Source organism: Pogoniulus pusillus, chromosome 9 (assembly GCF_015220805.1).
Source record: "Pogoniulus pusillus isolate bPogPus1 chromosome 9, bPogPus1.pri, whole genome shotgun sequence".
Taxonomy (NCBI): Eukaryota; Metazoa; Chordata; class Aves; order Piciformes; family Lybiidae; genus Pogoniulus; species Pogoniulus pusillus.
Genome location: NC_087272.1, coordinates 13,606,877 through 13,749,537, shown reverse-complemented (window position 1 = coordinate 13,749,537; position 142,661 = coordinate 13,606,877). Strand labels below are relative to the sequence as shown.

The following is a 142,661-nucleotide window of genomic DNA, read 5'->3' as shown; positions in this document are numbered from 1 at the left end:
CTCAGAGTCACCACTGCCCAGCCATGACTCTGTCCCAGATCTCGTATTTTAGCTGGAAGATGACAAAAGATGTGCAAATTTCTTCCTGTCAAATGAAAGTCACTTGAGATGAGGAATCTTGGTTTCTTCTTCAGGACTGAAAATGAGGCAGGTTTTTTTTTCCTTTGAAGAAGCAACTTTCCCAGGTTTCTTTGCTAGTCCGTGGAAAGTCCATGAAGGCAGAAAATCATAGAATAGCCTAGGCTGGAAGGGATCTTGGAATCATGCAATCATCCTTCAACCTGTCCCCATAGCAGAGGCTCTCTGATCGTGGACTGCTCCAGCAGGTCCATGTTCTTCTTGTGTTGGTGGCCCCATAGCTGGACACAGCACTGCAGGTGAGGTCTCACCACAGCAGAGGGACAGAACCCCCTCTCTTCATCTGCTGGCCATGCTGCTTTTGGTGCAGCCCAGGATTGGTCTTGTGGACTGCAAGTGCCCAGTGCTGGCTCATGTCCAGCTTCTTACCCAGCAGCACCCAAAGCCCTTTGCTGCAGGGCTGCTCTCTGTCAGATCATCCACCAGCCTGGATTGATACTGAGGATGGTCCTGATGCAGATGACTGCATCTTTTCTGCCCAGCAGTGCAGAGGTCCAGAACAGCTTTTGTTTCAATGCAGGAACAAGGTTATCTGGTGCTGGTCCAATGCCCCTCTTTGAGTGTAAGACAGATGAGTGATACGCATTCTCTGAAGTTCTCCAGCTCTCTGTGGGCTCTAACATGCTTCAGCCTCCTATGGAGAACCACTGAAGCACTCTTTGCATGCAAATTTGGGATGGATTGTGCATGAGGGCCTTAATTAACACTCTGCTGCAGATAACAGTTTTCCATTAGAACTATTAACCTTGGCAGATTGTGAACCAGTGCTGGTGCTGTGGTGTGTGCTGCTCTGTGGAGTAGGCAATGAGGGCTTTGCATGCTTTGTATCCTGACTATCTCTAGCAGTTGTGAGGCTGATGTTGGGTGTTAGATACTCCAATGGCCATGGCATTAGCCAAGCAGTTTGGAACCTCAGGTTCAGTTTCTTGCTCTGCATTGGCTTCCTGCAGGTCTTTTAATCTTCACTGTGCAATGGAGACAGGAGTGGATTATCCCTCCTAGGGGCTTATTTGTTCAAGTCTCGCTGAATGGCAGCACAGCCTTCTGGTGTGGCAGCCACTCTACCCAGTTTGGTGTCATCAGCAAACTTGCTGACAGTGCACTCTGTCCCCTCATCCAGGCTATGGATGAATATACCAAACAGAACTGGTTCCAGTACTGACCCCTGTGGGACTCCACTAGTTACAGGCCTCCAACTAGACTCCATCCCATTGACACCTCTACATTGCAATCAGGAAGAGCAACCATAGAATCATTTAAATTGGAAAAAGACTTTTGAGATCTCTGAGTTCAACCAGTATCTGAGTCCACCAAGGCTGATGCTGAACCATGGCCCTCAGCCCCACATCTCTGCATCTTTGTCACCCAAGTTGCAAGGATAAAAATTCAGGTTTTAAGTATTTTTTTTTAAATGGATTTAAAAAAGAAGTTGGAACTTAATTGCTTTTTCTCTGATCATAGAACAGAATTGATTACAAAGTGTGACAATGCTGAAAGCCTGATGTAGTGGGGTTTGGCCAAGGGACAGGGGGCCCCTACAAGAAAGCTGGGGGGCTACTTGTGATGGAATAAGAGGGAATGGATTTAAGTTGGAAGAGGGGAGTTTGAGACTGGAGATTAGGAAGCAATTCTTGACAGTGAGAGTGGTGAGACACTGGAACACGTTGCCCAGGGAAGTTGTGTATGTCCCCTCCTTGGAGGTGTTGAAGGCCAGGCTGGATGGAGGGCTTGAGCAACCTGGCCTAATGGAAGGTATCTCTGCCCATGGCAGGGGGTTTTGCAACTAAATGATCTTTATGGTCTCTTCCTGCCCAACCCATTCTGTGAATCTATGACACAGTTCTGAGGAGGACATCTGGTTCCGATTGAGGTCAAAGAGATCTGGAGGTTAAATGCCACTAGTCAGGGCATGGTGCTTGTGGTGTTTCATCTGTTTGCACCTGCAGTTCTCTGCTCTGTCATCTTCCTGTGGAGCTTGGGAGAGAGCATGTCCCCTCCCACTGCTTGTCCTGCCAAGGAGAAAAATCAGCCTTGTGTTCAAAGTGCCCTCTGGGCATGGCACATGGGAGCATGGTTTAATGGCCACGGTGGTCTTAGTTTGAGGGTTGCACTTGATGATCTTGGAGGTCTTTTCCAAGTGAAAGAATCTGATGATTCTATAAACCTGTTTCCTTTACCAAAGCAAATGCAATGCCTGGGACAGGCTACATCCTGCATTTGCCCTCAGGAGGAGGACGCCTGAGGGTTCTGCAGTCCTTCCCAGCTCACCCATCGTCCTGCACTTGGTCCTTGAGCCATATTTAAATGCAGAATATCCCAAAGTGCCCAACTCAGAGGAAGCCTGGCCTTCATTTACTCTGCGGTTGCCACGATGTGTAATGGAAAAGGAATGCTTAGAAGGCCACTTTCTTGTGGAAGAGTTTTGTTTCTGATCCAGCTGGCACTAACTCTAGCTCTGTGTAAACTATTTTATGGGTCTGTATAGTCAACAGATCAATTTTATTACCCTGAACCACTGCAGAAAAGCTGTAAACTCCTTCTGTTGTTAGCTGATGGCTGGGAAATCTGTTCACAACTTTATTCCTGTCCTTTGTATTCTTATTTTTTTTAGTTTTGGTTATCTAATAAGAATGGTGCAGCACTCTCTCCCATTCCATTTTGTCATGCAGTTTTTCCATGTGGCCAACCCCAGCACAATATGAGAAAACATTCACAATTAATCATAGAAACATGGAATCATCTGGGTTGGAGCAGCCCTTTCAGATCATCCAGTCTAACCATTTTCTAACACTACCAAGGCTGCTGCTAAATCAAGGCCCTCAGCACCACATCTCTGCCTCTTTGAAACGCATCTGGGGATGGGAATTCAGCTGCCTCCCTGGGCAGCCTGTTCTAGTTTGTGAGAGCTCTTTCAATTATCCTCTCATATCTGACCTAAATCTCCCCTGGTGCAACTTGAGGCCATTTGCTCTTATTCTATCACTAGATACCTGGGAGAAGAGATGAACCCCCACCTCACTCCAGCCTCCTTTCAGGGAGTTGTAGAGAGCAGTGAGGTCTCTCCTCAGCCTTCTCTTCTCCAGACTAAACAACCCCAGTTCCCTCATCTGCTCCTCACCAAACCTGTTCTCCAGACCCCTCCTCAGCTTTGTTGCCCTTCTCTAGATGCTGTTGATTAATTCCAGGTCTCTCGATTTTCCTGGGCTGGTGAAAGTTCAGCTCTCCTTTGGCTTTTGACTACTAGGTTTCACCAATTTCAGCAGTGTTTTCTGTAGCATAATTGCAAATGTCAGTTTCCAGTGAAGCCCACAAAGAGACTGGGAAAACAAAATTCACTTCCAGTGAGTTAATCCCCTTTTAAATGATGTGGAAAGCACTGAAGGGTGCAGAAGGAGCTGCTGGTATTTACAGCTGTGGTAGCTGGCGTGCCAGAGTGGCTTCCGTAGTGGCCAAGCTCCAGCCCATGACAGAGTTAGTGCTGGTGGCTGATCCAAGCACATCCCCCCTGCTATGTAATTGGTTTAGTGACAATTTTGGATAATGCAGGGAATTGGGCTGTGGCACTGAGCCACTCAGGGACCTGAATGTTTCTTGGCTGAGTGCAAGGGCTTCTCTATGGGACATCAAACTGTCAGGGCAAGCTGGCACTGCCTTTCTGCAGGGATGTATTTGAAGGGACCATTGGATCAGTAACTTTAAAAAGCCCCTTTAAAAGTGAGTCAAGTTTGGGAAGATATTTTCAAGTGTTCTAAGCTGTGTCTAACCCAGTCCCATCTGTGAGAGGCATCACTGTCAGGTTTTTCTAAATAAGGTATGGAACTCCCACAGCTGTCACTGTGGGACCATTTGCCCTAAATAAAGGTCTCACCTCCACCTTACCTAGTTACAGATCAAGCCTAGTCCCTGGTGGACAGGGAAGGCTCAGGATGCACTTATTACATACTACATTATTCTGAATAAAAACATGCAGCTTCCAGACCTGGTCTAGTGGGAGGTGTCCTTGCCTGTAGCAGAGGGTTGGAACTAGGTGATGTTTAAGGTCCCTTCCAACCTAAACCATTCTGTGAATGGATATGAATCTATAAATTATTTGGGGCACATTAAAAAGTTCTGTTTCCAACAGACTGACTAGAGTCAGGGAAGGACCTCTTGAATGACCTTCAGAATTGGTCCTGCATCTGGGCTGGACCAACCCCAGGCACAAATCTAGGCTGGGTGCAGAGCTGATTGAGAGAAGCAGCCCTGAAGAAAGAGACCTGGGGGTGTTGGTTGCTGAGAAGCTGACCATGACCCAGCAGTGTCCTCATGCAGCCCAGAAGGCAGCTGTAGGCCTGGCTGCAGCAAGAGGAGTGTGGCCAGCAGGGCAAGAGAGGGGATTCTGCCCCTTTCCTCTGCTCTGCTGGGACCAAACCTCCAATACTGCATCCAGTTCTGGTGTCCCCAGCATAAGAAGGACACAGAGCTGCTGGAGTGAGTCCAGAGGCGGCCACAAAGATGATGCAAAGGCTGGAGCATCTCTTCTATGAGGACAGGCTGAGGGAGCTGAGGTTCTTCAGCATGGAGAAGACTCCAGGGGGACCTTAGAGCTGCCTTCCAGTACCTGAAGGGGTCCTACTGGAAGGATGCAGAGGGACTTTTCATCAGGGTGTCTAGAGACAGGAGAAGGGGGAATGGTTTGAAGCTGAGGGAGAGCAGGGTTAGACTGGATCTTAGTCTATTTGAGGTGCATCAGAAATTGGAGTAGAGACTTCTTCCAACCTAAGCCTTTCTGTGGCCTGCAAAACAAATTACAGATGTCTTTTACTGGAGCAGGAATCACCGAAGGGCACCCTGGTGAGCCTTGCACTTCCAAAGACCCTTTTTGGAGTGGATTCCCACCTGAGGTATTGCCAGGATATCTTGGTAACTCTAATCTGATATTTTAGTAATCTGCTATCTTGTTAACTCTGCTCTGATACCTCAGGAGCTCTGTTCTCGATACCTCGGTAGCTCTGCTCTTTCTTCTCGTCTCTTGGTTCCTGTGCAGTTTGCACATTCAGGTCTAATGCCAGCTCCTTGTGTTTCAAGGTGGCCGAATCAGCAGGATGTGTGGCATGCATCCACAGAGCTTTAAAAATATCTCTCTACGTGACATCTGCTGTTTGTCCCTGAACACCGGATAGGTTAATTGGCAAAGAAGCATTAATAACATTAACTGAGGCTGCGGCTTCCCACTGCCTCTGCCCTGGCAGTCTCACACTGGCAAATGGATTAATAATCCTATCGGAAATGACTGGCGTTGCTATGCCAGTAACTCAAACCTAGATAATTTAGGAATGGTTTGGATGATTACTAATTAGATCCCCAGCACAGGGGAATTTGAATTATGCACGACTGGCTGGAAGCAGCGGGTAATTCATTTGTGCACTTCTCTGCAGCTAATGCCAGAGTTGTTTATTGTCCCACATGCACCCACCCAGATGATCTGCTAACAATGATCCCTTGCTTCAGTGCTGATAGTTTCACTGCAGAGCCGCATCAGGGCTCCAAGGCCAGGGTAGAAAGCCTTGGAAAGTTAGTTGGGCAAGCCACGCTTTGAGATGTGAGTTTTATTCTTTGTTCATGGAGCTGGCCAAGCCAGCACCTGAACTGCTGAATGAAAAGTCAAATTAAGACACTCATGTGTAGGTGAGATGATGCCACATGGTGACACCTGCATCCCTGCATCTACGCTTTTTTTAGGTGCTGGAGCACGTATGGCTAGCTGGGAAGACACAAGGACACCCTTTGCAATCCAGTAAGGGTGGTGAGACATTGGAATAGGTTGCCCAAGGTGGTTGTGCATGTGTCCTCCCCAGAAGTGTTCAAGGCCAAGTTGGAGCAGCCTGGTCTAGTGGAAAGTGTCCCTGCAGTTTGAATTAGATGACCTTCAAGGTCCCTTTCAACCCAAACCATTTTATCAATCTATGAATCCCCCTCTCCCTGCGCTCATCCAGGGAGAAGATGTCTCCCTGCAGCAGAGGCATCAAGAACTTTCCAGACTTCGCCTCTCACCTTGAAGCTCCCTGCTCTCAGGACCCTGTATGTGTGCAGATGCAAAGGCTACTGGGATCTGACAGCCTCACACCAGAAGTGAGCTGTTTTTCAAGCAGCTCTGTGAACACTTCCTGCTGGATGCAGAATTTGCCAAGGTGAGCTGGATCATTCATGTTCAGGACACATAGGAAGTAGTGAAAGGTGTTTTCCAGCTGGGCTCTGCTCGTTCTTAATGTTGTGCAAATGACTTCCAAATTGTGCAAAAGCATTCTAAACTGTCTGATAGCTTATGGTAGCTCCTTCTGGGCTGAGGACCCCAGCCGGCAAAACTGTCTGAGCAAACTGATTTTAGGGCTCCTTTTAGCCTTGTTCCTCATGTAGAATGACTCTGATTAGTTTAAACAGCAGAGAGAACCACCCAAAAAGTGGTTCTTGAACTGGAGGACAAATAACCTCACACATGAAATTTCCCAGCTCCTGCAGTACCAAGCTCTGCAGATCCCATTGTCTTGATTAATTTCTGAGCTTTATTATCTTGATTTTTTTCTTACCGCAGACTAAGTTGGCCTAAGTCGTAGATCAAGCAAAGCACCACAGTTCCTTACCACTGATTCATATTTGTAACTCACAGAAGTCAACAGCTGCAGCTGCCACACCCAGTTCAGAAGTGCTACACAGTCAGGAAGGGTTACATCTGAGAACAGCATCTTGTCTTTCTTTCCTGGCTTATCACTACACTTCTTGGTGTTACCTAGAGCAAGGAATAGCGTAGGGAACTGGGCTTGCTTGGTGAAGAGGAAGCTGAAGGAAGACCTCGCTGTTCCCTACAACTCCCTGGGCTTTGGTCTGCTTTATCAAGTAACCAGTGATAGGAGGAGAGGAGATGGTCTGAAATTGTGCCAGGGATGGTTTAGGTTGGAGACAAAGAAAAATTTCTTTGCTGCAAGAGAGGTCAGAGACTGAAATGGGCTGCCCAGGGAGGTGGTGGAGTCACCATCCCTGAGGTGTTTGAGAAATGTGTGGACAGGGCAGTCTGGGACATGGTTTAGTGGCCATGACAGTCTTGAGTTGATATTTGGGCTGGATGATCTTCAAGGGCTTTTCCAGCCTTCGTGATCCTTTGATTGTGTGCCAGTTTCCAGCACAGCAGCATTAGCTCATGTCAGTGTCTTAGGTGTGTTCAGTCCTCTGATCACCTTTGTGGCCTCCTCTGGACTGTCTCCAGCAATTCCATGTCCTTCCTGTGCTGTGATGCAGTGCTCCCAGTGGTGTCTCAGCAGAGTAGAGGGGCAGAATCCCCTCCCTGTTCTGCTGCTCTTCCTGCTTTAGATGCAGTCCATTACATGGCTGCCTTCTGGGCTGCCAGCAACCACTGCTGGGTCATATATGGTGCTGAGGGCTGTGGTTTAGTATCAGCATTGGCAAAGCTAGAGAACAGTTGGACTGAATGATCTTAAAGGGCTTTTCCAACCAAAATGATTTGATGATTTTGTCAACCACAGCTTAACCTGGGCTGCTGTCTCCTCATTCAGGGCTTGCTCAGTATGAGCAGTGCCATCATGAAAACACAGGAGAACAAAACAGTCCCCCCCTGGCTTTTGCTCCACGTCTATTTCTAGTTCCTGCTGCTGGCAGGCGGGGGAGGCTTAATTGGCTATTTCATCCTGCTGTCCCTTTCTCCTTGACCCTAGACCTCATCTGCTGGCATCTCCGACATCACTCTATAAATGACAGTGAAAACTCCTGATGTGGCAAGTGGGTGCTTTATGAAGAGTGATGTGACATCAATCATCATTAACCTGCGTGTCCCTGTCACAGACTGGGGCAGGCCCCATCACATCTGGGTTCCTGTTTCAAAATACTTTGGTTTGTGTAGGTTTAGCTGAAAACAACCAAGAAGCTGATCTCTGGGCAGTGGGAGCTGCAGAAGATGAATGATCTGTCACTCACAAAGATGCCCTGGCTGGGGAAACCATCAAGCACATTTGCAGGATTTCATTAGTCCTGGTTCCCTCAGCTCCCTGTGCCTGGCCTTGTTTGCTTTTCAGATGGGTTAGCAGTCCAGCATCTGCTCTCTGGGCCTGTTGACAGCACTGTGCAGGAGGCACAACACCTGAGTCCTGTGGTTTTACAGCAGAGTCACAGGATCACAGGATGTTAAGGGTTGGAAGGGACCCAAAGAGATCATCAAGTCCAACCCTCCTGCCAGAGCAAGACCATACAATCTAGCTCAGGTCATAGAGGAACACCTCCAGATGGACTTTGAGAGTCTCCAGAGAAGGAGACTCCACAGCCTCTCTGGGGAGCTTGTTCCAGTACTCTGTGACCCGTACAGTAAAAAAGTTCCCCCTTGTGTTGAGGTGGAACCTGCTGTGCTGCAGCTTACATCCACTGCTCCTTGTCCTATCACAGGGAGAAACTGAGAAGTGCCTGTCTTGACACCCAGCTTTCAGATATTTAGAGACATTTATTTAATTTCCTTTCAGTCTTCTCCTTTCCAGACTAAAAAGCCCCAGGTCCCTCAGCCTCTCCTCATAAGGCAGTGCTCCAGTCCCCTAATCATGCTTATAGCCCTCTGTTGGAATCTCTTGAGCAGATTTCTGTCCTTCTTAAACTGGGGAGCCCAAAAATGAACACAGTCATTCTGTTTGCTTCTTGAAGTAAATTGTAGAATCCTAAAAGGGATTGGATTGGAGGAGACCTTAAAGTTCCACCCACCCAGCTATGGGCAGGGACATCTCTGACTAGAGCAGGGTGATCAAGGCCTCATCCAACCTGGCCTTAAACACCCCTAGGAAGGGGGCATCCACAACCTCCCTGGGCAACCTATTCCATTGTCTGCCCATCCTCACTGGAAAGCATTTCTTCATAGTCTCTAGTCTCAATTTCCCCTCTTCCAGCTCAAAGCCATTGCCTCTCATCCTGTCACTACAAGCCCATGTCAAAAGTCCCTCTCTAGCTGCTCTGTGGCCAAGCCCTGAGCACCACAGAACTGGTGTCTGTGTGCACACAAATGAACACGGTCCAGAGCAGAATACCTTGGCACCTTGTGTTGGCTTAAAAGGTGCTATGGGGTTTGTATTGCTGGGCTGGAGAGCACTGGAGACTTCTGGAACTGATTTTTGGTCCATAAGGTCTGTGACACAGAGCCATTGGATAGAGTGGAACCTCTTTATCCTGGAGAAGAGCATCCTGAGAGGAGAACTTCTCAGTCCTGATCAATAGCTGAAGGCTGGGAGTCATGAGGATGGGGCTGGGCTTTTTTCAGTTGTGCCCAGTGATAGGACAAAGGGCAATGGGCACAAACTGGAACCCAGGACATTTCACTTAAACATCATGAAAAACTTTCCTGTGAGGGTGCTGGAGCTCTGGAGCAGGCTGCCCAGACAGTTTATGTGTTCTCCTTCTCTGGAGACTTTCAGAACCTGCCTGGACGTGTTCCTGTGCAACCTGCTGTAGGTGGCCTTGCTCTGGCAGGAAGTGTGGACTAGAAGATCTGTGGAGGTTCCTTCCAACCCCTAGTACTCTGTGGTTCTGTGAACTGAGACCATCCCTCATGCTGCCTAGCCAGTGCTGAGTGCTCCCACTTGTCCAGCAGTACTCCAGCTCCTCTTGGTGACAGAAAGCAGAGCCCATGCCTTGTGCACATCACACCACCCAGCACAATCTTTTGGTGACTTGTGGCCAGTGGGAGCCAGGGAAATCTGGGTCTGCCAATTGTGTACTTTTACTCCTTTGAGCATTGTCAGCACCTCCATCTCCAAATCTTTAGCTGCAGTCTGCTGTTTAATTATTTTTTCCATAGAAACATAGAATTGTCTGGGTTGGAAAAGCTGCCAAGATCTTCCAGTCCATTCATCAGTACAATAACACCATGGCCATTAAACCATGTCCTGAAGTGCCATGCCCACATGTTTCCTGAACACATCCAGGGATGGTGACTTCACCACCTCCCTGGGCAGCCTTTTCCAATGCCTGACTGCTCTTGCAGCAAAGAAATTATTCCTCATACCCAACCAAAACCTCCCCTGACACAAATTCAGGCTATTTCCTCTCCTTCTATCACCTGATCCTAGGGAGAAGAGACCAAACTCCACCTCACTTCAGCCTCCTTTCTGGGAGATGTAGAGAGCAATGAGGCCTCTCCTCAGCCTCCTCCAGCCTAAACACCTCTTGTTCCTTCAGCTGCTCCTCACCAGACCTGTTCTCCAGGTGCTTCCCCAGCTTTGTTACTGTCCTCTAGACCTCCTCCAGCATCATGTCCTTCTTTCAGTGAGGCCCCCCCACTCCTTGTCCCACACAGTATCTTGGTGATACAAGGCCATCTCATAGCACTCCTTGGTGCTGTGAGGGCTTCTCCAAGTGTGCTAGGGGACACTGCTTAGCAGTGTGCAGGGCAGAAAGCTAATGTAGGAAACCCTTTGTTTCTTTTTCCTTTGCTCTTGTGATGGATGAGGAGACAAGCTGTGGTGGTGAGCAGGGTGTGCTTTGAGGTGTCAGTGATCACAGGGCCACTCAGAGAGATGGTGCAGTAAAGTGCTGCTGCTCAGCAGAAGTGACCTGAATTGGGCTCTGCACTCCGAGCATTTAAAGCACAACCAATCCTTTGGAAATGCAGTGCACTGGGGGACCTAAATCCTGTCCTATCCAGAGTCCAAGGAACCTCTGAAGGCACCACCTGTGACTCCAGCCCACACAGAGCCCCACACAGTTTTACTGGCCCTTAGGTGAGAAGCGGGAGCTGTAGTATTGAGTTGCTGTCTGTTAGCCTTCCTGCACGAAGCAGGTGCATGTTTCTAAGCTGCAGTGGTATTTTCTAACCTTGTGGTTCCCTCCAGACTAGTGAGGCTTTTTCTGTTGATATTTTTAAATGGAGAGATGTCAACAGATGGGACAGGCTGCCTAGGGAGGTGGCTGAATCCCCATCGCTGTTGGTGTTTCCAAGAGGCAGAGATGTGGTGCTGAGGGCCATGGTTTAGCTTGGTAGAGTTAGAGACTGGTTGGAGTGGATGAGCTTAAAGAGTTTTTCCAATCCAAACAGTTCTCAGGTTCTGAAATGAGTGCACTCTTCTGATTCCTGGTGTCATGCTGTTAACACATTTTTAAGAGTTCCTCCCCGCTTCAAATGTTTGCCCTTCTCCCACCGCCTCCAAACTGCTCTTTGCGCTCAGGGTTAAACTGGCAGCCCCATTGGACTTGCCACAGTAATCAGTCTGATAATGTGCTGCTAACAGAGCTAAAGACCTCATTGGAGGAATAATGAAGCAACATTTTTTCCCTGAACTGTAAAATATGTTGAGAGATTTCATTTTCTTCTTATGGAACATTAGGGTTTGGCATAATCCCCGCTCACTCCAGAAGAGCATCAGATCTGTCTCCTGTGTGAGGGCTCCAGTCTCCTGGCTGCCAGGGAGCTGCTGCAGACTGTGCTGCCTGGCCTGCTCCTAGCAAGAGCACATGTGGCTTTCCCTCAGGAGGAGAGAAAGCAGCTCTGAGCTGGCGTTCAGCTGCAGGCTGTGAATGGCAATCAGCAGTCAAGGCACAGCCGCCTTTACCTACAAAGACCACATGCATCACTGACGCTTCACTCACAGGTACGGCCTCCTGCCTGCCAAATGCCAGACACCTTCTCAGGCCAGGTCCTCACATGCAGGGTGAACAAAATCTGAGCAGGGGCAGTGAGGTGCCACAAGATCAGTTTTTAAAACTCTACATGGTTTTCCTCATGGCTCTGCCTGGGAGTCTTTACTGAGGATGCAAGCAGCTTTCAGTGGGAATGCATGGGGAAGAGGAACCTTGAATCCTAGAGTGGTTTGGCTTGGAAGAGACGTTAAAGATCATTCACTTGCAACCCCACTGCATAGTCAGGGACACCTCCCACCAGACTAGGTTGCTCCAGACAGCCTGGCTTTCAACACTGACAGGCTTGTAGCCTCCACAACTTCTCTGGGCAATCTGTTCCAGTGCCTCACCACCCTCATGTACAAGAGTTTCTTCCTAATGTCTCCTCTCAATCCAATTTCTTCCAGCTTCTTCTTGCCCCTCATCTTGTCACTACAAGCCTTTGTTAGAAGTCCCTCCTCAGCTCTCCTGTAGCCCACTTCAGGTGCTGGAAGGCTGCTCTAAGGTTTCCCTGAAGCCTTCTCTTCTCCAGGATGAACAGCTCCAACTCTCGTAGCCTGATGCCACAGGAGAGGTACTCCAGCCTTCTGATAATTTTTGTGGCCCTCCTTTGGACCTGCTCAGTTCCATGTCCTTGTGCTGAGGGCTCCAGAGCAGGTACAGTGCTACAGGTGGGGTTTCAGCAGAGCAGAAAGGCAGAATCTCTTCCCTTGATGTGCTGCCTATGCTGCTTTTGGTGCAATTCAGAATTCAGTTGGCTTTTTGAGCTGCATGTGCTCATTGTTGGCTCATATTGAGCTTTTCACCAAGCAGCACCCTACAGTCCTTCTCAGGAATGCTCTCTATTCATTCCCCACCCAGCCTGTGTTTGTGCTTGGGACTGCCCCATCCAGGTGAAGTCCTGTGAAATTAAAGTTTTGTTTTCAGCAGCCAAAGGGCAATGGTACAAGAGGAATTTTGAATGCCTCGAGTATTTCTGTCACCTCTCAAACCATAACAGTTAGGAATCTTCTAGAATCCAGCTTTCTGGGGAGATTGACTGCATGAAATGCCCTCAATGAAGTTTGCTTCTCATTTCTGGTCCATGCAGCCCTGTTAGCTACATTGAGCAAAAAGCTGGCCATGAGTTTTCAACTTTGTTTATGTAATTATCCAGATCTAAAATAGAGAATATGATACTAGAGACATCAGAACACAAATTAAATACATAGCTAGGTTGTTTGACCCTTCTATTAGTGTCTTGCTGTCTTTTGAGTCTTAAACTGAATCTTCTTTATCTGTTGAATGGTTTGCAGTCTCAAATGGAACCAATTTGGATCCTTTAGTCCTTATATTGGTAGTTTTCATCTGATTCCTGCAAAATCAGCCCCACTGTCATGAACTTTCCTGTGCTCTTTTGTTTCCATTACAGGCAACTCTTGAAAATAAACCCAAACACAAACATGTTCTACCTTACATATCTCTTTACTAGTCCTGATTCTACTCACCTGTCTTTTTTGGTTCATCCTTCATACTCCAAACACAACAAAATCTTTGAGTCAACTTTTTATGCTTTCTGGAGGTAATTTACTTGGTTGCTTCCTATGTGCCATGAGCTTCCTTTTTGTAGTACCAAGATGAAGCCAAATGTTGATCTCTGAGTATCTCAAAGTCTTTTTTATAAGGATGTTATTATATATTGATCACTTCAGTTTGTGGATGTGGAGAGACCTGAAGTAACAATGTTTTCACCACTGCCTGGTTTCAGTCCAGAGCACCTGAGCAGGTCAGCACTGAGACCTTGTGCCAGAGGCAGTAACAGATTGCATTTGTTGCATTTCTGCAGGAGTTGCTGTGTACTGCATGTTTCCTTAGCAAAGCTGTGGCTGAATGGCAGGAAGGAAAGCTTCCATTTTGGTGTTGATTACAGTAATTGATGATAATAATAATAAATTGATTGTAATTATCATGGATGCAATCATTTCCCACGTATCATGACAGGAGAGGCTTAGTTACTTGGGAAAAAAATGACTAGGAGCCATGTGGGAGAGCTGTTTCATTTGGCTGTTCACATCTTGCTGCCTGAAGCAAGAATCACTGGAAGGTGCCAGCTGGTGGCCAGGTATGTTTGGAATATTTTGTGCCCACTCTTGACTCAAATGTCTATAGAAAAATATGTCACTTTAAAGTACATAGGATTTGAAATACTCTCTTAGAAAGAAAAACATAATAACATTTTGCTGCATTTTATTTGACTAATTTCCATAGCTGGGAAAAAAAAATCTACATTTTTCTTCCTCTCTTAGGTGTATTTACAGCTTTGTGATATCATTTCAATCACCTTACAACCATCAAACCATTATTTTAATTCCCATTCCCACAGAACTCACTGCAGCAAACATAAAAAGCATAGAGACTTCCCTTTCAATACCTTTGTAGGGAAGAGGGTGTGCAGCTCCAACAACTTCTTGTTTATAGCTTTTTTGGGAGATGGATTCCGGTAATAACCTCCCCCTCTCTGATTTTTTGAAGCTCTCCAATAGCAGTCACTACTTACAAGAAATGTTTCTGTTGACACAAACATTCCAAGTGCTCTGAATGCATCATTTTCAATAGAGATTAAAGTAAGAGAAATGTATGTTGAGATTTTAGAGTTTGTTCAACGTTCATCTCTACACCAGCCCTCAAACTTTCTACGTCTCCATGACTCTCTGTTAAAAACAGATCCCATCCTGTTTTTGTCAGGGACATCAATCTCATCAGTCACAACCATCAGGGACACTGCATCTTTGCTTTCCCTGCTACCTGCATGCCCACAGCACAGAGCTGGAGTAAAAAACCAAACCAACAGACTAATTGCTGGGGTGATCAGTGCTGGAATTGTCCCCTGTGCAGTTTGTGCAGGTGGAGTAAGCATCACCAAGCTCTAGGTGCCTGCTCCTCTTCCCTGTGATGGGAATTAAACTTTTGGGCTGGGCTACTAGAGCTGTGTGACAACAAATGCAGAAGTGTTGACTATAAGATATTGATGAGGTTCCCTCTTCCATTTGTATCTGAGCCTCTCACCCAGGCAAACTGACAGGAATCAGTTTTACAGAGGTGAGAAAACACACAAATATTTAGAGACTTCCTAATGCCTGCTTGAAGTCCCGTGGGAGTTAGTTGAGATCAAAGAAAAAGTGATCTTCCCCCCAGATGTGTGGCAATCCAGGGAACCAAAACATCTCTTAATTCCATTAAGTGAGGCTCAGACCATGCCTGAACATCACTGCATGCTCCTCAGCTTTGGCTCTGCAGATCTAAAGAGCTGGGATGCTGCACAGTTCTGCAGAGAATGAAGTCTGCTGAGGGAAATATGCTCTAATTTACACTGGTCACACTGAGAGGAAAAAGTCCTGAGGTTCTTCCTTCCAAATGTGGAGTTGAAAAAGCATGGAAAAACCCATCAGCCACCAATCCCAAATCTTTGAGGTTTTAAAATGTCTCTCCCTTTTCCCAAGCTTCCAGATGTCATTCATTTGACATTTCCAATGTTACTTTGCCATAATGTGAACTGGCATTTGAAGAGCAAGCTGAGAGTGGTACATAGCTGTGAGCAAAATGGTTAAGGCTTGGCTCATGGCCTTGCACATTCTTTTTCCCTTTGTATCATAGAATGGCCCAGGTTGGAAGGGACCTTAGAGATCATCTACTCCAATCTCCTTTACCATGGGCAGGGACAACTCTCAACTAGACTTGGCTGCTCAAGGCCTCATCCAACCTGGCCTTGAACACTCCCAGGGAGGAGGCATCCACAACCTCCCTGGGCAGCCTATCCCAAAGTCTCACCACCCTCCTTCTGAAGAACCTCTTCCTAAGATCCAGTCTAATCCTACTCTCCCTCAGCTGCAGACCAATCCCCTTGTCCTGTCACTAGGGTTGCATCTCCAAAGACTGCCAAGCTCTACTGGACTCTGCATGATGAAGGCCTGCATTCATTCAATCACAGAATGGGAGGGGTTGGAAGGGACCTCTGGAGATCACTCCCCTGCCAGAGCAGAATTACTTAGGGCAAGTCACACAGGAATATGCCCAGGTGGCTTTTGAAAGTCTGCAGAGAAGGAGACTCCATAATCTCTCTGGGAAGCCTGCTCCACAGCTCCAGCAGCCTCACAGCAAAGAGGTTTCTCCTTAAAAGCAAGTGCAATCTACTGTTCCCTAGAAACCTGTGCCGAGAAGCATTGCCACTGGTGTTGCCTTTGATCTCTGAACTTCAGGCCCACGGGTGCAGGGCACCACCTACCTTCCCACATTAAACCACCGTGGCTGCATTCTGCTTCTGTAGGCTGCAACAGTCTTTTCCTGCCTGAGGGCTTTTGCTTCCTCTGACAGGCTGTAATTTAGGTTGGCATGCAGTAATCCTGTCACTGCATCCTTCTGGGGAATAAAGTTATTTTTTGAAAGAGTAAGGATCTTTACAAAACAACACACACTAAAAAGGGGATTTATTGCTGCTTTAATTGCTGCTTTCAGCATCTTGTGTCTTCTCATCCGTTCTGGTAATTTTGCTGGGACTTCTTGAGCAAGTGATGGACTTGGACAGCACTAGGTCTGCTTTATAACACTGTTCTTACTGTGCAGGTCTCAGATAAAGATTGAAAAATCATAGCTTTGGTATAACAAACTTGGTTGGTTTCTCAGGATAATAGTTCTTTGTCTTTGGACCTTCTTCTTTTCTCCTTTTCTTTCTCCTTTCCCTTCTTTCTTCTCTCCTTTTCCCTCCATCTTTTTCTTTCTTGTACTTTTGTGATGTTTGGAAGTGGGCCATTGAAGAACCCTCTGCCACTAACTTGTAGGAATGTCCAAGGTGAGAGTTCATCCCTCCTACTGCAGTTGCCATGCCTGGTGTTCCTGTTCCCCCTGCAGTGCTCTTCCTTGGAGCCTATGCATTGCTTTACATCAGCGATACCGCAGACCTCACTCCCCGGCACTTCTTAGTGCACTTTGAGGCCTGCCAGTGCTGAAAAATCATGACCTCTGTGATCCACCTTGTAGCAATTAAAGAAGGGCAATGAAGTGATCAAGTGGCCAGCTTAGTACGTCTTGACAAAGTGCCCTTTTGTCTCACGAAGGTGAGATTGTTCATGCACACCGTGATTAAAAGTCACAGCAAGGTGGCTCTTACTGGAAGGTCTCCTTTCCAGCTGAGCCTGGCCTGGAAGCTGCAGGCATCTTGTGCAACGTGTGGTCTTACTCAGGCTGGATTTGGGCCATTTGGCTCATGTGCACTCTCACTTGCTGAGCTGCTGCAGATTTGTGTGATTTAAATTAAAATTATTGTTGATGTCTCCACTGTTGCATATAACCATTTACTGCTGGCTGACTGTGGAGCCTTCTGTGGGCCTGTGCCCCTTCTCCACAGTCTCCATTTGCTCCATGTGACACTGAGGGCACATGCTTCTTGCCCACCAGCCCGTGGGACACATTGCTGGCAAAGTGGCACAGAACAATTTCTTCACTGAAGGAAAAAAAAAGGTTCAGGCTGGCTATGAGGAGAAACTTCTTGACTGAAAGGGTTCTCAAAGACTGGAATAGGCTGCCCAGAGAGGTTATTGAATCCCCATCCCTGGAGGTGTGGTGCTGAGGGACATGGTTTAGCAGTGGACTTGTTAGTATTGGGTTAGTGGTTGGGCTTCAAGATCTTTTCCAGCCTAAGCAGTCCAGTGATGTCATACAGGCAGGCAGGTAGGTCTGGGGAGGGATGTGGGACAGCAATGTTACAGGAAAGTGTGTTTGCAGGCTATGGTGCAGAATCTGACCCTCCCTGAGGGGCTTGTGGCCAGCTTTGGCTGCTGTCTCTAATTGGGATCACACTGATCAGTTGCTGAAGTGGTGCTTCTGACAGGCCAGAGCGAGTTTTCCTGAGGACAGCCTGGCTCATGTCCCCCAGCATGGCAGTCTGGAATTAAAGGTATGTTTGTCAGCTCTGTGTCACGCTTCTTCCCTCACCTCCTGCTGAGAACCAGGGCTGGTATGATTAGAAGCAGCTCAGACATGCCTTTTGGATTGCTTGCAGCTATACTAGCAGGGACTTCAGTTTTCTGGTTTCCATTTTTAAAGCTGGGCTTGGTTCCTTCCAGCTCTTCTGTTTCTGTTGCTCTTCTGAAGGTTGCTCAGCTGCCAGATTAATGCTTCAAGTAGTCCTGGGTTTCTGTCTTAGGTCACAAACCGAGGAGTGACAGTATTTAGTCAGAAGTACCTAAGGTGTTTTAGCAGCAGATAGCAGTGCTTGCAAAGGGACCTAAAAACCAAACAGAGACCTCTCTGGAAAGTCAGAGATGAGGGTTCCTGCTTGCACTGCGAGCCTGCAGATGTCAGTGAGTGGTTGTGTGTGACTGCACCACCAGGCAGGAGGGTATGGGCCCCTCACTGATGTTTGGAAGCGTGATGCAGCACTGTGCCCATACACACCATCTGTACTGTGCACACCTTCACTTCCAAAAGGAGAATTATAGAATCAGAAGGTCATTAAGACTGGAAAAGACCTCTAAGTCTCCCTTCAGACTCCTCTTCTCCAGACTAAACAATCCATTCGCTCAGCTTCTCACCAGACCTGTTCTCCAGACCTTTTCCCAGACCAGCTCCATCACCTCAATGTCCTTCTTGGAGTGATAGCCCCAAACCTGAATGCAGAGCTCAAGGTGTGGCCTCCCCAGTGCTGAGTAGAGAAAGGCAGTCCCTGCCTTAGTCCTGCTGGCCACACCATTGCTGAGAGTGGTCAGTGCAGGGGAAAAAAAAGATTCAACACTTTCCAGATGATGTTGTGGTTTATGTGGAACATAGAAATATCAAATACTAAGGCAGGCAAACACTCTTGAAACACCACATCTAGGCCCAGGGGAATTGGAACTGGAGGGCTCTGGTTTCCTGCTGGGAATGCTTTTTCCATGAAGGATTATGCACTTCTTCATTTGCCAGGTTTCTAAGAGAAGAAATGGGAGTTTCCCACTGAAAGCAGACCTCTGTGTGTGAGCCTGTCATTAGCTGCAAGTCCCACTTTTCTTGGGTAATAGCTTGTGAGGAAATTTTCAAACACCTCTCTGCACCTTGGGAAACTCAAGATCTCAGCTCTGTGATTGTTCTGGCAGTGGGCTCTGGTATTCATTTATGAAAGCCTGGGCTGAGAAATTGTCACAGATCTGACTTACTCCAAGCATGTTTGACTGGCAGCCCTGCTATGTAGACTGAGTTGTGCACGTGCACGTTGCTAGGTAGGAACCAGAACCTTTGAGGTACCATCTCCTGTTACCACCAGAGCTGTGTCCCAGCTTACTCTGCATTTCTTAATAGGCATCTGGATTTTTGAGGGCTTTGTACAGTCCATACTGGAAATCAGTGAGGCATCTGGAACGCAGTTGGGTTTCTTATAGAATACTGGAATGGTTTTGGTGGGAAAAGACCTTTAAGGTCATCCAATTTGGGATTAGGGGACTAGAACATCTCTGTGATGAGGAAAGACTGAGAGAATTGGGATTGTTTAGTCTGGAGAAGAGCAGACTCAGGGGGAATCTCATCAGTGCTGTCTCAGGAAGATGGGGCCAGGCTTTTTTCAGTGGCGTCCAGTGACAGGACAAGGGGTAACGAGCACAAACTGGAACATAAAGAGTTCCATCTAAAGATGAGGAGGAACTTCTTTAGTTTAAGGAAGATAAAGCACTGGTACAGGCTTCCCAGAGAGGTTGTGGCGTCTCCTTCTCTGGAGACATTCAAAACTGGCCTGGATCATCTGCTCTGGCAGCAGGGTTGGACTGGATGGGCTGCCCAGGGAGGTGGTGGAGTCACCGTCCCTGGAGGTGTTCAAGAAAAGCCTGGATGAGGCACTTAGTGCCATGGTGTAGTTGACTGAATAGGCTGGGTTGGACTGGGTGATCTTGGAGGTCTCTTCCAACCTGGTTGAGTCTATGATTCTATGGACATCTGTGGATATCACTTCCAACTCCTGCATTCTGTGATTCTTAAGTCCAACCATTATCTACCTACCAAGGCTGGTGCTAAACCATGGCACTCAGCACCACACCTCTGCCTCTTTTCAGCACCTCCTGGAATGGGGGTTCAACCAGCTCCTTGGCTTTAGCAAGGCCCATGGCACAGATTTAAAGTTCCCAGTTTCACTTCACAAGTGCTTTGTGCTTTCTGGTGAAGCCCCTGCCTGGCCAGTGTGCCAGTTCTTTTTGGCCTGCAGTAAACTGCGGCTTGCTCATGGTGCAGTGGGCATCTAGTTTCACTTAACTAGTAGTATGATAAATGTTGTGTTCTACTAGATTAGGTCTGCAATGGCTTGATAGGACTTTTATCTTCTTTCTTAAATACATCTAGAAGTGCTTCTGCTGTGGAGCTGCCTTTTTTGGCAGATTTATGGGTGTGTTTGGGAATGGTGGTGCCACATGATGATTATGAAGCTATATCAAGCACTCTTTATTGTTTATTACCATTGCTTTATATTAACTGATGATTAGCTCCTGATGCATTGCAGTTGCAGAGCTCAGGCCCTGCCATGTGAGACTCTGAACAATCTGATTTCATTTGGGCAGTAGATGGTTGGGGGGAGGAATATGCTCTGATTTGTTTTCATGCAGAGACAATGGCTTTTTTTCTTCCAGCAGCTTGCAGAGATTCATAGATTAATGAAACTGGTTGGGTTGGAAGTGACCTCAAAGATCATCCAGTTCCAAACCCCTGCCATGGGCAGAGACACTTCCCCAGGATGGTCAAGGCCTCGTCCAACCTGGCCTTGTTACAGTGTCTCACCACCCTCACTGCAGAAGACGTCTTCCTAATCTCCAGTGTAAGTCTGCCCTCCTCAAGCTTCAATCCATTCTCCCTCGTTGTTATCTCTGCAAGCTTTTGTCCAAAGTCCCTTCCCTGCTTCCTTGTTACGCCCCTTTCAGGTCCCACAAACACTAGTGATGAGTGGTTGGATGTTTTCCTGCGGGCTGTGGGCAAGCCACAGGCATTCCGTGGTGCAGACGTGCTGATGTGACCCCAGGGCAGTCAGCAGGGCAGTGGGTTTCCTCAGCGTGAGCAACCTGGTCAGCTCAGAAGCCCTTCAGGGGCTTGAACAGCTGCCGTAGCTGGAGCAAACGGCTCTCCTGCAGGGCAGCAGCAATGATGATACTGCTAAAGCTACCAGGCTTCAGCAGCAAACACAACTGCCAAATCTTCAGTGGCTCTCAGTGTGTTGCAAAGCAAGAAAAAGGCAGGATAAAGAATCTGTCAGAACTGCATTAGGTGGAGTTGAACTCTTTTGGATACCTGGCCCGACTGGTGAGAATTAAAGCAGCCAAAAAACCCACCCCTGAGCACCTCAAAACGTTCAGGTTTTGACATGAGGCAAATCCCAGGGATGCACCTGAAAATCAGCTCGGTTGCCTTTGGGAGGCTGGGGATAATGCCGTTAGCACCCCAGCTGCTCTTCCTCCTGCTGGTGCGCACGGCTGTGGGGGACTTCCCGCTGCTCCCGGAGCAGCAGCCTGGCAGCCCTTAAATACCAGCCTGTGCTGGCAGGGCTCTGCCGCGGCTCCTGAATCCTGCTGGCTCGGGCTGTGAGCTTCCCTTGGACTGTTGGTTTGGTTTCCAGTTGCTTCTTTCTCTCTGAGTGAAGCAAAGCCCCCCCCGAATGCCTTCCCCCCACACCGAGAGAGCACGTCCACATTTCACAGCCATGCAGGCAGTAGCAACCTGATTGCATTTCGCGTGGCCGGCCAATGATAACGTTTTATTGACTTGGTGCACAGATTAAATCCCCTCAGCCATGACAATTAAATAGGAAAAAAAAACATGTGTGCCATTTCCAGGAATAATATTTAATCAGAAATAGACAAGAACATGAGTCACCAGCTCAGAAACAAACCTACTCTTTACATAAATTCAATTGAACTTGTTCCAGCTGTTTGTAGGGGGGGAAAAAAAGACACTTTGTGACAACTGCAAATGAGCCCAGCTGAAGTGGCACCTTCTGGGCATTTTAAGGACCTCATATCGTCATTTATTGATGGTGGCTGGGGAAATAACTAGGCAGCAGCAAAGGGGCCAGGTCATAGGCAAGGAATGGGCTTGGGGACACAGCACATGAGAGCTTCATCTTGCTATGACTTTGCTTTGCAGCAGTGCATGAAGTGGTCCTGGCTGCAACCCCACTGCCCATCCCGTGGAGCTGACACAACTGTGAGGGACTGGTGCTTTCAGTGGAGGCTGGAGCTCACTGAAATGAATTCTTTTACATACAGCACATTTCCATTAGGGACAGCAGAGAGAGCTCTGGGCACTCAGCTGTGTTTTTGACAGTCAATTAGTGTTAATCAAACCCAAGACAGAGAGATAAATTATTAAGAATAGTCAGAATTGAATAGCAGAGGGAGGTCTGCTGGGACAGCAGCAGTCTGGAGACATTCCAGTTGTTTTCAAGTTTACCATAACTTCTTTGGCAGAGAAAACAAGCTGGATGTTTCATGCTGACAGGTTTAGCCACACAAGCTGACACTCCAGCCTGGCTGGAGAGAAAGGCAGGAGGAAGCTTCTCATTGCATCTTTGCTTCTGTCTTCAGGGTGTCTCAGAATTGCAAATGAATATGTGTTAGAACTCCACTAGCAGCATCCCCCAGTCTGCAAGGTTTCCCCCTCAGATCAAACCTCATCAATGAATGCCCTTTAAATCCATCCAGTCTGATCTTCTGCTTCCAAATGTTAGTGGTTAAAGTGTTCTGTGATCCCCACGTGTCCCTGAACAGGATGCAGTCTTCATGGCAGCAACCTTAGGAGTTCCGCAAAATTAGCATTAGGTTTTCTTGACACAGGAACATAGGGAAAGCTTTTTCTCTGTGAGGGTGCTTGAGCCCTGGAGCAGGCTGCCCAGAGAGGTTGTGGAGTCATCTTCTCTGGAGATTTTCAAGACCCATCTGGATGTGTTCCTGTGTGACCTGCCCTGGGTGGTCCTGCTCTCCTGGGAGGGTGACTGAATGATCTCCAGAGGTCACTTCCAACACCTAATGCTCTGTGATTCTGTGTGACAGGGTCATTTCCCTCGTAAGCCCATGCCAAGTGAGGTTAATTATCTCATCCTTTCATTCTTTACTAACCCATACCTTCTCACCTGCCCAAACTGAATTTGACTGACAGGCCTGTACCTGCTATTCCCTTTAACCATTTTAAGGCTCAGAGTCCTCAGTTTATTTTATTCTGGGTCTGTGAAACCTGGCTGTGTTCCAGGTAATGCTGGAAAATCAATGCTGATTTTCCTGAGTGCCCCTTGGCCACCTTTGTAAAAAATTCTTCGTTATGGAGTAAGCAGACTACTGCTCTTAATGTGTCTGACCTGAGTAAATGAAGTGGTTCATCCCATCTGGGAAAGGGAAACATTAGTTTCACCTGCCTGGACATTTACCTCAATGAATGGCTCAGGGAAGTTCCAGTGTGGATCAGCTAATGACACCAAAAGCAGCCACTCTGCTAAAAAAAGACAGGAAAATGAATTTACATCCTCAAGGAGACCTTGTGCTTCCATGTGTGCCTCAGTGAGGAGGACACACACACTTTGACTTTCAGGAATGCTCCAGCACAGTGCTGACCAGGAGCAGGAGTGACAGCATAGAAGCAAGGGCTGAGTGTGAGCTCCCTGAATACAGCAGCACCCTTCCTGGCATGGTGGCACTGTGCTGTTCTTTACCAACCCCTTCCTGTCTTCTGCTCAGCAGAGATGCATTTGCCGAAAGTGCAAGAGGTAAAATCCAGGGCAAGTTGGTGACAAACTCCCAATGAGCCAGCAATGGCTGCTGGCAGCCTAGAAGGCAGTTGTGTGCTGGGCTGCATCCAAAGCTGTGACAGCAGCAGGACAGGGAGGGGGTTCTGTCCCTCTGCTTTGCTCTGCTCTGCTGAGACCTGGCGTGGAGCATTGCATCCGGTTCTGGTGCCCCCCAGCATAAGAGCAACATGGAGCTGCTGGAGAGGGTGCAAAGGAGGCCATGAAGATGATTGGTGGCTGGAGAACCTCTGCTATGGGGACAGGCTGGGAGAGTTGGTGCTGTTCAGCTTAGAGAAGAGAAGGCTCCAGAGAGACCTTAGAGCAGCCTTGCAGTACCCAAAGGGGCTACAGGAGAGCTGGGGAGGGACTTTCGACAAGCGATTGTAGTGACAAGATGAGGGGCAGTGGCTTTGAGCTAGAAGAGGGCAGGTTAAGACTGGAGATTAGGAAGAAATTCTTTTGAGTGAGGGTGGGGAGACACTGGGAGAGGTTGTCCAGGGAGGCAGCAGATGCCTCATTCCTGGGGGTGTTTAGGACCAGGCTGGATGAGGCCTTGATCAACCTGATCTAGTGTGAGGTGTCCCTGCCATAACTGCATGATCTTTAAAGTCTCTTCCAACCTAAACTATCCTGTAAATTTATGAATTTAATTTGTTTTTGAATAAAAAATGTGGAAGCTGTGGGGTGGGGGGAGAAGCCCTCTAAGCATTCTAATAGGAGAATAAACTGAAAGTTCAGTGTTCAGCAAGTGGAGAACATCAGCTGATTCTCTTTGTGAGAGTGTATCTGCACCTCAGTGTGGGAATGCAGTTTGGGTAGCTCTGCCCAAGGTCCTGCTGCATGCACTGTTCAGCAATTCCTGGTCACAGCTTCAGCTGCAGAGGGCAGTGCTAAGTAACCTGAGAGATAAGAACATGGAAGTCTATGGAATTTCTTACCCTTGCTGTGAATATTGTGGTTTGAAAGCGTAAAACCTGAACTTAGTGTGTGCATCAAAATAGAACTGGTCCTTTGGCTTTGGTTACTTGTGTGCCAGCTAGGCTTGTCTCCTGACCTTGGAACCCAAAGACAGTGTGTTTCTTTTGTCATCAGTTATGGTTCTGCAAATGAGCAGGTGCTCCTGAGGGCTGGGACAGCAGCAGGACAGGCAGTATTCTCCAGGCTACAAGAGTGGCTTGCCTTGCTTGGCAAGCTGATGTGGTCGGTCTGTGAGGGAGAAGTCAAAGGTAGGTGAGCAGCTGAGCAATGCACACAGAAAGCAGCGTAACATAGGGAAGTACTTGGGTGGTGTTGGTTCTGGTAAGGATGGAGCTACACAGTCCTCTTGTAACATACTAGACAGCACTGCAGTGGAACATCTCCCCTGCTGAGGAAAGGCTGAGAGCTCAGTCTCTTGAGCCTGGAGAAGGGGAGTCTGAGAGGTGATCCCACTCATGCTTATAAAGATGTGCAGGGCAGTGTCAGGAGGACAGAGCCAGGCTCTGCTCTGTCATGTCCAATGACAGGACAAGGGGCAATGGGTGCAAGCTGGAGCAGGGAAAGTTCCACAGGAACATAAGGAGAAATCTTCACTGTGAGGTTGTTGGAGCCATGGAGCAGTCTGCCTAGAGAGGCTGTGGAGTCTCCGTCTCTGGAGACATTCAAAACCCACCTGGATGTGTTCCTGTGTGACCTGCCCTGAGTGATCCTGATGTGATGAGGGGGTTGGACTGACCCTAGAGGTCTGTTCCATTTCCTACCATTCTGTGATTCTTGCAAGGATGTGAGGCTTATTAAGTAGGGAGCTACGTCTCTCCTTTACCTCAGCTTCACTGGTATTGGTTTTGAGTCGTGAGATCTGCTCGGTGTAACTTTGCCTCTTCTGAATCTTCTTCCCCCTCACTGAAGTCTCTTTGGAGCACTGGGCACTTATAGGGATGATAGGCTAGAAGGAGGTAATGGAAGCTGTTCATTTTCTTTTCACACAAAATCATAGAACTGCCTGGCTTAGAAAAGACCTTTAAAATCAACTCCAGTCATTAGCCTAACACTGACAAGTCTTTGACTGAAACATTCCTACAACTCTTACACACTGCCAGGGATCAGGAGTCCACCACCTCCTTGGGCAGCCTGTTCCAGTGCCCGAGAACCCTTTCAAGGAAGCAGTATCCAACCTACACTTCCCTTGGTGTAACTTGAGGCCATTTCTTCTTGTTCTATCACTTGTTTCTTGGTTGAGCAAACTGACCAGCACTTGGCTCTAAGTTCCTTTCAGGGAGCTGTAGAGAGCAGCCTCAGCCTCCTCCAGACTAAGCTGCAGTTCCCTCAGCTGCTCCTCACCAGACCTGTGCTCCAGACCCTTTGCCAGCCGTGTAGCCCTTCTCTGGACATGTGGTAGCACCTCTATGTCCTTGGAGTGAGTTCTGGCCAGGAAGGCTGCTAAGATGGGCCTTCAGGAATTTTCTCGATGACTGGCACACTTTGTTGTTATTGCAAAAGTCTGTGGAGTCTCATCTTGAAGCTGGGGGAAAACCATGGCAAATCAGGTCCCCTCCAGAGGAGAAGTGACATTGTCAGCTCATTCATAGCCTACCTAGAGCTTTTCTGCTGCTACTCCAAATATTATAGGTGCAGCTGTTGTGAAGGAATGTCTCTGACATCAGGCCTTGATGGAGGTGAACAATAGATTTTTTTCTTCTATAATACCAGCAGCAAATTTCAAAGAGTGGAGCTACTTTCTCTAGAAAAAAGGGAAAGAGAGGCAGGAAGCAGAGCAGCAGACAGAGCAGTGCAGGTTCTGACCGAGGGCACAGAGGTCATGTTTCAGACGTCAGGAGAGACTTGAGAGATTTATGTTCAAGCCTCTCCACAAGCAGCTTTGTGCCTGTCTGTGAACGGGCCCTTTAACCTTCCTGTGGTGCAGTGACCTGTTTGTAAACCACAGGTATTTTCAGTTTAATTTGGGCTTGCTGATGCTGGTGGATGTCTTTGATGAGACCCCAGCAGACCTTGCTCATCTCCTCAGGTTGTGGGGTCTTCAGGAAGGGTTGAGTACATGTTAGTGACTTACGTGTACTTTGTGTGTGCTTGCACAGCCTGATCATGATGAGGGCTCTTCAGGTGCTGCCAAACCACACATTATAGTCAGTAAAACAGAATGCAATCATCTCTCATCTTATCTCAGCTGTGACTTTACTGGCAAACTGAAGTATGGGTTGGTTAGGAGTATGTCTGTGCCTGTGTGTACATGCGCCTGTAGCATTGTAGGAGGAAGCAGGAAGCTGTTGGTGGGACAGCTACTAAAAAGCAGGGAAATGTTCATGTTGGGAAGCACTCAGACATTTCCCAACAGGCTGTGCTGAATTTCCAGGGAGGAGAATGAAAAACAGGTCTGGTGAGGAGCAGCTGAGGGAACTGGGGGTGTTTAGCCTGGAGAAAAGGAGGCTGAGAAGAGACCTCATTGTCTTCTACTACTCCCTGAAAGGAGGCTGGAGTGAGGTAGAGGTTGGTCTCTTCTTTCTAGGAACAAGAGACAGGAGGAGAGGAGATGGCCTCGAGCTGCACCAGGGGAGGTTTAGTTTGGATAGAAGAAAAATCTTGACTGAAAGGGCTCTCAAAGCCTGTGGCACAGACTGCTCAGGGAGGTGGCTGAATCCCCATCCCTGGAGGTGCTTCAAAGAAACAGACTTGTGATGCTAATGGCAGTGGTTTAGCACCAGCCTTGGCAGAGTTAGTGGATGGTTGGACTGGACAATCTGGGCTTTTCCAACAAACAATTTTCTGATTCCATGAGCAGTATTTTATCTCTACCCAGAAGAGCGAAGCAACCCGGGACAGTGTCGGAGAAGGCCAGGTTGAAAATGAGGCAGAATATTTGTTTTTTTCCTCTTTTTCTGCCTTTGTGTGTTCATGTGTGTGACAGAGAGTTGCTATGGTGAGCAAAGGGTAGGAAGAACTGTGATTTTTTCCCCCACACAACTGTTACTCCTCTTGATGCTCCCTGTTCTCTGAGCTCTCTGTACATGTGTGCATACCTTTGTATGAACAGAATGTGCCTGCAGTCACTCCTGTGCCTCCACATGCAGGGGCCTGGGATGTGTTCCCCTGGGAAGTGACAGCCTTCTAAAGCCAGGGAGCTCATTTTGTGAATGTCTCAGCTGGTGACATTACTTGGCTATGTTTCCAATTTAAGCAAAGCAATCTTGGGAGGACTGGAGGAAATCAGAAACAAGTCCTCCAGATTATTAGCATTTTAATAGCAAAATGAAGGTGATTGTCCCCCTCCCCAGCAGGGCTCATGTGGAGGTGCAGCAGAAATGTCCGTGAGGAATGAAACTTTTCTGTTAAACACAGCATCTTCAGGCACTGCAACATAAAAATGAACAGGAGAGGATTTTCTATTCAATAACCCACTCTTCATTTTTTTTTTCACTGTTAAAACAGATCCATTGATCACAGTGTGATCTCACTGCAGGAGGTCCTTGATCCAGCAAGAACATTGTGATCTCATTTTGGGAGGTCTTAGTAAGGACAGAGCAGGTTTCAGCCTGGTGTTTCTTTGACCTACTTTACTAGAAAGGGGGAAATCTTCAACGTGATGTTCAGTTTTGGATGCTGCTGTACAAAAAAATGTTAGGAAAAGGCTTGAAAGTCTCCAGAGAAGGGCCAGAAGAATGATCAATGGCCTGGCAGCCCTGCTGTATGAGGAAAGGGCAAGGAAGCTGTGTGCAGCCTGAATAAGAGAAGGCTAAGGGGGGGAGACCTTACCACCATAGATGAGGACATAAAGGGTGGCTACCAGGAGGAAGGAGACTCAGTTTTTGCAAGGAGTCCCATGGAGAAGATAAGGAGTGATGAGGACTAGTTCCTGCTGGGGAGATTCCCACTGCACTCCAGAAGAAAATATTTCTTCATGGGAACAGTGAGACATTGGAATCATCTCCCAAGGGAAGCAGTGGAGTCCCCTGCACTGGGCAATTTGAAGACTCAGCTTAACAGGATGCTGGTCCACCATCACCTAGAGAGGTTTGGCCATATCATCCTTGGGGTCCCTTCCAGCCTGGCATTCGCTCTCTGTATGTGTTAACATTGCCACAGCCAAATTGCCTTAGGTCTTAAACGTGCAGACTGCAGCACATTGCTGCTTTTGCAGAGAGCTGGGGAAAATATTTCACCCCTGCACCACATCAGGCTGGGGAAATGCTCCTCAGCCTAAACTCATCTGTAGAGCAGCTGGGAAGGTTTTGCAACTGCACATTGCTTTCCACTGTAGACTGGCAAGAACCTGAAAGGAGAAGGGGAGACTTTCATTAGCATTTCAGAATTTCATTTTGAAATATAGGTGACCCAAGCAGATAATTGCTCTAGTTTTAGAGGCTCAATTGTTCCAGGCCATTTCAGAAGTAATTTTTTTGTTCACTCTTTGTCTCTCTGTATCCTTTGACGGCATAAAAACAAAACCAACATAACCTCAGCTGCATGAGGTTCAACAAATCACAGTGCAAGTTTCCTGTGTCTTGGTTGGGCCAGTCCCAGACATAAATCCAGGCTGGGTGCAGAGAGGGTTAAGAGCAGCACTAATGAAAGAGATTTGGGGGTGTTGGTTGCTGAGAAGCTCACCATGAGCCAGCAGTGCCCTCATGCAGCCCAGAAGGCAGCAAGAGGAGTATGGCCAGCAGGGCAGGAGAGGGGATTCTGCCCCTTTGCTCTGCTCTGCTGAGGCCACACCTCCAATACTGCATCCAATTCTGGTGTCCCCAGCATAAGAAGGATACAGAGCTGCTGGAGAGAGTCCAGAGGAGGCCACAAAGATAATCTAAGGGCTGGAGCACCTCTGCTGTGAAGACAGGCTAAGAGGTTGTTCAGCCTGGAGAAGATTCTGGGGGACCTTAGAGCTGCCTTCCAATACCTGAAGGGACCCTACAGCAAGGCTGGAGAGGGATTTTTTACAAGGGTGTCTGCAGACAGGAGAAGTGGAACAGTTTGAAGCAGGTTTAGACTGGATCTGAGGAAGAAGTTCTTCAGTATGAGGATGGTGAGACTCTGGAGCAGGTTGCCCAGGAAGCTTGTGGATGCCTCTCCCTGCGAGTGTTGAGAGCCAGGTTGGATGAGGCCCTGAGCAGCAAAGTCTCATTGAGAGATATCACTGCCCATGGCAGGGAGGTTAGAGTAGATAATCTCTGAGGTCCCTTACAACCTGATCCATTCTGTGATTCTATGATTATTTTGCTCATGAAATACAACAGGGAGAAGTGCTCTCAGTGGTAGTTAAATGTTACTGCTATGATCTTTGTTCTGTGGGTTTGTGGCTTTATTATTGTAGAAAGGTCAGCATTAATTCAGCAATTTTCTCACCTTTTTTCCTGTAAAAACCTTCCCTGATCCTTTGGTTCCTTGCCGTTTATTATTCCTAGGCTGCTGTCTGCTGTTCAAAGCTTAATGGAAATCCTGAGAAATGTGATTTCCCACCTGTCTGTGTGAGTTTGCTACTTATGGCAGTTCTGAGTAATTTCTTCACAAGCTCCATCCATAATTATAGCTGTAGGTAAATGAAATGTGTAGTCAAACCAAAGCCGCAGCAGCCCTGCTGCTACCTTGCTTTCTGTTACTGTTGAAATGAAGGACAAGAGGAGTTTGATTCCCTTTTACTTTTGCAAGTATTCCAAAATGTATTTTCTGTAACCACATTTTCTCAAGTTGTATCTTGTGAGCTGGGGCTGACTCTGGTTGCAGTCACAGCCTGAGGATTTCCTGAGCTAAAAAGTGATGTTGAGGTCTCACAGGGAGAACACAAACCTGCTTCAGGGGCTGCAGTGGGAGAAGTATGACTGGGCATAGCAGCACACTGAGAACTGTGGTGACAGAGTCCAACAGAAGCTCTCCAGAGCTGGGACATCTCTCTCTCTCTTTCTCTTTGCCATTCCAAGCTTGCCTTGCTTTGCTGCCCTAAGTCTTAGCAGGGCTTTCGAAATAGCTTCGACCTTTTAGGTGGCCTGCTTCCATCTAATGAGCATGGAACTTCCTTAATGAATTCCAGAACTGGGTGCCAGCTCAGCTAATTTGATTGCTTTTTATGCATTAATCAAAACTCTCAGAGCAGCCTGACCTTGACTAGGACATAACAATGTTGAAGGCTGGTCTGTGCTTCCCATTCAGTGCCATGGTGGGACACTGCAGTGAAGAAGGTCTTCTGGGTCACAGTCCAGATCCTCTGCCCCTGCCTGTACCCTGTCTTCCTGGGAGTGCTTGCCCTCTGCATTATTCTCTGGGCCACAGTCCAGATCCTCTGCCCCTGCCTGTGCCCTGTCTTCCTGGGAGTGTTTGCCCTCTGCATTATTCTGTGGGCCACAGTCCAGATCCTCTGCCCCTGCCCTGCCTGCACCCTGTCTTCCTGGGAGTGCTTGCCCTCTGCATTATTCTTTAGTCTTCACCTACAGGGATCAAGCCACGTTAGTGTATTTCCCACCCCTTCACAGAATCACAGTATAGTTTTGGTTGGAAAAGTCCTTTAAGCTCACCCAGTCCAACCATTCTCTAACTTTACCAAAGCTGGTAGTAACCTGTGACTCTCAGCACCACATCTCTGCCTCTTTGAAACACCTCCAGGGATGGGGATTCAACAACCTCAACTGGAAGTCTGTTCCAGTCTTTGAGAATCCTTTCAGTCAAGAAGTTTCTTCTAATCTCCAACCTAAACCTCCCCTGGTACAACTTGAAGACCATTTTAGACCTTATTTTAGGTCACAATATTGTGAAACTTCAAAAAAACAACCTCGTGGGAAACAGACTTCTATCAGAAGCTATGAGAGTACCTTCATTCAAGGGGAGGAGTGCTTCCTCATTCGTGTAATTACAAATGGAGATCACTGCCTACGGGCTTCTGGAAGGCAACTGGATAACATTCATAACGCATCAACTCCAGAAGGTACTTTGGAAGATGATGACAGACAGTAATCAATTAGTAATTAGTAATCAGTAAGGTATCAGTTTATGATGTTTTCCAAATCTTTTGTTGCCACTGAACCATCCAGGAACTTGTCTTGACAGAAGTAATACTTGGTTCCAAGTTTCCATTAAGCATGAAACCCTTCCTCAATCTGTCAGTTGGCTGGACTTGGCCCTCAGCTGCCTTCCACCTGACAAAAAGCACACAAGTGGCATCCTTTGGCCTACCCACATACATCCCTCTGCTCTACAGGGCTTTGATGGCTTTTTCAATCAACATAGAGGTGGAACCCACAAGAGCTCATAAAGGGCAGAGACCACAGAAATGTAAGGATATCATTTGGGCATCTATGGGTTGTCCACACAAAGAAATTAAGCCTACAGAAGTGTTCTTGGGGGTGAAGTGACAGGTCCATAGCTGTATCCACACATCAGTCTAGAAAATACTTTCTTAAGCATCTCCAGATGATTTTGCCTTCATTAAGCTGCCTTACTAGTTCAACTGAATTGCATCCCAAAAGCAGCTGGGCTTGTTTCCTTGGCTGTGACAGGCACTTACTTTAGCTCATCTGTGGCTGTTGACGTTGTGGATATCTCAAGTTAGCTGCAGTTCTGTTTGTGTCTGTGTGTCTCATGTGTTTCCACTTGTGACAGTTAACAAGTGGAGTTTGGGCTCCCAGCATTTCTGTAATCATCTCTGTTGTGACTCCTACTCTTGAGGGCAAGGAGAAGAGTCAGTTTTGTGACCTGTCTGAAACTGTAGTGGTGACTGAAACCCCCTTCCTGTTCCAGATAAATCATTGAGGGCTGGGCTTGGAAATGGCTCGAAGGTTCATAGAATGGCTCAGACTGGAAAGGACCTTAGACATCATCTACTCCAACCTCCCTGCCAGGGGCCAAGGAGGATGCACCCACAACCTCCCTGGACAGTCTGTTCTGGAGTCTCATCATTCTTATACTGACGGACTTCTTCCTAAGATCCAGACTAATGCTGCTCTCCCTCAGCTTCAAAACATTTCCCCTTCTCCTGTTTCTAGACATCCTTAGGAAAAATCCCTTTCCAGCCTTCCTGTAGGGTTTCTGGTATTGGAAGGCAGCTCTAAGGTCCCCTTGGAGTCTTCTCCAGGCCGAACAACCCCAGCTCCCTCAGCCTATGCTCACATCGGAGGTGCTCTAGCCCTTGGATCATCCTTGTGGCCCTTCTCTGGACCTGAGGAAAGCTTTGTCCTTGGAGAAAGATTTGATCTTGGGTAGCTGGGTTTGGGGTCCCAAGTGCTCCCTGTTAGAGCTGGGGACACCTGCTCCACAGCCAAGTTTGTCCCTAAGCTAGTGAATTGCTTTGTGCAAATTGTTTCTGTAAGCTGTTTGGCTTTCCTTCTCCTCAATCATTGTCCTTCTTGTCTGACCAGAGAGAAGAGATTCCTTGCACTCTACAGGGCCCTGGGTTTGAGCTGCTACTGAAGTGTAAATATTGATTATGTATTGATTATTAAAGCTGCAGGTAGGGCAGTCTGAAGGACAAATAGTTCAGCTTTGGAAGGTCTGTGGGATGAAGAATTCTCGAGTGCCAAAATGTCCACTTCCCCGTTAGACACAAGAGATGCTTTCTAGTTTAATTCCCTTTGTTTCTTACTTCTGTTCCTGGAGGAGGCAGGGTGCCCTGCCCCTAGAAATAGAATCAGCCAAGGGAATCACTTTGTTGAACTGAGAACTGCTGGTGCACTTGCAGCTTTTGCACTCTTTCTAGTCGAGTCTGTTGGGCAGGTGACTTTGTGGAGAGCAAAGTGAACCTGCTTCTTCACAAAACCACTCCAGCTTCCCCAGATGCCTCTTGTTGGAGTTTAATCCGGTGGAGCGCTATGGGAAGATGACTCTTGGTTCACCAATATGGTTAGATGGTCAAATCCACTTTATTTCCCTGATACAGTGACTTAAATGCATTCTAGCAAGAGGCGTGCTCCACCAAGATTGGTTACAGTCAGAGGGTCCAGGGTTACTTGTAAGGCATCAATAGGTCAGCATACCGTAACAATCTGAGGGTCAGCCTCTGGGGCTGGCTAAACTCTGCCCGCCTGCAGCTGCATGTGGGGGGAAACTCCCTGTGCCTGGTATCTAATTCCCAGGATGGATTCAAGGTCTTCCCAGCACGGGTTGCTCATGTTTATCATTCTTGTGTGTTCTGCTAACAAGAATTCTCCAACAGCCTCTCTCCCTGCTTCCCCCATCTGTCCTTCCCTATGTGCCATATTTCCCAGAGTTTTGGGGTTTACATTTGCTTATCCCACACAGAGCATTGTGAAGTCATGGTGTCTGGATCCCTGTATGCAGGCAAGGTCCCTATAACTTGCTTCTAGCCTTTGCTCTCATCCCTGCTTTCTTCTCACCTTGCAGTCAGAGACCTTCACTTTTGTCTCCACCCCAGAGGAGTCTTGGCATCTCCAAAACTAACACTGCAAAGAGCTGGGGCAGCTGCAGACCCGGAGATTGCAATGGCATAGCTGGTGCATCGTCTGAGCCTGACTCTTGATCTTTGAAGTCCCCACTGCACAGTGCCACCAAGACCATCAACACTTCTCCACTTGGCTGCTGATCAGGGTGCACAGAGACTGGCAGAATGAAATCAGGACTTCTATGCAGAGACGTCACAGCTGTTATTTTTTTTCCTTTCCAGCAGTATAATTCCCTGTCTCCTTTGAAGGTCTGCATGCTTTTCAGTCAGCTTTGACTTTCCCATTCCTTGCTGGCACTTTGTAGTCGAGCAATATTCCCAGGGGGACAAATTTGAGGAGGGTTTGTGAGAGGAGAAATAGAGATGTCTGAAAACTGACAGGATCCTGGCACAGATGAAATGAAAAGATTCCTCTTTTATGGTGGTGTTCTCATCAATGCCAGACTGACATCCAAGCACAGCCGGCAAGGAGACCTCATTAGTACTGCTGGGTGTTGGGGTGTCTCACTTCCTTGGGCATGTGTGACTCAGGTTGGCTCTAGGAGTTTCTCTGTGCCACTGACTGCTTCAGCTATGGGGCCCTCTACTCTGTACCCACACACAGGACCTTATCATTGGGTGCACTGAGTGTGGCCAGAAGGTCAAGGGAGGTTCTCCTTCCCCTGTACTCTGCGCTGGTGAGGCTGCACCTGCAGTCCTGGGTCCAGTTCTGGGCTCCCCAGTTCAAGACAGACACAGATCTACAAGAGACAGTCTAGTGGAAGATCCCAAGATAGTGAGAGGCCTGGAGCATCTCTGTGAGGAGGAAAAGCTGAGACACCTGGGGCTGTTTAGACTGGAGAAGAGCAGCCCGAGAGGAGATCTTCTCAATGCTGATCTAAGAGGGTGGAGGTAAAGAGGATGGGGCTGGGCTCTTTTCGGTGGTGCCCAGTGTTAGGACAACAGGCACAAAGTAGAACCCAGGAGGTTTCACTTGAACTTAAGGAAAAATTCTGAGGGTGCTGGAGCCCTGGAACAGGCTGCCCAGAGAGGTTGTGGAGTCTCCTTATTTGGAGACTTTCCAAACCCACCTGGATGTGTTCGTGTGTGACCCTTACCTAGCAGGTGGGTTGGACTGGATGATCTCTAGAGGTCCCTTCCAACTCCCATGAGTTTTATGCTGTACTGCTTTAATTCCATCTCAGAATGAATTTGCACTTTGACCCTAAACCTCCTCAGCAAAGAAGTGAGATTTCTGTGCTTTATGGAGAGCAGAAGGTTCCAGCCTGCTTGTCACGGGGCCATTTCTTTAAGTACCCCTTTCACAACTTAGATTTGTTTACTTTTCTGGCAATTCTATATTCTTCTCTGGCTTAAATGAAAAACTGATTCACAAGCTTGAGATAACCTTACAATATCTGGACCTAGGCTGGGACAGGGGTAAGGCAAGCTGCAGGACTGGAAAAAGAGAGCAGTCAGTAACACTTCTCAGGATAGTAAAGAGAAACAAGCTGAGTACAGTACAAACAGTCCAGGAGCAGGGAATGAGTGAAAAAAAAAAGCCTTGTCATACCTGCCATGGGAAACACAGGAGAACACTTGAAAATACTGCAACAGGTTGTCCAGAGATATGTCTGGAGCCCTTGGAGACATTCAAGGTCAGACTTGATGTGTCCCTGGGCAGCCTGCTCTAGTTGGAGATATCCCTGCTGCCTGGAGCAGGGGTGGGAGGGTGGGATTGGACACAATGACCTTGGACGGTCCCTTCCAACCCAATGCAATCTGTGACTGTGAAGATGCTTATTGTAGCTCCTGCTTTGCGGATGGTTTGTGCCTTTCTCCTCTAGGCTTGTTGGCTGACCTCTGTCTTGAGCTTCTTGCACCACTGGCCCTCTTTTCACACTGCTGGGCACAAAAGCAGTTCCTACATTTGCCCTTCAGCAGAAGATGGTTTCTGCTGTGAGGGGTTTACCATCTGAAACCAGGAGAAGCTTAGAGAAGAGAGGCAGAGAGATCACTGCTGTGTCACCAGCAGGTCAGCAATGCTCCAGGCTTAGGGCTCATCTCCCCACTGGGCAACAGGGTCATCAATAAAACTGATTTGGCAAATGAAGCTGTTAAATACAGGTGTGATTTGGCTTTAAGTGCAGCAGGAAGCAGGGCAGATCTTACAAGGCTATGTACAGCTATGTTTGAAAGGAAACTGTTTCTCTGGGCTGGAAATGGTGCAAGATAGCAAATACTGGCAAAAAAAAAAAACCCAACATGGAATCCACCAGAAATACAACAGCAAAATCCCATCTGAGCACACCCAAAGCCTGCTGGCTTCCCTTTCACACAGCCTATGCTTCATGCAAATAGAGCAGGAGAAAAAGGGCAGCAAATCACCTCAGAGGCAGGGAACAACTAATGCACATAGAACAGGAAACTCCATGCAAGGCCTTCTTTTTCCCTTTGGAAGTGAGCAAAGGTCATTAAATCCTTTGAAGATGAATTCCCATTTTAAAGTCTCAATTCTCCCAGCTGACATCAAATTGTTTCTTTACATGACCAGAGACACAATCTCAGAGCCCAGTGCTGCATTGTGCAGACCTCAGAGCTGCATATCACTGGCCTCACACTGGGTTTCTGAGCCATGGATGCAGCCTTGCTGTGTGTTCTTGTTCCCTGTACCTGCTGCTGGTGTTCCATAGTGTTGGTTCCTTCCTTGTTCTCTTGGCTGAAAATGGCTTTGAGCAGATACCACAGTTAATGGTGGTGAGCCTGGACCCAGCCTCTGACCCAAATGTATGTTGTTCAAGTCTGGGGGGAATCTAGAGGATGCTTTTTGTTTTCCTCTCCAAACCAGAGAATCACAGAATCGTTTGGGCTGATGCTAAAGCATGGCCCTCAGCACCACTTCTCTGCCTCTTTGAAACACCTCCAGAGACAAGGATTCAACCACCTCAACTTCCAGTCTTTGAGAACCCTTTCAGTGAAGATATTTCTTCTAATATCCAATGTAAACCTCCCCTGGTACAATTTAAGGCCATTTCCTCTCCTCCTGTTACTTATTACTAGGGAGAAGAGACCAACCCTCACCTCACTGGAATCTTCTTTTGGGGAGTTGTAGAGAATAGTGAGGTCTCCCCTCAGCCTCCTCTTCTCCACACTAAACAACCCCAAGTGCCTCAGCTGCTCCTCACCAGACGTGTTCTCCAGACCTTTCACCAGGCCCTTCTCTGGACCTGCTTCAACACCTCAGTGTCCTTCTTGGAGTGAGGGCTCTGGAAAACAGAAGCAGTAACTTTCTGTAGAAAGTGAAATGCTGGGCTGAGGATGCTGGGCAGCAAACTGCTCTCTGTTCTCCTGGCTAGGCCAAGTGCCTCACACCCTTCTGCCTGTCCTGGATGAGTGGTGACTGCAAGGAGAGAGTGGATCTGAGGGTCTGAAAGCACAAAGCCGCTAAATCAGACGCAGTTCTTTTTCTGCTGACTTTTGTTCTTTTTGAGGGTGCTAATTTTTGATTTTTTATTTTTCATAGCCCAGAGGGTTGATTGTATTTGAGATTCTTGTGTGACCATCTGAGTCCAGGAGGTGTTTTAAGAAAGACAACCAATATTTGTGAGTCTTGGGAGCTGGGGCATAGTAGTGCCTCAACTCTCTTTGCAGTGACATCGATGCAAGTTTCCATATGACCAGAGATAAGTCACTGCTGAGAGCTTTGTGGGGTATACAAGATGCTGCATTCTGGGAGGTCTAGGCTGGATGTTAGGAGGAAGTTCTTGCCAGAGAGGGTGATTGGCATTGGAATGGGCTGCCCAGGGAGATGGTGGAGTCACCATCCCTGGAGGTGTTCAAGAAAAGCCTGGATGAGGCACTTAGTGCCATGGTCTGGTTGACTGGATAGGGCTGGGTGCTAGGTTGGACTGGATGATCTTGGAGGTCTTTTCCAACCTGGTTAATTCTATGACTTTATGATTTCAGCCAGCATTGAGGTTGATGGGGTAAGTAAATTCTGGCCTTGGTCTGGTCTTGATAAGGCTAAATTGCTATGAATAGTGCTTCCCTCAGTTGATGACAAGGAAAGATGGAGCAAAATCAAAGGCACTAGGAGCAGAAAAATATACTTGCCCAAATCCCCACCAGCCGCTCCAAAGAGGCTGAAGCTGTCTCCATTCATGGGAAAGCCACCTGCAGATGTTAACTGCTACATCTCTTATTTTACCCTGAACATGCCCAGCTTCAGCTACCTCAGCCTCAATGAATAGCTGGGCCTCTTCACGGGTCTCTCAAGTTCAGCCCACAAAGCTGAAAAGACCTCCAAATGCTAGTCACTTTGAAATATTAGGCCAATTTCTGTAGTCAGGAGCTGAGGACTATAACGAGGGAATGTTTGCTCACTTTGCTCCTCTTCTTGCCCAATTTTATTTCCACTTGGCTGTGACTTTTAAAAATAATGCCGTGGCCCCAGTAAATTTTCTTCATTCTATGTCCTTACCCGTGTTCTCTGGCTTTTTCTCAATCTTACATAGCAGGCTGATGATGTGCCCTGCATATTTGACATAACATCAATGAAGAAATAATGGATTGAGACCTTCTGTGGTGCTGAAGCCCATTTTTTCAGGCTGGACAATGGGGATGTGTCGGCCCTGATTGCTACATCAGGCGCTAGCAGGTGCTTCGTCATCTCTAACTTTGATTTTCGGTAACGTTCTCTTCTGCTTTAAGGGATCATTTGTCTTCTGTTGGTAAATTCCCATCTGCACCCAGAATGAGTTTTCAGTGCTGCATGGATAGATGGATACAGTCACTCTCTGTCCGTTTAGTCTTCATCTGTGCTGGCTGCCATGTTTCTTGTGTGTCACAAATTACAGCAGGGCTCTGTTCACCAAAAACACCTCAGCCTCAGCTTTTTCCATCTCTCTTTCACAGTATCTTTGCTTCCAGAGCGGTGTTACGTTTGTAGGAGAAAGCATTTTCATCAGAAGAGAAAATGCTCATAAGTGATCTCTGGATCTCCAGAGAGTCATGGGAACAAACTGAATATGTTAGGCTGTTCAGCCTATTTTCACAGAGTCATAAAATCGAGTGTAGGAAAAGCCATTTAAGTTCATCCAGTCCAACTATTCTCTAACTCTACCAAGGCTGGTGCTAAACCGTGGCCCTCTGCATCACATCTCTGCCTCTTTGAAACACCTTTGGGCATCAGGTTTCAACCGTCTCCCTGGGCAGCCTGTTTCAGTCTTTGAGAGCCCTTTTGTGATGGTTTGGGTGTTCCCTGCCCCCCCCACACTTTGGAAGTCACCCAGACTAGACTCAGCAGCTCTGGAAATTGAAGCTTTATATTTACAGCTTAGCTCAATATACAAGCAGAGATTTACAATATATATACAGTTTTATATATATATATGTATATAAATATACAAGTTTATATATATATATATATGTATATAAATATACAAGTTAAAAGGTAATACAGAAACACAACAGCCCTCCCAGAAACATGAGTCCTCAGGAGGGGCTCCCAACCTCCATTCCACCTTTCTCCCACTCCTCTACCTTACCCCAGATGTTGTCTTGTGCCCCAAGGAAGAGTGGAGGGTTGGCCAGGGAGGTTAGGAAGCAAATGGATTAATCAGAGAGACGGTAAGCAAGGTTAGAGAGAAATGCAGCTCAAAGCCCAGGCAGTGCCTGAATGCCTTATCTATGTTTTTACTCTTGTTCTTATACATCTCAGCAAGCCTATGAGTGAAGTAGACATCACCATTGTTTCCCTTTCACAGCCTGTAATCTAGTTCTTCTCACCAAAACACTCTAGCTAGCTGCAAACTAACACACCTTGCAGGCAAGAATTTTCTTCTGATAACCAACCTAAATCTCTCCTGGTACATCTGATGCTATTTCTTCTCATCCTATCACTTGTTCCTATGAAAAGGAAGCCAACCCCTACCTCACTGCAAGCTCCTTTCAGGCAGTTGTAGAGAGCAATGAGGTCTTCCCTCAGCCAGCTCTTCTCCAGACTAAACCTTTTGGGGTGTGCTTTGCAGTAAAATGGAACATTCAGATTTGGTAGTAGAAGAAACTTCTTCACTTGAAAGGGTTCTCAAACATGTTCCCAGGAGGTGATTGAATCCCCATCCCTGGAGGTGTTTCAAGAAGGCAGAGGTGTGGTGCTGAGTGCCATGGTTTGGCACCAGCTTTAGCTGAGTTAGAAAAAGGTTGGATGAATGATCATAGAATCACAGAATGGCTCAGGTTGGCAGGGACCCCAGAGATCATCTATTCCAACCCCCCTGCCATGGGCAGGGATACCTCTCACACAGACTTAGCTACTCAAGTCCTCATCCAGCCTGGCCTTGAACCCTCTCAGGGAGAGGCATCCACAACCTCCCTGGGCAACCTATTTCAGAGTCTCACCACCCTTGCACTGAAGAAATTCCTCAGATACAGTCTAATCCTGCTCTCCCTCAGCTTCAAACAATTTCCCCTTGTCTCTAGACACCCTAATGAAAAGTCCCTCTGCAGTCTTCCTGTAGGATCCCTTCAGCTATTGGAAGGCAACTTTAAGGTCTTTTCTGCAGGCTGAACTCCATCTACCTCAGCCTGTCCTCATAGTAGTGCTCCAGCCCTTGGCTCATCTTTGTGGCCTCCTCTGGACTCTCTCCAACAGCTCTGTGTCCTTTTTATGCTGGGTACTCTGGAACTGGATGCAGTGTTGCAGGTGGGGTCTCAGCAGAGCAGAGGAAATCTTAAAAGTTTTTCCATCCAAAACCATTCAATGATTCCATGAGTCTCTCAAACTGAAGATGCCTTCCATTCTCTTGTCTCTTGGAAAATTTGGTTATTCCAAGGCTTCTCCTGCAGGGCTATTTTTGGTTTCTTGGTCGTTAACCTGAGTCTTTACTCACATGTCCACCCTGCCTCCCTCTGCAGGGAGGGACCAAATCCCAGCTGATAAAATATTCTCTCCTTGCTGTTGACCAGTCTCTTGGACAAGCATATCCAAGTCTCTTTGGCCTCATAGAGAAGAAACAGAGTGAAAAGTGCAATTCAAAGACCATCAGAATGGTGTCAGGAAGGCTGGTGACAAGGCACAAACACCTTTTTTGAACGACCTTGGCAAAGGCAGGCAGTAGTCTGCTTAAGACACATCTCTCCTGGTGCCTGTTTACACAGTGTGTCTGGTGACAAATGGGGCTGGTGACTTCTCAGGGAGTGAGCAGGACTGCAGACCAACTGCTTTGCTCAGGTTCTGCCTGCCAGATGTACTGTAGAGCTGCACTGCTGCTTTTTACCAGCCGTGGAATACAGTTTGTAAGAGCAATCATCTTCCCCGGTTGGTCATTACCAAAGTTAATGACCTGTTTATTAGAACATCAACCTTGGCTTTGCCTGGTGCTGTTAATTAACAAATCTGTCATTAGCTGCTGGTAGCCAGGAACGTGAGCACGTGTGTCTGGGGGAAGGAGACTAGGATGTTTCATTAGCTAGGGCGTATTTAAGGTGGTAGCTCTGCATGTTGGCAAGAACTCGTTCTTACATGGTCCTCACAGACTGTCCCATTGACATCTCCTCTGTGAATCTGATCGCTTCCGGGACTTGCTTCGTTGCCTCCCCCCCCCTTTTTTTTTCCTTTCCTGTTCTAATCAAGTTGTGTGCCAGTGTCCACAGATCCTCCCCAGTTCTTGTGTCCTGAGACGTTTTCAGTGAATGGCAGCTTTGTGCTGGCTGGATCTTTGCCATGGAATGGAATCACAGAATTGTTTGAGTTGGAAAAGCCTTCTAAGATCACCCAGTCCAGCCATCAATCCAACCCTACCATGGCCACTAAACCATGTCCCCAAGTGCCATGGCCACACTTTTCTTGAACACCTCCAGGGATGGTGACTCCACTACCTCCCTTGCAGGAAAAAAATTTTCCTAACCCTCCTCTGGCACAATTTCAGGCCATTTCCTCTCCTTCTATCTCCTAATGCTAGAGAGAAGAGACTGACCAACCTCACTCAAACATTTTTTCAGGGAGTTGTAGAGCGCAATGAGGTCTCCCCTCAGCCTCCTCTTCTCCACACTAAACACCCCCAGTTCTTTCAGCTGCTCCTCACCAGACATGTTCTCCAGACCCTTCACCAGCTTTGTTTCCCCTTTCTGGACTTTCAGTGTCCTTCTTGGACTGAGGGCATCAAAACTGAATAGAGAACTCAAGGTGTGGCCCTCCCCAGTGCTAAGTACAGGGAAACAATCACTGCCCTACTCCTGGCCACAACAATGCTGATCCAGGCCAGGATGCTGGTGGCCTTCTTGGCCATCTAGGCACACACTGGCTCACATTCAGCAGCTGCTAACCAGCACCCCCAGATCTTTTTCTGTGGCTCTGCTTTGAGCCACTCTGCCCCAAGGCTGAAGGGTTCATGGAGTTGTTGTGATCCCGGTGCAGGACCCAGCACTTGGCTCTATTAAAGCCCATTAAACTGACCTCAGCTCATTGATCTAGCCTCTCAAGGTCCCTCTGCAGAGCTTTCCTACCCTCCAGCAGATCAGAACTCACTCCCAGCTCAGTGTCATCTGCAAACTCACTGAGGGTGCCTCAATCCTCTCACCCAGATCATTGATAAAGATATTAAAGAGATCTGGACCCAGCACTGAGCCCTGGGGAACACTGCTGGTGACCAGTCACCGACTGAAGTCAACTCCATTCTCCACCACTCTTTGGCCCCATCCATGAGCCAATTCTTGACTGTTCCCCCAAGCCACGAGCAGTCAGGTTCTGAAGGAAGTGATGATTAGGTGTGATTTGTGATCTTGCTGAGTTGGGAAGTGCACTCAGAGGAACAAAGGGCTGACCTCAGAGCAAAGAACTTGTCTGTGATGGAAGCTTCTCTCTCCACTACATTTGTCTGGTTTGCTAAGGTACTCAAAGCTAATTAGCTATTTGCTATTTTCCAGACAAACGCAATCCATAATAGTGAGCTGTGGCACAACATCTGTCTCCTTAGAGAGGGCTTTGAAAATGATCATTCTGGTGAGAATTACAGGTTTTCTCCACCTTTGTTGAGATAAATGTATTTTGCCACTCCTCTCAGCCTCTAGTGCTAATTACACTGTCATAAAGTGCCCTGGATTAATGAGGTTTTGAAACACTCCCATTTGGGGACTTTCCTTGGTTCTGCCATGAGCTGTTCTTCCTCTCTTGCGAGTGACTCCTGTTTGTGTCACTAGAGAGGTCAGCTGAGAATGGCTTAAATATCAAGAGACCCTATGGGTGACCCTCAGCATAAAGAAACCACTCGAAGCACTCAGAGCCCAGGGGCAGCCTTCTGTGAAGTGACTGAATTGGTCTCCCAATCATTTGCCCAACAGGGAGACCCTATCCATGTGTTTCTCTACCTGCCTTGGCATCCATGGCAGAAGGCACCAATCCAGACCAGCTCAGTGACCCACTACAAAACAGCTGTGTTTTCTACTGCTGGCTTTATTAAGCAGCACTGACTTGAGGAGAGCCTAGCAAACAGCCAGCCTGGGTGGGCAGGATGGAGTTAAGTGTGAGTGGGCATATGGCATGGGAGAGACACAAGGAGGTGAAGGGGGAGCTGGTGGTGAAGCACTTGGGTAGTTTGAGCTAGCCGGTAGCAGAGCTCCTTATAATAATGAACTCTCAGACAAAATAAAGAACTCAGTAAAAATAACTCCTTGGGCAGAGACCTGATCTCAAATCTGAGGGGGATTTATTGAACCCTAACAGAGTTGCTTATAGAATCATAGAATCAACCAGGTTGGAAGAGACCTCCAAGATCATCCAGTCCAACCTAGCACCCAGCCCTAGCCAGTCAACTAGACCATGGCACTAAGTGCCTCATCCAGGCTTTGCTTCAACACCTCCAGGGATGGTGACTCCACCACCTCCCTGGGCAGCCCATTCCAATGCCAATCACTCTCTCTGCCAACAACTTCCTCCTAACATCCAGCCTAGACTTCCCCCGGTGCAACTTGAGACTGTGTCCCCTTGTTCTATTGCTGGTTGCCTGGGAGAAGAGACCAACCCCACCTGGCTACAACCTCCCTTCAGGTAGTTGTAGACAGCAATGAGGTCCCCCCTGAGCCTCCTCTTCTCCAGACTAAACAACCCCAGCTCCCTCAGTCTCTCCTCATAGGGTTTGTGTTCCAGGCCTCTCACCAGCTTTGTTGCCCTTCTCTGGACACATTCCAGCACCTCAACATCTTTATTAAATTGAGGAGCCCAGAACTGGACACAGGACTCAAGGTGTGGCCTGACCAGTGCTGAATACAGGGGAAGAATAACCTCCCTTGTCCTACTGGCCACACTGTTCCTGATGCAGGCCAGGATGCCATTGGCTCTCTTGGCCACCTGGGCACACTGCTGCCTCATGTTCAGCTACTCTCTACCAGTACCCCCAGGTCCCTTTCTTCCTGGCTGCTCTCCAGCCACTCTGTCCCCAGCCTGTAGCTCTTATGTATCCCAGAGTTAGTTTTCTGTACGTGCTAAGGCAGTTTGTTATCCAAATTCACATGGAAATTCAGTGCCCCTGAGTTCAATCAAAAATCTCCACCTTAGAGCTGTGTTGGCTAAGGGGACAAGCAATCTTTTCAAGGGCACAGAGAAAGGCAGGAGCTAAACCTTTCCTGGTGCTGCTCTGAGCAGGGCATCCCACCTCTCTGCCACACCTGAGGGGGGCTGACACTGAGGTTACCTTACAAGCTGCTGCTGTTTATAGGCTATGGCTGTAAAGGCTGTCAGCACCTGCAGCATAACATTCTCTATAATGCCTTTTCTTCATCAGGTGTTTTCACCTTGTGCATTGGGTTAGCCAGGAGTTAAACTGTTTGCAAACAGCAGCTCCCTCACACCAGTCCTCTCCTCAGGAGCTGCTGACTCCCTTTGTTCTTCTTTTCCCCCAGGGCTTTGTTCTTTTAAAATACTTTGTCTGTATTTCGTCAGGTGACAAAGAAGGGAGAAGTGTTGAGACCAGGATGTTCCATCCTATGTGGACAGGTATAAGGCAAAATAAAATGTAAAGTCACTCAGATGAAACCTTGATCCCAGGGCTCACTCAAGTGGCAAAATACAAGCTCTTTGCTCTCCATCATGTCTCCTTCCAGTCTTAGTTCACATCTTGAAAAGCAAAATAAATGAGGTATTTCAGAGCAGGTGCTTCAAAGCTATTTTTGCTTTGAAATTTACCCCTGAAATAAATATATCTATCTATGTATATATAACTCCCCTCCCAGCTTTAAAAAATATCCTCCTTGCTAAGTCATTAAGGAAGAAATGCAGTGAAAGATGTGAATCTTGGAAGGGCAGCCCAGTTTATGGTGAAAAAAATTCACAGAACTCCAGAATGGCTGAGATTGAAAGGGACCCCAGAGATCATCTACTCCAACCTCCCTCCCATGGGCAGGGACACATCTCAACTAGACTTGGCTGCTCAAGGCCTCATCCAGCCTTGAGCCTGGCCTTGAGCACTCCCAGGAAGGAGGCATCCACGACTTCCCTGGACAACCTGTTTCAGAGTCTCACCACCTTCCTGCTGAAGAACTTCCTTAGATCCAGTCTAACTCTGCTCTCCCTCAGCTTCAAACCATTTCCCCTTGTCCTGTCTCTGGACACCCTGATGAAAAGTCTCTCTGCAGCCTTCCTGTAGGTTCCCTTCAGGTATTAGGAAGCAGCTCTAAAGTCCTCCAGGAGTCTTCTGCATAGGCTGAACAACCCCAGCTTTTGTGGCTTTGGCTGGCAGATGTCTTGGAAGGGTTGACTCAGAGGTGCTATGCTGGGTCCAGGCTGCTAGTGGCTGTTTGAGCTAGATTTCTAGCTCAGGCATGAGAAAAATTGGAATGGAGAAACTTAGAAGTGGAAGCTCTGAGGGAGGAGGTGAACATTCTGGGGGTAGGCCATATAATGGCAACAATGGATAAGTTAATACAATTTCATTAGAGCACTAAGAGCTTTATGTCTGGAAGAACAGCTTGTACCTTCCCCTTGCTGCTCTTGCTGCACCTGCTGCTGTCTTCCCCCGCTGCTGTTTTGGCTGATGCTGCTTTGCCACTGCTTGACCCTTTCCCCATCTTCTTAAAGGTTATTATATTTCTGTAGTAGTTTATTCTCCTTGTTCTGTTCTATTTAGTTTAAACTATAAGAAATACAAGTTCATTTTCCCTGACTTTTCAAAACATCCATGTTGTAGTGAGTTTACTGGGGGAGGGATCCACCCTAACCCGGGACACTGCTCTACCATCTAATCAGAGCCTCAGCACCTTTGGAGCTCTTGTGTGATCTCTCATATAAACAGCTACATTAGAGAAACCATCAGCACAACCTGTAGCTCTGGCTGGCCACTGGAACCCTTGGAGAAATGGGAGGGATAGAGATGGCAGACAAGCAAGTGGTTCTTCCATCTGTGGCAAGCATCCTGCCCTTCACATCCCATGTCTGATGTGTTGGTTGTAATCAGGCTGCTCCCTGAAGTTGGTCAGAGTGCAACGGGGACAGAACAGAGCTGCAAGCTTTGTGGTTTTAGTGAATGACCTCCTTAGAACAGCAGCCTCCTTTCCAGCCAAAGCCCTGCTCATCTTGGGTGCATCTGGCATTCCAACATATCCTGGGTCTTTTCACCTGGCTGATGGTGGGGGCCATAAAGAGGTGGTTATGTTCCCAGTAAATGGGATATTGTATGCACTTGTCTGTTGCAGACCTGCTATAGCCAATTAGTCACTGCTAGCAGCTCATTGCAGCTCCTGGGGCTGTGTGAGTGCTCTCTGAGTTAAGAGAACAAGAGCTCTAGGTGGCAGGTTAATAGCACTTTAAAATCAAATTGACACTGCAGAGGGGGTCAGCTGCTGCCCTTCAGCTCTAGTACCTTCACCACAGGCTCTTGCCTGGGATTCTCTGTCTGGTAATGGTGGGCCAAGGCTGCACCCAGTGGGAAGTGGAGGAGTTGTGTTGAAATCTGGGAAACTGCCCTTGCTGGAGACGCCAAGCTCTGTGGGCACTGCCATCTAGAAAGCTCCTGAAGCATCACCCAGGGCTAAAAGCAGATCACAAACTGTGTCAAACATAGGTGAGCTGCTGCTGGCCCTCAGCAGGAGTGGTGCTCATTTTCTGCATCCTTTCAGCCCTCCTGGCAGGGGGTGAGAGTAGACCTGTTGATAGTGCTGATAAATTGTCCACTTCAGGAGAGGTGATTGCCACTCTCCTAGTTTGTTAGCCCAGGCTTGTCTGTCTGTGCTGTTTGCTTTCGAAGGGTACTCTGTAACAGTGGCAGCCTAAGATCAGCTTTGCCTTGCTGGGGTGTTGGGAAAGACTATAATGGACTTTTTGATTTCTGCCAGCAGTAGCCAGAGCAGATAGGCTGAAATCTCTCACTGGCACATGTGCCTCTCCCTGGAAAGTCAGGGATCTCACACTTCACTAACTGATGCTGTTCACCTTGATTTATTACCTCCTTCTACTCTCTCTCTTCCCAAGCCTTGGGGAAAGGTGCAGCTAACTGGTGGAGGATTTGTTTGCTTTGCTTACACAGCTCACCTGTTGGCTTGCAAAGTACTTGCATAGTACTTGTCTTGAGTCAGGTTAGGCTCTGTTCTTGGAAGAACCAGTAGGGATAACCAAAAATGTTTCCTAAGAGAGATTTTCTTTCTTAAGCAACTTAGAGGCATTACTTGCAGGATCTGTTCAAGGTGTGGTAGTAACAACTGCAACAGAAAGAGAAGCTGTTGCATCACAGAATGCCTCAGGTTGGAAGTGACCTCAGAGATCATGTACTCCAACCTTCCCACCATGGGCAGGGACACATCTCAGCTAGGCTCAGCTGCTCAAGGCCCCATCCAGCCTGGCCTTGAACACCCCCAAGGAGGGCACATCCACAAGCAACCTGGGCAACCTGTTCCAGAAGCATTCAGGAAAGATTCCAGGGGAATGATTTTCTAGGGTTCAGGAGGATAGGGCCAGGCTTATTTCAGTGGTGCCCAGTGACAGGACAAGGGGCACAAAGAGGCACAAACCTGAACATAAGAAATTCCATGTAAACACGAGGAGGAACTTCTTTAAAGATGACAAAGCGTTGGAGCATGCTTCTCAGAGAGGTGGTGGAGTCTCTGTCTCTGGATATATTCCAAACCCACCTGAATGTGTTCCTGTGTGACCTGCCTTGGGAGAGGGGTTGGACTTGATCATCTCGAGAGGTACCTTCCAATCCCTACCATTCTGTGCTTCCGTGATTTTTGGAGGTCTCTTACTTTGCCTGCTTCTCTGGATTTCAGAGCAGGATTAGCACAGTTGGTGTGGCTAGAAAGGCTTTCTGTAGGGGACATTTACTTTTAGCAGTGTGTTCCAAAGTTGTAACAAAGGTGAAAGCCATCTGATTCTGAAACTAGGGTGTTCAACTGTTTGATATTGTCTCAGCAGAAAGAATAAAAAGGTCCCACCTTGGGTGGAAAAAGCAATGGCACCCCATCTTTTTAATGAGGACCGTTGAAATTAATGGGTTTAGGCAGAGGCAAAGGAAGTGGTTGATGAGGGCAGAATGTTCTGGAAACAAGAAGATGTTAACACTGGGACAAACAAGACATCCGTGACAAATTCTCCTTTAAGTTACCAGAGAATGTTTTCTTCTGGTTTTCTCTGTCAGCTGTAGTAATCTTCCCACTAGCAAAATATGGGAGAGCTCTAACAAGGACTTCGGGTTGTAGTTGCTTCTCAGGAGAGACCAGTACAGGCAATTTAGAGCTTGATGAAGTAAAGGATCTCATCTTTAATTTGACATTAATCATAGAATGGTTTAAGTTGGAAATGACTTCAAAGATCATCCAATTCCAACCCCCTGCCATAGGCAGGGACACCTCTCACTAGAACAGGTCACTCAAGGCCTCATCCAACCTGTCCTTGAACACCTCCAGGGAGGGAGCAGCCACAACCTCCCTGGGCAACCTGTTCAAGTGTCTCACCACCCTCACTGTAAAGAACCCTTTCCTAACATCTAGTTTGAATCTCCCCTCTTCCAGTTTAAACCCATTACCCCTCGTCCTGTCATTACAAGATCTCGTAAATAGTCCCTCCCCAGCCTTCCTGTAGGCCCCCTTCAGATACTGGGAGGCCACTATAAGGTCTCCTCGAATGAATACTAACATCTCTAGACAAGAGTAGTTTGCTTATCTCTGCCCTGTAAGATAGTCTTACAGCACCAACTGTCCTTGCTAAAAAATGCTAAGGCATGTTAAGGGTGGCAGAGCCCTGGAGCAGGCTGCCCAGAGAGGTTGTGGAATCTCCTTCGCTGGGGACTTGCAAAATCCACCTGGATGTGTTCCTTTGTGACCTGCTCTGGGTGATCCTGCTCTGGCGGGGTGGGGTTGGACTGAATTATCTCCAGAGGGCCCTTCCAATCCCTACCATCCTGTGATTCTGAGCAGAGAAAATGCAGAAATCCTGACAGAACAAATAAGATTTTGGTTTCACTGCAGCAGAAGCAGAGGAGCAAAGCAGCGAGCTAGAAGGAAGGAGAAACAAGGCAGGCAGCTCTGCCTGCTGCTGCTGTACAAAAAGCCCCAAAGACTCGGATTTGTTTGAAGGTTGCTGAGGGATATGAACACAGAGGCTTAAAAAGAGCTGCCTTTCAAACACAAACCAAGGCAGCCCAGTGAAAGAAAGGGATGAAAGCAGCTTGATGTGTTCTGGTGGTGAAATTAGAAGGCAGAGATGTACAAAAGGCAGCGAGCAAACCATGCAAGTCAAGAAACGGATGTGCCCCGTCTGCTGTTAATAGTTTATTACTTAGCAGATTACACAACAGTTGACAGAGAGCTTGACAAGCCTCCTGCTGTTCAACAGAGCTCTGCCATGAAGTGCTGTAATCTGCTGGCTCCCCACACTGCCTCTGCAACCCAGAATCGGCAGGGCTCTATTGCCCTTCCCTTCAGCCTGCCCGGCATTTTGCTGAAAGAAAGAGAGGCTGTGGCTTCTCTGCACTCTCTTGTCCCTGGTTACACGGCTCCAGCCCTAACCACTGCTGCCTGCCTGAGAGCTCTCCTCCTGCCTGGCTTTTCCTGGCATTTGGCTTTGCCTGGTGCTGCTCAGAGGCTGCAGAGGGCATGGCAGGAACACACCAACAATAGCAGCAGAGGCAGCAAAGCGGCAGGAGATGGAGATGAAATTGCACTGAAAAGATTACTCTGCAGAGACTTTGGGGTCCAGTTGAAGGATGCCAAGGGGAAGCAATACTACCTCAAACAACAGGCTGGAGAGATGGTCCCTGGGCATCACTGGGACTTGAAGAAGTGAGACAGGATAGCTCCAGCAAAGGATGAATTGGGCTGAGGAGAGGAGACCTTAGAAAAGTTACCTAGGAAATGTCCAAGATCTGTATGTGAACTAGGAAGGGGAGAAGGCCAAAAAAAGATACCCTGGGTGAGGCCATGCCTTGGGTCCTGGGTCCAGGTTTGGGCTCCTCGTTTCGAGAAGGACATTGTAGTGCTGGCGAAGGTTCAGAGAAGGACAACAAAGCTGGGGAAGGGTCTGGAGCACAGGGCTGGTGAGGAGCAGCTGAGGGAACTGGGAGTGTTTATTGTGGAGAAGAGGAGGCTGAGGGGAGACCTCATTGCTCTTTACAATTCCATGAAAGGAGGTTGGATGAGCTGGAGGTTGGTCTCTTCTCCCTACTATCAAGTGATGGGAGCAGAAGAAATGGAGTCAAGTTGCACCAGAGAAGGTTTAGATTGGATCTCAGAAGCAACTTATTGACTGAAAGGGTTCTCAAAGACTGGAACAGGCTGCCACAGGGAGGTGGTTGAATCTCCATCCCTGGAGGTGTTTCAAAGAGGCAGAGATGTGGTGCTGAGGGCCATTGTGTAGCACTAGCCCTAGCAGAGTTAGAGAATGGTGGTATTGAATGATCTTGAAGGTCTTTTCCAGCTGAAATGATTCTATGCTGGTGCTGTGGGATTGAAACTCGAATGTCAGTCCCATCTATGTGGAAAGGGGAGAGGTTTTGTATTTATCTCAATGTCTCTGGCTCTGATCCTCCAAAGTGGGAGAGCCTCCTGAAAGCTGCATGGGGGAATTTTATTAGGTAAAACCACTTCTTTGGCAGATGTTTGTGGATTGTGCACTTCTCAGAGTTTGGGTGCTAGTAACATAGGCTCAGGCACATTTTTAGAGGAGGATCATTGAGCCCTGGATGCTGCTGCTTTGGAGGGAGGCCTTCTGCCCAACCAGGCTACTCTGTCACTTTGACTTGGCTGCATGATAGCTTAAAAGAAGTGTTATCTGTTTAAACCTGTTATAAAAACCAGACTTGAGGCAATCTTTAGCACTCTTTCTGGGCCCCATTTGGAAAAAAACTTGTTGGAATGGCTTCAGAGTCAATAGGAAGAATTTGTCCTAGTCTTTGATAACTCAAAAGGGTATGTGGTGATGGGTGAGTGCCAAGAGCTGGTGGTCTCAGGAGTGTGTGTCATTTTGGGACAGTCTTTAGGTAAACTCAGTCATCTGGATGGGTTCCTGTGGCTCTTAAATCCAGGGGGATAATGGGCAGATGGTTAAGGAGAGGTTTAAGGAGCCATTAGTTTGCTCAACATCAAGTCTGAACATAAGGAAAAACTTTGCTGTGAGGGTGCTGGAGACCTGGAGCAAACTGGCCAGAGAGGCTGTGGAGTCTCCTTCTCTGGAGAGATTCCAAATCCATCTGGATATGTTCCTGGGGAACCTGATCTAGATGGTTTAGCAGGGGTTTGGACTAGATGGTCTCCAGAGCTCCCTTCCAACTCCCACCATTCTGCAGCTCTGTGAAGTTACCTGCAACTTCTGGGTGTCCTCTAGTCCTCAGGTTTTGGGGTGACTTCCCATGCCAGCTTCAGAATTTATTCACAGTAAAATGTGGTCCAGCATGCAAGAAAGAAAAATACCATTTCTGTGCTGGTGACAGGAGCTGGGTGTTAGTGGAACCTTCATGCCCAGCAGGGTATGGCTGGGGGCTTTGGTCTCTCCTGCTTCCATGTAACAGCTGGGTAAACACAGCACAGCTCCACTGGCTCTGCAGAACTAGGGGAGGTTTACACACCACACTGTTGGCTTTGTACCAAGCCATGCCATCTGTTGTGTAAAAATATCCACCCCTGCCTTGGTGTGGGATGAAATGACACCACTAGAAGTGAGCAAAAGAGAAGGAGGAGAGGTGCAGCTCAGATCAACACCAAGGTAATGTCACTTCAATATGAAGCCAAAGATGCCAGTCCAGAGAGGTGATTCTGACATTCTGCTCTGCTCTGCTTTGCTCTGCTTTGCTCTGCTCTGCTCTGGTGAAACTTCACCTGGAGTACTGAGCTTGGCTCTGGGCCTGCCAACATAAGGACATAGGTGTGCTGGAGCAGGTCCAGAGAAGGCCACGAAGATGATTAGAAGGCTGGAGTACCTCTCCTGTGTGGACAGAATGAGAGAGTTTGAGCTTCCAGGAGACTGCCTTTCACTATCTGAAGTGGGGTACAGGAGAGCTGGGGAAGGCCTGTTTAGAAGAGCCTGTGGTGATAAGATGAGGGGCAATGGTTTGAAACTGGATCAGGGGAGGTTTAGGTTTGACATCAGGAGGAAGTTCTGCGCAACGAGGGTGGTGAAACACTGGAACAAATTGCCCAGGGATGTGGTGGAGGCTTCAGCCTTGGAGACATTCAGGGCCAAACTCATTGTGGTCCTGTGCAGCCTGATCTAGTTGGAGATGTCCCTGCTACCTGCAAGGGGGTTGGACAAGATGCCCTTGGAGGGTCCCTTCCAACCCAATGCACTTTGTGACTCTATAAATGGTCACGAGGGAGGCAGCAGATGCCGGTCCATTGTCTTGCCTTCTCCAGACTTTCCCCACAGCCAGAGAGGGAGGAAAAGTTTTCACATTGAATTTGCAGTCTTTTGTCAGGTTGTCAGAACCTGAGCATTATTTAAATGTAATTTTTTAGTCTATGAATTTGAATTATCCATGGATTCGATTCATTACCAGCTCATGCCTAGTAGCCAGTTTCTAAATTATGTTGCTGCTGACTTGAATTATTATAAATAAGACTGTGCCAAATGTCAATTGATTATTCAGGAGTAATCAATAGAGAGAGAGAAAAGACAGCTTAGGTTGACTAACAGCAAATGATTTTTATTCCACATTCCTGGATTGTAGAGTAAGCTGGGGCAGGCTTCATGTGGTCCCCCAGCAATTGGAGGCAAAGGCAAAGCCATGCTGGCCACCTAACAAACCAGAGCCAGCAAGTCTCCAGTTAGCTCTCTGCCAGTGAAGCCACAAGCACAGATGTTCCTGGAGTAGGCTGGTGGCTGGTAGACCTCCAGAACTTGTCAGTGAATTGTTCTTAGGCTGGTTTTTGCTCCTCTTGTGGAAGCTCCATCTGAGTCTGCTCTCTGCAGTGTTGTGGTTGTGGTGCTGCTGTGGTGGGTTGGCTTTGGCCAGGTGCCCACCTAGCTGCTCACTCCATCCCCAACAAGACAAGGTGGAAAAGGAGGCAAAAAAACCACTTGTGGGTTGGGGTAAAGACAGGGAAGTTGCTTACTGGTTAGTGTTGCTGGCAAAAGTGCTTTGCCTAGGGAAAAAGTCCATTTCTGTGTTTTCTCAGAGGTGTTGCCACCTTGGTTGAAGGGATCAGGAAAAGGACACAAAGAGAAGTATCTCAGTGTCATCCACAGGTTGCATCCTCAAAGGTCATTTTGTCCAGCAGTCAGCAGGAACACCTCCAACTAAATCAGACTGCCTGGGGCCACATCGAGTCTGATCTTGAATGTCTCCAGACATGGGTCCTCAACCACATCCGTGGGCAGCCTGTTCCAGTATTTCACTACTCTCATTGTGAAGAACTTCAAAAGGAAGCTTTGCTGCCAGGCTGTGCTCTCCTTTGCAGAAGAACTTTCCCCCTGCCTATGGACAAGAAGCCATCCTCCCTCTCCCTTTGTTACTGTTCTGTGTGTGAAAGCCTGAATCCAAAAGGGAAGTGACTATAGCTGTGTTTTGTGTGCCTGAAAGGAAGGCTGTGTGGGTTCTGCTTTTTTTTACCCACACACTGTTGCTGAATTGTCCCAGGTGCCCCAGGTCACAGTCTGGTGTCTAGGTGTAGAGATGGGTTTGCTGATGCTTGAAAAGAAGATGGAATGTTTATGCTGAAGGACCGAGGTCTGGGAGCAGCTTTAATTCTACTTCTGAAGGTACTTGGGGTTGTCTCCAATGCAGTCCTTCATGAGTGAGAGCGTTTTCAACTGCAACACCACAGACAGGGCACTTCAGAACATGATTTAATGGTCTTGGTGGTGTTAGGTTGATGGCTGGACTTGATCTTAGAGGACTTTACTAACTGAAATGGTTCTATGATTCCATCAACATTCACCAGATATATCTGTCAAAGCTCTTAGAAATGCTTGAGGAACAACCAAAGCCAGGGCAGGCTGAGGAGCACAGGGCTTGCTGTCAATTGGAGAGAGCCACGCTGAGCTCGATAGTCCTCCTTGGTCGTGCAGCAGTGGTGAACAGAGCAGCAGTCCTGTCCTAGACTGTCCCTACCTCTGCCTGCAGCTGAATTTCCAGCCTGATTTCTCAACAAATTAAAACACAAGGAGTGAAATTCAGCCTTCCAGTAACTTCATGCATTTTATGACAGCCAGAGAGGACAAACCAGTGACTGCTGTGACAGCTCTGTGGTCCTGGCAGCTCTCATGCTCTCATGGTGTTTGCTGGACGGCTCCGACTGCAGAGGAATCCAGCACTGCAAACCAGCAAATAAACCCAAGACACATTTCTACAGGCCATGGTGCAGAGCAGAGCTTTAAAGGTCTGACCCTAAGAGACAATTCAAGGGAATCTCCTCCTGCCTCTACTCTGCCCTCCTGAGACCACATCCCGAGTATTGTACCCGTTCTGGGCTCCTTAGTTCAAGAAGGATAGGGATATACTGGAGAGAGTCCAATGGAGGCTATGAGGATGAGGAAGGTACTGGAACATCTGTCTGAGGAGGAAAGGCTGAGAGACCTGGGGCTGTTTGGCCTTGTTGTAGTTGGAGGCCATGAGCAATGTAGGGCTGGATGATAGGAGTGGAGAGTAAGAAAGAAAGTACTGCAGGCTGGCTGGGCGTTGAAAGAGAGATTCTATTTACAGGTGCACACATGCAAAAGGCAGCCAGGTTGAATGGAGACAACCACAAGCTCAGCCAAGGCTGAATCCATCTAGAACCCTCCACCCCTTCCACCCTCGGCAGCCCTTAGAGCAGGCCAGACCTGCGCTCCCGTCCCCCATGCTAGGCCTGCGAGGCCCCAGCAGGCTGTGTGGCACAGCTGGAAATTCCCTGCCCACACAGCCTGTGAGACGGAAGGGAGGCTGCTCCCCCGGGACACAGGGGTGAAGGCAGGAGAGAGAAGGGAGAGGGAGCTTCTACTGTGAGACTGGGAAATGGAACAACAGTGTTACAACACCCTGGGGCGCCCAGATCCGTCCCCTGGGGTAGGTCTTGGTTCCTCTAGTTTTCTTAGGGGAGCCTGGGAGCCCTCACACTGCGACAAGCCTGGAGGGGAGAAGGCTGAGAGGAGACTTTAGGAATGTCTGTAGATATGTCAGGGGTGGGTGTCAAGAAGCAGGGGCCAGGCTCTTTTCAGTGGTGTCCTGTGGTAGGACAAGGGGCAGTGGACACAAACTGGAATCCAGAAGGTTCTACCTCAACATGAGGAGAAAATTCTTTGGTGTGAGTGTGCTGCAAAATTAGCATTAGGTTCTCTTGACATGTGAACATAGGAAAAGCTTTTTCACTGTGATGGTGCTGGAGCCCTGGGGCAGGCTGCCCAGAGAGGTTGTGGAGTCTCCTTCTCTGGAGACTTTCCAGACCCTTCTGGATGCATTCCTGTGTGACCTGCCCTGGGTGATCCTGTATTTTGGCATGGGTGTTGGACTGGATGATTTCTGGATGTCCATTCCATCCCCTACTGCCTTGTGATTCTTCTGTGGGTTACCTCTGAATGGGTTGTGCTTTCAGACTGACTGCCAAGACATCTCTCCAGCTAGACATCCAAACCCCACTGAAGTCACAGAATGTTCCAGACACATCATCTGTAACCCTGGATGTACTCTGAAGGCTGCTGATGGCAGAGCAGCTCACTGTGACAGACGCTGGCGTAGGAACGCTGAGCACTTTTCTCCCAGCCTCATGTCTGTGGCACTGTATGTGTCACTCCAGAAGCTTGCTGTGCTTTAGATAGTTTTTAAAACACACAAGAATTAATTGCTTGGCTTGAAATGTAGTGGAAGAACTCAAGAGAAGTAAGAAGCCTTTTAAATGTGACATAAATCAATGGCAGCCCTAACTCAGGATTTTCTGCAAGTAAGGAACAATCAATGCACTGGGAGGAGCTGCTTTCCAAAAGCCACCACACTTCAAGCTCTGACAACAGCACCCATGGAACAGGTAGCATTTAGGGCTTTCAGCTGAGCTTCTGTCTTCTACTTTCAGTCAGTGGTATGAGGTTAAACAAGGACGAGTGCAGGGTCCTACACTTTGGCCACAGTAACTCCATGCATCACTGAAGACTGGGAGATGAGTGGCTGGAGAGCAGCCTGGCAAGAGACAGCCCTCGGAGTGCTGGCTGCCTGCTGGCTGGACATGAGCCAGCAGTGTGCCCAGAGGCACAGAAGGGCAGTGGCATCTTGGCCTGTATTAGCAATAGTGTGGCTAGCAGGACTAGGGATGTAATTCTGCCCCTGTGCTCAGCACTGGTGAGGCCTCACCTCAAGCACTATGTGCAGCTCTGGGCCCCTCACTGCAGGCCCAGAGGTGCTGGAGCAGGTCCAGAGGAGAGCAATGAGAATGGGGAGGGGGCTGGAGGGAAAGTCTTGTGAGGAGAGGCTGAGGGAGCTGGGACCATTTAGTCTGGAGGAGACTCGGGAGTGAGGGCTTGTTATTCTCTACAACTACCTGAAGGGAAGTTGTAGTAAGATGGGGCTCTTGTCCCAGGCAACTTGTGACAAGCTGAGAGGACACGGTCTGAAGCTGTGCCAAGGAAGGTTTAGGTTGGATGTTAGGAAGCTCTTCCTGATGGAAGGGGTGATTAGACACTGGAATGGACTGCCCAGGGAGGTGGTTGAGTCACCATCCCTGGAGGCTCAAGGAATTATTGGATATGTCACTTAGTGACACGGTCTAGTCAGTGTGGTGGTGTTAGGTCATTGGCTTGACTTGATGATCTTAGAGATCTATTCCAGCCTCAAAATTCTGTGATTCTGCCATGCTCTCCCTGTAGGTCTGTGCCGTTCATCCAGACCTGGACAGGTACCCTCTCCTGGGAAGGGAGAAGTTGAATGAAATCCATCAAGGGCACGTCTTGCATCTGGGAAAGAAGAATCCCAGGGACCAGTAAATGTTTGGGACTGACCTGTTGGAAAGCAGCATAGGGGAAAGGGACCTGGGGGGTCCTGGTAGACAGAAGGATGTCCACGAGCCAGCAATGTGTCCCTGTGGCTAAAAAGGCCAAGAGCATCCTGGAGTGGGTTAGAAGGAGTGTGGTGAGTAGGTCGAGAGGTTCTCCTGTCCCTCTACTCTGCCCTGGTGAGGCTACATCTGGGATGTCCAGTTCTGGGCCCCTCAGGTCAGGAAAGACCTCAGGGTACTGCTTGAGAGAGACTAGCACAAAGCCACAAAAGTGATTCAGAGCCTTGGAGCAGGCTTCCCAGAGAGGTTGTGGAGTCTCCTCTGGAGATTTTCTAAACCCATCTGGATGTGTTCCTGTGTGGCCTGTCCTAGGTGATCCTGCTCCAGCAGGGAGGTTGGACTGGGTGACTTCTGGAGGTCCCTTCCAATCCCTAGCATTCTGTGGTTCTGTGGGTGTTTCCAGAATGCCTCCCTCGTGTTGATTCTGTTTAGATGCTGTGGGCTGTGGAGGTAGGTTTAAAGCAGCAAGTGATGAGCAGGTTTGCTCTGGTTTTCAGGGGGAAGCTGCAGCTCTTTGTTCTGTTTTCCAAGGCTGCAGTGTAAAGCACCATTTCATCTCACGGGGGTTAGCTGCCTGGGAATGTATTAATGGAGTCTTCTAGAGCCAGGGTGCATAAGCTTCCTCCCCTCATTACAGAGTGGTTGAGGCCTACAAAAACATCCAGTTTTGTGCCAGATCTTACAGAGAGGCCACAAAGTAATTTTTCTCTGGCTACCCCACTTTATAGTCCCACGGGGACAGCTTTAACCCTGCGCTGTGCTTTTACCCCGTGTTGTGTTTTTGCCCTTTGAGTATCTCAATGTGTGTAAGCAAACTCTAGTTTCTGTGCTTAGGATTGTTCCATTTGGAAGAGACCTTTAAGATCATTGAGTTCTTAACTTGAGACCGCCATGGCCATTATACCATATCCTGAAATGTCATATCCACACATTTCTTGACTCTGTCACCTCCCTAGTGGTCTAAAAGTCTAAAAACACTTTCTTGGAGAAAGCTAAATGCTTTCTGCAAAGGGCTGAAGCTCTGCAGTTCTGGAGCACTTTGTGCCTTTTGCCTTGGCTGGTGCTGAAGGCAGGGAGCACTGCCTATCCAAGCACCCATTCTGTGCTGTGAGGAGCAGAGGCAGCTCCCATACACCTGAGACAAAATTACCTCCGGTCATCATGACTAGGCAGTGACAATGTGAGTTCAGCACCAGGCAGTCTGATGATGTTCACCTGTGGTCAGTGTCTGTAATGAGGAGCTGGGCTGCTCACCACCACTGCAGTTTGTAAATGGCTTCATTTAAATGTCACCAATCAACTAATTTATGGGAGCTGTAATTAGTGCTGACAGAACTGCAGTGAGTGGTGACATTACTTAGTGACTTCATGAGGGATCTGGAGTGTCCAGCAGTTGGCTGCTGCTAAGAAGGTAAGAAGGCAGCAAATGAGGGAAAAGAAAACACAAAAAAATAAACACCCCCTCCCAAACAACAAATAAACATGCAAAATATGGAAATACCTCTGGGAAGATGTGTGGAAAATGCAAATCTCCTGAGTGATAGATAGCCTGGTTTGAGATGGTTGTTTTCCAGGGAGCACCACTTTTGATACATCCTCTGGACTAAAAAGTCCCTGCTGTCAGGAAAATAAAGCAGGACAGTTTGCAGTGAATGAAGCTGATAATTAGCTTTTGAACCTTTAAAACTTGTCTTATTTTTTCCCCTTTATTTTTCTTGTCTTCTTTTTCTTTCTCCTTTCTTTCTCCATCTTTAGTGACTGGGAAACAATCTGACACAAGGGACCTTAAAGGTAGCTGTATCTTAAACATTCTGCCTCGGTGCAATCTGCTGCATTTAAAGCGTCCCTCCATCCTACAGGATGTGCAGCCCTTAGTGTATTGGAGCACTTGGTCACCTCTCCTGCAGACTGAACATCTTCTGTAGACTCACAGTGTCTCTTAGTTCAGTTGCTTGTGTAGCCTTTGAGGCTGTAATGCAGCCAGATGGGAAGAAAGCAGCAGGGTGATACTGGGACTTCCTGCTCATTTTGGTATGTAGTGAGGCCAGGGAAAGGGAAGGGAGAAGAACAACTGTCAGATTCATTAGAATGGTAACTGTCTGGGATTTCTGCTTTCCAGGGCCCAGGGGGTTATGTGTTTCTGCTGGCTAAGGGCAGATTCTGTTGAGAGCACAGGACCCTTCCAGTGCTCCCAAGTTTCCATGCAGATGCTCTCATAAACAGTGAGTCGAATAATTCCCAATGATGCCCATATTTGCCATTGCCTTGAGGATGCCATCTGATCTCTGGGAAGTGGGAAGTCCTGTGCCCTAAGCACACTTGGCCAGACTGATCTGAAGGGTCTCAGTGCTTATTGCCTGATCTGACCACCTCTGATAGAGAAATGACGTGTGTGAAGCAAGGGATGGAGATGACCCTGGCCTTAAAAGCAGGGCTTAAGCTGGTTGCTTGCTCCATAACTTGTGGTTTCCACTCCCTCAGGTGCCTGTCCCCTTGAAGCTGTAACTCTGTGTACTGTGGCCCCTGTCACTGCTGCAGGAACGTGCTCAGCTGCAGTGAAAAACATAAGGGAGGGAAAAGGCTGTGCTAGCTGATCCTCAGGGGAGAATGTAATGAAAGGGATGTGCCCAATGGGACGTGTTTTTTGTGGGTGCTGAGCGAGAGCCTCTCAGAGACAGTTTGTCAGGGCTGTTGTACAGTTCCTGTTATAAGCTGCTGTGTCTCTCAGAAGCACAGAATATTAGGGGCTGGAAGGGGCTTCTGGAGATCATCGAGTCCAACCCCTCTGCCAGAGCACTGTTACCTAGGGGAGGTCACACAAGGAATGCATTCAGGGGTTTGGAATGTCTCCCAGCGAAGGAGACTCCACCATTTCTCTAGGCTCTGCCCCAGGGCCCCATTGCCCTTAAAGAAGTGCTCCTCGTGTTAATATGGAACGTCTTATGTTCAGGTTTGTGCCTGTTAACTCTTGTCCCATCCTTCTGACACTCACCCTTGAAGTATTGATCAGCATTGACGAGATCTCCCCTCAGGCTGCTCATGTCCAGACTAAACAACTGCAGTTCTCTGTCTTTCCTCATCATCAAGACATTCCAGCCCCCTCTGCATCTTTGTAACCCTTTGCTGTGCCCTCTCCAGCATGTCCCTGTCCTTCTTGAACCAGAACTGGACACAGTGCTCTAGATGTGGCCTGAGCAGGGCAGAGTAGAGCAGGAGAACCATCCTCGACCTGGCTTGAGCTGTTGCACAAGGTGAGGAAAACTCCCTGAAAAGGACTAAAATAGAAAACACCAAATTGCAGTCTTCAGCCACCCGTGGGGAGCTTCTTTGTTTTCCCAAGGCTGCCTGGGCTGAGTTTCTGCCTCGTGAGTTGAGGTTCCTGCCACGTCCTTAGGAACATGTCAGGAGCAGTTGTGTGCAGTGAGATAAGGAAGCCCAAGGGCAGGAGCTGGAGGCTGCCCAGAGACTGTGCCCTGGGCTGCTTGAGTGCCTTGGCTCCTGAAGCCCGTGCAAGAGTGATGTGGTTGAGTATCAAGACTGTGTGAAGAGCTGGTCTGTGAAAAGGATTTCTGCACTTGCTGTGGTTTTGGTCTTTGTTTTGTTTTTTTTAATTCCCAGAGACTCAAATATAGTTGATAGAACCAATAACAATTATAGAATGCCCTTCCCTCTTCCCCCTTCTTTCCCAAATGAAAAGGAATTAAATGGAAAGAGAGAGAGAAAGGTATGCAGGCCCAAATAAATAATCTCACTGCGATTTGGAAGGTAAAAGAAGAAAAGTTTAACAATAAATAAAAGGTGTATGAGGTAGGGAAGTTACAAAGGTGTAGGGAAGGGAAAAACAAGATACAAACCATGTAAATATACAACCAGATTTGATGGCAATGAGTTTTGTCTGCCTCGTGGTGATGATGGCCACGTGGTAAGACAAAAGAGCAGCAGGGAACAGGAATGGTGATGCTGGCAGGCAGGGAGGGAAGAGAGGGAGGAAGCAGATGTCTCCCTGCTTTCAAGGATTTTTAGACAGGAAGGGGGAGAGGGCTAACCATCACCTGGTAGTGTTCAGACCCACCCCTGGGGAGGGGTCAAGACCACCCGGAGTCAGGTTCAAGACCACTCTTCCCAGGAGGGTTAACCCTGTACATGTGTGCTGTTTGTTTGTTTTAATTTTCTGTGGTCTCTCATCGCAGTGGTCTCTAATGAACTCCTGCAGTAGCCACAGTGGAGGTGGATGGGATGCTTTGAAAAAATCATAGAAACACAGAATCATTTTGGTTGGAAAATCCCTTTCAGATCATCTAGGCCAACCATTCTCTAACTCTGCCAAGTCTAGTGCTAAACCATGTCCCTCAGCACTACATCTCTGCCTCTTTGAAACACCTCCAGGGATGGGGATTCAGCCACCTCCCTGGGCAGTCTGTTGCAGTCTTTGAGAACTCTTTCAGTCAAGCTAAGCCTCCCCTGTACAAATTGAGGGTAGTTTCTGCTGTTCTGTCTCTAATGGTCAATAACACGCTGTTTACACTAAGTGAAATGAAAGGAGTGCCTGAAAGTGAGTCACAGAAGCCTCTTGAGGCTTTTTTTTTCACATGAAGGCCACCCAGTATAAGCCACCCCTGAAGGAGGGATCGGCCAGTTTCACACGCTGTGTGGTTTCTGTGCCAAGAGAGGGTGCTGCAACACGAGTCTGTGATGGGAAACTTGCATGGGACATCCTGGTGGAGGGAGGGAAGCAAGCAGAAGTATTCTTTCATCCAGCAGCATGGGACTATCTTAACCACAGAGGGCTGCTTACTGGAGGTGATTTCTTGGTTTTGAGTCAAGGTTGTTTGGCATTGCTGGTGACAGCTGGAGTCAAAGGGTCTCCTGTGCTTACCCCTTTCTTGGCCTATATTAGCAGGATGGTGCAGCTGTGGGTTGGGCTGTGTTACAGCCCTCTCCTGGAATAACAGGGGTGAAGAGGCCAAGTCAACATCTTGAGATGCTTTTATTGCGACTCCAGAGTTGGAGAAGCCTACCTTTAGCCTCCCAACCACTGACTCTGACTAGGGGAAGGTGCTTCCTGAGCTGACTCTGCAATCACAATCTGGGTATTTTCCCTTTTTCTTGCATGTGAAATCAGCATTTTTCATGATGCTGCATTCCCCAGACTCATGTGATTGAGATTGAAATTGCTTTTCTGTTCAATTAAAGAAATATCTTTTAAGTAGAAATGGAAGGAAGGGCAGAATAACTGTGTCAGCCACTTCAGGTTAATTAGGGGAAAGTTCTGAGCTACCCCAAGTGTTTAAAATCATCTGAATCTGGGAAAGTCTATTTCAGCAGCTCTTTTGTCCTAATTGCAGAGTGAAATAATTACATATTTTTCAATTAAATATTGAAATGCAACTCTATGATTCTCCAAATCCAATTTCATACTTGGTTTTCCTGCACAAGTGTTGGGATGTCCTGGCTTTGATCAGTTAGAGTTTGTCTAAAATGCTGCTTCACCATCTAAGTCACAGGATCACGGGATGTCAAGGGTTGGAAGGGACCTCCACAGATCATTGAGTCCAACTTGCCTGCTAGAGCAGGACCATAAAATCCAGCTCAGGTTGCACAGGAACTCATCCCAAGGAGAACTGGCTGAAAGACATCACACTTATGAGGAGAGGCTGAGGGACCTGGGGCTTTTTAGTCTGGAGAAAAGAAGACTTAGAGGGGATTTGATAAATGTTTCTAAGTATCTGAAGGCTGCCAGGAGGGGGGGGACAGGCTCTGCTCACTTGCTCCCTGTCACAGGACAAGGAGCAAAGGGTGTAAGTTGCAGCAAAAGAGGTTTTGCCTCAACACAAGGGAGAACTTCTTTACTGTAAGGGTCACAGAGCACTGGAACAGGCTCCCCAGGGAGGTCTCTCTTCTCTGGAGACTTTGAAGGCCTGTCTGGATGTGTTCCTCTGTGATCTGTGTTAGATAGCATTGTCCTGCTCTGGGAGGGGGGTTGGACTCGATGATCTCTTTGGGTCCCTTCCAACCCCTAACATCCTGTGATCCTATGATACATATGTTTATAATTTGTATTTGTTTTTCTTTTTCATTTTTATTTCTTAGTTTTTACTCTTCATTTCCTCATTTTTCCCCTTAGACAGGTGTGATTTGCTCTTCTTCAGTGAGCTGGTGAAGCTGTCTGGTTACTACTCCAAGCAGAAATGACATAGGGTTGGCTATGGAAAGGCTGGTTTCAGTGTAAACACTGCAGTCCGAATTTGGTTTTGCTTTCTTTGTTTTAATCTCCCTTCTCCCCCATTTCCCTCTATCTCCTCCCTTTTCTCCTATCTTTCTCTTTTCATCTCTATATCCATCCTTTTCCTCTGTGTCACTCCTCTCAGCATCACCTCCCCTCCTCCACCATATCTGCCCCTTTCCCACCCCACATGGCATTTCCCCCTTATTTCCCCCAAACCCAGAGCACCTGGGCTCTGTTGCAGTCTCCTCCCACCCCAGGTGTGACCACTTTGCCCTCCCTGCCCACTCCCCTTTATAATGGGCCCCAGGAAAGGCAGCAGCCCCAAGCTTGCCCACCTGGGCAGAGGGATCCTTCTCCTGTCATCACTGGTGAGTCCCCATGGTGCACACTGGGTGACTGGTGGAGGTGACAAAGGCAGGGGGGTCTGGTGGCCCCCAGGTTAAGCAGGATAGAGAATTGATCAGGACAATGACATGGTTTTTGGCTAGGCTTCTACTGACTAAACATATTGCCTCAGAGTCTAGCCCAGGATGGGCCTTCGACATCACTGGTTGTGCAGAACAGACATCACTGACTGCAGCAAGACTTCTTGAAATGGCATTTGCCAGTTGTGATCCACGTCCTATGGCTTCTTTTCCTGATCCCATAAGAAGCTGATCCATCACTAATCAGTCATTCTCTTTTAAAAGGGACATGTCTAGTGGGACATGTCCCTGCCCATGGCGGGGGTGGGGGTTGGAACTGGGTAATCTTCAAGGTCCCTTCCAACCCAAACCATTCTATGATTCTGCAATAACTGCTGTTTCAAGAATTCTTAGTACTGTAAAAGGACCCAAACCTTGATTTTGTGAAAATCATGCTTAGTGGTTTAATGATCAAATGGAAACCATGCTTTAGTGAACCTTGTGCTTAACCAGGAGCTGATATGTTTCAGTTCTGATAATGGGCTAGGGTTTGTGCTGCTTGGGCTGTCTGAGAGCTCTGCATTCATAGAATCACAGTCACAGAATGTTAGAGGTTGGAAGGGACTTCCAGAGGTCATCCAGTCCAACCCCCCTGCCAGAACAGGATCAGGTAGGGCAGGTCACACAGGAACACATCAAGGTAGGTTTTAAAAGTCTCCAGAGAAGGAAACTCCACAACTTCTCTGGGAAACCCTCACAGCAAAGAAATGTTTTGTCATGTTGAGGTGGAACTTCCTGGGTTCTGGTCTGTGTTCATTGCTCCTTGTCCTGTCACAGGACATTACTGAAAAGAGACACCTCTTCTTGACACCCACCCTTCAGATATTTAGAGATGTTGACCAGATCCCTTCTTAGCCTTCTCCTCTCCAGACTAAGCAGTCCCAGGTCTCTCAGTCTTTCCTCATCAGACAGATGTTCTGGTTCCTTCAGCATCCTCACAGCAATCTGTTGGGCTCTCTCCAGCAGTTCTCTGTCCCTTTTGAATTGAGGAACTGTGAACTGGACACAGGTCTCCAGATATGGTCTCACCAGGGCTGAGCTGAAAGAGGGGAGAACCTCCCTTGACTTGCTAGACACATGCTTTTTGAGGCACCCCAGGATCCTTTTGGCCACAAAGGCACATTGCTGTCCCGTGGCTAATTCCTAGATAAAAAAGCAGTGTGTGGAGTAGCCAGAAAATGGAGCAATCCCCTTGTGCCAGCCAAAGGAGGTATCCTCAGGGGAAAGGGAGCAGCAGCGGCGGTCTGCAGGCTGGCATTGCCATGCCTGTGTCCTATCAGAGAGGAAGAGTGAGCCCAGCAGCAGTATAATGGGTTTAGCATTCCCCTTGGGCTGGTGTAAACACAATCAATGTGTGCTAATGACTGCAGCAATCAATTCACCATGCTTCATATGGCAACGTTCTGCACTTCCCTGGTTGTAGGCTTGACAGGCAGCAATAGAGTTTAGCCTTTTAAAGCTGTAAATTAGGCTGAAAATGCTGAGCCTCATGGTAAAATACATTCCTGGGTGATTTTAAGCTTAGGAAATATTGGTAATACTTTCACTAAGCATACTATTAAAATAAATAAATAGTATTTATTGCTGGGTTTCCCAGCTGCAGCTGGCAGAGCAGACATGGCTTGCATGTTTATCATGCTGCTCCTGGTTTCAGAATATTTATCTAGAATTGATTCTCAAAGAAGCTATTTGAGAACCTTATTTTTCACATATCTATTAAAAAAAAAAAAAAGGGAGAGAGAAATCTTCCTCTAGAACAGATTTCTAGCAAGTCAAATCGGGACAAGCGGAATGATTTGAAGCTGAGGGTGTGGAGGGTTGGACTGCATCTTAGGAAGAGGTTCTGCTGTACAAGGGTGATGAGATTCTGGAACAGGCTGCCCAGGGAGGTTGTGGATGCCTCCTCTTTGAGGGTGTTCAAGGTCACATTGGATGAAGCCTTGGGCAACCAAGTCCATGCTGGGCAGGTTGGAGTAGATGATCTCTGAGGTCCCTTTCAATCTCATCCATTTGCTGACGATTGTATGATTTTCTACTCAGAAATTTCCACAATGCCTTTTCTCTTTTGTGGGCTGGCAGTTAAACATTTGAAAGCTGGATTAAATTGGGGGTTCAGCCCCAAGTGCTATGTGAGAGGCTTTTTGTGCACATTCCATTCCAAATTTCACCACACAGTGCTTTCCTCTGAACAGAAATGGAATGCTGGAGTTACAGGAGTCTCCCACAAAGCAGAAATACATTTTTGTGGGTTTCTTCTAACAAATCTTTTTCTCTCTCAAACTTTGGAGGCTGTAAGGAAACAGAAAATCCAGGTGCTTTGAATTATATAGTTATTAGTAAAGAGCATCCACCTGAGATAATCCCCAAGAGTCAGCTTTGGATAGCTCTTAACTTTATTGCAGTCATCATTCCAGACTTCACCCAGCTGTGCACCCCAATGAAATGGACTCTTAAGCCTGAAGTAACTGGGGATAACTAGAGATAAGATGAGAGGAAATGGCCTGAAATTGTGCCAGGGAAGGTTTAGGCTGGATATTACGAAACACTTCTTTGCTGTAAGAATGGTCAGAGGTTGGAACAGGCTGCCCAGGGAGGTGGTGGAGTTGCCATCCCTGGAAGTGTTCAAGAAATGTGTGGACATGGCACTTGGGGACATGGTTTAGTGGCCATGGTGGTGTTGGATTGATGGCTGGACTGGATGATCTTAAAGGTCTTTTACAACCTTAGTGATTCTACTACGTGATTCCCAGTGTATATAATGGCTCTGGAAAATACCTAGGTAAAGTACAGGTGAAAAGGAGAACAATCCAGATTTGAAAAACTTAACTCCATCTTTGAAAGAGCATAACCAGCTGTAGTCCAGTTGCTCCTGTATAGACACATAGGACTGTTTGAGATGCCTGGTGCTCTCTGGATCATCCTCATGGAAGGGCAGATCCCTCTAAGTGACCCCCTGTGAAAGGTCAGCTTCAAGCCTCAGTTGTAGGAGTGTTCTAGCCCCTCCTCACAGTCTCTGTGTGAGTAATCGGAGTTTTCTGTGCCTGAGGGCCCTTGGTATCCAGGTATCCAGTCCCCAGGTCTGCTTCTCCACAATAATAACAATTTCTCATTGATCTGGAGGTAAAGGGAGCTGCCAGGAGCCACAGTCTGAGTGTGTGTTGTAGCTGAGAATAAATCAAACCTGCCAGAGTCCTGGCACAGTTCAAGCCTGCCCTGCTGGCTTCAGCTCCTTGCAGTATGGCAGCACAGCACTTGGTCAAAAAATGCAAAACCAAGTGCAGATTAATTCTTTGGCAGATGCATCTTTGTGGAGGGAAGGGAGGAAAGTCCTGACTTCTTGTGGTTCTTCACAGCCAGCTGCTTACTAGGATTTGGCTCTGCAAAGCTAGGCTTGTGCAATCCAAATACTACAGAACTGTGTTGTGGATGGGTCCTTTCTGCAGTTCCTCCACTGCACCTGAGAAAAGGAGATATCAATCTGCCACCTTGTGCTGCACACCATGAGGACCTCAGTGGTGCTTGGCAGTGAATGTTTTGGATTTGAGTTCATCCAGTCTGGAGAAGAGCAGTGATGAGGCTGCAGTAGAGCAGAGCTGGCAGCACTGCATGTAAAGGGCTACTTATTGCAAACATTGCTTTCAGCTGAAAGCCAACAGCTGAGTTGCAAGACAAGGAGTTTTTTCAAGAGAAGTTCACAGGTGTAGAGAAGATCAAACATGTAGGCACTAAAATTAGAGCCCCTTTTTTGTTCTGGTGTCCTGACACTGAGATAACCCCTAACTTAGGGGTTGTACCATGCTGTAATATCTCAGAAGAGCAGCAGTTCAGCATTCGACCTTCCTCTTCTGCCTTGTTTCTTCTGGGTCCTTTCCACATGGTACTGCTCAAGTGTTGCTGCTGCTCCTGGCCTGCTTCCAAATGCTAGCAGGTGGCATTTCTGAGAGAGCTGTGAGATTTTCCCTCGAAGTGTGCATTGCTGCGTTAGGCAGCAGGGCTCCTATCAGATAACAGATCTGCATTCTCCAGGATGATCTCAGTGTTTTCCAAAGAGAACAACTTCAAGTGCCCATTTACACAACAGGCTTTCTTTCCTTTCTGGGTTGTCTCAACCTGAAATGAACAATGGCAAATCTCCTCAGTGCTGTAGCTCCTGAGCCTGGAACCTAAGGGCAGAAAGGGTGCAAGGTGTGCAACTGCACAAAGATTGGAGCTGCATAGCTTTAGGCTCTGCTCCAAGCCTTTCCCCCTGGCTGGGGCTACCCTGCAGCAAGATGCTTTGTTCTTGGATCTGGCAGGGCAAAAAGACACTGGCTGTGCTTGCCCTTGCCATAGTTTGCCCTGCCACTCCTTCCTGGGTTGTGAGCTCAAACAGGCCTCAAGACTCAAATGGGCAGCAGGAGTGCAGCTGCCTTCTACTTAATGTAAAGCCTGCTTCCTCCAAAGAGAAGTTTCTGCTTCTGTCACCAGACTGCTGAGCCCTTAAGGGCAACTGAGCCTAAATGTGCTATTAAAGACAGTCTGGGTCTTCTTTTTGAGGTAGAGGTTTGTTGTTTGTTTTTTGGAGATGGGGACATTTCATCCCTGGAGGTGTTGAGAAGAGGCAGAGATGTGTTGCTGAGGGGCATGGTTCAGCACTGGCCTTGATATGGTCAGAGTGTGGTTGGATTGGATGATCTTAAAGGGCTTTTCCAAACAAAGCAGTTTGATTCTATGATTCTCGGTGCTGTGATTTACACCACATAATATGTGCCAACATCTCAGCAGTGCCCTTGAGCTGAGCTTTGCTGTTCCACGTGCAACTGAATTGTGTGAAGCAGGATGGTGACTTTTCACAGGTCTGTAGGTAGGCTTTCCATTTTCCACGTGAGCTGAGGCTCAGATATGTGTGGAGAGTCAAATATTGTTCAGTGTGGTGGCAGGGGAGCATCCTTGGCTGGACTGCAGTAGTTGTCTGGGTCAGACTGGTGCAGCCAGGTTCCTCAGGGTGCTTGGGCAGGACAGGAAGCTCTACCACTTCTGCTAGTCTATGGCTGAGGGATTTTCTGAACCACAGGTAGTGTCTCTGTTTTTCCTAAGCCAAGAAGGATTTTTTCTTCCATTAATTTCTCAAATTCTCAGAAAGATTTTGGCACGTGTAGTGTCCTGTGACTCAGCTGCATAGCACAAACAAGGCATATACCTTTTGTAGTGATGGGATGGGGGTCAGTGGTTTGAAACTGGAGCAAGGGAGATTTAGGTTGGACATCAGGAGAAGTTCTGCACGATGAGAGTGGTGAAATACTGCAACAGGTTGCCCAAGAATGTGGTTGAGGCTCTGTCCCTGAAGACAGTCAAGATCAGCCTTGAAGGGCCCAGGGCAGCCTGCTGTAGCTGGAGAGGTGTCCCTGCTGAGTTAAGGGAGTTGGACACGATGACCTTTGAGGGTCCCTTCCAACCCAATGCAATCTGTAACTCTGTGAAGACTCTGAGCAGTGTTTCCCCAGAAGGCAGGGAGCAGCTTAGCCTGCATGCTTGTCCCCTGCCTCTCCAACTCGCCCACCTGCAGCCACACCAGCACCAAGGCAAGTTGCCATCTTCCCGCTGCTTCCTCAGCGAGGAGCCTCCTTGCCTCAGCCCTGCTGCTGTGCTTCCTGCTGAAGAACTGCACTGAGAAGGGACAGGACCAGACAGCACATCACATTTCCAGTTTGTCAGCTGTCTCAAGACTGTCTGCAGAAATTAGTGTAACGTCCTAACGGCGTGCAGCACTCCAGCCCCCAGCAATGAGCTGCGGCTGCGTTAGGACGCGGAGCTGCCAGCAGTGCCCATGGTAATTTCCAGAGTTTATTAAGGAAATCATAACAATGCAGGGGTGTTTGCGCAGATTTATCTCCCCAGTAATGTATTAAATGAGAATGGTGACACTGGAGACATAGATTAATGTATTAGCATTTCTAACTCGAGCTTAGAGTCAGGATTATATCACAAAAGGAATTAGTTTTGTGGTCTCTTCACAGATCCATTTTCGAGGCTGTCCTTCCACGGCTCGCTGTCAGTCACTGTCACTGGATAAATTCATGTTTGTGTCATTTTAATTCTTGTTATGCTCTTTGCTATAAACAATGGGGCCCTGGGAATTTGGATGCTTAGCAGGCTCTGGGAAAAGAACTTGTTCTACTGCTTCAGTTGTTGTTTTTTGGAGCTACTTGGCAAGTTTGTATTTCTTCCACATCTGTTGCAGTCATCCCAATAATAACATCACAGGTTAGGTTTCCCAGGGAGGTTGTGGATGTTGCCTTACTGGTGGAATTCAAAGCCAGGTTAGATGAGACCTTGAGCAAGCTGGTCTAGTGGAAAGTGTCCCTGCCTGTGGCAGGCAGTTGCAACTAGATGATATTTAAGGTCTTTTCCAAGCTAAACCATTCAATGACTCTGTGGTCACAGGACATTGCAAAGGCCACACCTCCATGCTATGGTTGTCGCTCGCTGAACATATGTGAAAGAACAAAGACTGGAGCCATTGGCCTCTCATATTTAAATGCTTAGGTTATTTGTGATCTCAGTAACTGAACTGAACCTTTCAAGAATCACAGAATGCCAGGTTTGGAGGAAGCCCAAGGATCATCTGGTCTAACCTTTAAGAATCTGCTGGTGGTGTAAAATGAGTTTGAGAGCAGCTTACCCTGTGTGCCTTTTGGATTTGTTGCAAGGCAGGCTGCAGTGTAGCCCTTTGCAGTTACCCTTTGTCAGCTTTGCTGCTGGAAAACCAGGAGAGGTTTCCCACAGCATTGATGCTGGCACAGCTTTCAGTTTGGATGTGGGAGGGAGGTCTTGACAATGCGCTGCAGGGGTCTTGTTTCCTCTTTCAGTCTTCACACCACACGTGAGGGCTGTATGTGAAATTTAGACCTTCAGTGAGCAACAGTAAGAGAAATCCATATGTGCTGTCCCTCTCCAGTCTCCCCTCGGAGAAACAGAATGGGTGAAAGGGGCCTAAAAGATCCTATACTTCCAAGTCCTCTGCCATCTAGCTCCAACCTCCTGCTAGACCAAGTTGCTCAAGAGCCCATCCAGGCTGGCTTTGAACAGAGTTGAAGCCCTCACTACTTGTCTGGGCAACCTGTTCCAGTGCTTCACCACCCTCATGGGAAAAATTCTTTTCTTAATGTCTAATCTCAGTTCAACTTCTTCCCACCTGAAGACATTCTTCCTAGTACTATCACTACCCACCTTTGTAACCAGTGCCCCTCGAAATGCTGGCAGGCTGCAGTAGGACTGTAGGACTTGTGGCTCTGCAGTATTTTTTTCTTCTGTGCTTGTCTGTACATTTGCAAAGGAGAGGACTGCTGAGTGACAGCATGGAGAGCTGAACACCCTGCCCAGGCTGCACCCTTCTGTGCAGTCAGATGAGATGACAGCCCCAAGCCAAGCAGCACATGCTGATGATACTTTCTCACCATACTCTCTCTCTTTGCCTTGAAAATAGATGGCTCCATTCCCATCCTCTTCCAAGTGTTCAAACAGGATCGAGACGTTCCGTTGGAAGCCTTGTCAGCCTTACATCTCCAGAAATCTCTGCTGGCTTCATCGCTTATCTCTTTTGGCTAAACTCCTCAGATTTTTCAAAGGTGCATGCTTGGCTAGAGTGAGTTTGCAGTTTAAATGACACTTGCCTCAATTTAAATATCAGCAGGCTCATGTGGGTTTATTTAGTGTGTATGAAAAGATGATCAAGCCAGCATGTCAAGCAGTTCATCTCAGACAGTCAGTATTTCCCACCAAGGCTTTATCTGATCTATATGGGTTCAAGTTAGTGGTTTATTTCTTTTGTGTCAGGAAAATGCTGATTCATCTTTCTCTTTGTTTTTCTTTATAGACTTATAGAATTGTTCTAGTTGGCAGAGACCCTTAAGATCATCAAGATCACTCAGGCATTGGAATAGGTTGCTCTAGAAGGTGGTGGGGTCACTGTCCTTGGAGGTGTTCAAGAACCATGTGGACATGGCACCTGAGATTATGGTTTAATGGCCATGGTGGTGTTGGCTTGATTATTGGATTCAATGATCTTAGAAGGCTTTGCCAACTGAAACATTTCTATGATTCTATGATTATGTGATCAAGTCTGACCTTTAACGCAGCACTGCCAGGTCACCACTAAGCCATATCCCTCAGCACCACAGCTATATGGCTTTTCCACTCCAAGACACTCCTGATTCAGTGGAGAGAGGATTTTTAGTGAAGCTAAAAGCCAGGGGAATGTATTGGTTGATTTCTCTCTGCACTGGCTAATGCTGGTAAAACAAGCCAGAGTTTTGTGAGCTTGGGATGTTTTTATGCCTGGCTCAGCACACCAAAGACAGGTCTGGCCCTTATCACAGGTGATTGGGGCCTGAGTGGGTGTTTATATCTGAGGCTTCTATAACTCCTGATTTACCTACAAGTTAGGACTTTGCTTTTGAAATTGGGCATCTCCCAGAAGTGACAGCTTTTTTTACTTGTTACTTGGAGCAGGTGCTGCTTCCAAACAGAGCATCCCAGTAATGATGGCATAGAGCACAAAGAGGGTCAAGTGTGACAAGATTATCATAGGCTAAAGTGTGATCTAATGTGGGGACAGATTTTGGGGGACTTTGTCTATCCAGAATTATACTGAGCTTCCTATAAAGTTTATATATATATATTTACATCTCTCTGGGCAAAAACACTGGCCTACAGTGCTATGAGGTCTAAGGGGCTGAGCATGAGTCTTGTTCATGAGACAGGGCCAAGAAGCAAAGTGATTTGGTTGACTCTCTTGACTCTACTGGTGATCTTTTGAATGAGGATCTGTTGTCTGTTTGAACCTTTGTATGGTGTCAGAGCATAAAACCCTCAGGCTCAGAGGTTATTTAGAATGGGTGCCTGATATGAGCATAAACAACCTGCAGATCACACAAGCCAAATGTGTTCCTGAAGAGACTTAGGATGAGCTCAGATAAGGTCAGGGCTCTGTGTCATGTGTGCAAGGTGTGTGATTAGAACTGGAGATAAAGCTGGTAAAGCTCAGCTTTAAAGTGATGTATCTGTAGTAGCAAACGGAGGACTCTGTGTGAAATTCTGCTGCTTGGCAGCTGCAAGATGAATGGAGAGTTTACCACGCTTAAGGGACCTATCAGCATAATGTTTATTTTTCTAGGTTTCAGCAGTACCTGGCGCTCATCAGCAGGAAAACCTCATTGCTCAAATGAGGAAACTATTTCAGGCTGCTGGTTTTGACCTTTCAAGTTGGCACGAATGAAAGCCAGGTTAATGAAATGTGCTGCTCCACTAGCAAGTCAGGGGAAAACCTTGTCTGCTGCTTGGAGAACCAGTAAATGCCACAGAGATTTATGCAGAGCTCTGGTGTAACTCCAGAGCTGTGTGAGCCATCTCTGCATTAGACACTGAATTTCTGTGGGGAAAAGAGGTCACCTCTTGGCTCTGGTGCAGCCCACAGCCGCTGATGTCTCAGAGTAGCAGATAATGATAGTCACTGTGACTTGCTTGCTAGGAGACAGTCTGTTTACTGTTCTTGTCCTTATTGCTTGCAGGCTTCAAAGCTTCCTGAAGCACAGTCAGAGCAGCTGCACCTGACATGGCGTGCTGAAGAATGGCAAAAATCCTCCGGCTGGCCACCAGCTGCTGAGAAGCACCCATAGGAGCTGGCTGCTAATGAGAACACCTTGGAGCTGGCTCTAAATTAGTGAGGTACTTGGCTCCCTCTTTGCATGTCCTGGGATCATAGAATTGTTAAGATTGGATAAGACCTTGGAGTTCATCAAGTCCAACCAATAACCCAACACTACCAGGACCACTAAACCACGTCTTGAGTTACCTCATCGACACATTTTTTTAACTCCTTCAGGGATGGTGACTTCACCACCTCCCTTGGTAGCCTATTCCAATCCCTGACTGCTCTTGCAGCAAAGAAATTTTTCCTCACCTCCAGCCTAACCCCTCCCTGGCACAATTTCAGGCCGTTTCCTCTCCTTCTATCTCCTGACACTAGTGAGAAGAGGCCAACCCCCACCTCGCTGCAACCTTCTTTCAGGGAGTTGTAGAGAGCAAAGAGGTCTCCCCTCAGCCTTCCCTTCACCAAACTAAACAACTCCAGTTCCCTCAGCTGCATGCAAGTGTTTGTATTTTAACAACCTAAATTATTGCAGGCAGATATTTTTAAGGTCAAAATATCCCTGTGAATGGGGTACAAAGTTGGCTAGGCTCTTCAGAGCTAGTGCTCAGAAAATGGAACTGTTTGGTGTTAAATGCTTGTTATTTGCTGAGTAAGTTGCTCTGTGGTAGAGCTGAACTGCTGGCTCTGCATCCAAGTAGGCTGCCTCATGTTGTTCTACCAGGTAACAGGAGGTGCCTCCCCCAGACCTTGCAGCCTGTGTCTGTAAGGTGCCAGTGTGTGATTGGCAGCTGATGCCTCTCTATCTCAATGACATTGTGCACAATGAGACATTTGTCACCAATATCCAGGCTGAGGCATTTGTTACTCTTGCAAGTGTCTGTACTTCATGGTACTATGGAGCATGGTTTGGTGGACACGGTGGTGTTGGGTTGATAGTTGGACTCCTGAACTTGAAGGTGTTTTTGAACCAAAATGATTTTGTGATTCTTTTCTACACCAGTGACCACAGCCCTGTACTAGTCTGAGTACTTGGGGGAGTTTCTCTGCCACTCTTTGCTTTTCCTATTGTTTGGAGGAATAAAATCCCCTTGGAGGAATGAACACTTCCATCAAACTGTAGCACTGGGGAGCAACACCAGCTATCTCCAAGGCAATGCAGTAGGCTCCTACTTTTAGAGCATACCACTACTTTAGGATCAGGTGGTTTGTGGATGGGACCTTGAAATTAAGAAATCTTCTTTGTCAGACTTCAGCTCTGGAGAGTCTCTCTCCATCCAAAAAACTAAAACTGGCATTGTAGTTACTGAATGTGCCACTGAATGGGATGGAAGGAATAATTCAAGGAGGAATTTCAAGCTTCTTTTCCATTGTAGCTCCCCATTGCCTTGCTAAAAAACATGGGAAGAAGAAATACTATAGCAAGACCCTTTCTAAAAGCAATCTGGTGTTGTTCCTTCTAAACTGACTTTCCCTGGAGTAAAGGAAAATACATTATTATTTTCTAAACCAGGTATCCAGTACCATTAGACATGCCCTGTGGCATCACTCCTGGCCTCCAGCTGCTGTCCAGGAAAGCAAAGTTCTACTGTAGCTCCTTTGTTGCCTCTGTTGGCCCCACATGAAAGTCTTGGCTGCACTGCAGCATCTTGAATGACACTGGGTGCTGAGGCATCAGCGTGGAATCTAACCCCGTGTCTCAGGTTGGCCCCAGCTGCTCATAAGAATTGTGGCCGTGGATAAAAGCCTGTAGATAAAATTTCATAGTGGATGACTCCTTCTTGGGGCCATTAGCCAGGCTGAGAAATCAACCTTGGTGATACAAGGCAATCTTCCACCTGAACTGCAGGACAGCTACTCCAGCCCCACAGTCTGTTATTTAAAGCCTGGTTTATAATGGAATTGGGTACTGCAGCAGGTATCATTTATAATATATTAAACCCATCTCATAATATATTTTAATCTCTGCTGATGAATAGCTGGGACAGTTTTGCAGGTTCTGTAACATCACTATGGCAACATCCTTTGGAAAAAAAAACCCCTAAAATACAAAAGTAGGACAATTGAGACCTAGCAAGGGCTGGTCAAGGAAAGAATGATGACACTTGTCAATTTGCATTCCCTGCAGTTTATTTTCTTCCTGGAATTGGGCCCTTTCCTGGTATTTTTTGCATGTGCTTTCACGGAATTGCTTGCAATGTTACTGACATCTTGCATCTTCTGTAACCTTTGGAGGCTCAGCTGGGAGATTTGTTTTCCATTGCACCACCAAATGATTTAGCTCACCCAAGAAGATGATTAGAACTCAGCAGCTATTGGTGGACTAGAAGGTATAGCTTACCTCAGGTTTCTAATGGTTCTCAAAAATCAAAATAGTGCTAGAGGAGTGCAACCTAACAAACTTCATTTAGAAAAATGGGCTCCAGCTCTGCTGTGAGGACAGGCTGAGGGAGCTATGGTTGTTCAGCCTGGAGAAGACTCCAGGGGGATCTTAGGGCTGCCTACCAACACCTGAAATGATCCTACAGAAAGGCTGGGGAGTGACTTTTCACAAGGGTGTCTAGAGACAGGAGAAGGGGGAATGGTTTGAAGCTGAGGGAGGGCAGGGTTAGACTGGATCTTAGGAAGAAGTTCTTCAGTACAAGGGTGGTGAGACTCTGGAACAGGTTGTCCAGGGAGGTTGTGGATGCCTCTTCCTTGGAGGTGTTCAAGGCCAGGATGCATGAGGCCTTGAACAGCTGAATCTAGCTGGGAGGTGTCCCTGCTCATGGTGGGGAGGTTGGAGTAGATGGTCTCTGAGGTCTCTTCCAGCGTGAGCTTTCTGTGATTCATGGCATTGTCTGACTTACCAAAGGGTTGACTGTTTCTAGGAGTCAGGTTGCTTGTTTGGAAGCTCACATTTTGACTCAGCCTCTAAGTGGCAGGTGTTTTTTGTCTGAGCTGTGCTCAGCAGTGCATATTCATCCTTCGCTAGCAGAGAACAAAAGAAAGAAGAAATCTCATTTCAGCCTTCTCTCCAAGCCATGCTGGTGGATCTCTAGCATCATCAAGTCAACACCACCATGCTCACTAGGCCATGTCCCCAAGTGCAATGTGCCCTAGTACAGGGGTGCAACCACTGCCCTGGTCCTACCGGTCACATCATTGCTGATCCAGGCCAGGATGCCATTGTCCTTCTTGGCCACCTGGATGCACTGCTGGTTCGCATTCAGCTGGCTGTCAACCAGCACCTCCAGCTCCCTTTTCTGCCAGGTAATATTCCAGCCACTCTGCTCCAAGCCTGGGAGTTCCTGGGGTTGCTGTTCCTCCACCAGTTATGGCAGCTGATACAGACTGAAGGTAAGGATATACCTAAAATGTCTGGGGTCACCCAGGCACTCAGCTTTCTCCTGTTTGTCCCAAAGCAGAACACAGATGTTGACCTTTACCTTACTAATCCATCTGCTTACTCAGACTTTTGCTGGAAGGGTGGCAGCCAATGAATTCCTGCCTGTAGGGCACATTGCAGGGTGTATCCATCACCGTGCCAGTGACATTTGCCAGCCGATTCTTGTCTTTTCAGAGTAATTTTGTTCGTGTGCCCAGGGAAATTAGTACTGAACTGTTAGCAGGGTTGAAAAACCATCTCTGGAATAAAATGTCTTTTAACTGTTCCTATTTAAGACATTGCTTGCACAAACCTGCTGATTAGAGAGAAGCAGGAATCCTCACGAGGAGCTGAAGTAGTGAACTTGACGAGTTCCTATTGTGACTTCTGGTTTTGTATTCAGCGGTTACAGAAAGCCTCGTGCCGTGGGCATCTGTGGTGTGGGATCACAGTCTGCTAACAATGTTAGCATTTAATTTTTTCAGTTACATTGCTCTTGAAACACAGATCTTTAAATGTGCGGCTCAAACTCCATGGTTAGATACATAAACAGTGAGGAGACACATTTAGTTCTTCTCCAGTGAAGGAAAAACTTCCACAGCTTGGGAGTGGTGATGTAAATCATAGAACCATGGGACTGGCTTAGTAGGAAAAGACCTCCAAGATCATCCAGTCCAACCCACCATGGCCATTAAATTGTGTTTCTTGAACATCTCCAGGGGTGATGACCCCACCACCCTCCTGGGCAGACTGTTCCAATGCCAGCAACCACACCCCAAGATCTTTTCCTGCCAGGCAACTTGCCAGCCACTGTGACCCATGCCTGCAGCATTGTGTGGGGCTGTTTGTAATCCAGGTGCAGGACCTAGCCTTGCACTGGGCCTGGTGCTCAGACTGCAGCTATGGGCTGTTCTCTCTAAGAAAAGGTAACTTCATTATGAAAGTGAATGAAAATGGACACACTGGGTCTCTTAGCAAGCAGCCTGGTGCAGGCAGGTGTCTTGGTTTTGGACAGCAGTGTTTAGGCTCATAAAATTTCTTGACTGGGTTTCCTCTCATACACACAGAACCACAAAATGGTGGGGGTTGGAAGGAACCTCTGGAGATCATCTGGTCTAACACCATAGGTAAAACAGGGTCACCCAGAGTAGATTGCTCAAGAAAGCATCCGGGTGGGTTTGAAATCTCTCCAGAGAAGGAGACTCTACAATCTGGGCAGCCTGCTCCAGCATTCCAGCACCCTCAAAATAAGGAGGTATTTCCTTATGTTCAAGTGAAGCCTCTTGAATCATAGAATCAACCAGGTTGGAAGAGACCTCCAAGATCATCTAGTCCAACCTATCACCCAGCCCTAACCAATCAACTAGACCATGGCACTAAGTGCCTCATCCAGTCTTTTCTTGAAGACCCCCAGGGACGGTGCCTCCACCACCTCCCTGGGCAGCCCATTCCAATGGGAAATCACTCTCTCTGTGAAGAACTTCTTCCTGTGAAGAACTTCTTCCTAATATCCAGCCTATACCTACCCTGGCACAACTTGAGACTGTGTCCCCTTGTTCTATTGCTGGTTGCCTGGGAGAAGAGGTCACCCCCCACCTGGCTACAATGTCCCTTCAGGTAGTTGTAGACAGTAATAAGATCACCCCTGAGCCTCCTCTTCTCCAGGCTAAACAACCCCAGCTCCCTCAACCTCTCTTCATAGGATTTGTGTTCCAGGCCCCTTACCAGCTTTGTTGCCCTTCTCTGGACATGTTCCAGCACCTCAACATCTTTCTTGAATTGAGGGGCCCAGAACTGGACACAGTACTCAAGGTGTGGCCTGACCAGTGCTGAGTACAGGGGAAGAATAACCTCCCTTGTCCTACTGGCCACACTGTTCCTGATGCAGGCCAGGATGCCATTGAGTTCCAGTCTGTGTCTGTTGCCCCTTGTCCTGTCACTGGGCATCACTGAGAAGAACCTACCCCTTCTTCTTGTCCCGCACCATTTAGCTCTTGTTGAGCATTGAGAAGATCCCCTCTCAGGCTGCCCTCCTCCAGGCTAAACAGCCCCAGGGCTCAGTCTTTCCTCATGAGAGACTCACCTCAGTCCCTTCAGCATCTTTGCAGTCTCTGATAGACTCTCTCCAGTAGTTCCCTGTCTCTCTTGAAGTACATTTGGCAATTAAACCAGCTGAGAGCAGCATCACGTCAGCCTGTTTTCTTGTTCCTCATGGCAAACAAGTACTTTCTTAGGCCAGGACCACTGGACCTGTTCATAACTGAAATCTTTGAAGTTTATGAACTGTGAAATTAGGTGACTAATAGACAGGTGAATCGTTAGGCAGAATGCCACAAAGGCTACATCCAGACCATCTTGTTCCTGTTTCTTGCATCTCCCTGAAGACAAACACAAAAATTTCAGCACAGAGTAAGAAACATAGCACAAAAAAATCTGCATGACACTGAGATCCCAACTAGCTGCAAGGGAATTGGTTTTACCCTGGGACATGGTGGAAACCTGCATCTTTCCATTTGCCTGCTCTGAGCATCACATCTGGAGGAGGTTTTACTCTCTGCTGTCTTTTTTTCCCCTTTCTTTCTTCTTCTTCTTTTTTTTTTAATGTAATACAGGAGAAAAACTTCACAGCCTTTCTTTTATCTGCTGGAGATCTTGATTGCTAATCTAGATTGTGTCAAAGAGCAGGTGAGGGAACTGGAGTTGTCTGGAGAAGAGGAGGCTGAGGGGGTGACCTTATTGCTCTCTGAAACTCACTGAAAGGAGGTTGGAGTGAGGTGGGGGTTGGTGTCCTCTCTCTAGTATTAGTTAAGAGGAGAGGAAGTGGCCTGAAATTGTGCCAGGGAATGTTTAGGTTGGAAATGGGGAAAAATTTCTTTGCTGCAAGAGTGGTCAAAAATTGGAGGAGGCTGCCATGGAGGTGTTCAAGAAATGTGTGGACATGTCACAGATTCACAGATTGAATTGGGTTAGAAGGGACCTTCAAAGATCATCTTGTCTAATACCCCTGAGGGCAGCAGGGACAGCTCCAACTAGAGCAGGCTGTCCAGGGCCACATTGACTCTGATCTTGAGTGTTTCCACGTCCCTGGGCAACCTGTTCCAGCCTTTCACCACTATCATTGTGAAGAGATGCTACTTTGGGATATGGTTTAATGGCCATGGTGGTCTTAGGTTGACAGTTGGAGTTGATAATCTCAAAGATCTCTTCCAACCAAACAATTCTATGATTCTGTGACTTGTTCCAGGCCCTCCTGCCCTCAGAGATATTCTGACAAAAAGTCCTCCTAGCTGTTTTTAAGTTTTAGCCCTCCCTGTGGGGAAGAAAAGTCTAACAGAGACCCAGCAATAAAGCAGATCAGTGCAGTCAGTAGCTCTTCATTTCTTACTGGAATGATTAACTCCATAGGCTTTTTTATAAGGGTGCTGGAGCCCTGGAGCAGGCTGCCCAGAGAGGCTGTGGAATCTCCTTTTCTGGAGATATTTGAAATCCACCTGGATATGTTCCTGTGTGAGCTGCCCTGGATGATCCTTCTCTGGCAGGGGGGTTTGACTGGATGGTGTCTGGAGGTCCCTTCCAACCTCCAAGATTATGTGAGCGTGCACTCAGGAGAGTTTGTGTTGCGGTTTTGCACATGCCCCTTGCTTTTAGGTTTCTCAAAGGATGTGATTTGGGGTATTGAAGTGCTCCTCATTTTTATCAGAGCTGCTCTCTGACTTACCATTTCACCAGTTAGTTAATGCCACACCTGGAATGGGAGTTGTGTGTTTTAGTTAATGAAATGGAACATCTGCTGGGGCTCATGTGTAGTATAAATGGTATTTCCTTTGTACATCAGGCTGAAGGCAGTCATGGATCTGCTCTTGGCCTGAGCTCCTGCCTAGCCAATTATGATCAAAGAGCAGACTTCTTGACATGATGCACATCCCCTTGAGGCAATGTAAAAAACAAATGTTGGAAGATTACACAGAAGCAGGTGAGCAGAAGGGGATATACCCATTTCCAGAGTACAAATTCTAAGCAGTAACAGATGAATCCAGACAGTGATTGGAAAGCTCATAACTGGTTCATAAACTGCTCATGCTGCAGTCTGTGGGCTCTGTGTGCAAAGCTTTCCATCATAGGCTTGTTGTTCTGTCTTTAAAAGCAAGAGCAGCGCTCTGGGGAGAGTTAAAGAATGTTTGGTCTTGATCTGAAAGGTCTTTTCCAATTGAAATCAGTCATGGAATGCCAGATTGGAAAGGTCTCCAAGGTTTATCTGGTCCAACCTTCCTAGGTTGAGTTGAAATGAACTGACTCAGCACCCTGTCAAGCTGAGTCTTCAAATATCCACTGCTTGCCATGAGAGATGATTCCAATGTCCATCTGTCCTCATGGGAAAACATTTTCTTCTTGAGTGCAATGGCAATCTCCCCAGCAGTAACCTGGCCCCATCACCCTTGTCTTTTCCATGGAAGTCCTTGTGAAAAGGGAGCCTCCATCCTCCTGGTAGCCACCTTTTATGTCCTGGTCCATGGTGATAGGGTCTCCCCTCAGCCTTCTCTTCTCCATGCTGCTCTCTCAGCCTTTCCTCACATTCAGGGCTTCCAGGCCTCTGGATCATTCTCTTGAGTCTTCTCTTGACACTTTCCAACCTGTCTCCACATTTTTTGTACAGCAGGGATCAAAACTACAGGCAGTGCTCCAGGTGTGGCCTGACCAGCACTGAGCAGAATGGGACATGACTTCATTAATAACTTCAGCTCTTCATTTGCTCAAGGAGGATAGATGAACAGATACTGATGTTGTCAAGTTGTCTGAATGCCTAATAGGAGTGAAATCAGAATAATATGCTTGGGTGCTGAAGTCATAAATGGATTAGGTGAACTTTCCTGGCTTCATGCAGCCACAGCACTCTCATCAGACCTGTCATCTTCTCTGTTCATCTTGTTTGCATAACAAGTATTTTAGCACCTGTTTTTCCTTTACAGAACCTAAATTTCATGTGGGACTTTGCAGGAGGAAGAGTTGGGTACATGATTGAAAATTAAGGGAATTCTTTGCTCCTGTCTTGCTGGAGGTTACTGCTGGAGATGTATTCTTGGCTTGGCATCAGTGGCAGGAGACAGAATCCTGGAGCAGCCTGGTTTGGAAGGGACCTCCAAAGCTCATGTAGTCCAACTCCCATGCTCTCAGCAGAGGCATAGAATCATAGAATGTCTGGGGCTGGAGTGGACCTTGAAAGGTCATCTGATCCAGCCCCCCCTGCCAGAGCAGGATCACCTAGAGCAGATCACATTGGAACGCATCCAGATGCTTGTTGTATATCTCCAGAGAGGAAGACTCCACAATCTCCCTGGACAGCTTATTCCAGTGCTCTGTCACCCTCACAGTGAAAAAACTCCTCCTCAGGTTCACATGGAACCTCCTATGCCTCAACTTCCACCCACTGCCCTTTGTCTTGTCACTGGGTGTCACTGAGAAGAGGCTGTCTCCATCCTCCTGGCACTAACTTGTGATGGCTTTGGGTGTTGCCCACCCCTTCACACTTATGAAATCACCTAGACTAGACTCAGCCAAGCTGGAAGTTAAGGAATGAAGCTTTATATTTACATCTTAGCACAATATACAAGCAGGTATTTACAATACATACAGCTATATACAGAAATACACAAGTTAAAGGTAATACAGAAACACAACAACCCTCCCAGAAATGAGTCCCCAGGAGGGGCTCCCAACCACCCTTCTGCCTTCTTTTCACCCTTCTACCTTTACCCCAGGGTATACCATATGTGCAGTGTGAGTCTGGAGGATCAGCAAGGGGGTTTAGAAAGCAGAAGGGCCCCTTTGCCTTGTAGTACTCTGTACTGTGCTGTTTCCTCTGGTAGTTGCTTGAAGAGGCCAAAGTTGGCCTTGCTGAAATCCAGAGTTGTGATCCTGCTACATATCCTGTTCCTACCACTCAAGATCCTGAACTTCACCATCACTGGGGCATCCTTCACCTGGTCAGGTTGCTCAGAGCCTGACCTTGAATATCTCCAGGGCTGAGGCCTGAACCACCTCCCTGGGCAACCTATTGCAGTGTTCCAGCACCCTCGTGCTGCAGAGTTTGTTCCTAACATCTGATCTCAATCTGCTCTTCTGTCATTTCAAATCATTGCCCTTGTCCTGTCACTGCAGGCCTTTGGAAACTGTCCCTCTGCAGCCTTTTGGTAGCCCCCTTCATGTACTGGGACATTGCTGTTAGGTCTCCCTGAAGCCTTCTTTTATCTGGGCTGAACAACTCCAGCTCTCTCAGCCTGTCCCCACAGCAGAGGTGTTTCAACCCCATGATCATTTCCATGGCCCTCCTCTGGACCCACTCCAGCAGGTCCATGTCCTTCTGTGTTGAGGGCTTTGGAGCTGGATGCAATGCTACAGGTGAGGTATTATCAGAGCAGAGATTTGTTGGATGCTTTGCTTTAGTACCTTGGTGTGTGGCTTGCAAGCTAAGAAAAGGTTGCTCTCCAGTACTCTGACAATTTGATACCTGATGACTTCTGGTTAGGAGTGGAAATGAGGGTGGATCTCACTCTGCTAATTTCTAATCCAGTTGCTTGTCCCATCCCAGTCTTTTCGGCTTTGATGGTCAAAATGAAGAAGTGAAGCATGGCCAGGGGTAAAGTCTTGAGCAAGCCATGGCAATAGCTTTAGGAATGAAAAAGAGAGGCTGGGCCTGCAGAGGTGTTAATTTGCAAGCCCCTCTGTCTTGATGGCTCATTGAATTATGTTCTGCACTTATCCTGCTTTACTCAACATACAGCTGAGAAAAGCAGCCAAGCCATTTCAGAGGTAGGAGCACAGTATGATACCTCAGCAGGCCATGTTGTGTTTGCTCTTCTGATGCTAGGAACAATCATCTTTGCTCTCCCCACGCCTGGCTTTGGGGTTCCTCTTTAATCCCCTGTGCTAATGTGCTGCTCTGCCATATTAACGCAGATTAGCTCCAGGGAGCTTGGCACACCAGGGTGTTCTGCTCTTCGTACACATTATAATCTCTCTGCTTTCAATGATGTTTGCTACAGACTGAGATAATAGCTTCAGTGCTTTTATGACCTCTCTAACATGTTCTTTTTCTGCCCCTGCTCAGAATACTCCTGCTTACCGAACCTTTCAGCCAGCCAGCAGCCTGGCATAATTACCTGGGCACAATGACAGCCTTTTCTATAGATCTACAGGATTGTTTTGGTTGGAAAAGCCCTCTAAGATCATCCAGTCCAACTGTCAACCTAACACCACCGTGGCCATTAAGCCATGCCCATGGGTGCCATGTCTGCAGGTTTATTGAACACCTCCAGGGGTGACTCCACCACATCCTTAGGCAGCCTGTTCCAATCAGTGATCACTCTTGCAGCAGAGAAATGTTTCCTAATCTCCAATTTAAACCTCCCTTGGTGCAATTTCAGGCCATTTCCTCTCCTTTTATCAACTGATACTACAGAGAAGAGACCAACCTCCACTTCACTGCAACCTCCTTTCAGGGAACTGTAGAGAGCAGTGAGGTCTCCCCTCAGCCTCCTTATTTCCAGGCTAAACAGCTGCTGTTCTCCAGTCCTTTCATCAGCTTTATTGCCCTTCTCTGGACCTCCTCCAGCAACTCAGTGTCCTTCTTGGAGCGAGGGCCCCAGAACTGCCCCGGTACTCAAGGTGTGGCCTCACCAGTACAGTGATGCAATCACTTCTCCAATCCTACTGGCTGCACTGTTCCTGATGCAGGCCAGGATGGGGGACTCTCTTAGGTTGAGTCTCACTGCAAGTCTACTGCAAACAAAACTGGCATTTGAACTTATTAATTTTGACTAATTAATTCCTTTCATTGCAGCTGGAACCAATTCTAGAGTTCAGCCCTTCAGTCCTTACCCCTGGACTTCTTCCCAGGTGTGCGTTTTAGGATGCAGCACATGGTGTGTGTGGGCCCACTAGGTTAGTTTGATAGAGACCCTTCTTGGCTGCCAAAGCATTTAAGCCCACATTAGAGGGCTGCCAAAGGGATTCTACCAGTGTGGCCATGTGAGGAGGGTGGCCTCTGTTTCTCAGGGTTGCTACTAGAGCAGCTCTGCTGCAGGCGCATGTGTTGCTGCTGGGTTTTGTCTAGCCTGTAATCTCTCTAATCCTCTGGCCAGATGTCCGGTGTTGTTGGGAGGCTAGAGGAGTTAAACTTCAGAGGTCCCCACACAGAGTTATCTTGTTGAAATTGGTGAGCAGTGCAGCTGTGTCCTGCATTGTGCCTGTGTGTGGTTTAGGGCCTGTCCTTAAAGACCTGCTGCTTGTGCTGGCTTTGCTAAGAGCAATTGCCCCCTCTCTTTGCAAGAGTGCTGTCAGAAGGGAAAGTCTGACATCTGTCTTCAGTGGAGAGCAGGAGTGAAGAGGAGAGAGTCAGCCCTAGCAAGGGCAGTTAATCCTGCTGCTGACAGTGAGCCTCTGTACTCCTTGCTCTAACTTTCTCTCCTCAGAAGATGACTTCTGCAGATGGGTGGAGGTTGTCAAAGCATGTAGCTTCAGATACCATGCCACCTTTAACATCAGTGAGAAGAGCCTCTACCATCTGTCATTACTGGGGGAAATGGCAGCATTGCCATCACCTCTGTCTTCACAGGATTCAAACTGGGCATCGGAGGCAGTTGACGTCTTCTCTTTGGGTTTGGTGCAAGGACTCTTTTTGCCTCTTTCCAGTTCCCTTCTGCTTGGGAGATAATGAGGGCTCCCATCTTCCACCTACAATTCATCAGGAAACAGTGCTCTTCAGCAGACTCATTAAAATAATGGATGGCCTCAGATGGGTAATTATGTCTGAAACTTTCTTGCTCTCCAGCAGCAGGAAAGCTTTCTGACATGGGATGTAGATAGAGGCATAGTCATACAGTGGCAGTCCTGCCATGGCCTTTAAGACATCAGATAGAGAAAGAGTGATTTGATAGCACCAAACCCAGATGAATGAACTGCTTCATTTAGGTGTGTGGCATGATCAGTTTGGTCATTTGGAACAGATGAATTTTGGACTGGAAAGACAACAGCAATTCATTGGGTGCGTGGGGATTGCAGTGGGGTTTGCAAGTCACGTTGTAAACCTGGCTGAGGGAAGAAAGAAGAAATCTCCTGTGGAGGCCATCATGATTGAGGGGAAAAGAGCTTGGGCTCACCAAGCCCTTCAAGCTATGCTGTCAAAGAAATGCATGTTCTGGTTAATGCATCACTTCTGATGACAGCCTGCATATGGTGAACTGCTTGAAACGTGCTTCTTTTGTCCAAGTTCTCATTCCTTAAAAGCTGGCTTTCAAAACTGTATTAGGAATGGAAGAGGCTTCTTCTGTGATTAAAAACTGTATAAAGCACCAGTCTATGGCATACATGTGTTTGCCTTAATGGAGTTCAGCTTTCTTCGTATGATCTGGGTCAGAATTCAAAGTAAGTTTGTCAGTCCTGTCAGGGTCTGGCTGTTTGGAAACTCAGCCCTCATTTAGACATGGAGCAGACATTAGGAGCTGCTCCACTTGTGGTCTTATGGAGTGCTCTGGGGGGGAAGGTACTGTTGAAGAGCTGCAAAATCTTAGGTATTTTGTTATTGTACTACAGGAGAACTCACTCAGTCCTGGAGCTCACAGTGGCTGGCACCCAGACAGATTATGTGATATCAAGTGTAATGAACAGCAGGACTTGTTTGCATATAGGCACTACTGAGAGAGAGGTACAGCCAGGGGACACAGAAGAATCATAGACTCATGGAGTTGTTTGGGTTGGAAAACCCTTTCAAGATCATTGAGTCCAACCATCAACCCAACATCACCATGGTCATTTAGCCATGTCCCAAAGTACCTTGTCCACAAGTATCTTGAACATCTCAGGGAACGGCTCCCTGGGCAGCCTGTTCCCATCCCTAACCACTCTTGCAGGAAAGAAATCTTTCAGCATCTCCAACATAAACCTCCCCTGACACAATTTTAGGTCATTTCCTCTCCTGTCACCTCATACTAGGGAGAAGAGACCAATTCCTATCTGGCTCCAACCTCCTCCCAGGGAGTTTAGAGAGCAATAAGGTCTCTCCTCATTGCTCTTCTTCTCTAGACTAAATGCTCCCAGTTCTGTCAGCTGCTCCTCACCAGACCTGTTCTGTAGACCCTTCATCAGCTTTGTGCTATTCTGGACCTGCTCCAGCCCCTCAATGTCCTTTTTGTAATGATGGCCCAAAACTGAACCCAGAACTTGAGGTATGGCATCTACAGTGCTGAGAATGAGGGCACCATCATTTCCCTGGTCCTGCTGGCCACACTGTCCTCAAATATAGCTGGATGTGTGTGAACCAAGTTCTTTGGTAAACGCTGTGCAGGGTCTCAAATGAGTTTTAAAGGCCTTTCAGTTTACTTGAGTATTTCAACTAGTACTGAAAATGAGATTTTCTGACCTTGTTTAGGGTGGATGAGGTTGTGACACGAGAGAAGTCCATTGTGCTATGGGAACTGAAGAGAAGACTCTAGCTGACAGCCCTGGGAACCCAGTCCACTCTCTGTGTGTTTGCAGGTGCCTCACCTCATAACTCCAGCAGAGCTGAACCCTGCTCCCTTCCTGGAATCTGTATGTGCTGCTCTGCCTCAAACACCAGCAGGTGCCTGTTTATGGGTTGTGTTATGAGGAGCTGAAATGACTCAGGTGGCGACCATTAGAGATCAAAGCTGTAAAGAAGTGTGTGTATGATCAGGCAGTGTGTGTTTGATGGCTGCTTATGAGCTGTGAGGAACATCTGCACTTGGTGGGCAGCAATTTCTGTTCCATATTGAATATTGAAGTGACTTATCCTGTTGTGGGCTGGTTTTCCTTCTTCCTTTCATCTCCATGCCGTTTTTCCTCCCTCTTCCAATTGCACGTGGATTGAACAGCCCTGATGAAAGAGCAGTAGGCAAATGTGTCCTGAAACAATTTAGCTTTGTGTAGTGTCAGATGCTGTTCTAAGAAATAAAGTTTTGCAGGTTTCCACTTAAAACCATAACTAAGAACTCTGGTGTGCCAAACCTGGGCAGCTGGAGCAGGTCCTCTGTCAGAAATGGTAATCAGCTGTCCTCCGAGGTGCACATAGCCTGCTTGATGTGCTGGTATGCCCACAGCCTGGAAGGTTCAGGTGTTTCAGAAATTAGTTATTAACACCTGTTTATCTTCAAGAAGACTACATTCTTGGGCTGCAAGGAGTGTGTTTCAGATGCAGACCAAGACTAAAGGATGTCTCTCAACGTAAGCTTCCTTCCCCTGCTCCTTGGAGGGCTCAGAGGTGATCATTGTACCTTAAACTGGATTTTGAAAATCAGCAAGATTTGTGTGCCTGCCTCATTGTAGTATTGCTACTGATCCTGTGTTTGCTGCTTAAAGGGCTTAGGAAGGCTGTATATGGTGGAAGTGCTGTTGGGGCTGGCAGCTGTGGATGTGTAGCAGTTTGTTGTGTCCTTTTCTGCTTTTTTGTGCTCCATTTCTGTATCGTTGCATTATTTGTTGTGCAGCACCATGGGGTGGTGAGGGTATCCAAGCCCATCTTCAGCCAAGAATTTGGTAGCTGAAGACGACAGTCCCCTGTGAGGCTTCTTGGCCTCAGAGTAGGTAAGACCTGTCTCACAGTAGCCCTGTGTTGGGCTTGCACTCTCACTGCCATGCAGTAGCCCCAGGGAAGTCAGGCCCTCTCCTCCCCTCTCACTTCTTGGAAGTCCATGCAGAAAGGAAACCACCTCTGGAGGCTCCAGGCTTAGAGAGTGGGGCAGTGCAGGACTGGGAAGAAGGACTTAAGCAACATTTGAAACTCCACTTTTATAGATGGTCAGGAGATCTGTGCAGTCCTGCTGTGCTAGTTGTTCCCCTCTCTGTGCCCTGCAGCCTTTGTTGGAGTTCATATGTGTCTCCATAGCTCAGACTCATCTCCTGTCCACCTCCATTGCCATCTTGCACATGACAACCAGCACATCGTTTAGCCCATTCTTCTGGCTTTGTGGCACACCACCTGCCATTTGAGCACACCTGCTGCACCATCCTTGCCTATGCTTCCCTGTACCAGGCCCCCTCCAGGTCTTACTGGCACTCCAGGAGGGAGAAACTTGGCAAGCTGCAGGCCAGCCAAGAGCTGCAAGAGGCTGAGGCAGAAAATACTGCTTTGGATCAGTAGAAGACAGGCTCCTGTGTTTTCTGCAGCTACTTTCAAGTGTCAAGTGAATAAAAATGGAACCTAGACAAAATCTGTTGCCCTGATACTCCCCCCAGCAAAGGTGTACGCAAGGGAGGAAGGGATCTATGTATTTGCTTGAAGGATTTGCTGGTGTCCTGGTTCTGCTGGGCCAGAATGCCAGGCCAGCTGCAGGCCATCAGCAGCTCTGAGTCAGCCAGCACAGCTGACCTGAGTTGGCTTCAGGTGTGTCCCCGCCCATCAGCAGCACACAGGATAAAGGGGCAAGTTTGGTGAGAAGAGAGCAGTTGCTTGCTAGAGTCTCCTGCCTGGACTTCTCCTGAGCCTGCTCCTCTTCCATCTCCTGTGGCCTGCCTTCCTGGAGAGGGTGAGTGTTGCACTTGTGCTGGGCTGAACAGAGCTTTATGTACCTTCTGTGGTCACTGGGGTTAATGTGGCTGGCTGGTTAAATCCATTTCAGCCTGTGAGGCTTCTCTGCTTTTCCTGATCCCCTTCTCTGCTGGGGTGGGTGTCATGGGGTGATGGAATAACCACTGGAGTTTAGCCTCAGATCAAGGCTAAATGCAGACAGATGGGAACTACTCATCTGCTCTCCTGGAGACAAAGGTGTGTGTGAGGTCTGGGTAAAGCAGGAGAACGAATCACTTGGCTTGGTAGCTGCATTTGGTTCCCCTCCTGCATGCTCCCAAGTGCAGAGGGAACAAACCCCTGTTTCTCAAGGCGTTGCAGTCAGCTCTTGCCAGGAAGGGCTGGATTGATTTTTTTTTTTTCCTGGCACCTTAATGTTTGTGATCAATAGCTGCACAAATGGGAGGGAGTTAATACTCTGCTGTCTCCTTGCTTTGCTTTGTTTGTTTAGATGATTTTTCTTTTAAAGAGCTTTATTTTAATAATTTTTCTTTGTCTTATTAAGAAAAGGGGTAGGATAAATGCTGAAGGATTAAAATAACTCTCTGGGCCTGACAGTTTGGCTTTATGTCACTTCAAAAGCAGTTCCCGTTGAGGAACATGAGCACTGGATTAAAGCTTTATTCCAGACTGGTAATTAAAAGGCTAAATCCCATCTAGAGCATTACAGCTCTAATGTGACTGGAAGAGGATTGCTTCTTAGAGCCCACAGGGATTTCTATTATGGCTTTGGGGACTGATAGCCACCCATCTCATTGTGACTCCTGTTACAGCAGATACCAAACAGCACAGTGTCGTATTACAGCTCTCCACTGGCATGATTTTGAGCAGGTGCTGCTATCTTGCAGGGAGGAACTGTGGCCTCACGTTCCCCCCTGCCAGACAAATGCTTGTGTGGCTGCACCTGCTTAAGCCCAAAAGCATTCCCATCTGCCACAGAGCAATTATTCCTGCCTGTAGATCAGGTTCATCACATGCATTTAGTGGAAGAAAACCACACCAGTTCATGCAGCCCCTGGAGTGGGGTTGAGTTTCCAGACCTCTCATTTCCCAGCACAGGATACCAAGAAAAGCTTCCCACCCGTAGGCTCTTGCTGGTGGCTAGTGCCTAGGAGGCAAAGGAAAACTACTTCTCTTCTCTTGGCTTGTTTAAACATCTCAGAGTTCATTTGGTGTGATTTGTGAGGCTTGGTCTCCTGAGGTTTGTAGAAACAGAGTATCAGAGGCTCATTCATCTGCAGTTTGTAATATTCACCTTAAAGTGATAGAAGTCTTAAGTACTGTTCCTGCTTAGATATTGATAAGGGTACCAGCAACCACTCTTATGTCACACAAGGTCCAGTTTTGGGACACAAATACAACTTTGCTCCCAGAGCAGGGACCAGCCAGTGTGTTTACTACAGCCTCACTTCAAGTGGGAAGGCAAACTATAAAAACCCAACTAAGTGAACCATATAAAGCAGCAAACCAGACAAACCTGACAATAAAATCACTGCAAGTCCTGGGCCTTCTATCATGACATCACCATCTGTTTGAAAGCAGCAATTTATTTTTACCTATTCCTTTCCAAATGGGCTCAGGCCTCCCCAGTGCCAACTATGTGAAGTTCATTAAGTCACAGTGCAGCGTCTTACATCTGGGTTGGGCCAGTCCCAGACACAAATCCAGGCTGGGTTCAGAGTGAGTTGAGAAGCAGCCCTGAAGAAAGAGATTTTGGGAGTGTTGGTTGCTGAGAAGCTCAGCATGAGCTAGCAGTGCCCTCATGCAGCCCAGAAGGCAGCTGTGTGCTGGACTGCAGCAAGAGGAGTGTGACCAGCAGGGCAAGAGAGAGGATTCTGCCACTTTCCTCTGCACTGCTGACACCACACCTCCAGCACTGCATCCAGTTCTGGTGTCTCCAGCATACGAAGGACACAGAGCTGCTGGAGTGAGTCCAGAGGAGGCCACAAAGATAATCCAAGGGCTGGAGAACCTCTGCTGTGAGGACAGGCTGAGGGAATTGGAGATGTTCAGCCTGGAGAAGACTCTGGGGATACCTTGGAGCTGCCTGGCAATACCTGAAGGGATCCTTCAGGAAGGCTGCAGAGGGACTTTTCATCACAGTGTTTAGAGATGGGACAAGGGGTATGGTTTGAAGCTGAGGGAAAGCAGGGTAAGCCTGGATGTTAGGAATAAGTTGTTTAGTATGAGAGTGGTGAGACTCTGAAACAGGTTGCCCAGGGAAGTTGTGGATGCTTTCTCCCTGGGGATGTTCAACACCAGGTTGGACGAGGCCTTGAATAGTGTAGTCTGAGCAGCAGGAAGGTTGGAATAGATGATCTCTGAGGTCTTTTTCACCCTGAGCCATTCTATAATTCCTACCTTGTTCTGCTATTACTTATCTACCTCACTGGGCTGGTTGTCTCCAAAGGCAATAGTGGCAGGCTCTACCTGAACTTAGTTTTAATTTCCTGGCTCTGGCAAAGTCTATTTGGACAAACCCCAGCAGCACATCCCCCACTGATGCAAAGTGGAATGTGAAAAACTGGGAGGTGTGTTTTGACCTGGGGTGTTGTATCTTTGCAGTGACTACAGACATTCTGAAAAGCAATTTTCTGGTCTTGTCAGCTCTAGTGTTGGGAATTTAATGGTTGTGCTGTGTCTGTAAACACTGGAGCTTCAAGGCAGCTTGACTCCATTGACTGTAGTTTACCAGGGACTGGAACATCTCTCACAAGGAAAGGCTGAGTGAGATGGGGCTGTCTAGCCTGGAGGAGGCTGAGGGCAGATCTGATCAATGCCTACAAATATTCTGAGGCATGGGGTGTGTCAGGAAGATGAGGCCAAACTCTTTTCAGTGGTTCCTAGTGATGGAACAAGAGGCAACAGGCAACAACTTGAACATAGGAAGTTCATGAGAAGGTGCTTCTTTACTTGGAGAGTGGTGGAGCCCTGCAGCAGGCTTTCCAGAGTGGAGACTCCATCTCTGCCACTTTTGAGGCCCTCCTAAACATGTTCCTGTGTGGTCTGCTCTGGGTGATTCTGCTCTGGTAGGGTGGTTGATCTTGGTCTTCAGAGGTCCCTTTCAACCCCTACCATCTTGTGATTCTGTGACTATAATTTCAAATAATAAATAATCTCTTTAGAGCAAGTGCAGTCACCTTGCTGGGAAAGCTGATCCAGATACAACAGAAATGGTGTTTTGAGAACATTCTAGTGGTTTCCTTATTTTTTCACAGTCCTTAGAGCAATTAGGCAGCCAGACACTTCTGCAAGAGCTTCAGTCTCTCTCAAGCCAGGGTTTATCTGCATGAAGGCTTGAATTGATTTAGGATTAGACACTGCCTTGCAAAACGAGACAGACTTTGGTCTGATATGTCTGGGATAGGATGGCTGTGCCAGAATATCTAAAATAGAGATGGGGAAGTTTTGTGGAGTCCTTATAGTGGTCTTACAGTACCTGAAGGGGGGTTAAAAGAAAGCTGGGTGGGTATTTTTGACAAGAGCTTGTAGAGAGAGGATGTGAGGGAATGGATTAATGCTTGAAGAGAGGAGATTTAGACTGGAGATTAAGAGGAATTTCTTTCCAGTAAGGATGGTGAGACACTGGAACAGGTTGCCCAGGGAGGTTGTGAATGTCCTCTCCCTGGAGATGTTCAAGACTAGGTTAGATGAGGCCTGGAACAACTTGGTCTAGTGGAAGATGTCCCTGCCTATGGCAGGGGGTTTGGAAATGGATCATCTTTAAGGTTCCTTCCAACCCAAGCCATTATATGGCTCTGTGAGAAAGAGAGTTTGGAGTATCTGGACCCATCAGAACTACTTCTGTCCTGCAGGACTGCAGCAGAAAGCTCTCTAACCTTTGTGTCTGACATCTGTTGTGCAAAGCGGGCATTGCAGGTTCCAGGTCTGCATTCCAGCACTTGCACTTCAAGGTGGAGGAGCTGCCTTTTGGCTCATTCTGTACTGCTCCCACTCAAGCAGTGTGTGTCAGTAGGAGCCCTGCATTTCACCTGGCTCTTGAACTTGGAAAGTGACTTTTCGGTGCTTGTCATCCTGGGTCAAAAGTCTTTGGGGACCTGCTGTGTGAAATGACTGTAGGTAAAGATAATGAGTCAATCTCTTTTCCTCTCATCTTCCTCCTGTGTTTATCCAGTCAGGCCTTGAGTTTAGCAGGAGGTGTTCTTGCCCATAGAGTTATAGGATGGTTTGGGTTGGAAGGTACCTCCAAAGGTTGTTTAGTCCAATCCTCCTGCAGTAAGCAGGGACACCTTCCACTAGATCAGGTTACCAGAGTCCCATGGGTGAAGCTAAATGATATTTAAGGCTCCTTCCAACCCAAACCACTTCATGATTCTGTGATGTGCTTAGTTGTCCTCGCAATGACACTTTGCTATTAAGGACCTAATTATGTATTTTTATATAATAAAAATTACAAAAGACAGATTAGAATTAATTATAATTCCAAAAGACAAAATCAGTACCTTGCAGAAGTCACACACTTTAGGAGGACTAAGCCCAGGAGACCTCTGTTGATGCTGTCGTTTAAAGTCATGCAGTGGAAGCTGCAGTCTCAAAGCACTCCTGTGACTACTGTGAACAGGATCTGTGAGATTGCTCCCCAAAAGGGCTTTTAAGTCCAAAGTGAAAGTTCTGCATAGCAAGGTTTACTTCTTATTTCCTTAAACCACTTTAAACCCTTCTGGAAATAGAAGCAGTCCCAAAAATGAGGCTTGATTGCAATTTTATCTTCCTCTTTCTGCTCCCTAATAATTGAGAAAGACTAGAGCCTGCTGAGTCTGAGGCCTGCTGGGAGCAAGGTACTGTGTGCTGCTGTTGGATGGATGTCCTGAGCCTGATAGACTGCTTTGATGCTCTCAGAGATTAAGAAACTCTGTGCTGTCCCAAAGGTGAGAGGCAGAAGTCACTAGTGTCCATCTGGCTTTCCAGGAGCCATCTCTGCCCTTCAGGGGGGGAAGTCAAGGACTGCAGGAAGTGTTGACTGCTTGGTCTGTAATTAAAAGAAAGGTACTTACAAGAATCTATTCATACCCTTTATGATCTCCCCCAGGATCATTTAACTGACTAATTTGGACAGCCCAGACAACAAATGAGGACTCGGTCTCCTCTCTTTCTACAACTCTGTAAACATAATCCTTGATTGATTGGCCTCTAATACATCAGACCTAAATGAAAAATTAATTAGATTGGCTGCAACCCTGAAGTGAGCACTTCACTGCTTTGTTGTTTTGGCCATTTGATCCTTTCTCCTTTGATTTATGGGCAAAGGACAAAGGGGAGAGAAAAAAGAGGAGGAAAAAAAAGTTGGTACTGGATGTCACTTGAAGTCCTGTGGGTTTATTGAAAGCTGAGCTGTGCTCAGCCAAAAAGCAAAATGAACAGCAGTGGTATTTCCCTGGTGCCTGTTTAGAGGTGGGAAGGGCCAGAGGGAGCAGCTCCTCTCCTCTAAAAGCAAAGCCTCCACTTAGGTTTTGGCAGTTTGAATTTCCCCTGGTAGTATCCATGGCTCTAGACTCCTGGTTTGGACTTCCCTTTGATTATTTTTTTTTCCTTCCTGAAATTATGGAGCCAGTGGTATGGATTTACCTTTGAGAAGGTCTGTGAAAATGTGTTATTGGAGGTGGTGAGGACTGCTACTGCTGGCTGTCACCGAAAGGACTGGAAGATGTGGCAGCTGCTCAACAAGATTTCAAGTTGCCTTGGAAAAACCTTGTCACTGTGTTGAATGCTGCATTATCTGAACACAAAATAGTCACCAGGCTTCATCATCTCAGAGAGTGAAGTCATGGTGGAAAAGAAACCAAATGCTTTCTAGGTTTGTAAAGCATTGCAGCAGCTAGAGCAGAGTTAACACGACTTGCTAGATGTGAAAAAACAAACCAATAATCCAAAACACAGGGAAAAATGAGAGCAAAAAAAATCTGAGCTTGACACATCCAAGGGTGGAGGGCAAGTGAAGAGCATTTTGTTAATCATAGCCAAATTTTGCCAAGGCCTGGGGTCCAGAAAGGCAGTTTAAAAAAGTAGCTGTATATTAAATCCAAACCATTCTTATGGCCAGGAGGAAACAATGTGACTCTGAAGTGAGGAGCAGCTGAAATAAAAAACTTCTTCTGTTATCTAAAGAGTTATTAAAAGTGAGGGCAGAAGTTAAATTGAATTTGAGAGAGCAGCTCTATGGGTGGATGCATAGAACCAGTTTTCTTGGCCTGGTTTTATCCCCAAACAGAAAACATTTGAGCCAGGTGTGAAAAACATGGTTTTTTGGTTTTTTTTTTTTGGTCATAACTGGCCTAGGGAATCCAGGAGAAAATTCCCTTCTGAAAGGAATGGCTTTGATATAAACAATGGCAGCCTTTGGGGAAAGCTTTAAAATGCAAAATGGAAGTTTTGCATGCAGATGATGTTTCAAGGCTGTGTAGCTTCCAGAAAGCTCTTCATCAGCTGCCTGGACACTGGAGACTAATAAACAACATATCCAGGCTGGAGTCTTGATTTTTCTGCTCAACAAATGCCTTCTTTACAAGCCAGTCCTCCTGCCTCCTTTCTCTCTCTCTTTCCTTGCTTGATTTTATAGGGTTCACCCCCAAAGCAATATCCTGAATACTGTTCTGTGTGGTTTTAAGTAGAAGCCACAGCCTGTGTGTGCACTACTTTAAAACAAGCTTTTTAAAGGCTTGTTTATTCTGAGTTTGCCTGACTGGAGGTGGAACCAGCACAATCCAGATTTTGAATTTTTTTCCAGTTTGAAACCTTCAGGGGGAAGCCAGGTGGACTGGGGACTTCTGCCAGGTTTTCCACAGCCCTTACACTGATTAATTAGGAGGCTGCTGCTAGCTCAAGGGGGCTCTGCCTCCTTTCTTGCAATGAAAGATTCAAAAAATATTTTCTGGGTTTTTTTTCCCCTCTCTCAAAAGCAAATTTTCCAGCTGTGGTGTTTCTTCACCAGAGGAAGGCACAGGTTGTTCTCCAGCTGGAGGACACTGCCAGCCAGCCTGACTCACAGGACAAGCTGGAACACACTCAAGCTTCAGGCAGTGATAACATGCATGGAACAGGTCTGCACCCCCGTGAAGGAGGGTTGCTTTAACTTGCACATGTTGGGCATGCTTGGGTCCAGTACTTCTGCTTCAGATGTTTTTAGCTGATTTCCCAACCTGACTTCTAGATTTGAAAGAGAGGGAAAATTTCTTTGCTGTAAGAGTGGTCAGATACTGGGGCAATGGGGGCAAGGTGGAGTAGGGGAAATTATTTGTGAACAGAAGAAAAGCTTTTTCACTGTGAGGGTGCTGGAGCCCTGGAGCAGGCTGCCCAGAGAGGCTGTGAAGTTTTCTTCTCTGGGGACACTCAAAACACACCTGGATGTGTTCCTGTGTGACCTGCCTTAGGTGATCCTGCTCTGGGAGGGATGTTGGACTGGATGATCCCTGGAGGTCCCTTACATCTTCTACTATTCTTTGATTATGTGGATGAGAAAGGCTTGCCTGTGGTAAAGATAACAAGCTCATACCACAGCTGGATTGAGGCATTGGAGATTTGGTGGCTGTGTGCTTGCACTTGTGACCACTGGATTTTCCAAGTTGCTTCTGATTTCTGGTTCTGAACACCATGGAGTTCTACACAAAAGTCCTTTGTCCTCTCTCTGGTTGCATTAGCACCTTCGAAATTTGGCTGTGCCACAGGCAAGCTCCCTGGGCAGCCTGTTCCAGGCTCTGAGAGACCTTTCAGTCAAGAAGTTTCTTGTAAGATCCAACCTAAACCTCCCCTGGTGCAACTTGAGGCCATTTCCTCTCCTTCTGTCACTTCTTGCCAGGAAGAAGAGACCAATCCGTACCTCACTGCAACCTCCTTTTAGGGGGTTGTAGAGACCAATGATGTCTCCTTTCACCTTCCTCTTCTCCAGCCTAAACAACCCCAGTTCCCTCAGCTCCTCACGTGTTGATGCTATCCATATGTATGTAAGTTGTCACCAGCAGTGTGTTCAAGGAGCAACAGTCTAGGAGATGCTTATTCAGCTGGTGTTCCTCTTAATGATATTAAAGCCATTTCTGAGCTGGTGGTTTATTGCTTGCTGGATGGAGAAACTGAAGTTGCCATTCCAACCTTAGAAAGGGCAAACTATAGATTTGGGTTAGGGGCACTAATAAAGACAGGGTGGTGTTAATGGTGACAGCCTTCAACAGGAATATTATTCTTTCCTACCAGCTCAAATACAGTTAAATACACAGGGCCTGTGCCTGAAGGATGGAGAGGAAAAGATTTGTGGACTCCTATTTCAGGCCCCCTTGGATCTTCAGGACTGCTTAGCATTGAGCAGCCACCATGCCAAGAACTGAGGACCCAATATTCACAGATTGTGTTGGGTTGGAAGGGGCCCTTAAAGGTAATCTTGTCTGGCCTTGCTGCAGTCAGCAGGGACTATTCCAACTAGATCAGGCTGCCCAGGACCACATTGAATCTGATCTTGAATGGCGTCAGCGATGGGGCCTCAACCTCATTCCTGGGCAACCTGCTCCAATGTCTCACTGCTCTCATTGTGCAGAACTTCCTTCTGATGTCCAACCTAAATCTCCTCTGCTCTGGTTTCAAGCCATTGCCCCTTGTTCTATCACCACAGACTCTTCTAAACAGTTCCCCCCTGGCCTTCCTGTAGGTCTCCTTCAGATATTGAAATGCAGCTCTAAGGTCTCCCATGAGCCTTCTCTAGTCTGAACAGACTCAGTTCTTTCAACCTGTCTCTACTGGAGAAGTGCCTTAGCCCTCTGATCATCTTTGTGGCCTCCTCTATATGAGCCTCAGATGGGGACTGAGCTCATTTAGGAACTTCTCTCCAATTCCTGTGTTGAGCTGGTTGCACATCTGTATTTTAACTGCACAACTTGTTGACTTGGGCGTCGGTCTGATGGTTTTGTGCCTGTAAATAGCTTTTACGATGCAGCTCAGTTGCATTACTTATCCCAGGCCTCCATTTCATTTCTGTCTTGGTTTGTTTCATTGCAGGGAATGATAAGCCCAGAAAATCTGTCCTCATATCAAAGTAGAATGTGTGATGGAAATGGTCCCAGCCTACAGGGGAAATACTCTGAAGGCAATATCAGCATTAGGAATCTCTCCTTGGTCTGCAATTGAGTAGTCCTGCAGATGTCCTCGTGAATAGTTTACCCCAAGCTACAGAATTGGAACCATAGAATCATATAGAATGCACTGTGTTGGAAAGGACCTTTAAAGGTCATCTACTCCAAGCACTCTGCACTTCAGCAGGGACATTCCCAACTGGGTCAGGTTATTCAGAGCCCTGTCATGCCTGACCTTGAATGTCTTCAGGGATGGGGACTACACCACCTCCCTGGGCAACCTGTTGCAGTGATCCAGCACCTTCATAGAGCTCCTTTCCGGGATCACAGATCTCATTCCCACTTCAGCCCAAGTAGCTTGGCTTTTCTGCTTGCCTAGAGCCTGCTTATATTTAATGTGGCTGCTGATAAGTGGGGTTTTAAGCTCAAATTGTGAAAATGAGAACTGCAGCTTGTAATTAGTAATGAATATCTGATGGCAGTTAGGATAGCAGAGCAAGCAGAGAGTGCATTAACTCAGTAATAGCACATTGCATCACTTCAGGTTGCTCTGTGTGGTGGTGGTGCTAAAGGCTGCCTTTGGCAAGCTGTGCCTCTGGCCAGTGCCCACCGTGCTGCTGGGAGTGGGTGATGTTTTTCTGCACTAGTTCTTCTCCCTCTGTTAGCAGTGGGGCTGCTGGGGGCCCTGCTGTTAAGGATCATTTCTTGAGAGGTCAGGGGAAGAAAGAACTGAATTAGCAGCCTGACCTGCCAGTCAGGTACCTCGTGCTTCCTACAGACTAGTTGTGCATAGGCAGCCTTCACTCTCTTTGCCTTCACTTGAAAATAAGAAGTTTTGGGTGCCAGTTTTGTAAAATGAAGTAATTTTGCCTTCTAAAGAAACCAGTAATGAGGGGAGGGAAAGTAATCACTGAGGGTCTGCAAAGGCTTCATCTGCAAAACGTTCCACTTCATTTTGATATCTTACCTGGTTTAAAAATGCTTAAATAATATCCCAAGTCATTTCCAGGCAGGATTTTTTAAGTTATAAAGAAGTCAATTGCCTTGACCTGCCATTGCTGTTGTTCATTGCCTGCAATTCTTACAGGAATCTCACCTGGATAATTTTTGAAATTGTTGCTGAGAGGCCAAGAAATGAACTTGCTTCTGAGTTATTTCACAGCCTGCACACCTGCCCTGCTCTGGTGACTTCTATTCCTGGTGCAGAGTAGCTACCTCATGGTACCTGTAGCAATTTGATTTTCATTTGTAGGCAGGAAATGGGTTTGGGGTGTAAAATCTCTTGTCTAGAGAGACAGAGGTGTGGAAATGGGAAGTAGTGTGATGGTTAGCAGATGGTTGCTCTCCAGCATGCTCCTTTGTGGCCTGTGTGCTGGAAAAGGCTGCCGTCAGTAGTACCAGCCTTGGCATGTCACCCGTTGTGACTGTGATGCAGTGCAGGGTGCCATCAGGTAACACTCACCATCCTGATCCTAATTTTTTGAGCTTGGATTACTAGGGAGAAGAGACCAACTCCACCTGGCTACAGCCTCCTTTGATGGAGTTGTAGAGATTAACGAGGTCTCCCCTCAGCCTCCTCTTCTCCAGCCTAAACACCCCCAGTTCCCGCAGCTGCTCCTCACCAGCCCTGTTCTCTAGACTCTGCATCAGCTTCTCTGGATCTGCTGCAGCCCCTCAGTGTCCTTCTTGGAGTGAGGAGCCCAAAACTGTACTCAAGGTGTGGCCTCGCCAGTGCTGAGTACAGAGCTATAAGATAACTTGATGCGTCTGGGAAAGGGGCTGGAAACACAGGGCTTGCCCTGTTCTCAGCTTGCTGAATGTTGCTGGTGCCGATGTAAAACCAGGGCTGCTTTTCCGCGTGTCTCTGGAACCTGCTGTCCACTATGCTCAGCTCCTTTGTGCAAGTGGACAAGGAGAAGGGTGGGAGTACATCACAGCTTGCTTGAGCTGGGTGCCAGCTTGCTGGCCTACCCGGAGGGCCAAATAGATGAAATGGAATGCAAATGCTGGCTGTGATCCCTGCCCCAAGGTGTCGTGCTTACAGAGTGGGTAGGGAAGAAAAGACCGTGCCAGCAGCAGCCGTGGTGCAATCAGTGAGTGCCTCAGCCTGAGAGAGTTCTCCAGAGGTAATTAACACATTTAACTTATTGCTGAAGATTTACAAACACGAGCTGCCACTAAGCATTTCGTGCCACGAATGCCTGAGAAGCGGAAGGAACTTTGGAAGCATGCATTCCACCCCTCTGAAGACTCTTGTCACCTCAGTGGCACTCAGTGCACTCACAATTAGGGTGATGGCAGGAGCGTGGGGTTTCATCAGCAGTGATTGCGCTGTGATTATCGCTCAGGCTCCTTCTGCTCTTCTCCAGCTGCCAGTTTGCAAATACAGTTTGGGAAAGAGTGTTTGGGGCTGGCTAGACGAACCTGGTGTTTTCATCCCATCAGAGGCAGTCTTTTCAGCATGTTAATTTGTGCTTTGGGCAGAGACAGTTAACTCTTTAGAGGGATTTGGAGCAGGAGGGAATTTCAGGTCTCAGTGCAGACCTTCTCTTCCATCTGTAGAGGACCACACTAGATAAACTAACTGTAGGAATTATTTCATCAGGCATTTCAGAGTCTTTTGCTGACTTTCTGTCCCCAGTCTGTGAAGACCTGTTAATAGTTGGAACAGACCTTTAAGATATGTAAGACCTCTTGGTCTAGGATGAGAGAAAATGGCCTTGGGTTACACCAGGGGAGGTTTAGGATATGAGAAGAAGCTTCTCTACTGAAAGGATTCTTAAAGACTGGATTAGGCTGCCCAGGGAGGTGGTTGAATCCCCATCCTTGGAGGTGTTTCAGAGAGGCAGGGCTGTGGTGCTAAGGGTCATGGGTTAGCACCAGCCTTGGTAGAGTTAGATAGTCATTGGACTGGATGATCTGAAAGGGCTTTTCCAACCAAACAATTCCATGCTTCTATGGATTAAGCCAAGATAGAGAGACTGTGTTGTAGCTCAATGCTTATATCTATTGCTGTGCTCTTACAATAACCTTCTTGAAGTATGGGAGTGTGTGCAGAAAGGGAAGGAGAAATGGAGGGACTGGAGTTTTCCCTCTCTCCTGTGGTCTTTTGTGTCCTCACACTTTGGAGTTGGTCACCCCCTCCTCATTCCTCATTGCTGAAATGATGTTCCCAGGAGTCTTTTGCTTTCTGCTTACCTGCTTATCTGTCTTTACAACACTTGGGAACTGGACAGCATGAGAAGTGGGATCCATTTAATTCTGTGCCTTCATGGGTTTTAATGGTGGAAAATTTAGAGCTTTGCAAGTTGTTGGTAATTAATTTTCCTACTCTAACTCCTGTCAAGAACAGCTTGAAACACAGTGTGGGAGAGTTACCCTGTGCTGCTTCTTCTCTTTGTCTTCCTTGGTTCTGTCATGATATAAACGTGCAAAAGGGAAGCAGCCCCACATTTCTATTGCTCAGGTCACATTTTAAAGACAAAAAGTCCCCAGAATTTATTTAGAATTGTTTTGTCTTATTTTGTCATTAATCAGCAGACAATCTGACCATCCTGTCAGAAGGGACATTTTCTTGGGTAGCAACGGATTGATTGATTGATTTTTGAAGCTCTGTTCTTCACGAGGGTGATTTGTTGAGTCAGGACATCATTGCCAGCTCCTCTGAAGTCTTTGGTCATGAGGAAACCATTAAAATATACGGGGAGAAATTTCATAAATAACAGGAACTGAAGCAACTCTGCTGCAATGAAGCAGGAAATGAGTGCTGGCATCTGAAGTTTCTCCTGTGCTTTACGTATCCTAGGAGGATTATTACTGTGTTTTATTCCTCTAAGTTTGAAAGTTCCCCAGAGATGAAATTCAGAAGACTGGATTTAAGTTTTGTTGTTAGCTATCTAACTTGTTGTGGGATTTTACATCCTGTTTATTTGGGCAGCATTAGAGGAGTTACACCTGCTCCTGTGACAGGAAGAAGTAGTTTGGTCTGAGTCTACTGAAATCTGACGATCAGAACTTCAAAATTCCTCAAGTAGCTGTGCATTGCACTGATTTATTCTATTTTTTTGTAAAGATATGAGGAAACTTCCATCATATTCTACACCTTTGTGTGGATTTCCTTAGGACTTTTCAGACTCTAAGAGACCACCATTAGCAGCCTAAATCTGTTGGCCTGCCTGATGGTGAAAGGCAATAGAAACACAATCTTTTGCTAAACCATAGACTAGAATCACTAAGGTTGGAAAAGACTTCTAAGATCATCCAGTCCAACCATCAACCCAGCACCACCATGACCCCAGGTGCTATGCCCACACATTTCTTGAACATCTCCAGGGATGGTGACTCCACCACCTCCCTGGGCAATGTGTTGTTATGCTTGGCCAATCTTTCAGGAGAAACCAGTTACCATAGTTGAATAACAGTAGAGTGTTTCTGGGTGCAAAAGCCCTTTGCAAAGTTAGGTATAAGCTAATGCAGCTGCTGAAAGTTTATTTAGATACATACTGGTTAAAGTGCCTTTGAAAAATAAAGGTGCCTATAGCTGAGGAGCGTTGGCAGAGCAATAGGTAGTGTCTTCTGGAAGAAAGCAAGAGGTCCTTCAGAACCTGTGAAACACACCAAGGTTAGAGAAGGCAGAGACTGTACTGCTCCATGAAACCAATACCTGCACTGAGCTTTCCGTTTAGCACGACTGTCAACCTTGGTCTGTTTCACAGAATGTCAGGGGTTGGAATGGACCTCTAAAAACCACAGAATCAGTCAGAGTTGGAAGGGACCACAAGGATCATCTAGTTCCAACCATTCTACTGTGGGCAGGGACACCCTACCCTAGATCAGGCTGGCCAGAGCCTCATCCAGCCTGGCCTTAAACACTACTAGGGATGGGGCCTCAGCCACCTCCCTGGGCAACCCATTCCAGGCTCTCACCACTCTCACGATGAAGAACTTCCTCCTCATGTCCAGTCATCCAGTTCAATCCCCCTGCCAGAGCAGGATCACCTAGGGCAGGTCACACAGGAGTGCATCTAAGAGGGTTCTGAAAGTTGCTAGAGGAGGAGACTGCATGACCTCTCTGGGCAGCCTGCTTCAGGGCTTCAGCACCCTCTTAGCAGTTTTTTTCATCAGTGACACAAATCACCCCCCAGGATCCTGTGCCTCTCTGTCCCCTTGGGCTTCCCCTCAGCTAATTGCAGCTTTCAGCTGTGCCAGCTTTGCCAGAGGCTGGTGGTTCATTCCAACATTGTATCAGCAGTCACTCGCATCAGGATGCTTCACAAATCAAGCAGAGGAGATTAATTTAAATAATACAGGAAATTATTCCCCAAACCAGTGTTTACCTCCCAGACTGGTTTGCCCCTCCCCATGTGCAATCTGTTGGTTTCATAGCTGCTCTCAACCCCTCTGATAATCCCCATTCTCTCTGTGCCCACCCCCGGTGGCTTTATTGAAGTTTGAATAGCCTCCATTCTTGCATGTCCTTCACCTAGAAAAATGAGTAATCTCTGTAGAGAATGCTGTCACCCAAGCCTTCTACCATCTCTCTTTGGGAAGCCCACACTGTGCTTTTCCTCCTCCTTTTTTTTTCCCTGTTTGTCTGCCTGAAATTGTTCTTTCCTTCAGAAGTTGTACCTCTCCTGGCAGATTAACGTTTTGTAATTGCCTCCAACTCGCACATCTTCTTCACTTCTGTGCTCAGCAGACTGATGTTTTTCAGTCTTGTGACACCAGACTGAGTTGCCAGCTGTAATAAAACTCCTTTCTGTTAGCTTAGTGATCTCATGAGAATCATTTAAAAAATAAAATGGTACTGAAGGCAGAGGGCAAGCTCATGGCAGCAAAGGAGACAGAGCCAAAAGAGGTCAAGAAAGTGGATTTACACTCCTTAGGCTTAGAAAAAAATCCCTCTTCTCTCCACCTACACCTTGAGGGTAGCTTTCTTGCTCTTTAGCATTTGAAATTGCTCAGATAAGTTTCACTGCTGTAAAGACAGTCCCAAGTAAGGACTGTAAAAACACAAGCCCTATGAGGAGAGGCTGAGGGAGCTGGAGGTGTGCAGCCTGGAGAAGAGGAGGCTCAGGGGTGACCTCGTTGCTGTCTACAACTACCTGAAGGGAGGCTGTAGGCAGGTTGGGGTTGGTCTCTTCTCACAGGTAACCAGCAACAGAACAAGGGGACAGTCTCTCAAGTTGTGCCAGGGGAGGTATAGGCTGGATGTCAGGAGGAAGTTCTTGCCAGGGAGAGTGACTGGCATTGGAATGGGCTGCCCAGGGAGGTGGTGGAGTCACCGTCCCTGGAGGTGTTCAAGAAGAGCCTGGATGAGGCACTTAGTGCCATGGTCTAGTTGTGACTGGACAGGGCTGGGTGCTAGGTTGGAGTGGATGATCTTGGAGGTCTCTTCCAACCTGGTTGATTCTATGACATAAATTCACCAAGAACAAATACAAGATGCCTACTTCTTGAGAAGGAAAAAGTGTCTTTGCACCATGGTGGGCCCTGTACCACATTTAGGCAAGGCTGCCAGACTGTCCCCAAGCCATCTCTGAGTTGCAGGTAGCCAAATGTGTGTTTCATACTGAGAAATGTCATCGTCAGGGACTTTGGGGTAACTCTGTGTAGTGGAGAGCCATCAGCTCAGACAGTGGTGACTGGGAGCACTGGTTTAAGGAGCATGTCTTGGTTTCTGCTTAAAACAGTCTGATTTGAAATGCTATTGGAACATTCAGCTGGCACCATTTGCTGGGTAAGGCAGTTGGCAGGAGTGTATGTCAGGCAGTGCCCAGTTCTTTTTGACGTAAAACGTCTGTCAAGTCACCTCCTGTACAAAGAAGAGGACAGGTTTTACTACCTCTGAACCCTCCCTGTGTTGTCTGTGCTCAGAGGGTGATACAGCTCCTGTTTTTTCCCCGTGAAAATCGGGAGGTAGAGCATGCATTTGTCACTCTTGCACTGCTCTGTGTTGCTAGATGATTGCATGCTTTCCAATTATCCAGGCAGCCCTCAGGTCTTTTAAAATAAATAAGATCTCAGGGTTTGCTGACTCCATCAGGAAAGTTTGGCCATTTTTAGCTTTAACTATCAAATATGCACCTTAATCTTAACTAGCATTTGAGAGGCTGTAGTTGTATGGGAGTTGATAGTACCATTAAAATCATCTTTGTGATAGGAGAACAGCTTCATTTGTCTTCTGTCTGTAGAGGAGGTCATGCAAGGATGAGGAAATATCAGAGAAGCTTAGAAGTATTAAGATTGGAAAAAACCTCTAAGGTCATGAAGTCCAACCATTACCTCAACATCACCATGGCCACTAAACCATGTCCCCAAGTGCCACATCCACACATATTTTGGACGCTTCCAGAGTGACTCCACCATCTCCCTGGGCAGCTTGTTCCAATGCCTGACAATCTTACAGTGAAGAAATGTTTCCTAATCTCCAGCCTAAACCCCCACCCCAGTACACCTTGAAGCCATTTCCTCTTCTCCTATCACTTGTTCCTATGGAGAAGAGACCAATCCCCACTTCACTCCAGCCTCCTTTCAGAGAGTTGTAGAGCAATGAGGTTTCCCCTCAGCCTCCTCTTCTCCAGGCTAAATGCCCCTGGTTTCCTCAGGTGCTCCTTATCAGCCCTGTTCTCCAGACCCTTCACCAGTTTTGTTGTCCTCCAGACCTGCTCCACCACCTCAACGTCCTTCTTGGAGTGAGGGCACCAAAACTGAACCCAATACTCAATGTGTGACCTCACCAGTACTGAGTAGAGGGGCACGATCACTGCTGTGGTCCTACTGGCCACACAACTTCTGATCCATTCTGGGATGCTTGTGGCATTCTAAGCACCCTCACTTGAGAAACATTTTCAAAGGGTAGTGGAATTTAAGAGTTGGACTTTTATATGAGCTCTGCCCCCACTAACCACACTGCTTCTCACAGAGCACCTTGCTGTAGTGAGAAGCACTGTCCCATTTGTGATGTGGCAAACATGGAGAAGGCTGCAATCAGGAGAAGTGGCTGGCAGCCACTCTCTAGATTATGGTGTTTGTGACTTGTGTCTGCTTTGCACACAGTCACCCAGGGTCAGCACAGGCTTCCATGGTGCTAATCCTGAAATCTTCCCAGGCAGGGCCACTCTCCTTCCTTCTCCCCCTCCTCCTTCTCCTCTCCTTCCTTCTTCTTTTTTTTTAATCATCTTTCCATTTTCCTTCTCCCTTTCTTCTGAAATGTGCCATACTTTGCTGTCTTTCTTTTCTTATTCTGTAAAAGCTGATGTGTGAGGAGGTTTTGCATCAGGACTAGGCCAATCCTTATTTTACCAGGTAACAGGAGATAAATTAGCTCTGAATGCCCCTTGTGACCCAGCCCTGGGCAGAGCTGGTCTCGGCACAGCTGTATCAGTAGCTCTGCATGCTCTGTGCTACCTCCAAAATCAGTGGCACCTTTTCATGGTTATTTGTTAGAGTTCTTTCCATGCCCTGAGAGCATCCTGCTGACTTTCCTCACTATAAATCTGAGGGACTTCTGGATTTGGAACAAGTGAAGCATTCTCCCAAGGTATTTGATTACCTCTGATGATGTGAGCCCAGTGTCACACCATAAATTACCCTTCTGATCTATCAATGGCAAGCATTGATTCCAGCTGCCAGGGCATGTGCTGCTTGTACAAATGTCTGACACTGGATGCAAGCCACCTTTTTACCATGTTAATTGAAGATGGATAGTGAGAACTTGAGATCCACAAATGGGCCTGTTTGTCATGTTGCTAAAACTCAATCTGTCTGAGACTGGAAATGTTTTTCTGCTCCTTAAAACGAAAGGGAAACTGTCAGCTGCAAAATCACATGTCTAATAGTACTGTCATCTTTTTCTTCTTACAATCCTCCTCAAGTAAGAGCTCCAGCACTGCTGCTGAAAAACAGGCTGGAAAAATGCAGCCTTGCCTTTTATGGAGGTGTAGAAAAAGATTGTCTGGGTTGGAGTTGTGGTGGGATAGATCCAGAAGTGCTAACCTAGCCCTGCTCCAGAGTGTCCCTGTGCAGAGCTAGCTGGCTCTTTACGTTGCTGTGGCACTGCCAGCCAGGGCACTGCTTTCCGGAGGGGCAAAAGCTGGATTTTGGGACTCTTGGGACAAGAGAAACCGGTGTGGGATAGTTGCATTCCTCAGCTAGGAGCATTGTCCCTCCAGAAGTCTCAGAGAAATGCCTCAGCTTTCATGGGTGCTGACGGTGCAGTGTCATTTCATGTGGGTCTTCTGTTAGACATGGCCCGGGGCACTGCTGCTTTTCATCGTGGAAGTTCTATTGTGGTAGATGCTAAATTATTTGATTGCTTTTCCCTCACTACATGAGGGACATTGAGGGGCTGGAGCGGGTGCAGATAAGGGCAACTAAGCCTGAAGAACGAGTCTGGTAAGGAGCAGCTGAGGGAACTGGGATTGTTTAGTGTGGAGGAGGCTGAGGGGAGACCTCATTGCTCTCTGAAAGAAGGTTGGAGCCAGGTTGGATCTTATAAGTAACTTCTTGACTGAAAGGGTTCTCAAAGGCTGGAACAGGCTGCCCAGGGAGGTGGGGGAATTCCCATGCCTGGAGGTGTTTCAAAGAGGTAGAGATGTAGTGCTGAGGGCCATGGTTTAGCACCAGCCTTGGTAGAGCTGGAGAATGGTTGGACTGGATGAGCTTAAAGGGCTTTTCCAATAGAAACGATTCTATGAACAGCTCCTTTTTTCCTCAGGGCAGATAATAAACCATTAGCATGCAGGTTGCTGGGATCCTGTTTGTCTGCTTACAATGATTAACCCTTTTTTTGGTTTTTGGTGTGGCTGTGAATATTACTAAGTAATCTCTGTGTTGCTTCTCCTTGTGGTGCTCCAGAGAAAAGTTGAGTTTTCCATTTATAAAAGCTTCTGAATAAACTGGAAAAGCTCAGTGAGCAGACCAGGAGGGTGCAAGCTAATTATTCACTAGAAGCTTTAAGGGAGATGATTTTGCTGGGCCCACCCTCATCTCCATGAGTGCCCAAGGTCCTCTAAATGCTGAGGAACAGATTTGTGCACAGGGCCTCTTCTCTCTTGACTACTGTTGCTTGGTTGTGGCTTCTTAGAGGACCCTTCACAGGCATGGCTTCATGCGCTCTGTGCTTCCTGAGGTTCATCTTTAGATATGAAAAAAAGAAGGATTATGTCTCTTGAGCTTATTTATCCCCCTCTAGCAGAGTGTTTCTTTATCATCAAGTGAAAGCATTTAGGGATATCTTAAGCTGTGGTTCTCTGATGCATGTGTGCATTAATTTTAATGCTGCTCAGTAATAGTCTAAGGCATTGCCAGTTCACTCCAGTGCTACTCTCCTGCTGCATTGTGCTGAGGGGCACAAACTGAAAAATCACAGAATGGGAGAGGTTGGAAGTGACCTCTGGAAGTCATCAACTCCAAGTCCCCTGCCAAAACAGGATCACCCAGGGTAGGTCACACAGGAACACATCCAGGAGAATTTTAAACTCCTCCAGAGAAGGAGACTCTACAACCTCTCTGGGAAGCCTGTGCCAATACTTTATCACCCTTAACTTGAAGCTCCTCATCACCTTTAGAGAGAATTTCTTATGTTCAAGTTTGTGCCTGTTGTTTGCTTGACCTGTCACTGGGCACCACTGAGCAAAGCCTGGTTCCCATCCTCCTGACACCCAGCTTTTAAGTATTGATCAGCTTTGATAAGATCTCCCCTCAGGCTGTTCTTCTCCAGACTGAAAATTGCAGTCATGGAATACCAGGTTGGAAGGGACCCCGAGGATCATCTGGTTCAAGGATTCTAGGTCACAGCAGAGTTGAAATGAGCTGGCCCAGCACCCTGTCAGGCTGAGTCTTCAAATCAACCCATGGAAGGGACTCCACTGCTTCCCTTGGGAGATGATTCCAATGTCCAAATGTTTCCATGGGGAAACATTTTCTTCTGGAGTCCCATGGGAATCTCCCCAGCAGGAAGTTGTCTCCATCCTCCTGGTAGCCACCCTTTATGTGATGGTTCATGGTGATATAAGGTCTTCCCTCAGCTTTCTTCTCTCCAGGCTGAGCAAACCCAGCTTTCTCAGCTGTTCCTCATATGGTATATAAAGAGCCCAGATTCTCTTAACCTTTCCTCATAAGGAAAGTGTTCCAGTCCCCTCTGCATCTTTATACTCCTTTTGTGTACCCTCTCCAGCAAATTACTGTCCCTCTTGAAGGAAGAGATTCTGAGGGATGTTTAGAAGCCTGTGGCTGCACAGAAGCCTGTATGAATCGCTGCAGGCCTGCTGCCTTTGGGAGGTGCAGTGACTGATTCTGGTCACAGCTCTGCCCTCAGTTCCCATTCAAACTGATGGGATGTGTGCATTTGTCCTCCCCAGTGCATTGCAAGAGAAATTGGTTGTAAGGAGATTAACAGCAGCATGGTGGGAACGTGCAGGGGTCGTGGCAATGGATTTGTTTGTCAATACACTCCGGACATGTTTCATCTTGTGGCCTTTCATAATGAATTACTGTAAGCTGCTGCTCTGGGTGATTCCCTTACTGCATTTCCAGAGCACATGATAGGACTGATAAAACTCTGTGAGCCCTAAACAACTCCTAGCAGCAAGGATCAATCTGACTTCTAATTGGAAAGACAAACCCAGCACATGCAGGGAGCACACCTTGCCCTGGCACACAGCAAGAGTCCTGCTTCTCTTTGTGGAGGCGTTGGAACATTAACAGTCATGGTCAGCAGTAATGGCTTTTAACAGTAATTTATTCCAGGCTATGTTAATGTATCTGATTCACTGGCCTCAGAGCTAATGCCAGCAGTGGCATTTATGTGTGTAACAATCAGAGAGTCACAGAATGTTACAGGTTGGAAGGGACCTCCAGAAAACGTTCAGTCTAAGCCCTCTCCCAGAGCAGGGTCACTTAGGACAAGTCACACAGGAACATATCTGGGTAGGTTTAGAAATGCTCTAGAGATGGAAGCTCCAAAATCTCTCTGGGCAGCCTACTCCAGCACCCTCACAGTGAAAGAGTTTTTCCTTCTGTTCCTGTGCAACTTCCTCTGCTTCCTCTGTCATTGGACATCCCTGAGCAGAGCTTGGCTCCATCCTCCTGACACTGCCCTGCACATCTTTTATAAACGTGAATGGGATTACCTCTCAGGCTCCTCTTCTCCAAGATACAGAGCCCAGCTCCCTCAGCCTTTCCTCAGCAGGGAGATGTTCCACTGCCTTCACCATCTTTGTAGCTCTGTGCTGGATTCTCTCAAGTAGTTCCCTGAGGTCTTTCTTGACCTCAGGGGCCCAGAGCTGCATGCAGTGTGCATCTTTCATTGTGTCTCTAAGTCGCAGCATCCCCCACATCATTTTAAGATGTAAGAAGTCTTCCACAAAAAGGTGAACTTGGCCATGGTCTGATCTTCCTGTGCCAAGTGCAGATAAGTGGTGCTAAGGGTCATGTTTTAGCACCTGACTTAGAGAATTAGATAATGGTTGGCCTCATTGATCTTGAGGACGTGGTTGGTCATGATGATGCTGGGTAACTTGATGATCTCACAGGTCTTTTCCAGCCTTAACAGTTCTAAAACTGTATGATTCTAAAGGTCTTTTCCAACAGAAACAAATAAGTCTTATGAGAAGCAGCTGAGGGAACTGAGGTTTTTCAGCCTTGACATAGGAGGCTGTGGGACCTCACAACTACATAAAAGGAGATTGGAGTGAGTTGGGGATTGGTCTCTGCTCCCTAGCATCAGCCTAGATAGGATAAGAGGAAACTGCATGAAAATTTGCCAGGAGAGGTTTAAATTGGAGATTAGGAAGAATTGCTTTGCTGAGAGTGGTCAGGCATTGGAACAAACTGGCCGGGGAGGTGGTGGAGTCACCATCCCTGGAGGTGTTCAAGAAATCTGTGGGCATGGCACTTCAGGACATGGTTTAGTGACCATGGTGGTGTTGGGTTGATGGTTGGACTCGGTGATCTCAGAGGCCTTTTCCAACCAAAACATCTGCGATACATTGTGTGATGTATTCTGTGATACATCAAAGAAAAACTTACTGATGAGCTGCTCCTCAGTGCTCATTTTCAAGCTCTTAACCTTCCAGCCAAAGTGATTGTGTGGTGACCTGCAAATCTCCTGCAGAAAAACCTAATGAAGCCATGTTCAAAGTTGAGCTTCACTTTTCATGAGGCTTCTTGCGCTGCTCAAACCACTGTCACAATTCTGGGCTGAGAACAGGATTTTTTGTCTTTTTAATCTTAGATTTGTCACTGAGATGCTGTTTGAAGGCTGACAGGCCACCAGTGTTCTGGAATCTCTCTGAAGCAAATGTAGGAGGGTCTGAGTGGCTTCCTTTATGCCAACAAGCCAAGGGAGATGGTTCTGGTGACTCCTCAACAGCACTTAAAAGTAAATCTACCATTTACAATCTATTGCCTATTTAAGTCTATTTAATTTACAATTAACAAGGCACCTCTTACTCTCTCAACTTAATTAAAGAGCTGCTGCCTCTTAGAAGGATGGAAATGCAATAAAGGAGATAACCTAGTTAGGGGATAATTAAGGGAATTTACGTAAGTAATAAACATGGTATTGCTGCTGCTGAGAAAATACCCTGAACTGGTGATAATTTAACAAAAAAAACTTATATTAAAAGAAGCATTCAGACATTTAATTAGCGTGAGGGAAGATAGCTGTGGTGAATTAATTACATGTAATTTCCCTTAAGTAACCATTGGAAGCATGATCTGCCAAATGGCCTTTGTGTGAGCTGTCAGCAAGCCAGGTCTTAACCTCTGCATCTTGGATTAACTCTTTCTGGGCTGCTGCTCAGTTCATCCAAGTTCTACAGATGCCTGCACTGCATCCTCCAGAAAGGCAAGCTGAAAGGGGTTTAGAAATCTGACATTGAAGTGATCTTGTTTAAACACTCACCTGGCTGTGGGTTCAGCACAAGGGGTAAAGCATCGCTGCTATGCACTGCTGTCAGGTAGTGCCATTGGATCATAGAACTGCTTTGGTTGGAAGAGACCTCTAAGATATCCAGTCTGGCCATCAACTCAACACCACCATGGCCATTGAACCATGTCCTGGAATGCTATAGTCACACATTCCTTGAATACCTCCACCAATAATGACTCCACCACTTCTTTCAGTAAAGAAATTCTTCCTAATCTCCAACTTAAACCTGCCCTGGTGCAACTTAAGGCCACTTCCTCTTGTCCTGTTGCTAGATACTGAGAGAAGGGACAAATCTCTGCCTGGTTCCAAACTCCTTTCAGGGAGTTAGAGCAATCCCAGGTCTCTCAGCTGTTCCTTGTTAGACCTGTTCTCTTAGTTTGACATGAGAGCAGAGCAAGTTTAGACTGGATGTTTGGAACAAGTTCTACACCATAAGAGTGCTGGAACACTGCAACAGACTGCCGAGGGTCAGGCTGGACAAGATTCTGAGCAACTTGATCTAGCAGAGGCTGTCCCTGCTGACTGCAGGGGGGGTTGGACTGAATGACACTATGAAATCCCTTCCAACCCAAACCATTCCATGGCTGTATGTTCCTCAAATGTGTCTCATAACATATGTTCCAGGGTGTGTACCCATGCGCATATTTTGTCCTGAATGTTGTAAACCCCATCTGAAGAGCTGCATGGCCTTATGATAATGTAGAACATATTAAATAATATATAATAAGAATGATAAATAATCATAAGTCATAGCATGTTGATGCTGTTCCTATCAGGTGAGCTTGCCATGTGCTTTAAAGTACAATTTGGAGCTTATGCTGGAATTTGTTTGGGGTTTTTTTGAGGAGGGGAAAAAGAGTCCAAACATTGCAAAGGTCATGATTTAGCCCCAGCCTTGGTAGAGTTAGCAAATGAGTAGGTGGATGTGAAAGGGCTTTCCAAAGGAAACAATCCTGTGACTGACAGAGGAAGTCTTGAAAGCACCTTGCAGTGTCACCTCTGCATGCAGGACAGTGTGGTGGCTCCTTACAGGCTTTTGGTCATGGCTTGTGCTGCACAAATCCCTGCAGCACCACAACTGGGTTTGTGCAGCTCATCTTCTGTTGATGCCGTTGGGCTTGCAGCTAGATGCTTGGTCAGTGGTGGATGAAAGCATGCTCCTGAAGCTGCTTCCCCACCACAGATAGTAACTCTCTCCTCAGTTACACGGAGGCCTCGCTGGCTGCAGAGCAAGCACCATTCATTGTGCACAGCAGCAGCTAAGAGCAGGTGTTTCAGAGGGAAGGAAGAAGTGCTGCTGAAGGACAAACTTCTCAGGGAACACTTCTGGTGTGAAGGGCAGGGTGATGTGGTCTGAGAAGGGAAACCTGTCCTCCTTGTGAGTACCCAAAAGAGATCCCTTGGAGAGATGTTTTTGTTCCAGACAGAAACAACGAGATTGCTGTTAATCACTGAATCGTGGAATGGCTCAGGGTGGAAGGGGCCTTAGAGATCATCTGCTCCAATCTCCCTGCCATGAGCAGGGATGTCTCCCAACTAGACTTGGTTGCTCAAGGCTTTATCCAACCTGGCCTTGAACACCCCCAGGAAGGAGGCATCCACAACCTCCCCGGGCAACTTGTTCCAGAGTCTCACCACTCTCATACTGAAGAACTTTTTCCTCAGATCCAGTCTAACCCTGCTTCCTTCAGCTCAAACCAGTATATTCCTACAACAGCAGTACCAGAAGCTGTTTATGTACTACATGAAAACCAAACTGTATTTCAGGTCTGAGCAAACCAAAACGTTTTGGGGCTTGTGGGACGTGATGTTGCCCAACTTGAGAGGCTCTGGCTGTATCCGTCAGAGCTTTCTTTTCAGCTTTCCGCCTCCAACAAACTGAACTTGTCTCTCCAGGTGTTCTTTTTTTTTTTCAAGGGGACAAAATTTTACCTCTCTAACATAAGGTAGAGAGTTTGAAACAGCAGCAAGTACATAAAATAATAGACTTTTGGTTCCCACCCTGTTAGACTGGGGGCGAAGAAAGCACAGCTCCCTGTGTAAATGAGGTGACCTCAGCAGTGAGAGCCATTAGCACTGATGGCAGAATGGCAGATACTTTTTGATTAAAACCAAAGCCCTCCCCCACAAATTACAGCAAGCCCTTCTTTGCATTTTGAAAGGCAATTATCTGCCTTTTCACCTGCCACCGCTGTCAGCTGATGTGTGCTGTCCCTGAGCAAGCTGACATCTGAAAATCCACAGTCTGAGCCCCTGCGTCCACACAAACCCACTCTCTTCCCTCCCCAGCGTGCTCTGGCCGTGCTGTATGCTGTTTCAGCCTGAAGGGGAGAGGGAGGCTTTCCCAGGGATGTCAGAGATGCCTGCCTTGGACTTTGGGGTTATTTCATTTTAAAGGGATCTATTCCAGCCACTCTTGAACCAAGTGTGTCCTGTTTCAATTCTTAGGCTAAACCACAGTCAGATGGCAACTCATCTGCTCCTGTGCATCGTCACCTGAAGAACAAATGCTCTGTTGCTGTATTCTAACTCGTGATCTTGGCTCGCAGTCCCATTTTAATTGGAGGCTAAAGTGGCTTTGAATCAAAGTAGACGCTTAGAGACCATCAGGCCCAAGCTGCCAAAGCTTGTGTCGGCACGGTGACATTGTTCCCTTAGATGTGGGACCTGGAATATATTTACATGCCTCGCAGTAGTGTAATGAAAGATGACAGATTAATTAACTCCTGGAGCTGGGCCAAGCAGAGGACATGGTGGCCTAGCAGGTGTCGCGTTCCCCAGGCAAGTAAATCATGTTTGTTGATGCGCTCCTCAGCTCACCGGGCTCGGCCTGACTTCTTTGGTAGGAAGTGTCCCTGGGTGAATTGCTGGTGTGGTGTTTGGGAGAGCTCGTGTGTGGAAGACATCTGTGGGGCTGGCCCTGAGGACTGGCAGGCCAAGGGTGCTGCAAAAGGTGTTTGGCTGAAGGGAGTCAATCCATCCAGCATCTTAACAGTTCAAAAACCCAAGGAGAAGTGTCCTTGGCTTGTGTTTCTGTGCATGGGCATACCAGTTTGGTACAGACATGTCTCTAAAAATGACACATGGAGACTTTTCCTCCATGTCTCCATTTTCTGTGTTTCTGGGCTACAGCATAGAGGACAAATCAGGGTTTTTTTTTCAGTAGGATAAAAGAGTAGGAGGTGCTGCTTAGTTCTCTTGTTCCTCTCTGCTGTGCTCTTGGAGGATTTCAGTGTTTCTTACTTGGGCTTGGATGCTCAGTCTGCTCTTCTACCTGCTCCAACTTTGTTGTGAAGTCTGCCCAGAGCAATGGAGAGTGTCACTGGTGGGAAATGTTCCTGAAGAGGAGGAGAATGATTTATCTAAACTAAAAAACAACAGAAAAAAGAGGGAACATTGTTCCTCCAGCCAGTTGTTTACTGAGTGTCTGCATATCACTGATCTGTTTGAACAGGTTTCATTACAGAAAGAGCAAAACCCCTGAGCGTGGTTTAAAATATGCTAATCCTTGCTTAGGCAGCAAATGGGAAAGGCTCATTTGCAGTTTAATTTCTAATCCATGTGGGTTGCCATGTTGTATGCCAGGGCATCAATAAAAAGAAGCTGAAGTGGAGAGGGCAGCTTGCTCCCAATAAACAGGTGCTGCTGCTTTGCTTTTTCAGCTTAACCCATTCCAATCCCATGGCAAAGACCAAGCTGCAAGATGCTGAGTGCAAACTGAGTCAAAACTGTTCTGGGCTTCTGCTTTTGTGGAGTAGCACAGGGGTGAGAGCTTGGAAATGAGCACTGAGGAGCAAGGCATGAACAAGTCCTACTAGAATGTATCACAGAATTGTTTTGGTTGGAAAAAATCTTAGATCACTGAGTCCATTGAGTCCATCCATTGATGCAACACCACCATGGCCAGTTAATCATGTCCACACATTCTCTGAGCATCTCCAGGGATGGTGACTTCCCCACCGACCTGGGCAGCCTGTTCCTATCCCTGACGATTCTTGTAGCAAAGAAATTCTTCATTTCCAACCTAGCTCTCCCCTGGAATAATTTCAGGTAATTTCCTCTCCTTCTGTCTCCTGATACTAGGGGGAAGAGACTAACCCCCCACATCACTGCAATCTCCTTTCAGGCAGCTATAGAGAGCAATGAGGTCTGCCTTCAGCCTCTTCTGCAGACTAAGCACTCCCAGCTCCCTCAGCTGCTCTTCACCAGCCCTGTTCTCCAGACCCTTCACCAGGTTTGTTGTCCTCTGGACCTGCTTCAGCAGCTTAAATCCTGGATTCATGGAATGGTTTGGGTTGGAAGGGACCTTAAAGATGATCCAGTTCTCATCTCCCTGCCATGGACAGAGGCACCTAGACCAGGTTGCTCAATGTGATGGGGACCTAGGCAAGGAGCTGTTACAGCCCTTTTCTTTGGCTGGCAACAAAATACCCCCCAAAAAGCAAACCTCTCGCTCTGTTGCTGCAAATGCAGTGGGTCAAAGCAAGTTCTTCCTTTCTCCTTCTTCTTCATTTTCTTTTCCTTTCTCTAGAAATGTTGAGTAGCATAAGCATATTCTCCCCTCCCTCCCCCTCCGTTTTCCCCTTGTAACATTAATGGAATCAACTAATCCCTCTGATTCAATATTTATTCAGGCAAGGCTACCAATCTTGATATCAGGATTCCCTTATCAGTGTTTAATCAGTTGCCTGTTGCTGGATGAGACAAACACTGTCCCCTCCAGCTTCAAACTTAGGCTTTTCCCCCTTGTGGTTGTTGGAAAGGTGGAGCAGACAAACTCAGAAGTGTGGACCCTTCTTAAAATATCTGCTGCCCTGGAACTGGAAGGCTGCTTTAAAGTGTCCCTGGAGCCTTCTCTAGGCTGAACAGCCTCAAGTCCCTCAGCCTCTCCCCATAGCAGAGATGCTCCAGCCCTCTGATCATCTCTGTGACCTCTGGATCCACTCCAGCAGGTCCACATCCTTCTTGTGCTGGGGACACCAGAACAGGATCCATATTTGAAAATCAGAAGGGGAGAAGGTATTGTGAGCCTAAGATAGAAAACCCAGCTCTGTCAGGAGCCAGAGTGACTGCCCTGTGCTTAAGGGGTGACCAAAAATATCTTCTAGCTTTGAGTTGTAGTGGTTTTGGTTTGTTTGGTTTTGTTTCCAATGCAGCCTTGGCAAGGCAGTGGCAGCTATTTGGAGGGCTGTGCAGGGTGTATTTGATGTAGAGCAGCAGAGTTTAATTATGGGCAAGAATCAAATTGATATTCATAGGGTGATAAATAAATAATGTGTGTGCACTCACAGGGAGGGCCAGAGCATTTCTCTGAAGTGAAAGAAATAAACCCAGCAAAACAGAAATTAAAAGTAGAGCTATTTAGCAGAGCTCCTGGTCACATGGAGGGATCATGTCTCTGGGCTCCATCCTTTTGTCTCTCAAGGAGTCACTCATGCCTGGCCTAGACGGCTGTGAAACAGAACAGGGGCACATTTCCCCTCCTCTGATCTCTGCTCTCATTTCTATGCAACATTTTCTCTCTTCGGGGGGTGAATTGAGCCTTGGGAGACTCAGCAGCAGCCGAGAGCTAAAAGGACAAGAAACCAAACTGAGGAGTTGATCTGATGGAGCTAGAAAGGGAAGTGGGAATTTGTTCTGCCTGCTATGTCAGTGGTCAGCTGAGCCAGGGCTACCAACCAGCACACACCTACTTGGCAGGAGACTCCTTAAGATGGGTCAAGTTTTAATTACAGCTTCTCAAAAAACTCTGGGCAATTCCCCCAGAGTTTTTATCAGTACACCAGCTGCTTTTGGGTTGTCCTGATTTCAGTAAACATCTCAATAGTTGGTGCTCCTGACAAGCTCCTCTCTGAGAAGAGTGTGTTTCTCTGAGATAAGTCTCAGCTTTCACATATCATCTGATGTTTCTTGTGCATAGGCTTGAAAATGAGAAAGAAATCATATAGAATGAGAAAAGCAGCACGTTCTGCTTTGAACTAAATGGCCTGAGTTTTACTCTTGATTTTGGCAAGTGGATTTTGGGCCTTGCCTCCTGATGTTTTTAGTATGTGGTGCTTAAAGTTGTGTTAAAAAACAGAGAACTGACAAAGGCTGTCAGAAAATGACAGCTTGGATGAATCAGAGACTTGGGTGGCTATTTGTCCACGGACCATCTTTGAATGTCTCAAAATGTTCTCAGATAGGCCTGAGACAGTGCTTTGCTACAGGCTGAGTAACATGTTTCTAGAGAAAAAACAGGAGGGAGACACCCCCCACCCCCCTCCCGTGTTTGTTTAGGTGTAGAATGGTAGAACTGTTTTCATTGGAAAAGCTTTTTAAGCTTATCCAGTCCAACCATTCTCTAGCTGCCAAGACTGGTGCTAAACCATAGCCCTCAGCACCGCATCTCTGCCGCCTTGAAACATTTCCAGGGATTCAGCCACCTCCCCGGGCAGCCTGTTCCAGTCTTTGGGAACCCTTAGTTTCTCTAATCTCCAACCTAAACCTTCCCTGGTGCAACCTGAGGCCATCTCTTCTTCTCCTATCACTTGTATATAGGGGCCAACTGCCACCTCACTCCAAACCACCTTTGAGGGAGCTGTAGTGAGCAATGAGGTCTCCCTTTGGCCTCCTGTTCTCCAGACTAAACACTCCCAGTTCCCTCAGCTGCTCCTCACCAGCCCTTTTCTCCAGCCCCTTTGCCAGCTTTGGTGCCCTTCTCTGGACCTTCAATGCCCTTCTTGCCCTGAGGGCACCAAAACTGAGCAGAGGTGTGGCCTCCCCTGTGCTAAGTACCTCCTTCTGGCCACACCATTGCCAATTCAGGCCAGGATGCTGGTGGCCTTCTTGGGCACCTGGGCACACACTGGCTCATCTTCATCCAGGTATTGCCCAGCAGCTCCAGGTTTTTCTCTGCTGGGCAGTTTCATGCCACTCTGCCCCAATCCTGGACATTCATGGGGCTGTTGTGACCAACTGCTCCAGCATCTCAATGTCCTTCTTGGAGTGAGGGCTCTGAAACTGAGCCCAGGACTCAAGCTGTGACCCCTCCAGTGCTGTGTCTTGGAGGATAACATTTTGCATTGGCCAGGAGTTGAAGCTGAGTCAACTTTTATGTAACTTTGACAGAAAATCTTATATAGATATCTAAAGAGGCCCTTAGGTCATGCTTGGTTTAGCCACAACCCAAAGGGGCAAGGTAGCTGCTTGGCTTTCCTCTGCTTCTCTTCAACCTTCTACTCCAGAGCCAGCTGCCCCAGAATCCAGGCAGAGGCCTAAAAAGTGCTGCCTTGGCAGAGGAGAGCTTGACAAGCATGAAAAAAAATCATTCAAAATTAATTTTCTTCTTGTTTAAAGGAAACACAGCCAATGTAGTGTGGAAGAACAAGATCTGAAACCAATTGTTAAGTGTAGGAATAATGATTGTTCTCTGAGTTCTAAGTTTTCTTTCCCCGTGGCTGCCATACCCACAGAAATGCCCTTCAGCAGGAATTAAAAGAACAGGTGAAAGAGGGACAGAGAGACATTGTTTGCTTTCCAGGTGAGCTGGGAGGCTTTTCAGAGTTTTCCAGGAGGTGTCAGCAGTACTTTAAAACTATCCTTTTGCATGACAGAGATTTCTGCAGAAGTTGCTCTTCTAAAATAGAAAAGGAAGAGTTCCAGGCTGAGGAAATCACAAATGTCTCCATGCAGTCCCAGCCCTGAGGGGGGGGTCCTTACTGCTGCCTCGACTGGGTTTGCAAGCCTTCTGGCACTGCATCTTTTGGCTGAGTTTCTTACCACCAGGCTCTTGGCTAGTGGACTGTGTTGGCTTGGATTCCTTTCCTGTGTTGTTGGTAAATGGCAGCCCTGGAGCTGGCTCTGGAGATCTTCTCCTAAGTTGTGAGACTTGGCAACCTCCAAGCCCTGAAGAACCCCAGCTTTCATGAACAGAAAGGAATTTTTTTTGCCCAGATCCTCTGAGAAAAGCTTTGAAACTAGGGCCCAGTGCAAACAAATCAAAAGGCAATTAAAATAATTTGAAATGCTTTTATTTGTAATTAAAACCCTCACGGTGATGAGGTTTTCAGGACTGGAAGCTCTGCTTTATGGCTGAGGGCAGAAACAGCTCTATTTATACTTCTCTTTCATCATCCGCTCTTGGCTTTCACAGGAGCTGCCAGGGTAATCTGGTCCAGGTTCTCTACTGGTGTAAGCTGGCCGAGAGCTCAGCAGGCTTCACAGAGGCTGAGCCAAGTTACTCTGCTTTGGAAGCCAGCAAAATAATGATAAACACACAGTGAGAGCACTTTCCACCTGAGCATCAGGAAACAGACTGGGAAGCCCATGGAATCATCATGGCAAGGAGAGGTGGCAGTCAGAGGAGCACCAGGCACCTTTTCCTCTAATAAATGCACGTGGGGTGACGTGCAGCCCTCGCATGGCACTACAGGGAAGGTGAAGCACTGCCCTTTGCAGCAGCCCTGCTGGAAGATACAGGTGCCAGTGTAGGTCATGTGCCCAGGCTCGCTGTTTTCAGAACAGGTTTTGCATGGTTGATCACAAACTCGTTTCAGCTGGAAAAGATCTCTGAGATCACTGAGTCTCTCCATCACATCAACACCACCATGGCCAGTGAACCGTGTCCCCAAGTGCCACATCCACATGTTTCTTGAACACCTCCAGGAATGGTGACTCCACCACCTCCCTGGGCAGCCTGTTCCAATGTCTGATCACTCTTGCAGCAAAGAAATTTTTCCTCACTGCCAGTGTAAACCTCCCCTGCACAATTTCAGGCCATTTCCTCTTCCTATCACCTGATACTAGGGAGAAGAGACCAACTCCTGACTTGAACAACCAGTGGAATAAAGGCTTGAAAACAGTTCATTCAGGGCTTGAAAATGGTTCATTCAGAGCTTGCTGTGAGGAAATCTTAAAGCAAGAACATGCACTGCAAGGAGATGGGTTTTTTTCTCTTTCAAAATCCAGCAGAGCCCAATAAACTCAGACAGATTGACAGGCACAAAGAATTACAGCCAATTGACTTGTGAAAATGAGTACAAGTAGTGGGCAGCAGGCAGATTCACTCACGAGGCTCTGCTTTGGGGCTGTCTCATCCAGCACTGCGATGTGCTCGTAGGTATCATCTCAAAGCACCTTCATGCTGTTCAGGACTTTTCACATTGCAGTAATTAAATGCTGAGATGCTCGATGAGTGCTAGGGAGAGCCTGGGCTGCTGCACAGCGAGTGTTAAGTGTGCCTCAGAAAGCTCCTCCGTGTGTTTTCTTAACCTCTTGTACCTGGTGCTTCCAGGGTGTTTTATTAAATGATTTCTTTAAAATAGGTCAGTTGGGTAAATATAATTGAAGAAGGCTGCTTGGAAGTTAGGTCAGCTTGAAAAAAACAACACTGCACTCTTCAAACCATTAATGGCCAGAAGGGTTAGAGATGAAAAGGAAGATAAATCTATTGTGTAGGACTGTGGTGAGTGTGAGAACTTCTGTATTGCCTCTGCCTGAGTCTTACCCTGTGTTAGCAGTTTATTCACCTAGGGTTTTGAAGGTGGATTCCATTCCTCTTCCCCCTCAGTTTTAATTTTAACCAGACAGACACTAATGGGCTTGTATTTACTGAAGAGGGGAAGCTACTCTGAGGAGGGACTTGATCTTCTGGCCCATGTGAAATCGGGCACCACAGGATCATAGACTGGTTTGGGTTGGAAGGGACCTCCAAAGAGCATCTAGTTGAACCCCTCTGCAGGTCAGCAGGAACACACTCCACTAGGTCAGCTTGCTCGGAGCCTTGTCTAGCTTGCTCGGAGCTTTGTCTAGCTTGCTCGGAGCTTTGTCTAGCTTGCTCGGAGCTTTGTCTAGCTTGCTCGGAGCCTTAAGTGTAGGACCTTGAGTATCTCCAGGCACGGGGCCTCAACTCCCTCCCTGGGCAACCTGATGCAGTGTTCCAGCACCCTCATGGTGCAGAACTTGTTCCTAACATCTAATCTAAATATGCTCTTCTCTCATTCCAGACTGTTGCCCCTCGTCCTGCCACTCCAAGCCCTTGTAGAAAAGCCACTATTAGGTCTCCCTGCAGCCTCCTCTTCTTGCTGAACGACCCCAGCTCCCCCAGCTTGTCCTTGTGGCAGTGGTGCTCCAGCTCATATTCGTGGCCCTCCTCTTCCCCCCTTCTTTTTTCTTTCTTTCCTGATCTCCCCCTCGCTGGTTCTCCTTTCTGGAGCATCCTCTCGGCGGCCGCCCGGCCCCGCTGGCTGCGCGCCTGCGTGCTGCAGTGCCCTGAGCCATGCCTAATGCGTCCCCAGGAAACCTGCCCCCGCCGCCCTCGGGGACCACCCTTCAAGGCATGTCCCTATTAGCTTATTGTGATGTTTTTATCTTTCCGTGATCGGGAACCATTCTCTGCAGCCAAAACAGACACTTCCCCAACGGCGTCGAGTGCATTTTTAGCTCTCCTCGGAGGAGAAGGCTTCAATAAAAGATGAGGCCGTGCGCCTGGCTGAGCGGCTGAAGCGCTGCGAGGTCTCGGGCGGCTGCTGCCGTGCCCTGTACGTTTACACTCGTGTGAACATGGGCTGCGCTGCCGCCGCGCTGCTGCGGGAGCTGCCTGGCACGCAAACATGGCTCCGCGGCAGCCACCTCGGGCGAAAGCGCCGCTCGCAGCCGTCACACGCAGCCTGGCACGGCGCTCCGTGCGCTCACGCTGCCGGCCCCTTGGCACGGCCTCATCTTTTAGTCATGAAGGACGGGGACCCTGCCCCCACCGCTCGCCCTGCCCGGCAAGCGGGGAAGGTCTGCGCACAGGCGCTGGGAGCAGATGGGCTGCGGCCGCTGGCAAAGGGTGCAGCTCTGAAACAAACTTTGGGAGTAAATGCAACTGTGGCAGCGTTTGTTGAACGTTTGATAGGCACAAACCTTGCTCTCTGCTGAAACCCCACAGAAATCCTGCCCACTTCTCTAACCTCCTGAAACCCCCCAGAGACCTTGTCCCCCTCCTCTAACCTCCTGAAACCCCACAGAGACTTTGTCCCCCTCCTCTAACCTCTTGATCGCCCACCTTCACTTATTGCAGCTGTAAGGAATAAAATGCAACTAGAACAGCTGGTTTGCTTCTGGAGCTTGGGAGGTGCAGAAGGTCTGGGAGTCATTCTATCCCCTCTTTGCTTTCTGAAGCTGACATGACTGAAAATCCATAGGAAATACCAAAATAGTGGAGGGGGAGAATGTATCCAGGAGAGCCTCCTTCTCTGGAGACTTCCAAAACTCATTTATTTGTGCCCCTGTGTGACCTGCCCTAGGTGGTCCTGGTTGGCAGGGGGATGGACTCAATGATCTCCAGAGGTCCTTTCCAACCCTAACATTCTGTGACTCTCTGGAGTTAGTTTTTGCATCTGATAAATCCTCTTGGGTTTCTTCTGTTTCACGAGGCTAATGCTTCTGTCTTGTTGCCCGTAATTATGGGCTGGGAAATTCCTCCTTGCTCTGGGGCCACCCTGAGTCTTTGGTAGCACACAATTAAGTGCTGGAAATGTCTTTGAGGTGCTGCAGCTCCCACCAGTGTGTGAAATTTTGCCTAGAGTGCATTAATATCCAGGTGAAGTGATGAGGATCCTGCATACCCTACCCCCAGAGCTGGTGGAGCTGCACGTTAAGGTGTTTCAGTACTGATGCATCTAAACTGAGGGGTAATTGCATTGACGTGCCTCTTGGTGGTTCTTTCTACACCTCCTTTCTGGGGATTTAAAAACCAGGCTGAGATTGTCCCACAAGCACAGGTGGGGGCAGCTGGGCTAGAAAATAATTTCTGGGGGCTGTACCTCTTGTTTCTCTGTGCCGTGCAGGCAAGGTGCATCTGGGAGCCAAGCTGTGAGTTGATGCTGAAACAGGTGACCAAAAGAGAAATGCTGGAAACTTTCAGGAGCTGAGACCCAAGGAGTTTGCAGGAGAGGAGAGGGCCACTATCAGAGGGCTGCAGCTGTTTTGGGATTATTTGGTTTGCAGTGTATTTGCAGAACTGACTTCTGCAGCATCTTCTTGGTGCAATATTTAATCTCCCGTTAGTGCCATCTCCTTCTGTGCCTGTCAGTGCTGCAGCAAAGCATGTGGGGAAATGCTGCTGCTGGGAATGGGGGGGTTGATAGAAGGGAAACTTTCCAAAAGCAGGTGGCTCCTTGTGGTCCCAGGACCCACTGAGCTTCAGGCAAGTTTATTCAGCGGCTCAGGAGCTTCAGAAAAATTACTGAAAGCCTCTCTGCTCTCATTATCGCAGACTCCCCAGCAGGTAGCTCGGGCTCCTGTAATCCCTAAATCAAACACGACAGCTTCTCTCCTGTATTGGTTTTCATTTTCACACTGACGGGTATTTCTCTCCCTCCTTGTTACCAGGGGACTGACAATAACTGTTTTAAAAGAGCCAGCAAATATGATCTGGGTTTGTATTTAGGCGTGCCAGCTAATGCCGACTGCTGAGGCACTGGGTAATTCTGGAGATGAAATAGGTGGGAAAGCCAGAGCCCTGCCACCTGCAGTGCTGTTATTTATGACTCTGCTTGCTCTCTGTTTTCCAAAAGCTCTTCCATAAAGTCAAGCACTTGGCATTAAAAAAACATCTGAAGATAACAGACTGAGGCGTTGTAAGGAAAAAACCAATAACTTCCAGCAGCACATTTTCATTAACCTGGAACTAAAGAAACAAACCACCACAAAACAGTGGAACATTTCCTAGAAGCCTTCCTCCTCCCCACCTTTCCATGCACATTTTGTCACGCAGTTCAATCAGACAAAAGCTTCTGTTATCTTTAGGTCTCTTCCAACCTAAACCATCCTATGAATCTATGACATAGACTTTCTCTTTCTTTTTCGATTCCTACAGCAGTTCCTGACATTTTGGGGACTGGCTTATTGGAAGCATGGCAAAGGAAGTGCTGTCAGCTATTTATCAGGGTTGGGAAAGGTGACCCTGATTTACTTGTGCCATTAGAGGCTCTGTCAAAGGAGTGAATGAGCATTTTTCTATAGAAAGCAAACCAAACAAAGCCTCTCCATCACGTTTTCCCAGTTAGAATACCTCAAAAAGTAGGCAAAATCCTGACTTGTACTGTTGATTGCATTGCTGGATCCAGAGTGGTTGTAAACCCCTCGCCCCGCATAGTTAGCGTTTGCTCATCGACGGAGATATTTAACCCCAATCCCCCTGCGCTCCTTTCCCATCCAGCACTGTCCAACCGGTGAACAGCCCCGGGGAGCTGCCCTGCCGCTGGTGCTGGGAGGTGTGGTGGGACAGCGAAGCTAAGAAGTGATTATTTCGTTTGCAAAACTTTCCTTAAATGAGCTGCTCCACCGGGAACCTCCGCAGGATGCAGTGGGAAGCACCACTGGGCTCTGCGAGGGCAGGAACTGCTGCCAATTCCTCCCCCCCCCCGTTAATCCCTTTGGGAATTCTCATGTGCTTAAAACGAGGTGCCTGCTTGAGTACCTTCCCCAGCCAGAGCTACGCTCGAGGAATAATAATGATGTTGATAGGAAATGCAGCAGGAGAGCAGGAGCGCTCGGCACCCCGCCGCTGCCCGGCTTACCAGGCATTTACACCTCTTTTCGAGACTTCCTCCTGCTCCCCACATCCCCCCTCCACTTGACAACTTTGGGCACAGTCCTTCCTTTCCTTTCCTTTCCCCTGAATATTCGTTCCAGCATATGGGGTGATTCTTGAAGGCTGGGAAAGAGAAAAAACTACCTGCCTCTAACCATCTACTTGTGCATCGTGCTCATTGATTAGGAGCTGGAGGGACTCAAGAGGTGCTCACAAAGGGCTGATTACAAAGTCAGGACGAAGGAGGGATCCTCCAAACAAGCCTTTGTGCTTTTCCTGCAGCTCTGGACCGTGCCTATAATAGCTTTGCACCTTTTTTTTCCGTTAGTGAAGAACTCGCTGAACTGGCTGCTTGTTCTGCCAAGCTCCTTCAAGAGATTAGAGGTGTTTTTAAAGAGTCATTCCCTAACCACTTAACACGAGCAAATGTTTTAGAGCTCCACTTTGGCAGCTGAAAGTCCCGTCTAAAACTCTGGGCTCGCTGCACAGAGAGAGTCTGGGTAGTTTGGTAGTTGAGAACAAAAGGAGCAGGTTTCTTCTAGGGCATTTAGAACCACTGCTCTTTGAGCAAGTTCTCTGCAGTTTGTGTTGTGAAAGACGTCTTTAAAAAGTCATTTACTAAAAGAAGATTTTGCAAAAGAGCAGTTGCTAAAAGAGCTTCCAAAAAGGCATTTCCCTAAAAGCATTTACATCTTGTGTCGTGTGTGGACTGAGGTGGAACGTGACTGCATCTTGTGGGCACATTAAATGCGGCTTCTGATGAGAGTCTCGGCTGCAGATGTTAAGCCAAGCAGAACAGCAGCCAGAAAAAAACCCTTCAAACTCCCCCCTGCTTCCAACTTTTCTTTAACTTCTCACTTGAGAATGAGACATTCTGAGTTAGGGCAGACGACTGGACTGTGTTCTTATGGCAGCGCAAGAGAAGGTGGAATGTTCTCGTTCGGGCAAAAAGAGGTTAAAAGTACCAGATTGTGGTGTAATTACCAAATTATGGCATGTAATTTGTAGGTTTAATTTGCTAATTAAGTGTGATACATGGGTGGCAGAGGGTGAATACCAAGCACTAGAAGCCTTCTTTTTGTCTTTGAATATTTGTTTTGATTGGGGGGGGGGAAGGAAGAGGATAAAAACCCGACTGCACCACACAGGGCTGTGCCTTATTCTCTTGTGCCAGGCAGCATCAAAAGCAGCCCTCCAGAGCGGTAAGCGACGCCCTCGTTTTAACAGACAGAGAGGGGGTGACAGGCACCCTCCAGGTGAGAGGCTTGGCTGCCTCTCACCTGCATGCAGACGCTTTTGTAGGAGGGAGATTGCCTGAGTGAAGTTTGGACTGCCAGAACGTGTTTGCAAGGGCTGTCAGGAGCGCTGGTATTGAAATTGAAGATGAGTTCATGTGTAATTGCCAGCCCTGTCTGCACAGGCACTGTCTGCATTTTCTTTTCCCTCCCCTTTGTATGTAGCTGTCAATGTTTGCTAGTCAATATTGCACAGAACTATTTACCTTGCCATAAAATGGATGCTTTTAAATGAATTCTGAAGTAGGGAAGGTGCCGTTCTGCCTTGCGCTTGATGGGCAGGGTTAATATTCTCGCAGCTGAAGATCTGGGGACTAGAGCAAAAATGCAAATAGCCACAGAGGAGAGGCTTGAGGAAAGGGCTGCGGGGAGGGGGGGGGGGGGTTGACAGCAGGAGAAGCGAGAAGGAAGGAAATGACCTACATTTTGCTGAAGTGAACTTGGTCATTAACGAAAGAGAGGAACACGCAGTAATTTGTACCTTTATCTGTCTACATCTGTGATCTGTGTGCCTGCAGCAAAGCCAAATCTGCCTGGAAATCATTCTGAGTTGTTAAACAGTTCTCTAGAAGGGCTGCTGCACCTTTACAGCAGGTGTATTTGAGCTGAATCCTCTAGGATTGCAGCACTGGGCTTGGAAAAACTCTGCCAGTATTGGAAAAACAAAACCACCACCACCACCAACAACAACAAAAAAAAAAACCCAATCAAACAAAAGAACCCCAAACACAAACTAAAACCCAAACCGAAACAAACAAAAAACCCCAACCCCAACCAGCCAACCACCTCAGACACACAACTCCAGCAGCCCTTTTTTTTGCTGCTCAAGCACATGTAAACATTTTCGTTTTTAAAGGAGATGTTTCTCTGCAGCTCCTAGGTGCGATGTTTCGGGTTAAAACAAACCAACCCCAGCCCCTACCTGGCAACTGTTTTGAATTTCAATGTTCAGAACTTGCAGCCACATATGGGGGAGGGGAGGCTGCAGCACACGCTGATTAATCATTAGCAGTAACACAAGGCACTCAAACGAAACCCTCTTCAAATCAATAGCAATCCTGGTGCAGGACAGATTTCCAGAGCTGCACATTTCACCTGAGAAATATTTTTTTTTTACCTTGGAGATAAGAGAAACAGTTCCACTAAGCTTAGTTGCATTAATAATAGTTATTACACATCAAATTAAATACATTGTACCCCACACAAGGCACACTGCAGCAGCAAAGCCTTCATTAATAAGAGATGCAGAAATGTGTTGCATGGGAGAATGAAAACTGAACTGGGAGACAGGGAGGAGGTTTACGAAGTCACTATTTTGTTTGCATGTTGGAATGAGTCTTATTTTTTTCCTCCCATAAATTCAGACCCTTCAAGGAAACTGATTATGATGGTGTTTGTTTGTTGTTCCTGCAAAAAGAAAAGAGTTGCAGCCCAAGGAGTTGGAAAATGAAAATGCTGGAAAATGAAAATAAAGAAAATGCTGGAAAATGGAAACATTGTCAAATGAAAAGGAAACCAGCTCATAGTTTATGCAGCTTTGAGAGAAGCAGTACAGGAGTTAAGGGACATTTCAGTCGTTGACAGCAATCTGTATTTTGAGGAACTCTCTCCACCTTCTAAAGCCTAAGAAATGAATGCAGATAGTGCTTTAAAAGAGGTGGCAAATGTACAGTTGGAAACAGAGGAAAGGCTCAAATCAACACCTCCTAACCAGCAGGCAAATGCAGGTTTTTCAGTATGCTTTTTGTAATTGTGAGATGCTCTTTAGTGACAGCAGATCCACGCTCTAAGTGTTGCTCGTTGCTCTTCCGTCTGGTGTTTGCAGTCAGAAATAGCTCAGGTCAGTCAGACCCCAACTGTCACAGGACCCCCGAGGCTGCCAGCACCTCCAAGGGGATGTCATTTCAGTGGAGATGGGTGGTGGATAAATACTGAAGGAAAAGGGAGAATAGAGAGTCTGGAGAAACCATGCTGCAGGCAAATGATCTGCTGCAATCTAAGAGAGCAGGTGAGGTGTCCTGAGCAATCTCTACTCTCTCCATTTCCTTCCTTTATGGTGTGAAGTGGCTTGGCTCTTTTGTTGGTTTGTTTATACCAAATATTCTTAGGGAAGTAACATCAGGCAGTGAATGTTAATGGTGATGTTAATAACAGTAATAACAACAGAACCCTCGAGCCAGCTGTCTGGCCTTGGACAGTTCACTGTTTGGGCCATTTTGTTGGCCAGACTCCTCAAAGCAAGGCTTGGCCAGGATTGGTTTTCCTTTCTCTCCATGTGCCTGGAGCTTCTCAGCCTGCTCTGCCAGGTGTATAACCATGCATATAGAACTTCAGTATGGATTGATAGAGAGATGAAAAAACAGTCACAGATTGCCTTGGGCTCAAAGGCACATCTGACTAAAGCAGGCTGCCCAGTGACACATTGATTCTGAACTTGAATGACTCTAGAGATGGGGTCTCCACCACATCCCTGGGAAACCTGTTACAGTATTTCTCTTTCTGCAGAACTCCCTCCTAATGTCTAGCCTAAACCTCCCCTGCTCCAGTTTCAAACCATTGCCCCTCATCCTATCACCACAGGCCCTTCTAAACAATTCCTCCCCAGCCTTCCTGAAGATCCTCTTCAGACACTGAAATGCAGCTCTAAAGTCTCCCCAGTGCCTTCTCTTCTCCAGGCTGAACAGCCCCAACTCCCTCAGCCTTTCCCCATAGCACAGGTGCTCCAGCCCTCTGAGCATCTTCGTGGTCTCCTCTGGACCTACTCCATCATGTCCTTCTTGCATTGGGGGACCCAGATCTGAACACAGCATTGCAAGTGAGGTCTCAGAGCAGAGCAGAGGGGGAGAATCCCTTGCGTTCAGTTCTGGTGCCCCCAGTGTAAGAGAGACTGTCGAAGCAGGTCCAGAGGAGGCCACAATGATGACCAGATGCCTGGAGAAGATCCCCTATGGGGACAAGCTGAGAGAGTTGGAGCTGTTCAGCCTGGAGAAAAGAAAGATCCAGGGAGACCTTAGAGCAGCCTTCCAGTACCCAAAGGGGGCTACAAGAAACCTGGAGAGGGACCTTTGACAAGGGTTTGTAGTGACAGGAAGAGGGGCAGAGGCTTTGAGATGGAAGAGGGGAGATTGAGACTGGAGCTTAGGAAGAAATTCTTTAGAGTGAAGGTGGTGAGACATTGAAACAGGTTGCCCAGGGAGTTTGGGGATATCTCCTCCCTAGGGGGTGTTCAAGGCTAGGCTGGATGAAGCCTTGAGCAACCTGAGCTAGTGGGAGATGGCAGGGGGTTGGCATTGGATGATCTTTGAGGTCCCTTCCAACCCACCCATTCCATGATTCTATGACTCTATATGTCATAATTTATCAATTTCCCCCCTCGATTCTACCTTGCATGGCTCAGCAGGAAATGGAATGTGTTTGATTTGATCCTAATTATTTTTGGTAAAAAATATTTTAAATCTCAGCTGTGGAGACAATTTACATTAATTAAGCTTCAGTTGGCTTTAAAATTGTCATGTATCAATTTCAGCAGCATTTATAGGGCAGAAGATGGATGATTTAAATTAGACACCATATGGGGCAGTGCTGGGGACATTTGCTATTGTGTTAATTGCTTTGAGCTACGTTTTCTATCCCCCTTTGGAGTGGAAGACATTTGCTCTCGTGTTTAGAGTATGAGGGGAAGGGTTTCTGCTCAGATGCAGAGTGTGCAAGATTTCTTCCCCTCCTGCTGGCTTTTTCTCTGCTGCAGGGATCAGTTTTTCATAGGGGGTCTGCTGCTTTTAACCCAGCATCATCACTGCCTTTGGTGGAAGGCAGAAGTGAAGGTGTCTGAGGGGTTCCCAGCTGATATACCAAGTTCCCACCAAATCTTCTTGGGGAAGGCAAGAATCTGCTGTCTGTGAAAATAAGCATCCCTCTTCATTGCCAGGAAGGAGAGAGGCTTATTTGGTTGGGTCCCAAAATGAGTTTGCATTTTTCCACCCCAGCCTTGAGAGCTCTCACAAACCTCATGTATAGGCAGAATTCCTTATGTGCCAGTTTGTGCCCCTTACCCTTTGTCTGGTCACTGGGCACCACTGAACAAAGCCTGGTCCCATCCTCCTGACACTCACTCTTGAGGTATTGATCAGCTTTGATGAGATGCCCCCTCAGGCTGCTCTTCTCCAGACTGAAAATCACACTCAAAGAATGCCAGACTGGGAGGGACCCCAGGGAGCACCTGCTCCAACCTGTCGAGGTCACAGCAGAGTTGAAATGAGCTGGCCTAGCATCCTGTCAAGCTGAGTCTTCAAACTGACCCATGGAGGGGACTCCACTGCTTCCCTTGGGAATGGTTCCAATGTCCAGTTGTTCTTATAGGGAAACGTTTTCTTCTAGAGTCCCATGGATATCTCCCCAGCAGGAACTTGTCCCCATCCCCTCTTGTCTTTTCCATGGGACTCCTTGTGGAAAGGAAGTCTCCATCCTCCTGGCAGCTACCCTTAATGTTCTGGTGCATGGTGATAAGGCCTCTGCTAAGCCTTCTCTTCTCCATGCTGAACAAGCCCAGCTCTCAGCCTGGCAGCTCTGTCAGTCCTCTGATCATTCTCTTGGCCCTTCTCTGGACACTTTCCAGCCTGCCATCATGGCTGTGTCTTGAGTTTGTTGGCACAACAGGGACCAACTCCATGAGTGGTCCCCAGCCAGGTTCTGCTGCAGGTGAACGGACATTTGCAAGGTGCAGATAGTAACTCATAGCTCTTCTTCCTTTGGTGGTTGGCAAAGTGGTACTGCACGGTCCACTGGGGAAGGGGCTTCAGTGGAATCCGGCAGGATGGATGAATCTGCAGATGTAGAGGGTATGGGTACCACAGCTGGCTTGGAGGAAAGGGCTTTCCAGGGTCAGTTGCAAGGCAGTGAGATCCCTTTTTTCACCTCAAGTTTTTTGGTGATGTTTCCAAGCAAGCTTGCTGAACCTGAGTCTTTTGAGTTGGGGCAAATCAGCTTTAAATGTCTTAGCAGCTCAAAGCATAAAGACTGGCGAGTAGCATCCCCTTGAGAAATGTGGATTAGAGACCTGCTCTCTAGTGAAACATCTCACTTTTCCCTGTCCCTTTAAAGAGATCCATATCCTCTTGAAGTAAGAGACAGTGAAGGGGTCAGATGGTTAGAGGGCAGATATTCAGTATGCTCAGCAGAGCTTTTCTCCTTGGAGACCATTCTAGATGAGCACTCAAAACCTGAAGAGGCTGAAACCAGAGGTCTTAGTCCTGTTCTGTATCCCTGCCAGACAGAAATCTTTGTAAAAAGACCCAAACTTCCAACCATCAGCACAAATCCCTTTGCCTTGCAAGACCAGAAAGCACTTGAAGGTTTCCCCATGGCTTGCTCAGAGAAATGGGGAACTCAAACCCAGGCAGATGTTGGAGGGGTGCTATGTGCAGCCACCTCTACACATTTGCAGCACATTTCTGCATCTGTCTGGTGCTTCCTGCCTGGCAAGATTGTAATGGGATTCTCCCATATTAATATTTTAAACGAATAAATAAATATCTGATGAGATGCTGTGGATCTCTGCAATCTTCTCATAAATTCTGTGGAAGGTAAAAAGAGAATTAAAGATGAGATTAAAACAGCCTGGGTGATGCATTTCTCTGGCATGTGGTAAAGTCTCAAGGTATTTATGCTGTGCTGTCTATGTTACAAGTTACATCTATATTAAAAAGCATGTGTGTGTCTATCTCTATCTATATCTGTATCTATCTGTCTCCATAAAGGCCATGCAGGCTGTTTGACATCAAGGAAGGTCCTGATTGCTGCTGGAATTCTAACTGCTGTAGTACTAATAATGGCAGCATTCGTTTTTTAAAGCCTCAGTGGGTCATATCAGTGTGGTTTTGCTTCCTGTTGGTCTGAATCTGCCTGAGAAAATAAGGCAGCTGTGGGGGGACTGGAGGTCTTTTTATTTTCCTTACACTTTTCTTTCTTTCTTTTTTTTTCCCTTCTCAGGCTCTGCATTGCAGAGTCCAGTTCTGGCAGGGGAGGATGCTGAGCCCTGACTCATGGTTAGCAAGAAGTGCTGGATGAGATGATGGAAAGAATCCGCTCAGTCTCCATGAAGAGAAGTGGAATCCCCAAGAGCCTGTCAGAAATGCTTCCATACTCCAGGACCAATATGAGTGTTATTCCCAGCATTGTAAGTACATCATTCTGCTGTTAACATAGATCACCATGCTACACTGAGGTGAATGCCCTGCCTGCTGCAGGAGCCTCAGGAGTACCCTGAACTGGCACTCCTAAATCAGGAACAAACCTTACATGGATCTTCCCAGGGCTGTGCATTTAGATGTCCCCTTCCTCTTCCCTTTTCCTCTTCCCTCCCCTCCCCTCCCCTCCCCTCTGTGTTAGTGTGAAGGGAATTAGGTCTTTTGGGGAAAACCTCTGCCTCTTGAGAGGTTCCCCAAATGAAGCAAGATGAAGGGCAGCAAAGCTGATGAAAAGGCTGGAAAACAGGTTTGGTGAGGAGCAGCTGAGAGTTGTTTAGTCTGGAGAAGAGCAGGCTGAGGGGAGACTTCATTGCTCTTTGCCACTTCCTGAGAGGAGGTTGCAGTGAGATGGGTGTTGGTCTTTTTGCCCCAGTCTCAGGTGATAGAAGGAGGGGAAATGGCCTAAAATTGTGCCAGGGAGGCGTTAGGTTGGAGAAGTGGAAAAATTTCTTTGCTGCAAGGATAGTCAGAGATTGGAATAAGCTACCCAGGGAGGAGTCACCATCCTTGGAGATGTTACAAAGTGTGTAAATGTGGTAATTCAGGACATGGTTTAGTGGTCCTGGTGGTGTTGGGTTGGTGGTTGGACTGAATGATCTTAGAGGTCTCTTCCAATCAAAACAATTCTCTGATTCAGTGATTCTATAAATTCAGATCTTCTGTTTCAGCTGGGAATGAACTGCACCTTTCTTTCTGTATTCTCTGCAAGAGCAAACATCTCAAACTTCCCTTGCAGTGGAACACCCCATGAATGTGTAGAGTGCTGAGGGAGAAGTATGAGTAACCCCCCTGAAGCCCTACACTGCTTTCTAGGTGTTTCTGTCACACCAGCTGTGGTCAGAAGATGACTGAGATGTCTTTGAGCAAATTCTCTTGTTGTGTGTGTTGTTTGTTGCCTGTACCTGGTGCGGAGCTCTGGTCGATATTTCTACATGACAAACATTCCTCTTGATGGGAAATGTAGAATTGACAAAGTGCTGGGAGAAGGCAGCCTGATTTTCACCAGCAGAACTCTTAATAGGAATAAACGATGACATCTCCTCATTTCTCAGAGTATTTCACTCTGAAAGTTTAATAACTTCCAGCTCCATCTCTGGAGTCATTCCTCAGCACAAACTGAAGCTTCCTACCAGGGAGATGTGTTCTGCTGGCAGGTAGAAAAGGCTCACCCTAATTTAGAATCAAGGAATGGTTTGGATTGGAAAGGAACTTAAAGATCATCCAGCTTCAACCCCCCTGCCATAGGCAGGGACACCTGCCACTAGACCAGGTTGCTGAAGGCCTTATCCAACCAGGCCTTGAATATCTCCAGGGAGGGGGCATCCGCAACCTCCCTGGGCAACCTGTTCCAGTGTCTCACCACCCTCACTCGAAAGGATTTCTTCCTTATCTTCAATCTAAATCTCCTCTCTTCCAGGTCAAAGTCATTGTCCCTCCTCCTGTCACCCCAAGCTCTTGTTGAAAGTCCCTCCTCTGCTGTCTGCCATGTCAGCTGTGAACACATGACAGTCTCAAGGCCAGCAGGTTGAGAGGTGATTCAGCCCCTCCACTCTGCTGTGGTGAGACGTCACCTGCAGTGCTCTGTCCAGTTCTGGAGTGCCCAACACAGGAGAACTCTCCTGATCAAATGGATCCATAGGAGAGCTACCAAGATGATCAGAGGGCTGAAGCACCTCTGCTACGGGGACAGGCTGAGACAGGAACTGTTTAGAAGGGCCTGTGGTGATAGAACAAGGGACAATGGTTTGAAAGTGGAGCAGAGGAGATTTAAGTTGGATATCAGGAAGAAGTTGTGCATAATGAGAGTGGTGAAATACTGAAACAGGCTGCCCAGGGATGTGGTTGAGGGCCCATCCCTACAGACAATCAAGGTCAGACTTGCTGTGTCCCTATGCAGCCTGCTCTAGTTGGAGATGTCCCTGCTGCCCACAGAGGGGTTGGACAAGATGGCCTTTGAGGGTCCCTTCCAGCTCAGTGCACTCTGTGAAATTTCCTTCAGTAAATTCTGCCTTTACTTGCATTTTGGCTGAGTTCTGACTTTGACCTTCAGCTGCATGCAGAGAGGAAGCTCCCAGTGAAGTGCTGGAGCCTGGTGAGCTCTGGAGCTTCACTCTAGGCAGGACTGAAGAGCCACAGGAAGAGACAATGGCCTTGTAGATTCCAAAACATTCCTCTGGTCTCTGTGTTTGTGTGCCATGTTTCTGGCTACCTGTATCCATCATCTGGAATGCGAGGAGCAGGCTCCTGGCTGCACGCTAATGACCCCTGCTCTTTAATGTTCTCTCTCTAGTTAATTAATCTATTTCTGGTAATGCTGTGTCTCATTTTGTGCTCTCGCTCCAGAGGCTGTGTTTGTATTATCCTGCTGCAGAGCATTGACTGCTCCTATTATCATTTATCATTAAAGGCAGCAGCACTGCTCTGGCCTGGCCTGCCAATAATTTTTCAATTAATTGCTTAGTGGTTGCTTTTGCTTTGCTTTTGGTCTCTGCTCTGCAGAGGAGACCTTTCAGCTTCCTTCTGACTCCTTTGAAACTTGACAACAGTGGTTTTTTTCACAACTGAGAGATCTGAAGCACAGAACCACAGAGTGGTGAAGGTTGGAAGTGATTTCCAGATCTCTGGGAAGCCTGTGCCAGTGCTTCATCACCCTTAAATTAAAGAAGTTCCTTCTCATCTTTAGATAGAACTTCTTATGTTCAAGTCAGTGCCTGTTACTTCTTGCCCTGTTTCTGGGCACCACTGAACAAAGCCTGGTCCCATCCTCCTGACACCCACCCTTGAAGTATTGATCAGCTTTGATGAGATCTCCCCTGAAGTGAGATCCCTTCTCCAGACTGAAAATCACAGTCATGGAACACCAGGTTGGAAGGGACCCCAAGGATCAGCTGGTCAAAACTTTCTATGTCACAGCAGAGTAGAAATGAGCTGGCCCAGCACCCTGACAAGCTGAGTCTTCAGAGTGTCCCCTGGAGGGGACTCGGCTGCTTCCCCTGGGAGATGATTCCAGAGTCCAGCTGTTCTCAAAGGGAAACCTTTTCTTCTGGAGTCCTGTGGAATCCCCCCAGCAGAAAATTTTCCCTGTCACCCCTTGTCTTTTCCTTGGAACTCCTTGTAAAAAGGAAGTCTCCATCATCCTGGTAGCCACCCTTTATGTCCTGGTCCCTGGTGGTACTCCTCTCCCAGCTGAACAAACCCAGCTCTAGATCACCTAGTCCAGCCCCACTGCTAAAGCAGGGTCACCCAGGTTAGGTCACACAGGAACAAGCCCAGCCAGGTTTGCAAAGTCTCCAGACAAGGAGACTCCACAACCTCTCTGGGCAGCCTGCTGCAGGGCTGCAGCACCCTCACAGCAAAGAAGTTTCTCCTCACGTTCAAGTGAAACCTCCTGTGTTCTAGCTACTGCTGCTCCTCCTCACCAGGCCTGTTCTCCAGGCCCTTCACCAGCTTCATTGCCCTTCTCTGGACATATTCCAGCACCTTAATATCTTTGCTGTAGTGAGGGCTCCAAAAGCTTGTGTTTGTCTGCATTCCAGCCCTCTGGAGCCATGTGCTTGCTTAAAGAAGATGACAACACAAGAAGCTGGGCAGCAGAACAGCCTCAAACCACTCTGTGTGTACATTTAGGGGGTGCTTGGCAATGATTGGTAGAAGTGTTTGGATTTTCTCTGTTTGCCAGAGCTTCAGTCTAGGCATGAGCTGCTTACCTTACATTTAGTTTTGTGTGCAGCCCCATGGCTACTTGTTTCCTTCCACACATTCCCAAGTGTCCTCTTTTGAAGTAGCTGCTCCTCTGGATGGCCTTCACGCCAATTTTTGTCCTCTGCTCTTTTATCAGTACAGCAGTATGAAATATTTAGTAAGGAGTTATCACTGTGGCCAGTATGAAAGATTAAACACAGCTGTCAGCCTCAGGTCCTGGGGAGAAAACCTGAGATGCAGGAAGAGTCAGGAGAAGCAGCAGCAAATACTGAGTCAGATCAGAACATGGGAAGGGCTGCTTCGTGTGCAGCAGCTTTTCCCTTCACCATGCCAAAGGCAAGAGAGCCTCCTCTCTGCTTCTCAGCAGGGCTGTATTTGAATCTAAATTTGCTGAGTCTGAACCCAAATCAGCATTCCCCTGCAGAAGAGGGGGCAGGATAGCAAACCTTTGTGCCCAGGAGCTCTGTGAACAGATTGTCACCCCATCAGCCCTTCTGTGCCTCTATCCTGGCTCTTGCATCCCCTTGGCTTTTATTTGTGCCTAGGAAATCAGCAGGCTTACCCCACCTCCCCTGGGATCCTGCACAACTGATGTAAGCCTCTTTTGTTTTTTTGCTCTCATGCAAGCTGATGAAAGTCCCTCCTCTGAAGGGGCACTGGCAAAAGCAGTGCATGCACAGCAGCTTCCAGCACGGCTGGTGCAGGCCTCTCGGGAATGCTGGGCAGAAGGTGGCTCAGACAGCGTCTCACGCATGGAACGATGGAGTTCTAGACAAGAGAAATGCTGAAGCATGGTCAATGGTTTGCACTGCTGGGCAAATCCAAGAGGCTTTTTATGAGAACCAGCCACAGCAGAACTCATTTTCTGCCTCATGCTGCAGAGGCCCTTGAAATCTCCCCAGAACAGTCTCCTCACACTGACGGTGACAGAGCCTTCACAGAACCACAGAGTGGTAGGGGTTGGAAGGGACCTATAGGGAGCATCCAGTCCAACTCTCCTGCTACAGCAGGATCACCCAGGCCAGGTCACACAGGAATACATCCAGGCAGGTTTTGAATGTCTCCAGAGGAGACTCCACAGTCTCTCTGGGCAGCCTGCTCCAGGGCTCCAGCACCCTCACAGTGGAAGAGTTTTTCTTTCTGTTCCTGTGGAACCTGCTCTGCTCCAGCTTACACCCATTGCCTCTTGTCCTGTTGTTGGACACCCTTGAGCAGAGCCTGGGTCTGTCCTCCTGACACTGCCCTGCACATCTTATAAACACGAACGAGGTCACCCCTCAGGCTCCTCTTCTCCAAGCTACAGAGCCCCAGCTCCCTCACCCTTTCCTCAGCAGGGAGATGTTCCACTGCCTTCAGCATCTTTGTGGCTCTGTGCTGGACTCTTTCAAGCAGTTCCCTGAGGTCCTTCTTGACCTGAGGGCTCCACAACTGGACACAACAGAGGGCCAGGAGAACCTTTCTCTGCCTACTCATCACATCCCTTCTAATCCAGTCCACTCCTGGATTAAACCTCAGAAGAGAAAACTGGAAGTTGTTTTGGAGTCAGTTTGACCTCCTTTTGGTTTTGTTTTGGTTTTTTCCCCCAGCATCTGCATGCCCATCAGGAGGATGTGCTGCTTGGCCCTGATGGGCACAGGGCTTTTCAGCCAAGCAACTCCACTGCTGTGGAGCAGCTTGCACTTGCACAGCACTGTTCTTGTAGCCAACAAGCCTGCTTTGCTCAGCCACTGCTCCTGAAATGAAGTTGTTTTTCTTCATCTGCCTTTCTTCAGCACACACAGCTGCAGCATTCAGGGTTTGTATGGGTTATGTAAGCTGCTGTCACACCACAAAGTCCCACTCTAGACCCAGACTCTGAGCACCCACTAATCCTCTTACCAAAGTTAATATCCTCTGTGCTTCCACGATAAGCAACAGTGAATAGAAATTCTCAGCCTGTCCTATATCTTAAAGTTCAAGAGAGAAATTAACATATGTGGCTAATGAGGGAGATTTAAATACTCACAGCATTGTCTTGAACCAGGAAAACCTCCTGCTATTTTCCTCCCATAATGGTATCTCCATTTACCTCTGCCTTTCAAACTGCCCATGGAGTCAGACATCCTTTGATGCCAATTCACACACACTGGTGAATTCCCACCACCCCTAATCCCTCTCATTCTTTATAAAGTGCATTAATGCCTCCAACCAGGCCCATTAGCACTGCAAACATGGGCTGCCTCGCCCCTGCCTCTATTGAGGGAAGCAAAGCAAGGGGCTGTTTCTGAGAGAGTCTTGCCCACCCTCTAATCCCTTCTCCTTAGGGTTGATTTCCTGTTGGTTTTGTTTCATCTCTTAACTCAGTGCATTCACAGCACATTGACTGGGCCTGACACCTGTGGCGCCACCCCCCTCACTCAGCTTGGGCCTGCTGGGCATGGCCCCATCACTAACTGCTCTCCCTCACACGGCTGGTAGAAGCAGCTTCTCTCTGTTATGGAAGGGCCCTTAAAGACATCCAGTTCCAACCCTGCTGCCATATGTAAGGACACCTTCCACTGGACCAGACTGCTCCATGCTTCATGCAGCCTGGCCTCCACCATCTCCCTGGGCAACCTGTTCCAGTGTCTCACCACACCCACTGTCAAGAATTGATTCCTAATCTCCTGTCTCAATCTGCCCTCTACCAGCTCAAAGCCATTGTTCCTCATCCTGTCACTATAAGCTCTTGTCAAAAGTCCCTCCTCAGCCCTCCTGTAACCCCCTTCAGGTACTGGAAGGCTGATCTAAGGTCTCACTGGAGCCTTCTCTTCTCCAGGCTGAACAGCCCCAACTCTCCCAGCCTGTCTCCATAGCAGAGCTTCTCCAGCCCTCTTACCATCTCCATGCCCCCCTCCAGACCTGCTCCATATCCTTGAGTTTGGGTCCTTAGAACTGGATGCAGCACTTCAGGTGCAGGTCTCACAGGAGCAGAGCAGAGGGGAGAATCACCTCACTGATCCCAAGAGATGCCAAGTGATGTGCAGAGCAGTCGCTCCCCACGCACTGAGCAAGGCCCAGGCAGCAACCCACCCGTTCTGGTGAACTCTGCCCAGTTTATATACTGGTCACTGTGACAGCAGGGAATATCCCTTTGGCAGTGCAGACATCCTGCTGCTAGTGATGCATTTCAGAGGTGAGTATGGCTCAGCAACGTTCAGATTCACAGATTGCCTTGTGTTGGAAAGGACCCTCAAAGGTCTTCTTGTCCAAGCCCCTGCAGGCAGCAGGGACACCTCCAACTAGCTCAGGCTGCCACATCGAGTCTGATCTTGCATGTCTCTGGGGATGGGGCCTCACCCACATCCCTGGGCAACCTGTTGCAGTGTCTCACTATCCTCATTGTGCAGGACTTTTGATATCCAACCTTAATCTTCCCTGATGTAATTTCAAACCATTGCTCCTCATCCTGTCACCACAGGCCCTTCTAAACAGTCCCTCCCCAGCCTTCCTGCAGGTCCCTTCAGATACTGAAATGCAGCTGCAGAAGTGTAGCTGCAGGCTGAAGTGAAGCTGTCAGTGGAGAAGCCCACCCAGGCTAGGTGACTGCATGTCCTCTCTGCTGAAGTATGACACAGTTTCCAATCAAAGCTGATCTTTTCCCAGGACTTTGCCAGTGCTATGTCAGGCTGCAAACAGAGAACATTTTCACCTTTGTCAAACTGGATTTAATGTATCTGGGAAAACAGGCAATCTGATAATGTGTTGCTGCTATTGACTTCAAGGAAGGAGCAGGAGGTGTGCTCTCCTCATAGATATCTCCTGGGGAACTCAATATTTGACTACAAAAGCCTTGAGTTCTTTCATCCAGGCACACTTGATTTCAGAGGTGATAGGCAGAGCACCAGTCCTGCTATACAGCTGGACTGCAGGGTGTTCAACATGGCTGCTCCTCCATAGCTTCCCTTGGCCAACTGAGACTGGTCACTGAGGTGTCCCTGCTAACTGCAGAGGGATTGGACAGGGTGACCTTTAAGGGTTCCTTTCAGTCCAAGGCAATCTGTGATTCTGTAAAGCATCAAGGGCTGTGGACAAAATGGCACAAATGCCAAAGATCCCCTTCACAGTAAATCCCCTGTGGATTGTCACAGAGTCACAAAATGGTTTGGGTTGGAAGGGACCTCAAAGATCATCCCCTTCCAACCCCTGTCATGAGCAGGTAACCTGCCACTAGATCAGGTTGCTCAAGACTTCATCCAACCTGGCCTTGAACACCTCCAAGGAGGGGGCATCCACAACCTCTCTGGGCAACCTATTCCATTGTCTCACCAACTCCACTGTCAAGAAATTCTTTTGAATCTCCAGTCTCAATCTCTCTCAGCTCAAAGCCATTGTCCCTCATCCTGTTACTACAAGCCCTTGTCAAAAATCCCTCCCCAGCTCTCCTGTAGACCCCTTCAGATACCGGAAGGCTGCTCTTAGGTCTTGTTGGAGCCTCCTCTTCTCCAGACTGAACAGCTCCAACTCTCTCACCCTGTCCCTATAAGGGAGGTTCTCCAGCCCTTTGATCATCCTTGTGGCCTCCTCTGGACTTGCTGCAACAGCTCCATGTCCTTCCTGTTACTTCTGACACCAGAACTGGTTGCAGTGCTGCAGGTGGGATCTCAGCAGAGCAGATCAGAGGGGAGAATCACCTCCCTTTTCCTGCTGGTCACATTAGAGGGGGAGAATTTATTACCACAATGGCGCATGTGTTCTTGCTAGGTCCTTGGGTGGCAGTTCTTGGATTCCTGGAGCTTCCTTTGTGTTACAGCCACTTAGATACCGAGTGCATAGCCATATCTGTCCAACATTTGATTGGGTAGGGCTGGGTGATAGCTTGGACTGGATAATCTTGGAGGTCTCTTCCAGTCTGGTTGATTCTATCATCTCTTGCCTTCTCCATAGCTCAGATTTCACCCTAAAGAATCAGCAAACAAATAATAGCCTGATGTGAAATTTCATGACAAAAAGTATTAGTGTAAGAGTGAAGTGATCTGAGCCTGGGAGCATTCTCTGGGGAGTTTTTTCTGCTGCACTACAATGCTGCTGCTCTCAGCCATGGAGCAGTAACATGCAGCAAGGGCTCTGCCAGCACAGAAAGCCTTTGTAAGTCTTTCCCTTTGAGCTGTTATCTGAGGGAAAAAACTCTGAGCCACCATGAATAAGTAATGTGCTGATAAGATTGTCCAGCAATACCTACTCTGCAGTAAAGAAACCTCAGGTGATCAGCTGGAAACCAGTGGCCCCTCAAGAGTGTGTTGATGCCCCAAGC

At 47.5% G+C, this 142,661-nt stretch overlaps 2 long non-coding RNA genes across 3 annotated transcripts; both read left to right on the top strand.

Annotated features, from left to right (window-relative positions):
* Positions 1–73,627: 73,627 nt before the first annotated feature.
* Positions 73,628–86,359, top strand: LOC135178064 (uncharacterized). Its single transcript, XR_010303341.1, has 3 exons — positions 73,628–73,709; positions 76,885–76,971; positions 85,967–86,359. It is a non-coding gene; the product is annotated as an uncharacterized LOC135178064 (long non-coding RNA).
* Positions 86,360–89,461: 3,102 nt separating this feature from the next.
* LOC135178063 (uncharacterized) lies at positions 89,462–138,162 on the top strand. 2 transcript variants are annotated; one of them, XR_010303339.1, is made up of 3 exons: positions 89,462–89,535; positions 133,431–133,617; positions 137,224–138,162. It is a non-coding gene; the product is annotated as an uncharacterized LOC135178063 (long non-coding RNA). The 2 variants fall into 2 exon arrangements; XR_010303340.1 differs by lacking the exon at positions 137,224–138,162 and adding an exon at positions 135,105–136,114.
* The last annotated feature ends 4,499 nt before the right edge of the window (positions 138,163–142,661 follow it).